General features: G+C 45.0%; 1 protein-coding gene across 1 annotated transcript; it reads left to right on the top strand.

Annotated features, from left to right (window-relative positions):
* The first annotated feature begins 43,964 nt into the window (after positions 1-43,964).
* Positions 43,965-143,940, top strand: MMRN2 (multimerin 2). The gene is made up of 7 exons (XM_063958830.1): positions 43,965-44,281; positions 121,346-121,468; positions 122,800-122,906; positions 131,233-131,307; positions 133,213-133,368; positions 133,865-135,724; positions 139,992-143,940. The coding sequence occupies exons 1-7, from the start codon at positions 44,004-44,006 to the stop codon at positions 140,372-140,374; spliced, it is 2,982 nt and encodes a 993-aa protein (XP_063814900.1). The 5' UTR covers positions 43,965-44,003; the 3' UTR covers positions 140,375-143,940.
* Positions 143,941-144,179: the final 239 nt, after the last annotated feature.

The raw sequence follows: 144,179 nt of genomic DNA, 5'->3' as shown, positions 1-144,179 counted from the left end.
CTTCAGGGCTTAGGAGAATAGCTGTTGCTGCTGCCAGTTATGGGGGAGGAAGCCCGGGGGCCCCCACTGGGCCCTCGCTGGGCCCTTCCATCAGACCTGGGTAATTTGTACCCTCTCCCCCCCCCCCCTCTCTTGGCACCACTGTGTAGATGACCTGGGTGGATAAAAGCATTGGCTATGTTGCAGGGGCGTCAGAATGGGGGGGCTCCCCCTGCACATGACAGAGGCGTCAATACTGGGGCAGAGGAGCGGCAGCGGCTTTGTGAAATACCGCTGCCGCACACAGAGTCAGGCCGACCATAACGCCAGGTACAGCACCACCCTGGCCTGAGGAAGGGAGACGCCGTTAACACTCTGCACAGCCGCTGTACGTCTGCTGGGTGGGCGAGGACAAGGGGGGGAGCAGGCTGAGCCATTGCCGGAATCAAGTGGGCGCAGCCACCAATGTTGCTGGTAAGAATTGCAGGACAGCCGCAGCGGAGAATGAAGAGCGAGGCTCCTCTATATTAAAGAGTTGGACCTCGCTGCTGGGCTAGTCACGTTGGTAAGCCTCTGATTATACCTGGCTGACCTGTGCTCCTCCTCACCTCTGTACTCAGTTCTGCTCCTTTTACTTCACGTTGTAGGTCTGACTTCTGTCTCTCCCAGTAGGTCACCATGTCACCAGTGTGAATGTCTCCAGCCCCCCCCAGTCACTATTGTGCGTACGCCCCTGTCCCCACTCTGGTCACAGTGTGTCTGCCGTAATGTGTAAAAAGGGGACGCTGTCTGCCGTAATGTGTAAAAATGGGGACGCTGTCTGCCGTAATGTGTAAAAAGGGGACACTGTCTGCTGTACTGTGGAATAAGGGGATGCTGACTGCCGTAATGTGTAAAAAGGGGACGCTGTCTGCCGTAATGTGTAAAAAGGGGGACGCTGTCTGCCGTAATGTGAAAAAAGGGGACGCTGTCTGCCGTGGAATAAGGGGACGCTGTCTGCCGTAATGTGTAATGTATAAAAAGGGGACGCTCTCTGCCGTAATGTGTAAAAAGGGGACGCTGTCTACCGTACTGTGTAAAAAGGGGACGCTGTCTACCGTACTGTGTAAAAAGGGGACCCTGTCTGCTGTAATGTGTAAAAAGGGATGCTGTCTGCCGTAATGTGTAAAAAGGGGATGCTGTCTGCCGTAATGTGTAAAAAGGGGACGCTGTCTGCCGTAATGTGTAAAAAGGGGACACTGTCTGCCATAATGTGTAAAAAGGGGACGCTGTTTGCCGTACTGTGTAAAAAGGGGGACTGGCTGCCGTAATGTGTAAAAAGGGGACGCTGTCTGCCGCAATGTGTAAAAATGGGGACTGTCTGCCGTAATGTGTAAAAGGGGCTCTACCTGTTGTAGTGGTGCTACTGTGTGGTGTAATTTGAATAATGGAGACTACTGTGCAACGTAGTATGAATTGGTATTATTTTGTGGCCACACCCCTTCCCCATGAAGCCACGCCCCTATATATTTTATGCGCAACTATGGCGCGCACTGCCCGTTTTACATAAGGGGGGCACCAATGTCGTTTCTTGCACACAGCGCTTAAATGCCTAGTTACGGCACTGCTTTAAACCCACTCCCCCACAGCTTGTCACCAGTGCATATTCCCCCCCCCCATCACCAGTGTATATTTCCCCTAGGGCCGCAGTTTGCTAGGTAGCTAGGGGCGACAAACTGAGAATATATCTTGCCCCCTCCAACCTAAAACTGTTCTGACGCCCCTGCTATGTTGTCATTATGCTTTTTCGCTGGTAAAGTTGCAGTGTACAGTACAGATAGCAAACCAGCTAACATGCCAGTCAGTGAATTTTATCATTCTGTTTTCCAGCATCAGAGCAACACTTAGAGTTATATAACAAATCAATATGCATTTAAAAGGTATTATTAAATATATATAATGCTTGTTACATAAGGCATGGTGTAAAATCCAATCTATTTTGTATACAAGCATTTTATCCAGTATGTGTGGTTATCTATTAAGGTTTTATTTGTTAGAGTTTATTTGTTCTACTCATAATCTCTAGCCTTTTGCCAAGTAAAAATAAAAACAAAGATACTTATGAAGATCTCCTTATTTCAATCAATATTGTGTAATAAAGTCTTCCGTAAAAATAATGTTTGTTATCTCTACAGAGCAACTGTACAAACATTTTTCAAGGATGTTGTGGGGTTCATGTAAGAGTCGCAAGGGAACAGAAAGTATATGTCTAGATCAGAATCAACTGATAAATGTAGATGAAACGTCCTGTTTGGGTCATATGCTTTCCGTGTTCATCCACATAATGGCCCTCATTCCGAGTTGTTCGCTCGCTAGCTGCTTTTAGCTGCATTGCACACGATAAGCCGCCGCCCTCTGGGAGTGTATCTTAGCATAGCAGAATTGCGAACGAAAGATTAGCAGAATTGCGAAAAGAAAATTCTTAGCAGTTTCTGAGTAGCTCGAGACTTACTCCTACATTGCGATCAGTTCAGTCAGTTTCGTTCCTGGTTTGACGTCACAAACACACCCAGCGTTCGGCCAGACACTCCTCCGTTATTCCAGCCACTCCCGCGTTTTTCCCAGAAACGCCTGCGTTTTTCCGCACACTCCCAGAAAACGGTCAGTTTCCGCCCAGAAACACCCACTTCCTGTCAGTCACTCACCGATCAGCAGAATGATGAAAAAGCTTTGTTATGCTGTGAGTAAAATACCTAACTTTTGAGTAAAATAACTAAACGCATGCACTCTGCGAACCTTGCGCATGCACAGTAAGCGACTAATCGCAGTATAGCGAAAATCGGCAACGAGCGAACAACTCGGAATGACCCCCTATGTGTGTAATATGCATACCAAATGTACTATCACTGAAACCTCCCTGATTGATGCCAAGTGCTGAGTGTTTAATCTGAGTGATATTCTCACATCAGCTAAAGACTCCTCTGGAATAATGAACTGGCCTTTCGTGTGCATAGAAATGTGTAATTGGATTTTCTGTCACATGCCAGACTTAAATTAAATTTAAATATATATAAAACTTAATAATAAAATAAACAAAACTGCTACTGATGAGTGTAGCAATTTGCCAAGAGTTTTAAGGCTCTAATACTCTTGAGTAATTATGGTTTAGCACACACGGTGCCTCAAGGAATTATAGTATTTACGCTTAAGATATTCACAACATGAGGCATCAATAAATCATGTATTCTTATTGCTATTTGTTATTTCAGTCAGTGTTGACAGTGAGACAGTGTAATGCCGACCTGAGAATGCTGACACGGTAGTAATGTTATTCCTGCAATTTTAACCGTGTTGGCATTATAACTTTAAACATGATGGTGATGCATTAAGTTTAAAGTTAGAATGACGACGCAGTTAGAATGCTTGAAATATTACTACCATGTTGGTTATATTGTAACAGGATTCTTGCTAGAATGCACTCTGCTACAAAAATTCCACCAGCGACCGACTCCAGGCTTGTGCAAAAACAACAAATACCTTTTATTCAGGTTGCTCAAATACAAAGATACACATAAAGAAAAGATCACTGTCTCTACTATAAACAGGAAGGCTAGGCCCTGCCTCACTCCCTTTTACTTAATAAGGAACCCTTCAGGCCCCGGCATCCTGACAATAGTGCCCCAGTCTTCCAAATCCCACTGTCCCTAGCAGACCTATCACCTGGGCACTAACTGCCATCAGGAGCCCTGACTCATGGGAGAGACTCTGCTTTAAACCCAGAAGCCAGGTGCTGGCTGATGAAGCAGCTTCTTAGGCTAAGAAGCCTATAAGACCTGGTCTGGGCCAAATGGATGGGAACCCGGTCCATCCACACTTCCCATCTACCCCCATGACCCTGTGTGTAGCTTACAGGTGGCAAAGTACCTCTCCTGCCACATACCCTTTCCCTCAGCTTTTCCTGGCTCAGAAAAGCAGCATGTGACATTGGCAAGGTTTCACATTTGCCAATTATTTTGGGCTGACCAATCTTTGGGACATAACTTGGGCCCATACACCTGGGTCCCAAGTTCCTCTCCCAAGTACACGCCCATGCCCTTTTAACTGACCTTGGAATCTATTTCCATTAAAGGTTGGTGGCACCGACTCCACTGTGCCACCATCCCTTTCCCTCCACTTTGGCATATTGGCCGAAGTGGTCGTTTTAATGGGCAACTTCCCGTTGCCCACTAAACTTCCCCTCCTCTTCACCATTCCACTTTTAGAGATGTTTCCCCTATCGGGCTCGGATTTAATGGCTACTGAGGAAGTCACTTCATTCTTGTCTGGGTGTTTGTGACACCTGACCTTAACCAACTCTGGACTGGGGAAGGTTTTTAAGTTCACTCTGGGCCTAGTAGTCACCCCGGCCCTCACTGGTCTTGGCCTATATGGACAACTCCACCTTTTATGGCCTAGCTCTTGGCACCAGTATCACCTTGTCTCTGCCCTGACTTTAATTGTTCTGAGGTCATGGTCCAACTTTGCCTCCACCCTTTCCCTCAGAGTGAGGCATTGGTCCTGAGTCTCAGAAAGTCCTTTCATTTGTTGAGCTTTTAGTGCTTCCTTCAGTCTTTCCAGCTTTGATAACATTTTCTTCATTAACGTAACTGCTTCGTCCTCCGATCTCCCATCTTTGACCCTAATCACCGTCTCTAGCTGTTCTATGACAGGCACATTACCCATTTTTATTTTCTTGTCCAGGTCTCTTATTCGACTCCATAGTTTAGGAATCTACTTCACGGTTTCTTTTAGCTGGCTATTACTTAGGGCCAGCTTTTGGAACTCTCCGCTTAAATTTTCCAGCTCTCATGTCTCATATAGAGAACTCTTCCTGGGTAGAGCAACCTCAGAAATGGGACTCTGCACCGATTCATCTGAGACAGGCTCTTGCTCCTTACTTAGTGTGTCCTCTATGAATTTTCCCAGTTCAGCAATTGTATCTTGAGCCTCTCGTGGTGGATCATGTCATGGTGCAACAACCTCAAGATCTTATCCTCCACATACACGAGTGGAACTCCTTCAGAAGCAGGTTCCCGGATGACTTCGGAAGTAGACTCCTGTATTGGAACTAGTTTAGCCATGACTAGCTCACGTAGGTGAGACACCACCAAAGGTACGGTCTTTGTCTGTGATTTGCCAGAGAAAGTCTCACATGTGTACTGGATATCCAGAACTGAGGGCTTCTGAACCTGTGATGTTCCATCAGGGATTGACTTGTGAACGTACATCAAGTCAACAGGGGAAGGATCCTGGGTTTCCAAGACCTCAACAGAAACAACCTCTGGCTCAGATTAGACTTCCAGTTCTATGATGGGCTCTTGCTCATTCTCTGGAATGGCAATACCAACTGAATGGACATTAGTGCCTGTAAATGCTCTACCTCTGAGGAAGGGCCCTGATTTCCACTTTCCAGGCAGATGGCCTTACTAGTGGCAGAGCAGGGAGACTTCCGGTCCCTAGGCACAGGCAGCTCTGGCTCAACTTTCCTGTTCCTTCTGGCTGGAACAGGGAATCCAGTATAGCCAGGTTCCACTGCAGTATGGTACCATTCTTCCGCAGCCTGCACCACCATCAGCGTCAATTCCCCCAAAGATAGCATTTCCATTTCGGCTGATAATATCTCTGACACTACATTCGGCATAACGTCTTCAGCAATTGGTGTAGCTACACCTGTCTCTGAACTGAAACTAGGCATAGCCAACGGTTTTAGCTTAGAAACCTCCTCCTGAAGCTCCGCCAAGTCTTGAGACCGAGCATTATTGGCCAGCACCAGACTCCCATATCGTGTCTATTCACAGGAGATTTCCTCTAATAGTCCTTGGCTATGTACTACAAAGTTTTCAGATCTGGGTTTAGCCTTTGCCAAGGTTTTCTGCAACTCTGACACCTGGTCTGAGAGCTTGGCAATCTCTTTTCTACTCCTTCCCAATTTGGTCAGAGAGTCATACAAAAGAGATTCCTTCTCCTCCAGCTTTTGCGTTAAGGTGTTCACCTGCTCTTGAAGAAAATCACATTTTTCCTTATGCTCTTCTAGCTCCTGGTCCTTTAATTGGACATTCCTTTCAAGGGCACTTATCATGTGACATAAAAAAAAAGGTTCCATGCTAAAATCTTCCACAAGATCTGAATTACTCCCCAATAAGCTCTCTACTTCACTTTCCAACTGTGGAGCTTTAATAGGGTCACATAAGTTCCTGACCTGAGGTGTTAGAGCTGTCACCCCTTTTGTTTTTTTAAGTAGCAATACTCTTTTTGTTACCCATTTGAAGAGACACTTCAGAATATGCTGTATATCTGAAAATCTTAATTCACCCCGTTACATTTGAAAACTGTAAGTGAAAGGGAAAATAAAAATTCCTTTTTTTTTTTTTTAGCACAGATTAAGCTTTTAGCAAAGCACTGAATGGTAGCATGTACATAGTGGTCACAAATACCTTACAGTGGTAGTGTAAATAAACAACTTCTCCCTTCAGGCTCTTAAAACTAGAACTCAGGGATTGCTGGAACACATAGTGCCACAACATTTTTTTTTAAATAGAACCACATTTCTAAAAGGTTTCAACTTTGCTTGATTTGTCTTAATGAGCTAATTAACAGGGACACCAGTCTCCCTCTACTAGATTTTGCAGGCACAGGTAAAAATAAGCTTGGAAAAGAAATTCAGTCATAAATTATCAGATGCCTGCAACCCCATGGAGTAAATCAACACAGCTACTTTCAATGAATGTTGCGAAGCAGGAAATACAGAACAGTCCTTGCACTCTGTTTAACCTCTTTGCTGCCAAGGCAAACCTTTGCACCAAAATCAAACACATCCAGTTTAAACAAAACATATCATTTTTTTTTTACCCCGTGGGGTTGGTTTTAACCACTACTCACAACACCCTTGGTCTGGTACTGATGCCCACGACGTCAGCTTGGTCTGGAGCTCGCTGGTATGTGTGCCGCTACCTTACGACTGTTTGGTCCTCTGCCACATGTGACACGACTAGCAGAAGAGTCCCTGTTCAGGCGCCATTTGTAACAGGAGTCTTGCTAGAATGCACTCTGCTACACAAATTCCACCAGCAACCGACTCCAGGCTTGTGCAAAAACAACAAATACCTTTTATTCAGGTTGCTCAAATACAAAGATGCACATAATGAAAAGATCGCTGTCTCTAGTATAAACAACCAGGGAGGCTAGGCCCTGCCTCACTCCCTTTTACTTAATAAGGAACCCTTCAGGCCCCGGCATCCTGACAATAGTGCCCCAGTCTTCCAAATCCCACTGTCCCTGGCAGACGTATCACCTGGGCACTAACTGCCGTCAGGAGCCCTGACTCATGGGAGAGACTCTGCTTTAAACCCAGCAGCCAGGAGCTGTCTGATGAAGCAGCTTCTTAGGCTAAGAAGCCTACAAGACCTGGTCTGGGCCAAATGGACATCTGCCCCGAGGACCCTGTGTGTAGCTTACAGGTGGCAAAGTACCTCTCCTGCCACATAATATATATATATATATATATATATATATATAACAAATTCAGAGGGCGCACAATGAACAATTGATACTAGAGATGAGCAGGGTCGGTTTTACTCGGATTTACCCGAATCTCCTTATTGGTTATCGGATGTCACGTGTTTTGGTTAGCCAATAAGAAAAATCCAGCAAATAAGAAATGGCAATAATTCTGGCGTAAAGAACCGAGTAAATCTGAACCAACTCATCTCTAATTGATACCAATTATATATTAAAAATAGAATCCAACCAGCAACCGAATACATAAAATTAAGTTAAAATTTATTAAATCACAATATCATGACAAATTGGAGAAGTACTGTATATAGACCCCTACAAGACTGATTTTTGGGGGGCTTGTTGTCCTTTAAGAAGATTGCGTTTCGTCCTTATAAGGACTTCATCAGGGAAAATCAAATCAGAGATAAAACTCTTTAAGAAGCCGCCATCCAAAAAAGGAGATGTAAGCAGTTCATTAGTGGTAAGGTATACCCACAGTGTAGCTGGATAGTATAGTACTACTGATAAATGGGAAGAAATAGGATCATAGAGTGACCCCGCTTCACCAGATCAAAAGATTTTTTTATATATATTATGGTGATCAAAAAATGATGATGTTTGAATATAGCTCCAGCAGGATGTGAGTCTGTCTCCTCCCAGACAATAAATGGAAGCACTCACCAGTCTTCTTTATGACGATATTTAATTTAGACCATCATACCATGAAAAATTCATAAGCGGTATGGTATGATGGTCTAAATCAAATACTGGCATAAAGAAGACTGATGAGTGCTCCCATTTATTGCAATTACATTGGAATGGTGACCACAGGGTTTCCTTCATTTGATGGCACACCAGCAAGTGATCTACAATAATGTGAGTGTGGACCAAACTTTTTTTATATGCTGTATATATATATATAAAACCAAAGAAAGAAGGCGGCACTCAGAGTCTCAAGAGCTTAGTGAAAACCGACCCGTGTTTATTTCTAAAATAAACACGGGTCGGTTTTCACTAAGCTCTTGAGACTCTGAGTGCCGCCTTCTTTCTTTGGTTGTATAAGGAGTATCACTCCTTGAGGAAGGCACCTGAGCAAATACCCAGGTGGAGTGAGAGTGCCGGACTGCAGCGAGGAGTATATATATATATATATATATATATATATATAAATTTGGGTATGCAGGCACTCACCAGTAAATTCAACAGGTATTTATTAATAACTCACAGAGACATAAAGACGGTGTGTCGATGTTTCGGTCATCACGTGACCTTCTTCAGGACATCATACAGGGACATCAGGAAGACAACTGTCCAGTGCATCACCATTCACCATATGTCACCCAGGCTTCCCTTAAATAGCAGAGACAGGGGGTTGGACTTTGTCTGCTCCGCACAAGCAGTTCCTGGTATTTTTGTAAGTATTTGTTTTATGTGGTCTTTGTCCTCAGGCTTTCCCCTTTTATGGGTGAGGCTGCAGCACTTGACACTCCCACAATAATCGCCTGGCTAGACGGATTATTATATATTTTTTTTGTGATAGAATAATTAAGCATTCATTATTTCCATATATATACCTTTAAGTGGCTGGTTACCATGGTAATTTGTTCATTTAGGGGGGCGGAGTGTGGCTTACTACGTGTATACTACCTCCCACTTGCCTCTTAACATTGCGAAAAGCTCTTTCTGACGTTTACAATGCCACTTCCGGTTCCGGCCGTCACTTCCGGTTCCGGTTATGATGCGTTCCACTGACAGTGGAACGAATGGCACTTCCGGTCGCGGCCGTGTTTTGCCTGTTTTTGACTTATTTGTGACGTTCTAGATAGATATATTAGGATTTGAGTCACATTACAGTACTATTGCCCATATAGGCTTTATGTGTTTGTTAAGATAGTTGTTTTTGTGCAGAAATTAGTGCCCTTTGCGGCACTTCCTGTGGCAATTACTGGTTGGGTGAGGCTTGGGCCTGTCTCTGCTATTTAAGGGAAGCCTGGGTGACATATGGTGAATGGTGATGCACTGGACAGTTGTCTTCCTGATGTCCCTGTATGATGTCCTGAAGAAGGTCACGTGATGACCGAAACGTCGACACACCGTCTTTATGTCTCTGTGAGTTATTAATAAATACCTGTTGAATTTACTGGTGAGTGCCTGCATACCCAAATTTCTATACACTGGCCTATGGGCCTTTGTGGAGCACCCCATCGTTGATCTTATCAAGTCTGGAGTGTGGACTTTACCAATATTTATATATATATATATATATAGATAGAGAGAGAGAGAGAGCGAGAGAGAGAGAAAGAGGTGGATAGATAGATAGATAGATAGATAGATAGATAGATAGATAGATAGATAGATACATAGATAGATACATAGATAGACATATCTTATGCTCCACAGACTGAAAATACAATGTAAGGTATCTGTGGAAAGGGTAGTCAGTGTGGAAAGGGTAGTCAGTGTGGAAAGGGTAGTCAGTGCGGAAAGGGTAGTCAGTGCGGAAAGGGTAGTCAGTGTAGGGCTGATAAAGTTTTTTTCCAATATAGGACTGCATCCATTACTATGAATAGCTAGTGAATGATAGTGATGTGATAGTGCTTATAGCAAATACAGTCCTTACTAAATACAATTGTAGGTGTCTCCACTCAGTGAATGCCTGTACTGAAAACCATGATGCTGGGAGCTGCTTATCTATCCAAAGTATCAGGCAAGGTGGTGAGACACCAGAGACCCATATACGTCTAGCCAACTTCTTTATGAACAGACTCCTTATAGGAGTATGCAAGTAAAAGAGTGAAGAGCAGGAATAAAAAGAAAAGCGTCACTTCAAACAAATTCTATTTTAGGAACACTATGTTTATTCGTTAAATCCTTTAGCTTTTTTATTTTACTACAATACTGGTTTAGTTTAATTCATGTGTTTCAAGAAAATATTTATTACATTCTTCAACATCCATGTAGAACTGCAATTTTCTGCATGCGATTATGTGGACAGTACAAAATGCATCCAATTAAAAGTACAGACAAGTAAACAAAATGCTGTTTATCCTCCAGAAAAGCTATAAGCCCACCTGTCCTAACTACCCCTTTAAATCACCTTGCAAAAGGTAGGCACCGTCATATGCATAATCCATACTTGTCAAGGGATTGCCCATGATCTGCCCAACTACTACAAGCCAACCCCTACAGATGCTGCTATCTGTGCACACAAATCAATGTACTTTAGAATGCACCTAATGTAGTAAAATTATATTGTAAACACCATGGGACAGGGACTACTTTGTCTAAATGTAAATCTGTAATTACATAATGTGGCACTGGCTTATATACGTACAGTGTACATTTGACACTGCATTCCTTATGCATCCCACCCTTCCTCCCGTCCAGGATCTCCTGGAGGATATAATTTAAAAGTAAGAACCATATGTAATATGTTGACTTCATCTAAATAAAGGATGATAATATGTCACTGTTTGAGGCATGGCAGTTATATTTTGCTTTATGTATATCTGTAAAATGCAATTCCCAGTCTTTCAATATAAATACCTTTAACAACAGGGAATAAATGTCTTTTAATATCTGTTGTTCTCCCAAAATTAGAATACTGGTGCATCAATATTGGGATGGTGCAGTGCAGGGTTTAAAGTGGTCCTGGAGAGGTGGTGGAACTCATTTTCCCTGCCACCTAAACCCCAACCCCCGCCCCCTACAAATTAAGTGGAGTCATGGCCAGTGCTAGTGTTTTCAGCACCTCCATGCGAGCTATAAATCAGTGCCCTACTTCCCATACTTTATAAAGGGACATCTCACAAAGAAGCAGCGTGGTCACATAATAGTATCCCCATTTCAAATTACACCACACAGTAGCACAATCTTATTCACATTACACCACATGTAGTGCCCCTAATTCATATTACACCACATAGTGATGCCCCTTATTCAGGTTACATCACTCAGTAGTGCCCTTTATTCACATTGCACTACACAATGGTACCCTTTATGCACATTATGCCACAGGGTAGTGCCCCTTATATGCAATGCCCACAGTGGTGCCCCTTATGCACAATTCCCACAGTAGTGCCCCTTATACACAAATCCCACAGTAGTAGTGTCCCTACACATAATGCCTTCAATAGTACTGCCCCTTAATCATAATGACCACAGTAGTGCTGCTTATACACATAATGCCCACAGTAGTGCCCCTTATACACATCTCTGCCTATGTCAATCCAGCAGCTCACTGTCTGTATCCCTCCAGCAGCTCCATGCCCTGTATCCCTCCTGCAGCTTCCACCACCTCTTTTGTCCCTCCAGCCACCTATCATCTTGTCTTCAAGATGCACAGAGCCTGCTCCTCTTCACTTCAGCAGCGGTGACAGCATGACATCACATACACCGTGATGGAAAAGGAAACCACTGGGACCTGGGGAGGGGATGAATGCTATCCAACAGACACAGCATGTATGAGTACCAGGAGGGATGGGCTGTAAATGGAAGAGGACTGTGGAGCCACCAGGACCTGAGGAAGGGCGAGGTGTCTGCAGCTCATCTGTAACACATCTGTTGATGTAGGTGATGGGGCAGGTTTTACTGTTGGAATTACTGAGTAGAGCAATGGAGGTGGTGGAACTAGTTCCCCTATCATTACAGGTGGCGGAACTCAGTTTCACCTCATTCCCCCTCACTTTAACCCCTGGTGCAGTGGCAATGGCATATGGGGCTGGCACTATACAGTAGTTTGTCTGCTTCTGTGAATGCAACATATTTCTTCTGCGCATCAGTCATGTTTGTACACTGGCTCCCTCAATGTTTTGAAATACCCTTGACACTTAAAATATGTCATGTACAGGAAACCATCTTTTTAAAGAAAAAAATTGATAGACATGCAAAAACAAAAAAATTAAAAGACAGGCTCAAATCTAAGGATATAAATTTTGCTTCAGACGTCAGTAAATGGTCTGATCTGGCTGAATTTCAACCACAGTACATAGATTTATGATGTTAGTAATTTGACAAGCTACTGTAGCTGTTTTTTTGTTGTTTTTAGTTGTTGTTCTGTGGTGGGTTTCTGTGTTCTCCCACAATTTTCTTCTGCAAACATCCGTGTCCTTTCCTCAGCATCTCACGAAAACCATATTTGTGTAGCTGCTTCTTCCTGTCAGAGTGGTAGGTTTTGTCTCCTGTTAGACCCCTGTGTGGCTGTTGGTGCTTTCCAGAGCTGTAGATTTCCTTGTTTGCATACAACCATGTAATAATAAGTTCCTTTTCCTGTGACTCATTATTTTTCTATACATTATGAAGTCATACCCCAATATCCCTTGATGTCTTATTTCTGCCTGGTTAATGTTATGCATTGTTCCCTATCACATGTCCAGTATCTCCCATTATTACTGAAAATAGCATTACAAGAGTTTTAATACAAGTAACACACACATATAGATCCTTATTCAGTGTTGGACACAAACTTAATTGTAAATGCATCCAGATAGGACGGTCACATTTTGATATGCATTCTGAGTTGGCTGCAGAAGCGTGAAGCCTGCATAAGTAGCAATTATGGCCCCCTCCCTATACAAGTAACAGGAGCAGATGGACCAGGAACATGACAGGAGTTGTGGCTTCACTGTGAGTACAAAAGATGCTAAAAATCACAGTACACAATGCATACACATTACAGTAAATAATCAGAAAGTGCAGATAAGTACCCAGGTTGCATGGACTATGTGAAATGCTATTTGAACTAGACTCAAATCTAACATTTAGGGGCAGATGTACTATGCCAAGGAGAGAGATATAGTACCAGCCAATCAGCTTCTGATTGCCATGTTACAGGCTGTGTTTGTAAAATGACTGTTAGGAGCTGGTTGGTTGGTTGGTTGGTTGGTTGGTTGGTTGGTTGGTTGGTACTTTTTCTCTCTCCACTTGATCTCTCTCCAAGGCTCTTAGTACATCTGTCCCTTACATTTTTTTAAAGACAATCCTCATAAACATTCAGGCAGCCTTTACCATCCCAAACTCACTTTATTTAAAAAAAAAACGTATTCAGTGCAATGTAATCTTACTTTTAAAATCCAGTCACAGCAGTTCAACTGCATTTGTATTAGTGGGTGTGTCTAACGTGTTTTTTACAAATCAAATGCAGCATTTGATAGGCGCATCTGCAACTTTTTGCCTGACATACTGTATTAGCACAATTCATTTATGCACTCCCACAACCTTTTCTGTACTTTGGGCAAATCTACACAAACTTTCCCACCTTAATCAGGGGCCCCATGTCACAGACACTCAAGTGTAATTTGCCTGGAAAAAAAAAGATGTGTTGTAAAAAGACACACATGTACTAAAAATAGAGCAAGTTGTAGCAAAAAAAAGGTACAACTTACATTTATGCCCATCTCAAACTGTATACCTTATGAAACTTGTGTAAAAAAAAAAAAAACAATTACAGTAAATTACAATAAACAAATCTTTTCTTTCAAATACTGTGCAATAAAATGACTTATTTGGCAAAAGCAGCTTTTACTCTTAACACAGTAGGTTTAAAAATGACGTTTTGATAACACCATGTTGCTAATGAATTAGCATTTTTATGATGGAACATCTATAAAGTGTTACTGGACTTGGACAGCTGAATCAGTTAGAAAATGTGTAAAAAAACAAGATTGTTAAGTATATTGCTCAAAAGTGACATGTTATGATGAATAAATGCCAGAATATGGTGATAGAATGAAAAAGAGGAGAATTCTGAGAAGTTAAGGCAAAATATGCATCCTTCCTGTTATATCCTTTTGTTTTATATATTACTTATGTTTGTTTTTTTTGTTTAATTAACCCTGTATGACCCATTGCATGTTTCTGGTGTATCCTAGTGATGACACTGGTAAAGTAGACAAATGAGGCCCTAAGTAACCCGCCAAAAATATGTTTTTAGTACATAAAGCAATGTAACTCGTAAACTAAAACATTGTAATTCATTCTAATTCGATATTTTGATACTTTAGCATCAGCCAGAAAATGTTCACAGTATTTTTATACATTTAAATGGACTTTGGGATTTGAATGGCGACCGTCATCACGATACAGTCTACACAATACAATTTTTTTATAACATCCAATTAAATGAACAAGGGATTATAAAGGGTTAAAGGTATATCATTATCATGTGTAAGTTGCTGCAAAGCTGTGCAGTACCAAACAGTTGGCATGGTAAGAAAAAAAAAGACTGTGCAGGTAGGGCCGATATTGGCTAGATCGGAGGCTCATGCCTCCGGCCAATTTCTAGCCGATATCGACCATAAGCCGAAATCGCACCATGTGTATGCACCAGCACCAGGGGCCAAATGTAATAGAGTGAGTGTTTCAGAAAGTGAGAGATTTGGTAAGGTTTTTCAGTTTTTTTTTAAAGTGGCAATCATTTATACTGCAAAACCAGGTTGATCTTGCTGTGTAAATGATTGCCACTTTTAAAAAAACTGCAAAACCTTACCAAGTCTTTCATTTTTTTGAAACTCTCACTCTTACATTTGGCCTCACATGGCAAGCTAATGGACCCCTCACCAGTCCAGGTGATTTCATCAGGTGTCTGTGGCTTTACTGCCCCAACTTGAGTTATTAAATGAGTAGTTACTGTGCTAATGCACACTATTTGATCTGTGAATAGGACTTGTCATACTTGCCTACCTGACCTCTCCATGAGGGAGGGGTGGTCTTCTGTATGCCGGCGGTCGGGCTCCCGGCGCTCAGTATACCAGCGCCGGGAGCCCGACAGCCGGCATACTGACACTTATTCTCCCTCGTGGGGGTCCACGACCCCCCTAGAGGGAGAATAAAATAGTGTGGCGCGCGTAGCGTGGCGAGCGCAGCGAGCCCGCAAGGGGCTCATTTGCGCTCGCCACACTGTCGGTAAGCCGGCGGTCGGGCTCCTGGCGCTGGTATGCTGGTCGCCGGGAGCCCGACCGCCGGCATATCTTAGTGAACCCATGAGGGAGAAAATGCTCTGTTCCTGGACTTTCCTGGTAATGTATGATTGCCATCACCTGTGGTGAAACACCTTTCTTATCAATTAACTAGCTCACCACAGGTGATGGCAATCATACATTACCAGGAAAGTCCAGGAACAGAGCATTTTCTCCCTCATGGAGAGGGTCAGGTAGGCAAGTATGGGACATGTTGCTTTAAAAGAACATACAAGATTATTTGACACTGGCAGCATTTAAAGGTCTAAATTATGATGGATATGTTAATTAATCTTTGTGCGGGATAAGCTGCCTTACTTTTTGTGAGGGACTGTGACTATTATTGATCATTTTGTTCAGTTCCTTCTCCTGATCTGTTATCAGCTTATCAGCACACCTTTAAGGACAGATCATGTTACTGTGAAATAACATCAAAGTAACTATAATCACACAAAGCACATGCAGGTGTGAACAGACCGTAGACGAGCAAAACACTTCAAAGTACCAACAGGCTCTTCAAGTATAAAGCATAAAACAAACCCTTTACTTGGGTTAAACGTTAATGTTGTAATGCACTACAGTACAAAGTATAATAACCACAAGTAATTAGGTTGTTTCAAATAAGGGTCAATACATTTCTCAAATGTTTCTTTTCTGCTTCAACTATACCAGTTGTGTACTTTGACTTACGCCATACTTTCCTACCTGACCCTCTCCATGAGGGAGACAATGCTCTGTTCCTGGACTTTCCTGGTAATGTATGATTGCCATCACCTGTGGTGAGCTAGTTAATTGATAAGAAAGGTGTTTCACCACAGGTGATGGCAATCATACATTACCAGGAAAATCCAGGAACAGAGCATTTTCTCCCCCATGGAGAGGGTCAGGTAGGCAAGTATGACTTACGCACATTGATATTCCTGAGAAATTATTAATATTCTGGACTTGTTAATAAATAATCACAGTGGCGGTTTTTCCTGTAGGAAACAACTACCTGCCTCGTCAGCCCTAGCAAACCTCTACAGACTGCAGCCGATGCAGTCCATAGAAGCCAGGGTTTTGTGAATGCACAGTGCCGTAGCCGCTAGTGCACATGCACTGGGTCCCGGCATCTGTGAACTACATAGTACAGGTGCCGGGACCCAGGTGGCAGCAGGGACCAGGCAATGGGGACAAAGTGTCAGGGAGACCTGGCAACATAGCTAGTGCATACCTCCCAACATGACCCTCTCCAGGTTGGACAGAATGCTCTGCTCCTGGACTTTTCTCTTAATGTATGATTGCCATCACCTGTGGTGAAACACCTTTCTTATTCATTAACCTGTTCAAAACAGGTGATGGCAATCATACATTAAGAGAAAAGTCCAGGAGCAGACCATGGTGTCCCTCCTGGAGAGGGTCATGTTGGGAGGTATGCTAGTGGAAAGTGGAAACCCTCCTCCTCCACCCAGGTAGAAGCTGCCGCTGGTTAATTATATGTACTGTATTTTAAATGTATACACTCTCAAAGGTACTGTACAGTGAAACATAAAACTTTCTACCAAGAACATTTATCTTGAATGAAGATTTGAAACCGAGTTGGATCCCCTCATTTTGGGCATGATTCAGAGCTAGGAGCAAAGGGCCAATTTCAGACCTAATCACATCTCTGCGAATCTGCTGAGGTTTGCAATCAGATAGTCGCCGCCAAGACAGAGTGAAATACCGCCCTGTGCAAGTCTGCGTACGCCGTATGAAAAGATTTGAAAAGATTTGCAAACGCCGGTCAGCTGCAAATCCGTTCGCAAATCACTCATTATCGAATAATTTTTCCAGTCTGCGCAGTCTGTGTGTAGTCCAGGACTTACTCCTACAGTGCGAAAGAGAAAGTCTGATCAGGCCGGAGCTGACATCACACACCCTCCACGAAAACCCTTGGGAACGCCTGCATTTTTCCCAGCTCTCCCAGAAACGTCCAGTTACCACCCACAACACCTGCTTCCTATCTATCAGCCTGTGTTTACTTAGCAATCAAAAAAGACACAGGATTTATTCACAGTTAGGCCTCGCGTCTGCACAATACGATCCGTGCACATGCGCAGTTGCATAATAATTGGCCGCTTTGCGATTTCACACAACAGCAATCAGGTCTAAATTAGGCACAAGTATAACACTGGCATCTTTTGCACATAAACACATATTGGTGGTTATTCCGAGTTGTTCGCTCGCTGCCGATTTTCGCAGTGTAGCGATCAAGTGAAAAAAACAGTAAAAATGCGCATGTTACGCAGCACGCATGCGCTAAGTACTTTTACACAAAACTTTGTAGATTTACACAAGCTCGAGCAACGTTTTTTTAATCGCTCGAGTGATCGTAGTGTGATTGACAGGAAGAGGGTGTTTCTGGGCGGAAACTGGCCGTTTTCAGGGAGTGTGCTAAAAAACGCAGGCGTGCCAGGTAAAAACACAGGAGTGGCTGGAGAAACGGGGGAGTGGCTGGCCGAACGCAGAGCATGTTTGTGACGTCAAACCAGGAACTAAATGGACTGAGGTGATCGCAGTCTAGGAGTAGGTCTGGAGCTACTCAGAAACTGCAGGGAATTATTTAGTAGCAGTTCTGCTAATCTTTCGTTCACTATTCTGCTAAACTAAGATACACTCCCAGAGGGCGGCGTCCTAGCATTTGCAATGCTGCTAAAAGCAGCTAGCGAGCGACAACTCGGAATGAGGGCCATTGTGTTTTTATACTAAGTTTAGAATTTAGGTAGAGAACCTCCATCAATAGTACTGTAAATCCATCAGCGGTACTTGAAAGTTTGTGACCCCTTCAGAATTTTCTATATTTCTACTGAAATTTGGCCTAAAACTATCTCAGATTTTCACTAAAGTCCTAAAAGTAGATCGATAGAATCAAATTAAACAAATGAGATTAAAAAAAACTAGTCATGCTAATTTTTTTTTTTAAAAGGAAAAGATCCAATATCACAGTTCTGTGCGTGGCAAAAGTATATGAACCTTTAGGCTTAGCAGATATTTTGTAGGTGAAATTAGAGTCAGGTATTTTCAATCTGTGGGATGACAATAAGGTGTGAGTGTACAACCTGCCTTTTTAAAAGAACAGGGCTCTATCAAAGTCTGATGTTTACAAGGCACATTTGTGGAAGTGTATCATGCCACGAACAAAGGAGATTTCTGAGGACCTCAAAAGAAGAGTTGTTGATGCTCACCAGAGTGGAAAAGGTTACAGAACCTTCTATAAAGATTTTGGACTTCACCAACAGTTGGACAGATTGTGTACAAATGGAAGAAATTTCAGATCATTATTACCCTTCCCAGAAGTAGTCGACCAACAAAGTCCCCCCAAGAGCAAGGCATGTAATAGGTTGTAAAGTCACAAAGGAACCTAAGGGAACATCTAAGCAACTGAAGAACTTTCTCACATTAGCTAATGTTAATGTTCAGAAGTCCACCATCAGGAGGACACTAAACAACAATGGTGTGCATGGCAGGATCGCAAGAAGAAAGCTGTTGCTCTTCAAAAAGAATATTGTTGCCCATCTGCACTATGCTAAAGATCATCTGGACATACCAGAAGGCTATTGGAACAATGTTTTGTGGACAGATGAGTCCATAATAGAACTTTTTGACTTAAATGAGAAGTGTTATGTTTGGAGAAAGGAAAACACTGCCTTCCAGCATAAAAACATCAAACCATCTGTGAAACACGGTGGTGCTAGTATCATGGTTTGGGCCTATTTTGCTGCATCTGGCCCAGGACGATTTGCATCATTGATGGGAGATTAAATTCTGAATTATACCAGAATTTTGTAAAGAAAAATGTCAGGACATCTGTTAATGAGCTGCATCTCAAGAGAATGTGAGTCATGCAGCAAGACAATGACCCAAAGCACACAAGTCTTTCGACCAAAGAATGATTAAAATTTTGGAATGGCCAAGTGAAATTCCTGACCTTAATCCATTTGAAATATTGTGGAAGGAACTGAAGCCAGCAGTTCACGGGAGAAAACTCACCAACATAACAGTTGAAGCGGTTTTGTATAGAGGAATGAGGTAAAATTCCTCCAAGCCGTTGTTCCAGACTAATCAACAATTACTGGAAATCTTTACATGCAGTTATTGCTGCACAAGGGGGTCCTACCAGATACTGAAAGCAAAGATTCACATACTTTTGCCACTCACAGACGTGTGATATTGGATCGTTTTCCTCAATAAAAAAAATGAGCACGTAATTTTTTGTCTCATTTTTTTGATTTGGTTCTCATTATCTGTTTATAGGATTTGCATGAAAATCTGAGGTAGTTTTATGCCGAATTTCAGCAGAACTATAGAAAATTCTGAAGGGTTCACAAACTTTCATGCACCACTGTAATTGATGGTTGCTAACTATCAATGGTTGATAGCCATCCCTAGCACAAACCATTCCATAACTATGTAGAATAAAGTATGTGTAGAAAGGGACACAGCATGCAAACATTTTGTGTGGGCATGTCCTTCTTCTGCAGACAACCCTGTGCAAAATGCATTCAATATTTTTTAAATCATTAATTTTCTTGATGCGATCCTGAAGGCAGTGAATTCCCCTGTTGTTAGTACTATTAGATCCAATATATATATATATATATATATATACGGGAGGCAGATTTTTCTCTGTTTATGAGAAAAGTGTGTATCTGCATTGAGGACATAGGGGTCTATTTACAAAGCATTGGAGAGTGATAAAGTGGAGAAATATAAACTACCAACCAATCAGCTCCTGTAATTTTTCAAACACAGCATGAAACATGGCAGTTAGAAGTGGATTGACTGGTACTTTATCTATCTCCACTTTATCTCTCTCCAATGTTTAGTAAACAGACCCCATAGTTTTGCATGTATTATTTACTAGCTGAATACCTGAGCTTCGATACGGAATTTCAAGTATTTCCGTGCGTATAACTTTCGTTTTGAAGGACTTCCTGGAAAACTTAGACCACCCATCCCCCAGCAAGGCAACAGCCAGCAGCACCTGAAGGGAGCAACCCACTGACGGAGGGGACGCCCGCTGCTGGGAACCTCCCAGGATCACCCCCTATGTGGAGAGCCTGGACCGGGTGGATCTGTGTGAGAGTCTGTTTTTGTGGGTAAGTGTGGAAGCAGCAGCAGCAGGGCTGCACCATCCCCCACCCCCAGGCTCTACACACATTGCCGACTGCTGTCATTGTTACATTACCTCAGCCGGGTGTAGTCTATACTGGAGCTGTTCCCCCATGGGTCACTATGTAATGAGCCTCTGGGCTATATACTTGTCAGTTTGATGCTTATAGCGCCAGCATAATTTGACACTAATGTCGGTCATCTTGGACATTTTATTTTTCACCCCTTTTCACCCCCATGCTGATGGGGGCTGAACTTGGACTTAAACGGCATCAGGAGTGTCACTATTCATCTCAGCGAACCCGAAAACTAGGGGTGCTAGGGGTGTCTTACCTCTACAGCATGTTTTTCCAGATTATAAGTCATATGTGTAGCAGGTTTGGTGTAAATTGCTCCAGGTATGTGTGTATGAATGCTGGAACATACATACACACATACATCCATCCATTTTTATTAACATTTTCTTATATAGAACCGGCATATTCCATTGTACTTTACGATTGGGAACAAAATAATAATAGGACAGTACTAAAGGAATGAGTAATAACAGACAAAGAGGTAAAAATACCCTGCTCACAAGCTTATACAGTAATCTATAGGGAAATAAGCATTTGATACACAATGATAAATATCACATATAACTTATCAGTCCATCCAGATTGCATAGAGCCCGAAGTTCCCATATCATTTAGAAGAATCTTAAGCAATTGCTCTTCCCCTTTGCTAGATAACAAACAGATGTGCACTGGGGTGACAAGTGCCGATAACATTTGTCTTCCCGGGTGACAGCTCCTCTCAGTGGTCAGGAACAGGTCCATTCAGGCATTTGAAAAATGCACATATATAAATTAGTGATGAGCGGGTTCGGTTTCTCGGAAACCGAACCCCCCCGAACTTCAGCCTTTTTACACGGGTCCGAGCCGTGCTCGGATTCTCCCGTGTGGCTCGGGTAAACCGAGCGCGCCCGAACGTCATCATCCCGCTGTTGGATTCTCGCGAGATTCGGATTCTATATAAGGAGCCGCGCATCGCCGCCATTTTCACACGTGCATTGAGATTGAATGGGAGAGGACGTGGCTGGCGTCCTCTCCGTTATATTAGAAAAGAAAAGAGTAAACTGACTCAGTGACTTAGTTATAATTGTGGGGAGTATTGGGGACGGGGAGCAGCTGTTAGGGAGTACAGTGCAGTGAGTTTAATCCTTTGTTTCTCTGCCTGAAAAAAACGCTCCACCATATCTGTGCTCAGTGTGCTGCACTCCTGCTGCATGATATATATCTGTGCTGAGTGCACTGCTCTGCTCACACTGCCTAATTGTGGGGACTGGGGAGCAGTTATAGCAGGAGTACAGTGCACAGTTTTGCTGACAGTGACCACCAGTCCAGTATACGTTTGTCTGCCTGAAAAACACTCCTGTGGTGGTTTTTTTTTTTCTTCATACTAGTTTAGCAGTCTGCTGACAGTGTCCACCAGGTCCGTTATACAGTATATTATATATATAAGCAGCAGTACGGTAGGCCACGGCTGTACCTACCTCTGTGTCGTCAGTGCACTCGTCGTCCATAAGTAATATAATACTATACTATCCATCCATCTACATTGTATACCTGTGGTGTTTTTTTTTCTTCTTCATACTAGTTTAGCAGTCTGCTGACAGTGTCCACCAGGTCCGTTATATACAGTATATTATATATATATAAGCAGTACGGTAGGCCACGGCTGTACCTACCTCTGTGTCGTCAGTGCACTCGTCGTCCATAAGTAATATAATACTATACTATCCATCCATCTACATTGTATACCTGTGGTGGTTTTTTTTTTCTTCATACTAGTTTAGCAGTCTGCTGACAGTGTCCACCAGGTCTGTTATACAGTATATTATATATATAAGCAGCAGTACGGTAGGCCACGGCTGTACCTACCTCTGTGTCGTCAGTGCACTCGTCGTCCATAAGTAATATAATACTATACTATCCATCCATCTACAGTGTATACCTGTGGTGTTTTTTTTTCTTCTTCATACTAGTTTAGCAGTCTGCTGACAGTGTCCATCAGGTCCGTTATATACAGTATATTATATATATATAAGCAGTACGGTAGGCCACGGCTGTACCTACCTCTGTGTCGTCAGTGCACTCGTCGTCCATAAGTAATATAATACTATACTATCCATCCATCTACATTGTATACCTGTGGTGGGTTTTTTTTTTTCCTTCATACTAGTTTAGCAGTCTGCTGACAGTGTCCACCAGGTCCGTTATACAGTATATTATATATATAAGCAGCAGTACGGTATGCCACGGCTGTACCTACCTCTGTCGTCAGTGCACTCGTCGTCCATAAGTAATATAATACTATACTATCCATCCATCTACATTGTATACCTGTGGTGTTTTTTTTTCTTCTTCATACTAGTTTAGCAGTCTGCTGACAGTGTCCACCAGGTCCGTTATATACAGTATATTATATATATATAAGCAGTACGGTAGGCCACGGCTGTACCTACCTCTGTGTCGTCAGTGCACTCGTCGTCCATAAGTAATATAATACTATACTATCCATCCATCTACATTGTATACCTGTGGTGGTTTTTTTTTTTCTTCATACTAGTTTAGCAGTCTGCTGACAGTGTCCACCAGGTCCGTTATACAGTATATTATATATATAAGCAGCAGTACGGTAGGCCACGGCTGTACCTACCTCTGTGTCGTCAGTGCACTCGTCGTCCATAAGTAATATAATATAATATTATACTATCCATCCATCTACATTGTATACCTGTGGTGTTTTTTTTTCTTCTTCATACTAGTTTAGCAGTCTGCTGACAGTGTCCACCAGGTCCGTTATATACAGTATATTATATATATATAAGCAGTACGGTAGGCCACGGCTGTACCTACCTCTGTGTCGTCAGTGCACTCGTCGTCCATAAGTAATATAATACTATACTATCCATCCATCTACATTGTATACCTGTGGTGGTTTTTTTTTTCCTTCATACTAGTTTAGCAGTCTGCTGACAGTGTCCACCAGGTCCGTTATACAGTATATTATATATATAAGCAGCAGTACGGTATGCCACGGCTGTACCTACCTCTGTGTTGTCAGTGCACTCGTCGTCCATAAGTAATATAATACTATACTATCCATCCATCTACATTGTATACCTGTGGTGTTTTTTTTTCTTCTTCATACTAGTTTAGCAGTCTGCTGACAGTGTCCACCAGGTCCGTTATATACAGTATATTATATATTTATAAGCAGTACGGTAGGCCACGGCTGTACCTACCTCTGTGTCGTCAGTGCACTCGTCGTCCATAAGTAATATAATACTATACTATCCATCCATCTACATTGTATACCTGTGGTGGTTTTTTTTTTTTCATACTAGTTTAGCAGTCTGCTGACAGTGTCCACCAGGTCCGTTATACAGTATATTATATATATAAGCAGCAGTACGGTAGGCCACGGCTGTACCTACCTCTGTGTTGTCAGTGCACCCGTCGTCCATAAGTAATATAATACTATACTATCCATCCATCTACATTGTATACCTGTGGTGTTTTTTCTTCTTCTTCATACTAGTTTAGCAGTCTGCTGACAGTGTCCACCAGGTCCGTTATATACAGTATATTATATATATATATAAGCAGTACGGTAGGCCACGGCTGTACCTACCTCTGTGTCGTCAGTGCACTCGTCGTCCATAAGTAATATAATACTATACTATCCATCCATCTACATTGTATACCTGTGGTGGGTTTTTTTTTCTTCACACTAGTTTAGCAGTCTGCTGACAGTGTCCACCAGGTCCGTTATACAGTATATTATATATATAAGCAGCAGTACGGTAGGCCATGGCTGTACCTACCTCTGTGTCGTCAGTGCACTCGTCGTCCATAAGTAATATAATATAATACTATACTATCCATCCATCTACATTGTATACCTGTGGTGTTTTTTTTTTCTTCTTCATACTAGTTTAGCAGTCTGCTGACAGTGTCCACCAGGTCCATTATATACAGTATATTATATATATATAAGCAGTACGGTAGGCCACGGCTGTACCTACCTCTGTGTCGTCAGTGCACTCGTCGTCCATAAGTAATATAATACTATACTATCCATCCATCTACATTGTATACCTGTGGTGTTTTTTTTTTTCTTCAAACCAGTTTAGCAGTCTGCTGACAGTGTCCACCAGGTCCGTTATATACAGTATATTATATATATAAGCAGTACGGTAGGCCACGGCTGTACCTACCTCTGTGTTGTCAGTGCACTCGTCGTCCATAAGTAATATAATACTATACTATCCATCCATCTACATTGTATACCTGTGGTGGGTTTTTTTTTCTTCATACTAGTTTAGCAGTCTGCTGACAGTGTCCACCAGGTCCGTTATATACAGTATATTATATATATAAGCAGTACGGTAGGCCACGGATGTACCTACCTCTGTGTCGTCAGTGCACTCGTCGTCCATAAGTAATATAATACTATACTATCCATCCATCTACATTGTATACCTGTGGTGGGTTTTTTTTTCTTCATACTAGTTTAGCAGTCTGCTGACAGTGTCCACCAGGTCCGTTATATACAGTATATTATATATATAAGCAGTACGGTAGGCCACGGCTGTACCTACCTCTGTGTCGTCAGTGCACTCGTCGTCCATAAGTAATATAATACTATACTATAGTATATCCATCCATCTACATTGTATACCTGTGGTGTTTTTTTTTTCTTCATACTAGTTTAGCAGTCTGCTGACAGTGTCCACCAGGTCCGTTATACAGTATATTATATATATAAGCAGTACGGTAGGCCACGGCTGTACCTACCTCTGTGTCGTCAGGGCACTCGTCGTCCATAAGTAATATATAATACTATACTATCCATCCATCTACATTGTATACCTGTGGTGGCTTTTAGTTGTGCGCATTAAAATATGGAGAACAAAAATGTGGAGGTTAAAAAAATAGGGAAATATCAAGATCCACTTCCACCTCGTGCTGAAGCTGCTGCCACTAGTCAAGGCCGAGACGATGAAATGCCATCAACGTCGTCTGCCAAGGCCGATGCCCAATGTCATAGTACAGAGCATGTAAAATCCAAAACACAAAAGATCAGTAAAATGACCCAAAAATCAAAATTAAAAGCGTCTGAGGAGAAGCGTAAATTTGCCAATATGCCATTTACGACACGGAGTGGCAAGGAACGGCTGAGGCCCTGGCCTATGTTCATGGCTAGTGGTTCAGCTTCACATGAGGATGGAAGCACTCAGCCTCTCGCTAGAAAAATGAAAAGACTTAAGCTGGCAAAAGCACAGCAAAGAACTGTGCGTTCTTCGAAATCACAAATACCCAAGGAGAGTCCAATTGTGTTGGTTGCGATGCCTGACCTTCCCAACACTGGACGGGAAGAGCTTGCGCCTTCCACCATTTGCACGTCCCCTGCAAGTGTTGAAAGGAGCACCCGCAGTCCAATTCCTGATAGTGAAATTGAAGATGTCACTGTTGAAGTACACCAGGATGAGGATATGGGTGTTGCTGGCACTGAGGAGGAAATTGACAAGGAGGATTCTGATGGTGAGGTGGTTTGTTTAAGTCAGGCACCCAGGGAGACACCTGTTGTCCGTCGGAGGAATATGGCCATTGACATGCCTGGTCAAAATACCAAAAAAATCAGCTCTTCTGTGTGGAATTATTTCAACAGAAATGCGGACAACTGTTGTCAAGCCGTGCGTTGCCTTTGTCAAGCTGTAATAAGTAGGGGTAAGGACGTTAACCACCTCGGAACATCCTCCCTTATACGTCACCTGCAGCGCATTCATAATAAGTCAGTGACAAGTTCAAAAACTTTGGGCGACAGCGGAAGCAGTCCACTGACCAGTAAATCCCTTCCTCTTGTAACCAAGCTCGCGCAAACCACACCACCAACTCCCTCAGTGTCAATTTCCTCCTTACCCAGGAAAGCCAATAGTCCTGCAGGCCATGTCACTGGCAAGTCTGACGAGTCCTCTCCTGCCTGGGATTCCTCTGATGCATCCTTGAGTGTAACGCCTACTGCTGCTGGCGCTGCTGTTGTTGCTGCTGGGAGTCGATCGGCATCCCAGAGGGGAAGTCGGAAGACCACTTGTACTACTTCCAGTAAGCAATTGACTGTCCAACAGTCCGTTGCGAGGAAGATGAAATATCACAGCAGTCATCCTGTTGCAAAGCGGATAACTGAGGCCTTGACAACTATGTTGGTGTTAGACGTGCGTCCGGTTTCCGCCGTTAGTTCACAGGGAACTAGACAATTGCTTGAGGTAGTGTGCCCCCGTTACCAAATACCATCTAGGTTCCACTTCTCTAGGCAGGCGATACCGAGAATGTACACGGACGTCAGAAAAAGACTCACCAGTGTCCTAAAAAATGCAGTTATACCCAATGTCCACTTAACCATGGACATGTGGACAAGTGGAGCAGGGCAGACTCAGGACTACATGACTGTGACAGCCCACTGGGTAGATGTATTGCCTCCCGCTGCAAGAACAGCAGCGGCGGCACCAGTAGCAGCATCTCGCAAACGCCAACTGGTCCTAGGCAGGCTACGCTTTGTATCACCGCTTTCCAGAATACGCACACAGCTGAAAACCTCTTACGGCAACTGAGGTAGATCATCGCAGAATGGCTTACCCCAATTGGACTCTCCTGGGGATTTGTGGCATCGGACAACGCCAGCAATATTGTGCGTGCATTACATCTGGGCAAATTCCAGCACGTCCCATGTTTTGCACATACCTTGAATTTGGTGGTGCAGAATTATTTAAAAAACGATAGGGGCGTGCAAGAGATGCTGTCGGTGGCCAGAAGAATTGCGGGCCACTTTCGGCGTACAGGCACCGCGTACAGAAGACTGGAGCACCACCAAAAACGCCTGAACCTGCCCTGCCATCATCTGAAGCAAGAGGTGGTAACGAGGTGGAATTCAACCCTCTATATGCTTCAGAGGATGGAGGAGCAGCAAAAGGCCATTCAAGTCTATACATCTGACCACGATATAGGCAAAGGAGGTGGAATGCACCTGTCTCAAGCGCAGTGGAGAATGATTTCAACGTTGTGCAAGGTTCTGCAACCTTTTGAACTTGCCACACGTGAAGTCAGTTCAGACACTGCCAGCCTGAGTCAGGTCATTCCCCTCATCAGGCTTTTGCAGAAGAAGCTGGAGGCATTAAAGGAGGAGCTAAAACAGAGCGATTCCGCTAGGCATGTGGGACTTGTGGATGGAGCCCTTAATTCGCTTAACCAGGATTCACGGGTGGTCAATCTGTTGAAATCAGAGCACTACATTTTGGCCACCGTGCTCGATCCTAGATTTAAAACCTACGTTGGATCTCTCTTTCCGGCAGACACAAGTCTGCAGAGGTTCAAAGACCTGCTGGTGAGAAAATTGTCAAGTCAAGCGGAACGCGACCCGTCAACATCTCCTCCTTCACATTCTCCCGCAACTGGGGGTGCGAGGAAAAGGCTACGAATTCCGAGCACACCCGCTGGCGGTGATGCAGGGCAGTCTGGAGCGACTGCTGATGCTGACATCTGGTCCGGACTGAAGGACCTGCCAACGATTACTGACATGTCGTCTACTGTCACTGCATATGATTCTCTCACCATTGAAAGAATGGTGGAGGATTATATGAGTGACCGCATCCAAGTAGGCACGTCAGACAGTCCGTACGTATACTGGCAGGAAAAAGAGGCAATTTGGAGGCCCTTGCAGAAACTGGCTTTATTCTACCTAAGTTGCCCTCCCTCCAGTGTGTACTCCGAAAGAGTGTTTAGTGCCGCCGCTCACCTTGTCAGCAATCGGCGTACGAGGTTACTTCCAGAAAATGTGGAGAAGATGATGTTCATTAAAATGAATTATAATCAATTCCTCCATGGAGACATTCACCAGCAGCAATTGCCTCCAGAAAGTACACGGGGATCTGAGATGGTGGATTCCAGTGGGGACGAATTAATAATCTGTGAGGAGGGGGATGTACACAGTGAAAGGGGTGATGAATCGGACGATGATGATGAGGTGGACATCTTGCCTCCGTAGAGCCAGTTTGTGCAAGGAGAGATTGATTGCTTCTTTTTTGGTGGGGGCCCAAACCAACCAGTCATTTCAGTCACAGTCGTGTGGCAGACCCTGTCGCTGAAATGATGGGTTCGTTAAAGTGTGCATGTCCTGTTTTTACAACATAAGGGTGGGTGGGAGGGCCCAAGGACAATTCCATCTTGCACCTCTTTTTTCTTTCATTTTTCTTTGCGTCATGTGCTGTTTGGGGAGTATTTTTTGGAAGGGCCATCCTGCGTGACACTGCAGTGCCACTCCTAGATGGGCCAGGTGTTTGTGTCGGCCACTAGGGTCGCTTAGCTTACTCACACAGCTACCTCATTGCGCCTCTTTTTTTCTTTGCGTCATGTGCTGTTTGGGGAGTATTTTTTGGAAGGGCCATCCTGCGTGACACTGCAGTGCCACTCCTAGATGGGCCAGGTGTTTGTGTCGGCCACTAGGGTCGCTTAGCTTACTCACACAGCTACCTCATTGCGCCTCTTTTTTTCTTTGCGTCATGTGCTGTTTGGGGAGTATTTTTTGGAAGGGCCATCCTGCGTGACACTGCAGTGCCACTCCTAGATGGGCCAGGTGTTTGTGTCGGCCACTAGGGTCGCTTAGCTTACTCACACAGCTACCTCATTGCGCCTCTTTTTTTCTTTGCGTCATGTGCTGTTTGAGGAGTATTTTTTGGAAGGGCCATCCTGCGTGACACTGCAGTGCCACTCCTAGATGGGCCAGGTGTTTGTGTCGGCCACTAGGGTCGCTTAGCTTACTCACACAGCTACCTCATTGCGCCTCTTTTTTTCTTTGCGTCATGTGCTGTTTGGGGAGTATTTTTTGGAAGGGCCATCCTGCGTGACACTGCAGTGCCACTCCTAGATGGGCCAGGTGTTTGTGTCGGCCACTTGTGTCGCTTAGCTTAGCCATCCAGCGACCTCGGTGCAAATTTTAGGACTAAAAATAATATTGTGAGGTGTGAGGTGTTCAGAATAGACTGGAAATGAGTGTAAATTATGGTTATTGAGGTTAATAATACTATGAGATCAAAATGACCCCCAAATTCTATGATTTAAGCTGTTTTTTAGGGTTTTTTGAAAAAAACACCCGAATCCAAAACACAACCGAATCCGACAAAAAAAATTCGGTGAGGTTTTGCCAAAACGCGTTCGAACCCAAAACACGGCCGCGGAACCGAACCCAAAACCAAAACACAAAACCCGAAAAATTTCCGGTGCACATCACTAATATAAATATTACGTAACTCTAGCCCTACTAGCCCTCTAACACTGCGTTCTGCATAACTATAAAGCTGGGTAAAAAAAGTACAGATCACTCTGCAGATCAGATAAATCCTCCAATCCCATGATTAGTATGTACCTGTACACATTAAGCACCTATTTCTATAGGGGGGCCCAAAGGCCGGTTATCGCAACTTTTAAGCAGCTCATACTGTAAGATCATACTTGCCTACTCTCCCGGAATGGCCAGGAGGCTCCCAAAAAATGTGTGGCAAGTCTCCCACATCCCTCTCCCCATTGCCCACGCCACCCCTTTCACCTGCTCACGTCCATGGCGATTACATGATCCGTGCTAAACTGTGTCATCATAGATACAATACAATTCCGGTAAAGCAGTGGGTGGGGCTACGATGACACAATCACATCTCCACGCCCCCAGACTGCCTCCTTCACGCCCCCAGACTACACCCTCCGGTGCGACTTGGCTTCTCCCTCCCGGAGGGAGCATGCAATAAGTAGACAAGTATGTGTAAGATGCACCCTCCAGTGTTTGAAGCCATTTATCAGCTAATGCTCCTGCATACACGCCTATGCAATTACCGGGCCTATAAGCAGATATTGGGTGATTAGACTGATAATTGCATAGGTGTGTGCCAGTCTTCACAACACCTGTTTACTGCTAGCCAAAACCCAACAGATTTGCTGAATTAAAGTAAGTAGCCAACACTCTCTCTGTACCTAGACCCTGTAACCTGACAATGTGTGTGCTTTTTATTTTTCATCTTGGGGCTTCCAATGAGAGGTTCTATACATTGATGCAGGATGAGGAACAGTGACAATCTTGGGCACACCGGGACATTTAGGGCATTAACACTATGTTGAAAAGTAAAAAACAAAAAAAGATCCAAAAGTATCTACTGGTGCAACTTCTACAAAGAGGAGATCAGGTACCCTGGCAAGGAGACTTATTGCCACAGCTTACATAGTCATAACATGTTGTACAGCATGGCATAAAAGCCCTAAATAACAAGTCTTCATCCCAAGGCAAGGAAAGGGGTGGGTAGTGGAACAAGTTTAGTATGAAATACCTACAATCAAAATCCCGACGATCAAAATACCGACAACAATTGCCTGATAAGGTCAAAATCCCAACAAGGTCAAAATACAGACATTTAACATGTGGACAGGTCAAAAAGTCAATACAAGTTTTTCTTCTTTTTTTTGTGTGTTTGTATGTCGACATAGGTCACTGTGTAAGTGTACCGTGTCCCCTCACATGGCTCGCTGTGCTCACCATGCTTCGGGCACACTATTATATTCCCCCTCTAGGGGGTAAATTTATTAAGAAGGGAGTTCTATTTAAGATGGGATGTTGCCCATAGCAACCAATCAGATGTCAGGTATTATCTTCTAGAAGGTGCTAGATAAATCAGAAGTAGAATCTGATTGGTTGCTATGGGTAACATCCCATCTTGAATAAAACTCCCATCTTAGTAAATTTACTCATTGGTCCACTGGGATGGTAATGTGTGAACAAGTCAGTTTCAATTAAAAAATCATGAAAAACTAATGTCTGCATTTTGACCTTGTCTGTATTTAAAATGTCGTTATTTTGACCATGTCGGGATTTTGACAGTCAGTCAATGGTTGTCGATATTTTCATCGTTGGGATTTTGATTGTAGGTAAATTGACTGCATTCCAGTGGGACCATATTTATAATGTAGACTGTACAGTAATTTCATTCCTTGTGAATGTTGGCAACCAAGACTAACAAATACAATGCTGACATATAACAGGGGTCCCTGCTATTGGTTCCTCACTATGCGACAGGAAAATAAGCACAGTTCATGCACTTTTCCTGTAACAGGGACAACCTGTGGGGCAACAGCTGTAGCAGGCATGTTTGAGGACATTTACAAGTAATGTAAAGTATTGCTATAAACTAAAGTCTTTCCTAATTATTGTCACAGTTCTACATATTACTAATTGTTCTTTAATGTGTATCTGCCACCATTATAGCAAGGCGCATATAGTTTTTCCAGTCATGTGATTGTTCTGTGTCATTACTTGTTTCTTCCCACAGATTCCTGAAAGTAAATCATCCACCAGCGAAGCTTATGTTTCTACTGCTCCACCATCTGATCAGCAACTGCCATCACATTGCTCCACCTGACTATGGATCCAGATATGGACTATTAAAGATTCCCTTGTTATTGGATGTTACCATTGTGGGACCATACTGCATAACAGCATCGATTGGAAAAAAACGAGTGAATGGCACACTGACAGCTTACCTGCTGAGGATATAAAGTGCACTTGGACATACCATCAATACGGGTAAAACCAGCTGTAATTTTTTTGGTACCTCCCAGGAAACATTTGCCATCTAGACTGGGATCCAAAAGTGGAAAACACTTGAGCAGTTGTTATCAATTTTTATGCTTCTCAATATTACCATATAATATTGTCGTTTTAGAAATTGTGACCTATTAGTGTCATTTTAATTACACTGTTTAATAAAATATTTATTTTTATCCATCCACTTTTTATTATTGGAGATACTCCTTAGCGCCAGTTCTTTTGTTTTATTTTTGTAGAAAAATAGGTTCAGGAACTCACAGTGGTGGGTAGCGGTGGGCAGAGCTACAGTGAGGGGGACCTTTGTAAAAATAAAGAATTATCCTTTGTAAGAATAAAGGGGTGTGGCATCACTGTAAGGGATATGGAATTGCTGCAAGGATCATGGCCTTGCAAGAAAAGGCTACCTTATACTCCCAGTTTTGCAACCTGCACCCCGAGACATTGTCCACCACAAGAAAAAAAATCCTGATTCATGCCCCTTCCATTATTTGTAATTTTTCCTCCTTATAGTAATGCCACTTACACAATAGGCCACACACTGTAATGCCCATTACACATTATGCCACACATAGTAATTCCCATTACACATTATGCTACACACCATAATGCCCATTACACAATATGCCAAACACTGTAATGCCCATTACACATTATGCCACACACCATAATGCCTATTACACATTATGCCACACACCGTAATTCCCATTACACATTATGCCACACATCATAATGCCCATCACACATTATCCAACACATCATAATGCCCATTACACATTATGCTACACATCATAATGCTCATTACACATTATGCCACACACAGTTATGGCCCTGACACAATTTTATGCCACACACACATTACTGCCCCTTACAAATTATGCCACACAGTAAGGCTTCTAGTTACTTTTCATTACCTGCTTGTTGGCAGTGGTCTCATGCTCATTGCCAAGGGTTCCATGCTCATTGGCAGGGGTTTCATGCTCATTGGCAGGGGTTTCATGCTCATTGCCAGGGATTTCCTGCTCATTGCCATTGGTCTAATGCTCATTGGCAGGGGTTTCATGCTTGTTGCCAGGAGTTTCATGCTCATTGCCAGGAGTTTCATTCTCATTGCCAGGGGTTTCATGCTCTGGGTTCCATGCTTGTTGCCAAGGGTTTTCTGCTCATTGCCAGGGGTCTCATGTTCATTGCCAGGGGTTTCATGCTTGTGTCAGGGGACTCATGCTCATTGCCAGGGGTTTCATGCTTGTGCCTGGGGTCTTATGCTCTTTGCCAGGAATTTCATGCTCATTGCCAGAAGTTTAATTCTCACTGCCAGGGATTTCATGCTCTGGGTTCCATGCTCATTGCCAAGGGTTTTCTACTCATTGCCATGGGTCTCATGTTCATTACCAGGGGTTTCATATTCGTTGCAAGGGGTCTCATGCAAGGGGTTTAATGGGAAAAGATGTATTTCAGGAATGGCATAAAGGAGCGTTCCAGATGAAAAATAGCCCTGATAATAATAATTTGCAAAAACCCTCCCAGCATAAAGCCTCCAAATTTTACATTGAACCAAATGATATATAAACTAGAGATGAGCGGGTTCGGTTTCTCTGAATCCGAACCCGCACGAACTTCATGTTTTTTTTCACGGGTCCGAGCGACTCGGATCTTCCCGCCTTGCTCGGTTAACCCGAGCGCGCCCGAACGTTATCATGACGCTGTCGGATTCTCGCGAGGCTCGGATTCTATCGCGAGACTCGGATTCTATATAAGGAGCCGCGCGTCGCCGCCATTTTCACACGTGCATTGAGATTGATAGGGAGAGGACGTGGCTGGCGTCCTCTCCATTTAGATTAGGAGAGAGAGAGAGAGATTGACCTGAGGCTGATACTGTAGAAGAGAGTGCAGAGTTTAGTGACTGACCACAGTGACCACCAGCAGTGCAGTTGTTTTATTTAATATATCCGTTCTCTGCCTGAAAAAAACGGTACACACAGTGACTCAGTCACATACCATATCTGTGTGCACTGCTCAGCCCAGTGTGCTGCATGCCTGCATCATCTATGTATATATTATATATCTGACTGTGCTCAGCTCACACAGCTTATAATTGTGGGGGAGACTGGGGAGCACTGCAGTGCCAGTTATAGGTTATAGCAGGAGCCAGGAGTACAAGACAGTCACATACCATATCTGTGTGCACTGCTCAGCCCAGTGTGCTGCATCATCTATGTATATATTATATATCTGACTGTGCTCAGCTCACACAGCTTATAATTGTGGGGGAGACTGGGGAGCACTGCAGTGCCAGTTATAGGTTATAGCAGGAGCCAGGAGTACATATTATATTAAAATTAAACAGTGCACACTTTTGCTGCAGGAGTGCCACTGCCAGTGTGACTGACCAGTGACCTGACCACACTGACCACCAGTATAGTTAGTAGTATACTATATTGTGATTGCCTGAAAAAGTTAAACACTCGTCGTGTGACTTCACTTGTGTGGTGTTTTTTTTTTTATTCTATAAAAAACTCATTCTGCTGACAGACAGTGTCCAGCAGGTCCGTCATTATATAATATATATACCTGTCCGGCTGCAGTAGTGATATATATATATTTTTTATATCATTATTTATCATCCAGTCGCAGCAGACACAGTACGGTAGTTCACGGCTGTAGCTACCTCTGTGTCGGCACTCGGCAGTCCATCCATAATTGTATACCACCTACCCGTGGTTTTTTTTTCTTTCTTCTTTATACATACATACTACTACATCTCTTTATCAACCAGTCTATATTAGCAGCAGACACAGTACAGTACGGTAGTTCACGGCTGTGGCTACCTCTGTGTCGGCACTCGGCAGTCCGTCCATAATTGTATACCACCTAACCGTGGTTTTTTTTTTCTTTCTTCTTTATACATACATACTACGACATCTCTTTATCAACCAGTCTATATTAGCAGCAGACACAGTACAGTACGGTAGTTCACGGCTGTGGCTACCTCTGTGTCGGCACTCGGCAGTCCGTCCATAATTGTATACCACCTAACCGTGGTTTTTTTTTCTTTCTTCTTCATACATACATACTACGACATCTCTTTATCAACCAGTCTATATTAGCAGCAGACACAGTACAGTACGGTAGTTCACGGCTGTGGCTACCTCTGTGTCGGCACTCGGCAGTCCGTCCATAATTGTATACCACCTAACCGTGGTTTTTTTTTCTTTCTTCTTTATACATACATACTACGACATCTCTTTATCAACCAGTCTATATTAGCAGCAGACACAGTACAGTACGGTAGTTCACGGCTGTGGCTACCTCTGTGTCGGCACTCGGCAGTCCGTCCATAATTGTATACCACCTAACCGTGTTTTTTTTTTCTTTCTTCTTCATACATACATACTACGACATCTCTTTATCAACCAGTCTATATTAGCAGCAGACACAGTACAGTACGGTAGTTCACGGCTGTGGCTACCTCTGTGTCGGCACTCGGCAGTCCGTCCATAATTGTATACCACCTACCCGTGGTTTTTTTTTCTTTCTTCTTCATACATACATACTACTACATCTCTTTATCAACCAGTCTATATTAGCAGCAGACACAGTACAGTACGGTAGTTCACGGCTGTGGCTACCTCTGTGTCGGCACTCGGCAGTCCGTCCATAATTGTATACCACCTAACCGTGGTTTTTTTTTCTTTCTTCTTCATACATACATACTACGACATCTCTTTATCAACCAGTCTATATTAGCAGCAGACACAGTACGGTAGTTCACGGCTGTAGCTACCTCTGTGTCGGCACTCGGCAGTCCGTCCATAATTGTATACTAGTATCCATCCATCTCCATTGTTTACCTGAGGTGCCTTTTAGTTGTGCCTATTAAAATATGGAGAACAAAAATGTTGAGGTTCCAAAATTAGGGAAAGATCAAGATCCACTTCCACCTCGTGCTGAAGCTGCTGCCACTAGTCATGGCCGAGACGATGAAATGCCAGCAACGTCGTCTGCCAAGGCCGATGCCCAATGTCATAGTACAGAGCATGTCAAATCCAAAACACCAAATATCAGTAAAAAAAGGACTCCAAAACCTAAAATAAAATTGTCGGAGGAGAAGCGTAAACTTGCCAATATGCCATTTACCACACGGAGTGGCAAGGAACGGCTGAGGCCCTGGCCTATGTTCATGGCTAGTGGTTCAGCTTCACATGAGGATGGAGGCACTCAGCCTCTCGCTAGAAAAATGAAAAGACTCAAGCTGGCAAAAGCAGTAGCACCGCAAAGAACTGTGCGTTCTTCGAAATCCCAAATCCACAAGGAGAGTCCAATTGTGTCGGTTGCGATGCCTGACCTTCCCAACACTGGACGTGAAGAGCATGCGCCTTCCACCATTTGCACGCCCCCTGCAAGTGCTGGAAGGAGCACCCGCAGTCCAGTTCCTGATAGTCAGATTGAAGATGTCAGTGTTGAAGTACACCAGGATGAGGAGGATATGGGTGTTGCTGGCGCTGGGGAGGAAATTGACCAGGAGGATTCTGATGGTGAGGTGGTTTGTTTAAGTCAGGCACCCGGGGAGACACCTGTTGTCCGTGGGAGGAATATGGCCGTTGACATGCCTGGTGAAAATACCAAAAAAATCAGCTCTTCGGTGTGGAACTATTTCAACAGAAATGCGGACAACAGGTGTCAAGCCGTGTGTTCCCTTTGTCAAGCTGTAATAAGTAGGGGTAAGGACGTTAACCACCTCGGAACATCCTCCCTTATACGTCACCTGCAGCGCATTCATAATAAGTCAGTGACAAGTTCAAAAACTTTGGGTGACAGCGGAAGCAGTCCACTGACCAGTAAATCCCTTCCTCTTGTAACCAAGCTCACGCAAACCACCCCACCAACTCCCTCAGTGTCAATTTCCTCCTTCCCCAGGAATGCCAATAGTCCTGCAGGCAATGTCACTGGCAATTCTGACGAGTCCTCTCCTGCCTGGCATTCCTCCGATGCATCCTTGCGTGTAACGCCTACTGCTGCTGGCGCTGCTGTTGTTGCTGCTGGGAGTCGATGGTCATCCCAGAGGGGAAGTCGTAAGCCCACTTGTACTACTTCCAGTAAGCAATTGACTGTTCAACAGTCCTTTGCGAGGAAGATGAAATATCACAGCAGTCATCCTGCTGCAAAGCGGATAACTGAGGCCTTGACAACTATGTTGGTGTTAGATGTGCGTCCGGTATCCGCCGTTAGTTCACAGGGAACTAGACAATTTATTGAGGCAGTGTGCCCCTGTTACCAAATACCATCTAGGTTCCACTTCTCTAGGCAGGCGATACCGAGAATGTACACGGACGTCAGAAAAAGACTCACCAGTGTCCTAAAAAATGCAGTTGTACCCAATGTCCACTTAACCACGGACATGTGGACAAGTGGAGCAGGGCAGGGTCAGGACTATATGACTGTGACAGCCCACTGGGTAGATGTATGGACTCCCGCCGCAAGAACAGCAGCGGCGGCACCAGTAGCAGCATCTCGCAAACGCCAACTCTTTCCTAGGCAGGCTACGCTTTGTATCACCGGTTTCCAGAATACGCACACAGCTGAAAACCTCTTACGGCAACTGAGGAAGATCATCGCGGAATGGCTTACCCCAATTGGACTCTCCTGTGGATTTGTGGCATCGGACAACGCCAGCAATATTGTGTGTGCATTAAATATGGGCAAATTCCAGCACGTCCCATGTTTTGCACATACCTTGAATTTGGTGGTGCAGAATTATTTAAAAAACGACAGGGGCGTGCAAGAGATGCTGTCGGTGGCCAGAAAAATTGCGGGACACTTTCGGCGTACAGGCACCACGTACAGAAGACTGGAGCACCACCAAAAACTACTGAACCTGCCCTGCCATCATCTGAAGCAAGAAGTGGTAACGAGGTGGAATTCAACCCTCTATATGCTTCAGAGGTTGGAGGAGCAGCAAAAGGCCATTCAAGCCTATACAATTGAGCACGATATAGGAGGTGGAATGCACCTGTCTCAAGCGCAGTGGAGAATGATTTCAACGTTGTGCAAGGTTCTGATGCCCTTTGAACTTGCCACACGTGAAGTCAGTTCAGACACTGCCAGCCTGAGTCAGGTCATTCCCCTCATCAGGCTTTTGCAGAAGAAGCTGGAGACATTGAAGGAGGAGCTAACACGGAGCGATTCCGCTAGGCATGTGGGACTTGTGGATGGAGCCCTTAATTCGCTTAACAAGGATTCACGGGTGGTCAATCTGTTGAAATCAGAGCACTACATTTTGGCCACCGTGCTCGATCCTAGATTTAAAGCCTACCTTGGATCTCTCTTTCCGGCAGACACAAGTCTGCTGGGGTTGAAAGACCTGCTGGTGAGAAAATTGTCATGTCAAGCGGAACGCGACCTGTCAACATCTCCTCCTTCACATTCTCCCGCAACTGGGGGTGCGAGGAAAAGGCTCAGAATTCCGAGCCCACCCGCTGGCGGTGATGCAGGGCAGTCTGGAGCGACTGCTGATGCTGACATCTGGTCCGGACTGAAGGACCTGACAACGATTACGGACATGTCGTCTACTGTCACTGCATATGATTCTCTCACCATTGAAAGAATGGTGGAGGATTATATGAGTGACCGCATCCAAGTAGGCACGTCACACAGTCCATACTTATACTGGCAGGAAAAAGAGGCAATTTGGAGGCCATTGCACAAACTGGCTTTATTCTACCTAAGTTGCCCTCCCACAAGTGTGTACTCCGAAAGAGTGTTTAGTGCCGCCGCTCACCTTGTCAGCAATCGGCGTACGAGGTTACATCCAGAAAATGTGGAGAAGATGATGTTCATTAAAATGAATTATAATCAATTCCTCCGCGGAGACATTGACCAGCAGCAATTGCCTCCACAAAGTACACAGGGAGCTGAGATGGTGGATTCCAGTGGGGACGAATTGATAATCTGTGAGGAGGGGGATGTACACGGTGATATATCGGAGGGTGATGATGAGGTGGACATCTTGCCTCTGTAGAGCCAGTTTGTGCAAGGAGAGATTAATTGCTTCTTTTTTGGGGGGGGTCCAAACCAACCCGTCATATCAGTCACAGTCGTGTGGCAGACCCTGTCACTGAAATGATGGGTTGGTTAAAGTGTGCATGTCCTGTTTTGTTTATACAACATAAGGGTGGGTGGGAGGGCCCAAGGACAATTCCATCTTGCACCTCTTTTTTCTTTTATTTTTCTTTGCGTCATGTGCTGTTTGGGGAGGGTTTTTTGGAAGGGACATCCTGCGTGACACTGCAGTGCCACTCCTAAATGGGCCCGGTGTTTGTGTCGGCCACTAGGGTCGCTAATCTTACTCACACAGTCAGCTACCTCATTGCGCCTCTTTTTTTCTTTGCGTCATGTGCTGATTGGGGAGGGTTTTTTGGAAGGGACATCCTGCGTGACACTGCAGTGCCACTCCTAAATGGGCCCGGTGTTTGTGTCGGCCACTAGGGTCGCTAATCTTACTCACACAGTCAGCTACCTCATTGCGCCTCTTTTTTTCTTTGCGTCATGTGCTGATTGGGGAGGGTTTTTTGGAAGGGACATCCTGCGTGACACTGCAGTGCCACTCCTAAATGGGCCCGGTGTTTGTGTCGGCCACTAGGGTCGCTAATCTTACTCACACAGTCAGCTACCTCATTGCGCCTCTTTTTTTCTTTGCGTCATGTGCTGATTGGGGAGGGTTTTTTGGAAGGGACATCCTGCGTGACACTGCAGTGCCACTCCTAAATGGGCCCGGTGTTTGTGTCGGCCACTAGGGTCGCTAATCTTACTCACACAGTCAGCTACCTCATTGCGCCTCTTTTTTTCTTTGCGTCATGTGCTGATTGGGGAGGGTTTTTTGGAAGGGACATCCTGCGTGACACTGCAGTGCCACTCCTAAATGGGCCTGGTGTTTGTGTCGGCCACTAGGGTCGCTTATCTTACTCACACAGTCAGCTACCTCATTGCGCCTCTTTTTTTCTTTGCGTCATGTGCTGATTGGGGAGGGTTTTTTGGAAGGGACATCCTGCGTGACACTGCAGTGCCACTCCTAGATGGGCCAGGTGTTTGTGTCGGCCACTAGTGTCGCTTAGCTTAGTCATCCAGCGACCTTGGTGCAAATTTTAGGACTAAAAATAATATTGTGAGGTGTGAGGTATTCAGAATAGACTGAAAATGAGTGGAAATTATGGTTTTTGAGGTTAATAATAATATGGGATCAAAATGACCCCCAAATTCTATGATTTAAGCTGTTTTTTAGTGTTTTTTTAAAAAAACACCCGAATCCAAAACACACCCGAATCCGACAAAAAAAATTCGGTGAGGTTTTGCCAAAACGCGGTCGAACCCAAAACACGGCCGCGGAACCGAACCCAAAACCAAAACACAAAACCCGAAAAATTTCAGGCGCTCATCTCTAATATAAACCTCCTCTATTGAACAGTCCCACACAGCTCCATTGTTCAGATCTCTCTTTTCCTAGGACAACAGTCCCCAGTCCTGGAGGTTTATTTATTTTCATCACCTTCAAATAGATAAAAATCATTTTCAGTTTCATTTATTAACAGATTTTTATTTTCTTCATATTAATTTTAAACGTTATTAAATGCGTGTTTTAGGCCTGGAATCCCAACACTTGTTTAGATCGATTTGAAATTAATGAAAATTGACCTTTAGTAAATAAGCACCCTGGAGTGCCAATGACTTGCAGCCCCATTGCTAGGACTCATATTATACAGACCTGAATAATGCTTAGACCTGAGCCATATGACACAGATCCTATTACATTGGGCGGTATTAAAAGTCGTCTTTGCACAAAAAAATATAGGAACAAGAAGCATGTTAGTATGGAGAGAGTGAAGAAAAGCAGATTTGACCATGTTTCTGGTTTCCATCTCCTCTGACATGGCAGCAGGCACTCTGCTACAGGAAACTTAACACTACACAAAGTCTTGTTAAATCCTTATGTATAAACGTATGTTCCAATTGCTCTTTTCCTGTAAATATGCTGCAGGATAAACATAATAAAACATTGTATATAACGCTGTCCAAATATTTGATGATTTGATGATTTTGACATACAGTAGATTGTGTAATTTTTTTTTTATTTTTTTTCATTTAATGCTTAAAATATGCAAATGTTTAAAATACAGTTCCTTTTTATATTCAGTTCCCAGGTAATATCTAAGGGCATATTTATCAAAAAAATTTTGCCGGGTATACCCCAAAAAACACCCATTTTTGTAGTGTACCAGCAATTATTAAAACCAAACAGACATATGTACAAAGGACTACAACAGATATCACAGATATTTACTGCAGTCTACCATTTTTTTATTGTAAAAGTAGCCCCCATAGGTTTCTACGGGAGCTGCTAATATGCCATATTTACTAATGGCATTGCAGCCTACACTGTAGGTTACAGAAAAGTTACCAGGAAAGGGATCCTTCCCCAGGATGGTCACTCGCACATATGTGGTCTGCGGGTGTGCACGCCCAGTTTCATAGGCCGCCCTCTGAACCAGAAAGTTAAGTCATACCAGGGACGGATCCAGACTTTTCTTTTAGGGGGGCAGTTTATTTATTCCTGACTCCTCCCCTACATTCATTACTCCTCCCACTTCCTGTACCAACTGTCAATTAATGCTCTAAAGAGCATAGAAAGCATTGCTAGGCTGCACATGTACTTCTTATGTAGCACACACACACACTGGGCACATGTAACTACTAACACACTGATGGGCGGCACACACTGCCCAAGGTGGGGGTGACGGCATGTGATGATGGCAGGTGGGGCTCGGGGCCACAGGGACACGGAGGATGGGGAGGGATGTTAGTGCAGCCACACACCATCACCTGGCAGCAGCCCCCACCTCATGTAAGTGGGCGTAACTATGACAGTTAGGGGGGGGGCGTTCGCCCCGTTCGGCCCCCCCCCCCCCTGGATCCGGCCCTGAGTCATACATCCCAACATTTTGCATGATGAATTCAGAACTCCGGAATGTGCCTGAGGCATGACTCCCAACAAAAAGTGGGTGTGGCCTCTGCAAAAGGGAGGTATGGTTTTTTCAGGAATGCCACAATCGCAAGCCACGCCTCCCATTTTTTGACACTGTGGGGGCATGCCCAGCGCACTGGGAGCTGACGGCCATGCCCCCAGCATCTCTCTCCTGTGAATAGACACTGTGTGGATGAGCCCAACATTTATTCACTGCTGTTCTGCTAAGCAGTGTGGTGAGTGACAGGGAGGCTTCCAAATCCTTCCCCCACCGCGGGTGGGGCAGCATGACAGTGCCCGCATAATGGTATAGTCTTGCAAAAATCAGGACTTTTGGAAAATATGGTTAAGTGATTGCATTAGCGATCACTTTACTTTTACACATCACAGTTACAGGCCCCTATCAGAACACCTGTTTTTCCATACAAACCTTAATTTCTTATTGCTGCGATACGCAGCGTTATTCTCTGTAGAGCGCTGTGGAATATGTATGTGCTATGTAACCTGATAAGTAATATGCTAAATAGAGAACTTCACTTCTTTGCTACATTGTTCGTTCTGACTAATTTAATTGAAATCTTAGAAACAGAATAAAAAATGGCACACATTGCACAATGACGGTAACCAAAATAAGGTATTAATGGTACTGCACCTAGGAAAGGAAAAACCAGACTGTTTTGGCAGAAATAATATCAGCACACTTATATGTAAAGAAAATCGCTATTGATGATTAGTGATATTAGTCAAATTGAAATATATATATACGCAAAGATTTTGATCAGTGGCTGAACAAATAGGACAAATCAAGAACGGTAATCAGGCAAAACATACTTTATTTTAATCTCAGTTATTACCATCAAGTTTAGGCTGGTGACTGGCATCTCTAGTATGTTGTCCGTAAAGCCTATCTCTGTGCATTTTTTATTTACAGTATATTCGTGAAGATGTACTGAATGTAATATACTGAATTACACCTGGAACTTGGATAATAGCCTGTCAGATGCATGCATGGGTGCAATTCCAGTGAGTCTGGTTGATTTTGCCTTTTAAATGACTGCCGCTTATAAAATATGGGCAGCTTCTACGGAATCACACATGTGCCTGCAAATCACAGGCTATTACATAAGTCCCTATGTCATAGATGCAACTGAGAATAACCACGTAAAGTCACCATTTGTGCAACAAATCCAGTTATAATATTGTACATATGGTTTGTTTCCTATTCTTCCTTACTTTCACAGATTGTTAGTAGTGTAGTATAACAAAACATAGTTATGTATATGTGATGGTTTTGAGGAAACCTTAAGTAAACTTTACAATATTTGCTCTGTCTTGCACTAACATCCTTTTCCTCCCACTAACATCCCTACTTCACACTGGCTGGGCATAGGGCTCTGATAAGTCTGAGTTCCTGAATGCTGTCATTCTAAGGACCCTGCCAGATTCCCAGCTTCCTTGAAAACTATTCCTTTCCCCCCTCTCCAGGCTCTTCTCACTGCATCTTGTGTTCCCCACATACAGGAACAGGCCCTCACATTGTCTGCTGACCTTTCACATTTCCACAGTAGCTGGGAGGGATTGTGCGATTTTCCGTTCTTTGTTATAAAATTCCCCCACCCCTAGTTTTACACTTGAAGGCAGTTCATAGGGGTTTCTAAAAGTCATTCAGTTCCAGCAGTTAGAAGCTGAAGTCAGTCTGTGTGTGTTTAGGAGAGAGAAGCATGGCACGAACCCTGTGCATTGTTATGTGTTCTCTTGGACTGATGAATTTGGCCACCTCTACGCTGGTTAAGCCATACGCTGCTGGATCTTCCCCTATAGGCTCTACGCTGGAAGTTCATGGCATATCAACATTCTCTCATGGGCTGCCTGGAAGTGAGGAAGCTACTGATGGGAGAGATGATGTGCCTCACAGCCATGTACATAGACCAGAGAGCGATCCATCGAGCAGCAGGGGGGCACATTCCCCACACTCAGAGCAGTCTAAGCCAAAGACAGGGTGAGTGATATTAGGTACCTTAATCTGCTCAGTCTAGTTTAATTGAATTTGTAATAAATTAAATACATGAAATAAACAAAATTATAACCATATAAATTGACTATTACATATTTTAAATATTCATTTGAATATACGCATGACGTGTTGTAATCTATGAATAACTCATATTCTAGACTGTTGCCATTATTATGCAATGTGTCTCTGACACATTTTCTGATTTCACATTGTAAATTAACTAGTCCATCATACAAACAAGGTATTCCCATATCTTAGTTACTTTAGAAAGTACTAAGTGTACTGCATCTACTTTTAATAATAAACTAATACGTTGAATTGGTTACCCTGTTTCGAGACTGGATCGTATTATTTGTTCCTCTGACTCTCACTTTGAATACCCTTTATATCAGAGCTGGCCAAACCGGTCCTCGAGATCTACCACCAGTTCACATTTTCCAGACCACCTAGCTGGTGCACAGGTGTAGTCATTACTAATTAAGATGTGCTGCATTCAATCCTAACTGACAATTCTACAGATCTCCAGGAGGCCTGGAAAACATGAACTGTTGGTAGATCTTGAGGACGGGTTTGGCCAGCCCTGCTTTATATCATGCATTAATCCCTTGGCAAAGGTGCTGCTAACACTGAACCAGCTGCTGTTGGGTTCTACACCACTATGTCACAGGCTGGTTCAGATGAATAATATTCTATTATCTGATGCAAAATAATGTGCCCTTTTTATATATGTTATTATTATTATTATTATTATTATTATTATTATTATTATTGTTATTGTTATTAATAATATTGTGTTTATACTGTGTCATCACTTTCAGCTTGGAATTCTGTCTTTATATGGTCATGGCTCTCCAAAGTGACTTTTAGTATCACAATGTCATTGGCTGTAAACTGGCAGTTGTGATCTCACTAAAAATAACTGTCATTAGGAAGTGAGTACTTGGACCTACAGTAGTTCCAATTTTGAGGATATTACAACTGACAGAGGAGTTGAGTGACCCACAACAATCCAATGAGGCCTTTTCAAATATCCGTAATAAGGAATAATCTACTCTAAGGGGGATATTTATTAAGCAGTGATAAGAGCAGAGAAGTGAGCCAGTGGAGAAGTTGCCCCATCAACCAATCAGCTGCTCTTTATACTTTTATAATATGCAAAATATAGATGCTACTTCAGTGCTGATTGGTTGCCATGGGCACTTCTCCACTGGCTCACTTCTCCGCTCTTATCACTGCTTAGTAAATGTCCTAATAAAATAAAACTAGTACCATCACTAAGTACAATTTATAACGGTATATTTACTATAGAACATTATCACGAGCATTACAATAAATCATTTTACAGGAAATTTCCCCAATGCTAGAAATGTTAATTTGAAGTAAAGTACTTAGTAATTAAATACTTGATAGTCCTCACTGAGACCAAGCAGAGGGGTTAAACTGGTAGTTTTGCGTAACTTAAAGGAGTCAGGTAGAGTAGGCGAAATGAAAACATTTGGGGTAATAAAATTGGTCCGCTATGAAGAATGGTTTTAGGGATATTTTTGTACAAAGTTTTATCTGTACTGGGGTAGTACGGATGGTGTAATGGTTAGTATTACTGCCTCACACCACTGAGGTCATGGGTGCAATTCCCACCATGGCCCTAACTGTGTGGAGTTTGCATATTCTTTACGCACTAGTGTGGATTTCCTCCGGGTACTCCTGTTTCCTCACACAATCCAAAAATATACTGGTAGGTTAATTGTCCCCCAACAAAATTAACCCTACCATGAATGTGTCTGTATGTACATGTGATAGGTAATATACTGTAAGCTCTACTGGGGCAGGGACTGATATGAATGGCCAAATATTCTCTATAAAGCGCTGCGGAATATGTGTAGCTATATAAATTATAATAATCACCGGTTACCTGTTCTTCTATTTTTAAAGCCAAAAAAACATATGTTTCCTCAACATGTATTAATTGGCCCTAGAAAGGTTTCAACAGATTGCTTCAGCTTTGTCATAAGTACTGAAAGCAATATTCCGATTAAAATGACCTATACCTGATATCATAAGTCTAACAGTCATTCAGAAAAGCAATGAGGCTGTAGCGACATTGATGTTTGATTCTATACAAAATAAAGTGCTTCCATTCTATTTCTTTCCCTATGTTACGGTGGATTAAAGCTAACTTGCTTGTTGGTCTCGTAAAAGCTATACACCTGTAAAGGAGTTGGAGGCCCGCATTACAAGCTTCTGTTTTATCAGTTGTCCCCCTCTGTTTTTCAGGGGTCTATTCATGAAGCAGTGAAATGTGTGTAGAACTGAGTCTGTGGAGAAGTTGCCCATGGCAACCAATCAGCTGCTCCGTACAATTGCATATTATGCAAATGATAAATGTTACTTCAATGCTGATTGGTTGCCATGGGCAATTTCTCCACTGGCTCACTTCTCCACACTTTTCACTGCTTCATGAATAGACGCCTCAATAAACACATAAATATAATAGAAAAATCTACTGTCTGTTGTCCTGTACAAAACCTGGATTGCTTAACATGAACTATTCTTTTTCCTTTCAATATTTTTGACTCCCCCAGGCAATTTTAACATTACTCCCCCCATTTGAGCTATGCTCCTTCCTAGGTCTGATTATGGGTACACTGGACCCTCTCTCTGAGATCCCTGAAAGTCACTTTATTTTATTAATCATACAATAGTACAGTAAGACAGTGGTATATTATTTCTTAGGGACAACAACTCTTTAAAGTTGCAAATATGTAATCACATAAATATGAAGAATTATCACTGGTGAGCAAAGATAAATCAATACCACCACCAAAATTAGAGAGAATGAGAATACATATAGCATCCTTACATGAAAGTCTAGAAAATGTGTTCTACTTCTGCAACGTAAGGTAATGTCATCTGGGTATTTTATGTGCCCTAGTTTTAAAAGAAGCCTATGGGTTTCTCTTTTTGTTGCCCCCCCTGAGAGCGATCCAATCAGATCCTTACCAGCACCCAAGGCCACTGCCGCATCACACTGCGCATGTGCAGGAGGACTCATGGGTCCTAAACCGGAAGTCCTTCTTTTGCAAAGGACAGCTCTTATCGGGACCTGGTAGCTGGTATTGGCATTATTAATGCCAGCACATCCCATCCTGTATATTTATTCCAGTGTCCATAGGATTTTTAGAGTCTATGAAACCTAGATTAAAGGGAACAGAGATATTGCCTGGTCAAACGTGTAGCTTTCAACAATGGAAGTTTAATACAGAGCAATATTCTAGAGCATAGGCCTTGAACCTGCTGCCCTCCAGCTGCTGTGGAACTACACATCCCAGCATGTCCTGCATCAGTTTTAACATGCCTTAGTAGCAAAACTGTGGCAGGGCATGCTGGGATGTGTAGTTTCAAAACAGCTGGAGGGCCACATGTTGAAAACCCATGTTCTAGAGTGTATATCAGTGTTTGGAATAGTTGCCCCTGCCAACTACGACAAGCATAGACTATGCAGAAGCTATAATGTACACAAAATATGAGAGTATATCTGGGAAAAGGAAGATGACAGGTAGGACTGCCTATCAGACTGCAGTGACATTAAAGAAACTTTAGTCTCAACATTTCTATATTTATGCATGCTGTGTGCAGGAAAGTAGATGTAAACATACTGTGTTTCATGTTCTATCTTTGGATGAAAGATATTCCTGTAGCTGACGTAATCACAGTGAGCAGTGGTGCCTTAAGATTCTAACCCATCTGTTCTCCCTCATTCTCCCCACTCCCACTAAACAAATGTCTTATGCCCCCTACACACTCGGCGAACCGCCACCGAGCTGCCCGACGGCGGGCACGGCCAACGGGCGACCCGGCGGTGGGGGGGGAGGTGACGGGGGGAGTGAAGTTTCTTCATTCCCCCCGTCACCCGGCTGCATAGCAGTGCATGCCAATATGGACGAGATTGTTCATATTGGCCTGCATGCATAAGCGACCCGGCACCAACAATGAACGAGCGCGGTACAAACGAGGACGTTCATATCGTTCAGTTAGATCTTCAAGTGTGTAGGGCCCTTTAGAATAAAGTAGTTCTATTTGCTGTGTGGAAGGGGAGAGGTGCAGAGAGAGGTGGTGGAAGAAGCTTAGCTCACATTAGTAACCAATGCAGGAAGCAGCTAGTCACACACACTGAACGCCAGTCCTATCATTTATTTAATGTATTGTTTGTTGTATATTAGCTCCTCATCTAGAGCCACATGTATCAGCAGATTTTTTTATTTGACAAAAAAAACATTTAAAAACGGTGCTTTCCAACTGGTTTTTTTTTTTACATCTTGAAGTACTAACCATATGCATTAAATATGTAACGCATGAAATAACAGCAAATATCTAATGCATTACTGAAGATACGCCTGATTTTCACACTGTCCCCTGTGGGAACAGCGATTTTGTTTTAAACGTTTCATGTTTTTTCAAAACTTGAAGTCAATGCATCTTCAGGTGGTTTTACCAGGTACTTTACCAGAAACTGCATTGGGGAAAAGGGCTCTTTTTGGATATCATAGATAATCACTCCTGTGTCTAGGTAATGCCTCCATATTGCCTTCTCAGTAGAGACCCACACCTGGATATTGCACCGACCCCTCCCAACCTCCCCACTGGGTTACTGACTTCACTGCTCATCCTCTCCCAGACTCCTCAGCTGCCCTGCCCCTCAGTCACTGATCTCACTGCTCACCCTCTATCCCAGACTCCCCAGCTGCCCTCCCCTCTTCAGTCACTCACTGCTCACCTTCTCCCGACTCCCCAGCTGCCTTCCCCCTTCCTCAGTCACTGGTCTCACCCTCTCCTATACTCCACAGCTGCCCTCAGTCACTAGTCTCACCTATCGCCTTCCCCTGGAGCTTTTACTCACCTTGCCATACTTACAGGCATCACCAGTGAAGTCCACCAAGTACTGAAGCAGTACACTTCAGATAGCAAAACCTTCATTGCTGGGACATCAAGATATTGGAGGAGCTGTCCTGGCACCTGCAATCTGATACAGCTCGGCAAACTATTTTGTAGCATCATTATGATCTGCCACAGTAATGTGAGCACAAAATTGTTATTATTAATACTTATGTCCCCCAAATATGGTGAGTGTCAAGATATATCCAAACAGAAATGTTTCCAGCAGTTTCTGCATCTTTATTTGGTGGTTTACAAAAAATAGATTATTTTAATATATTTTTTTTTAATGTTATTTTCTAGGTAGGGAGCTGAAGTTTCAAATTGTTTATAATATACTCCAATAACTCAGTCTGAACCTGGCTCTGCATTTTCTGTAGTATTCTAATGCCCTGTTACTGTAGCAAAAGATACAGTATATGATTTTGATCACTCTGAATAATTAAAAAAAAACTTCTACAAAATGCATGTGTTTGACCGCCAACTTCCCTTACACCTCCATTTAGATTATAGTCTAACAACATATGTTTATATGTCTCCTATCTAATTACAATATTCATGTAGTTATCATATATACTTGCGCAAACTCAAACTATTTTTCTACAGCAGTTCTCTTAAGCAGCTTTTAATTTAAACATACTGTATAATCAGGGCGGGATTATAGTAGGGGCGACAGGGGCGTGCGTCCCGGGGCCCCCACATACAGTCCTTTGGTACTATTTCAGCCTTCTTGCCGGTGGCTACGCTGTTCCTTAACAGCGGTAACCAAGGCACTCCTCGCTATAGACAAGAGCCGGTGCACCACTCTGACACAGTGCTGGCTCAGCCCCTTCACCACTGCAGAAGCCGGCTCTGGTACAGTGTCTCGCCGGGTACCAATGGCAAATCACGTGAGACACTGTAAGGGGTCTATTCATGAAGCAGTTAAGAGTGGAGAAGTGAAACAGTGGAGAAGTTGCCCATGGCAACCAATCAGCTGCTCCGTACAATTGTATAATATGCAAATTCTAAGTGTTACTCCAATGCTGATTGGTTGCCATGGACAACTTCTCCATTGGCTCATTTCTCCACCCTTTTCACTGCTTCATGAATAGACCCCTATCAGAGCCCGCCGCTGCAGCGCTGAAGAGGCTGAGCTAGCACTGTGTCGGAGTGCTCCACCGGCTCCACGCTCCACGCTCCACTGAGTAACACTTTGGTGTGGGGGATGTGCATTCTCTACCAGCTTCCCGCACTTCCCGCTCCGGGGGTGGTGTACTCTATCGGCTACCCACACTTTCAGATAACACTCCGGTGGGGAGGGAAAGGGGGGGTTGTGCACAAACAAGTTGATTTTTCTATGCACAAACAAGTTGTGCATAAATCAATGAAATCGAAATGTGTGTGTGTGTGTGTGTGTGTGTGTGTGTGTGTGCTATATGGGCTTCATGCACTCCCAGGTAATGCTCTGGGGAGGGGGGTTCTCCACATGCATGGGGTTTTCCATCAATTTACTAAGTGGGGGCCCCCACAACTGAGTTGCCCCTGGGCCCCCACAAGCTTTCATCCGGCCCTGTGTATAATAGATGCTGGTGGCATATTCTGCAATATCACAGATAATATCGTAGAATTGATCCCAGAGATCTCCCAAACTCCTGATGATCCAAAATTAGCACGATCAGTTGAAATAAGTTCCTACAGTATATCTATTTGGTAACTGAAAGGAAGGAAGGATACGATCCCTATGTGTGCGTGGCCTTAAAACTAGAGATGAGCGGGTTCGGTTCATCGATGTCCGAACCCCCCCGAACTTCACCTATTTTACACGGTTCAGAGGCAGCCTCGGATCTTTCCGCCTTGCTCGGTTAACCCGAACGCGGCCGAACGTCATCATCCCGCTGTCGGAATCTCGCAAGATTCGTATTCTATATAAAGAGCCGCGCGTCGCCGCCATTTTCACTCGTGTATCGGAGATTGAACGGAGAGGACGTGGCTATGTTCTCTGCCTGAAAAGCTCCATATCTGTGCTCAGTGTGCTGCAAATATCTGTGCTCAGTGTGCTACAAATACCTGTGCTCAGTGTGCTGCAAATATCTACGTTCTTTGCCTGAAAAGCTCCATATCTGTGCTCAGTGTGCTGCAAATATCTGTGCTCAGTGTGCTGCAAATATCTGCGTTCTCTGCCTGAAAAGCTCCATATCTGTGCTCAGTGTGCTGCAAATATCTGTGCTCAGTGTGCTGCATTTTGGTGACCAACAGTATATAGGTGTACAGTACAGTAGGCCATTGCTGTATCTTGCAGCTCCGTGTCACTGCAAGTATCCATATCTGTGCTGCATTGTTGTGAGCAGTATATATAGTAGTACAGTGCAGCATTTTGGTGACCAACAGTATATAGTTGTACAGTACAGAAGGTCATTGCTGTATCTTGCAACTCTGTGTCACTGCAAGTATCCAATCCATATATGTGCTGCATTTTTGTGAGCAGTATATATAGTAGTACAGTGCAGAATTTTGGTGACCAACAGTATATAGTTGTACAGTACAGTAGGCCATTGCTGTATCTTGCAGCTCTGTGTCACTGCAAGTATCCAATCCATATGTGTGCTGCATTTTTGTGAGCAGTATATATAGTAGTACAGTGCAGCATTTTGGTGACCAACAGTATATAGTTGTACAGTACAGAAGGCCATTGCTGTATCTTGCAGCTCGGTGTCACTGCAAGTATCCATTCCATATCTGTGCTGCATTTTTGTGAACAGTATATATAGTATTACAGTGCAGCATTTTGGTGACCAACAGTATATAGTTGTACAGTACAGTAGGCCATTGCTGTATCTTGCAGCTCTGTGTCACTGCAAGTATCCATTCCATATCTGTGCTGCATTTTTGTGAGCAGTATATATATATTAGTACAGTGCAGCATTTTGGTGACCAGCAGTATATAGTTGTACAGTACAGTAGGCCATTGCTGTATCTTGCAGCTCTGTGTCACTGCAAGTATCCATTCCATATCTGTGCTGCATTTTTGCAGTATATATAGTAGTACAGCGCTGCATTGTGGTGACCACCAGTATATAGTAGTACAGTACAGTAGGCCATAGCATTATCTTGCTGCACCATGTCACTTCTAGTATCCTGATCAGTGCTTAATATCTGTGCTCAGTGTCAGTGCTGCATTGTGGTGACCAGTATACTACAGTACAATAGTCCAGTGCTGTTCTCGCTGCTCAGTGTCAGTTCTCCGTAGTATCATCAGTGATCAGTATAATCAGTGCTCAGTAAAATCAGTGCTCAGTAAAATCAGTGACCAGTATAATCAGTGCTCAATAAAATCAGTGCTCAGTAAAATTAGTGCTCAGTATAATCAGTGATCAGTATAATCAGTTCTCAATATAATCAGTGCGCTGTTAGACGTGCGCCCGTTTTCCGCCATTAGTGCATTGGGATTTAGACAATTGATGAAGTTATTGTGTCCCCGGTACAAAATCCCATCTAGATTCCACTTCACTAGGCAGGCGATAGCGAGATTTTACCAATTAATATCAGTGATTTATAATTATTAATTACAGTGATCTTGCCAAATAATTCCAGTGATTTTGTCATTTTCTTCCAGCGATTTGGACCAATAATACCATTGATTAGAACGAATAATTCCTGTGATTTTGTCATTTTCTTCCAGTGATTTGGACCAATAATACCATTGATTAGAACGAATAATTCCTGTGATTTTGTCATTTTCTTCCAGTGATTTGGACCAATAATACCACTGATTAGAACGAATAATTCCTGTGATTTTGTCATTTTCTTCCAGTGATTTGGACCAATAATACCATTGATTAGAACGAATAATTCCTGTGATATTGAGGTGTTTGTGTCGCTTAGCTTAGCCATCCAGCGACCACAGTGCACCTCTTTTTCTCTTTTCTTTGCATCATGTGCTGTTTGGGGACTATTTTTTAAGTGCCATCCTGTCTGACACTTCCGTATATGTCCAGTGGTACTGCCATTTGATATAATTCCCGACATTACTGCCATTTAATTCCAGTGATTTTGTCATTTTCTTCCAGTGATTTGAACCAATAATACCATTGATTAGAAGAAATAATTCCTGTGATATTGAGGTGTTTGTGTCGCTTAACTTAGCCATCCAGCGACCACAGTGCACCTCTTTTTCTCTTTTCTTTGCATCATGTGCTGTTTGGGGACTATTTTTTTAAGTGCCATCTTGTCTGACACTGCAGTGCCACTCCTAGATGGGCCAGGTGTCTGTGCCGCCCACTTGGGTCGCTTAGCTTAGTAATCCAGCAACCTTGGTGCAAATTTTAGGACTAAAAATAATATTGTGAGGTGTGAGGTGTTCAGAATAGACTGGAAATGAGTGGAAATTATGGTTATTGAGGTTAATAATACTATAGGATCAAAATCACCCCCAAATTCTATGATTTAAACTGTTTTTGAGGGGTTTTTGAAAAAAAAACCACCCGAATCCACCAAAAAAAATTCAGGGAGGTTTTGCCAAAACGCGTCCGAATCCAAAACACGGCCGCAGAATTGAATCCAAAACCAAAACCCGAAAAATTTTCGGTGCGCATCTCTACTTAAAACTACTACAGTACCTTATAATGGCTGTAATTAAGACTCATTATAGAGTATTTTGTGAAATGCTGAGGGATGATCACCAGCTAGTCAACCACACTATGTAGACAAAAGTGATCGAACACCCCACACGCAAGCGAAATGGGATGCTCCTGCATCAGACACCTGTTATGAAGGTATAAAACAGGTAGATGGGCACTGATTAGATCATTTGCTAACTAAATGGCTTGCTGGAGGAGCTAACTGAGGGGGTAATTCAGACCTAATTGCTAGGGTGCATTTTTTGCATCCCTGCGATCAGGTAGTCGCCGCCTACAGGGGGAGGGTATGGTGTGTGTGCAGGTGTGCAATCGCATGTGTAGCAGAACTGCACAAACATCAGTTTGTGCAGTTTCTGCTCAGCCCAGCCCAGGGCGCTGCGATGATCGGGTCCGGAGATGATGTCAGAAACCCTCCCTCCAAATGCCTGGACCCTCCTGGGTTTTCCAGGACACTCACTAAAACGGTCAGTTGGCCACTAACAAACGCCCTCTTCCTGTCAATCTCCTTGCAAATGCTGGTGTGTTCGGAATTTTTGCACCATCCCGTCGCTGACCGGCGATCCCAGTTGCTGCAGACTGTCGCACCTGTGCATTGCGGTGCATACGCATGCGCAGTTCACATCTGATCGCAGGATGTGAGAAAATGCAGCCTAGCGATCAGGTCTGAATCGGCCCCTGAGTTTGAAAAGAGAATCACCGTAGGCTGCTCGATTAGAGGAAGCAGTGTGAAAAGAGTGTGAGAAGCTGGATGTTAGAAAGGTTCCAAAATCCACTGTATTTTGTCATTAGGCGTGGAGGAAGAACAGTCATTGCAGGAATGCACCTCACCATGGAAGACCCCCAAAACTGTAAGCCAGAAACCAGAGTGTGCTCACCAAGGAGTGGCAAAAGAACAGCGATCTTCCTATGCATACAATTGCACACAAGTTCCAAATGGCAACTAATGTGTTGGTATCGACAAGAACACTTCGTAGGGAGTAGAGATGAGCGGGTTCGGTTTCTCTGAATCCGAACCCGCACGAACTTCATGTTTTTTTCACGGGTCCGAGCAGACTCGGATCCTCCCGCCTTGCTCGGTTAACCCGAGCGCGCCCGAACGTCATCATGACGCTGTCGGATTCTCGCGAGACTCGGATTCTATATAAGGAGCCGCGCGTCGCCGCCATTTTCACACGTGCATTGAGATTGATAGGGAGAGGACGTGGCTGGCGTCCTCTCCATTTAGATTAGGGTTGAGAGAGAGAGAGAGAGATTGACCTGAGGCTGTGATACTGTAGAAGAGAGTGCAGAGTTTAGTGACTGACGACCACAGTGACCACCAGACAGTGCAGTTGTTTGTTTTATTTAATATATCCGTTCTCTGCCTGAAAAAAACGATACACACAGTGACTCAGTCACATACCATATCTGTGTGCACTGCTCAGCCCAGTGTGCTGCATCAATGTATATATATATCTGACTGTGCTCAGCTCACACAGCTTATAATTGTGGGGGAGACTGGGGAGCACTGCAGTGCCAGTTATAGGTTATAGCAGGAGCCAGGAGTACATAATATTATATTAAAATTAAACAGTGCACACTTTTGCTGCAGGAGTGCCACTGCCAGTGTGACTAGTGACCAGTGACCTGACCACCAGTATATATAATATTAGTAGTATACTATCTCTTTATCAACCAGTCTATATTAGCAGCAGACACAGTACAGTGCGGTAGTTCACGGCTGTGGCTACCTCTGTGTCGGCACTCGGCAGCCCGTCCATAATTGTATATACCACCTAACCGTGGTTTTTTTTTCTTTCTTTATAGTCATACTAGTTACGAGTATACTATCTCTTTATCAACCAGTCTATATTAGCAGCAGACACAGTACAGTGCGGTAGTTCACGGCTGTGGCTACCTCTGTGTCGGCACTCGGCAGCCCGTCCATAATTGTATATACCACCTAACCGTGGTTTTTTTTTCTTTCTTTATACATACATACTAGTTACGAGTATACTATCTCTTTATCAACCAGTCTATATTAGCAGCAGACACAGTACAGTGCGGTAGTTCACGGCTGTGGCTACCTCTGTGTCGGCACTCGGCAGCCCGTCCATAATTGTATATACCACCTAACCGTGGTTTTTTTTTCTTTCTTTATACATACATACTAGTTACGAGTATACTATCTCTTTATCAACCAGTCTATATTAGCAGCAGACACAGTACAGTGCGGTAGTTCACGGCTGTGGCTACCTCTGTGTCGGCACTCGGCAGCCCGTCCATAATTGTATATACCACCTAACCGTGGTTTTTCTTTCTTTCTTTATACATACATACTAGTTACGAGTATACTATCTCTTTATCAACCAGTCTATATATTAGCAGCAGACACAGTACAGTGCGGTAGTTCACGGCTGTGGCTACCTCTGTGTCGGCACTCGGCAGCCCGTCCATAATTGTATATACCACCTAACCGTGGTTTTTTTTTCTTTCTTTATACATACATACTAGTTACGAGTATACTATCTCTTTATCAACCAGTCTATATATTAGCAGCAGACACAGTACAGTGCGGTAGTTCACGGCTGTGGCTACCTCTGTGTCGGCACTCGGCAGCCCGTCCATAATTGTATATACCACCTAACCGTGGTTTTTTTTTCTTTCTTTATACATACATACTAGTTACGAGTATACTATCTCTTTATCAACCAGTCTATATATTAGCAGCAGACACAGTACAGTGCGGTAGTTCACGGCTGTGGCTACCTCTGTGTCGGCACTCGGCAGCCCGTCCATAATTGTATATACCACCTAACCGTGGTTTTTTTTTCTTTCTTTATAGTCATACTAGTTACGAGTATACTATCTCTTTATCAACCAGTCTATATTAGCAGCAGACACAGTACAGTGCGGTAGTTCACGGCTGTGGCTACCTCTGTGTCGGCACTCGGCAGCCCGTCCATAATTGTATATACCACCTAACCGTGGTTTTTTTTTCTTTCTTTATACATACATACTAGTTACGAGTATACTATCTCTTTATCAACCAGTCTATATTAGCAGCAGACACAGTACAGTGCGGTAGTTCACGGCTGTGGCTACCTCTGTGTCGGCACTCGGCAGCCCGTCCATAATTGTATATACCACCTAACCGTGGTTTTTTTTTCTTTCTTTATACATACATACTAGTTACGAGTATACTATCTCTTTATCAACCAGTCTATATATTAGCAGCAGACACAGTACAGTGCGGTAGTTCACGGCTGTGGCTACCTCTGTGTCGGCACTCGGCAGCCCGTCCATAATTGTATACTAGTATCCATCTCCATTGTTTACCTGAGGTGCCTTTTAGTTGTGCCTATTAAAATATGGAGAACAAAAATGTTGAGGTTCCAAAATTAGGGAAAGATCAAGATCCACTTCCACCTCGTGCTGAAGCTGCTGCCACTAGTCATGGCCGAGACGATGAAATGCCAGCAACGTCGTCTGCCAAGGCCGATGCCCAATGTCATAGTACAGAGCATGTCAAATCCAAAACACCAAATATCAGAAAAAAAAGGACTCCAAAACCTAAAATAAAATTGTCGGAGGAGAAGCGTAAACTTGCCAATATGCCATTTACGACACGGAGTGGCAAGGAACGGCTGAGGCCCTGGCCTATGTTCATGGCTAGTGGTTCAGCTTCACATGAGGATGGAAGCACTCAGCCTCTCGCTAGAAAAATGAAAAGACTCAAGCTGGCAAAAGCAGCACAGCAAAGAACTGTGCATTCTTCGAAATCCCAAATCCACAAGGAGAGTCCAATTGTGTCGGTTGCGATGCCTGACCTTCCCAACACTGGACGTGAAGAGCATGCGCCTTCCACCATTTGCACGCCCCCTGCAAGTGCTGGAAGGAGCACCCGCAGTCCAGTTCCTGATAGTCAGATTGAAGATGTCAGTGTTGAAGTACACCAGGATGAGGAGGATATGGGTGTTGCTGGCGCTGGGGAGGAAATTGACCAGGAGGATTCTGATGGTGAGGTGGTTTGTTTAAGTCAGGCACCCGGGGAGACACCTGTTGTCCGTGGGAGGAATATGGCCGTTGACATGCCAGGTGAAAATACCAAAAAAATCAGCTCTTCGGTGTGGAGGTATTTCACCAGAAATGCGGACAACAGGTGTCAAGCCGTGTGTTCCCTTTGTCAAGCTGTAATAAGTAGGGGTAAGGACGTTAACCACCTCGGAACATCCTCCCTTATACGTCACCTGCAGCGCATTCATAATAAGTCAGTGACAAGTTCAAAAACTTTGGGTGACAGCGGAAGCAGTCCACTGACCAGTAAATCCCTTCCTCTTGTAACCAAGCTCACGCAAACCACCCCACCATCAACCTCAGTGTCAATTTCCTCCTTCCCCAGGAATGCCAATAGTCCTGCAGGCCATGTCACTGGCAATTCTGACGAGTCCTCTCCTGCCTGGGATTCCTCCGATGCATCCTTGCGTGTAACGCCTACTGCTGCTGGCGCTGCTGTTGTTGCCGCTGGGAGTCGATGGTCATCCCAGAGGGGAAGTCGTAAGCCCACTTGTACTACTTCCAGTAAGCAATTGACTGTTCAACAGTCCTTTGCGAGGAAGATGAAATATCACAGCAGTCATCCTACTGCAAAGCGGATAACTGAGGCCTTGACAACTATGTTGGTGTTAGACGTGCGTCCGGTATCCGCCGTTAGTTCACAGGGAACTAGACAATTTATTGAGGCAGTGTGCCCCCGTTACCAAATACCATCTAGGTTCCACTTCTCTAGGCAGGCGATACCGAGAATGTACACGGACATCAGAAAAAGACTCACCAGTGTCCTAAAAAATGCAGTTGTACCCAATGTCCACTTAACCACGGACATGTGGACAAGTGGAGCAGGGCAGGGTCAGGACTATATGACTGTGACAGCCCACTGGGTAGATGTATGGACTCCCGCCGCAAGAACAGCAGCGGCGGCACCAGTAGCAGCATCTCGCAAACGCCAACTCTTTCCTAGGCAGGCTACGCTTTGTATCACCGCTTTCCAGAATACGCACACAGCTGAAAACCTCTTACGGCAACTGAGGAAGATCATCGCGGAATGGCTTACCCCAATTGGACTCTCCTGTGGATTTGTGGCATCGGACAACGCCAGCAATATTGTGTGTGCATTAAATATGGGCAAATTCCAGCACGTCCCATGTTTTGCACATACCTTGAATTTGGTGGTGCAGAATTTTTTAAAAAACGACAGGGGCGTGCAAGAGATGCTGTCGGTGGCCAGAAGAATTGCGGGACACTTTCGGCGTACAGGCACCACGTACAGAAGACTGGAGCACCACCAAAAACTACTGAACCTGCCCTGCCATCATCTGAAGCAAGAAGTGGTGACGAGGTGGAATTCAACCCTCTATATGCTTCAGAGGTTGGAGGAGCAGCAAAAGGCCATTCAAGCCTATACAATTGAGCACGATATAGTAGGTGGAATGCACCTGTCTCAAGCGCAGTGGAGAATGATTTCAACGTTGTGCAAGGTTCTGATGCCCTTTGAACTTGCCACACGTGAAGTCAGTTCAGACACTGCCAGCCTGAGTCAGGTCATTCCCCTCATCAGGCTTTTGCAGAAGAAGCTGGAGACATTGAAGGAGGAGCTAACACGGAGCGATTCCGCTAGGCATGTGGGACTTGTGGATGGAGCCCTTAATTCGCTTAACAAGGATTCACGGGTGGTCAATCTGTTGAAATCAGAGCACTACATTTTGGCCACCGTGCTCGATCCTAGATTTAAAGCCTACCTTGGATCTCTCTTTCCGGCAGACACAAGTCTGCTGGGGTTGAAAGACCTGCTGGTGACAAAATTGTCAAGTCAAGCGGAACGCGACCTGTCAACATCTCCTCCTTCACATTCTCCCGCAACTGGGGGTGCGAGGAAAAGGCTCAGAATTCCGAGCCCACCCGCTGGCGGTGATGCAGGGCAGTCTGGAGCGACTGCTGATGCTGACATCTGGTCCGGACTGAAGGACCTGACAACGATTACGGACATGTCGTCTACTGTCACTGCATATGATTCTCTCAACATTGATAGAATGGTGGAGGATTATATGAGTGACCGCATCCAAGTAGGCACGTCAGACAGTCCGTACTTATACTGGCAGGAAAAAGAGGCAATTTGGAGGCCCTTGCACAAACTGGCTTTATTCTACCTAAGTTGCCCTCCCACAAGTGTGTACTCCGAAAGAGTGTTTAGTGCCGCCGCTCACCTTGTCAGCAATCGGCGTACGAGGTTACATCCAGAAAATGTGGAGAAGATGATGTTCATTAAAATGAATTATAATCAATTCCTCCGCGGAGACATTGACCAGCAGCAATTGCCTCCACAAAGTACACAGGGAGCTGAGATGGTGGATTCCAGTGGGGACGAATTGATAATCTGTGAGGAGGGGGATGTACACGGTGATATATCGGAGGGTGATGATGAGGTGGACATCTTGCCTCTGTAGAGCCAGTTTGTGCAAGGAGAGATTAATTGCTTCTTTTTTGGGGGGGTCCAAACCAACCCGTCATATCAGTCACAGTCGTGTGGCAGACCCTGTCACTGAAATGATGGGTTGGTTAAAGTGTGCATGTCCTGTTTTGTTTATACAACATAAGGGTGGGTGGGAGGGCCCAAGGACAATTCCATCTTGCACCTCTTTTTTCTTTTCTTTTTCTTTGCATCATGTGCTGATTGGGGAGGGTTTTTTGGAAGGGACATCCTGCGTGACACTGCAGTGCCACTCCTAAATGGGCCCGGTGTTTGTGTCGGCCACTAGGGTCGCTAATCTTACTCACACAGTCAGCTACCTCATTGCGCCTCTTTTTTTCTTTGCGTCATGTGCTGTTTGGGGAGGGTTTTTTGGAAGGGACATCCTGCGTGACACTGCAGTGCCACTCCTAGATGGGCCCGGTGTTTGTGTCGGCCACTAGGGTCGCTAATCTTACTCACACAGCTACCTCATTGCGCCTCTTTTTTTCTTTGCGTCATGTGCTGTTTGGGGAGGGTTTTTTGGAAGGGACATCCCGCGTGACACTGCAGTGCCACTCCTAGATGGGCCCGGTGTTTGTGTCGGCCACTAGGGTCGCTAATCTTACTCACACAGCTACCTCATTGCGCCTCTTTTTTTCTTTGCGTCATGTGCTGTTTGGGGAGGGTTTTTTGGAAGGGCCATCCTGCGTGACACTGCAGTGCCACTCCTAGATGGGCCCGGTGTTTGTGTCGGCCACTAGGGTCGCTAATCTTACTCACACAGCTACCTCATTGCGCCTCTTTTTTTCTTTGCGTCATGTGCTGTTTGGGGAGGGTTTTTTGGAAGGGACATCCTGCGTGACACTGCAGTGCCACTCCTAGATGGGCCCGGTGTTTGTGTCGGCCACTAGGGTCGCTTATCTTACTCACACAGCGACCTCGGTGCAAATTTTAGGACTAAAAATAATATTGTGAGGTGTGAGGTATTCAGAATAGACTGAAAATGAGTGTAAATTATGGTTTTTGAGGTTAATAATACTTTGGGATCAAAATGACCCCCAAATTCTATGATTTAAGCTGTTTTTTAGTGTTTTTTGAAAAAAACACCCGAATCCAAAACACACCCGAATCCGACAAAAAAAATTTGGTGAGGTTTTGCCAAAACGCGTTCGAACCCAAAACACGGCCGCGGAACCGAACCCAAAACCAAAACACAAAACCCGAAAAATTTCAGGCGCTCATCTCTAGTAGGGAGTCCCATTTATTGGATATTATAGGCAAGCAGCTGCTCATAAACCTATAATCACAAAGAAGAATGCAGCCCAACGCATATGATGGTGTAAACAGCGCAAAAACTGGACAGTGGAACAATGGAGGTGAGTGTTACAGAGGGACGAATCATGATTTATACTTTTCAGATCAGATGGAAGTGTTTAGGTTTGGCAATTGCCAGGAGAACATCTAATGCCAGAGTGTACAGTACCTACAGTAAAGCATGGAGGTAGCGGCTTTATGATGTGAGGCTGTTTAAGCTGATTTGGCATAGGACCACTTGTTATAATGCATGGTTACATTAAGAGCCGGAGGTACGGGTTCCCGGCCGAACTCATGTACAAGGCAAAACCTGCTGGACTGGTATACAGAAAATTCAGTAACCTGGATGTAAAGGCCAGCTAAAAGTCCAGATGTTAACCCCATTGAAAATCTCTGGGACAAATTGGAGTTACGGGTGCATTCTAGGCCGACTCAACCTTCTTCAGTGTTACAGTTGGTCACTGTACTTATGGAGAAATGGCAAACCATACTGCCTGCTGTTGTCCAGGAACTTGTGGACAGTTTGCCAAGAAGGGTGTCTGCAGTAATCACTGCACATGGTGGACTTACAAAATACTGACGTCAATAAAATATAGTTGATCTCTTTGCTGTCAGTGTCCAGTCATTTGAATCCACATACTGTAGTGTAATATGGCAGTCAAACTAACACTAAGGAAATGTGTTAGAGCACAAAAAAGAAAGGTGCTAATGGAAAACAATAAACCCCTATGCAAAATACTTTTATAACTCTAATATCCCATGTTTATGCAAGTCTAGAGCAACTGTATAAATCTGAGGTGCTGAATAAGCATTGGATAGAAGTTGGCATGTGCCGGCTGTAAGCTGTGTGCCGTGTATCGTCTTCTCACCGTGCCATAGTGCGGTCTCTGCTGCCTTTGTCTCAATGGGGGAAGAGTGGTGGGGAACTGTGAGCTCCCGGCTGACGTTGGTTTGTCAGCACAATGTTCAGTGGGTCCCGGCCTAGTGGAGAGATATGCTTCGGATTTGCTGTCAAGCAGTATTTTGGGATTTTTAGCCTCTTTTCGCATATGCACCAAGCTCTGGAATGCAATACATTCCAGAGCTTTGACCCGATAAGTGATGCCATCTTCTGTTCATATTGACCTCCAATAGCATCCCTTCAAGCACCCCCTGAAACACCTACCCCCCCTCCTGCGGTGCGCACTTCATGCGACGCATGCGCAGACAGACTCCTGCATCACAAATCCAGAACTCCGCACACTGCAAAGGACAGCTCTCATCGGGAGAGCTGTCCTTTGCTGAAATCTACATGAAACGGTGTTTCCATGTAGATTTGCAATGTGTGGCGGGATGCATTGCATTCAAAATGTGCCGCTTGATGCATCGCACTCATTTTATTACAGAAACCATTATCCTTTTGTCACGTATGACCACCATCATCCACCTAATTGTCATTACCTATGTGCTTTGGGATGATTATCAAACCTTCAAAAGACGACCAGTGGAGGAGTTGCCTTATAACAGCTAAGCAGATTTTAGCTATCATTTATTTAGTTTATTCTATAAAATGCTAGAATCTGGTTGTTTGTGGGCAACTTCTCCATTTGTTCTCTTTAGAAGATTGAGTTGGTGTGTGGGTGGAGAAACGTGCACATGTCAAGGCAGCGGACAGAACAGAAAATAGTTAAGATTTGACAGTTTACCAAGATCATTTTAATCCACCACTATCTGAGACAAATGTCATGACAATTACAACTGGTCAAGTATGTATTAAAACACTTCTAGATATAAAAACAGTAAAAAGTGAAAGATATAGTTGGTTTTGTAATCTCTATTTAACCATCAGTACTATATAGCAGTGGTTCTCAACCTCAACCCTCAAGTTTTGTCGACTTCTGTCTGTGAAAGCAGGTTAGGTAATTGCTGACCTAGCAACATAGAGTAACTAACCTGTGCATGGTTACATAAATCCAGAAAACATGTCCTGTTGGTGGTACTTGAGGACTGGAGTTGAAAACCCCTGCTAGAATTTTTGATTGTCATTTTACTTTGTGGTGTAACATTTACATGACAATATCTTAAATGCAGTCTATACCTCATACTAGTGCAATTGTCTTAAAGAACGAATGTTTTGTCTGTGTGTTTATAGGTTTATCTGGTTGTTGTATTTGGAGTCAAAACTAATATTGTGGTCATGGTAAAACCTGAGCTAAATCTGGAAAAGGATCAAACCCAGTATTGGACATGCCCTGTCATGAAGCAAGCAGAGGAAATGAGAACAATAGAGACATTTGGAAATGCTTGTGCTGTGTTGCTTTAACAGGAAAACACTTCAGAATATGATAACATTTGCCTTAAGTAGATTGCTGGCCCAATACTAACTTTCCATGAGATCAGTTAATAATTTCATTTCTCGCTACCAGGAAGATAGAGTTTGTAATAGTGATGAGCGGGTTCGGTTCCTCGGAATCCGAACCCCCCCGAACTTCAGCCTTTTTACACGGATCCGAGGCAGACTCGGATCTTCCCGCCTTGCTCGGCTAACCCGAGCGCGCCCGAACGTCATCATCCCGCTGTCGGATTCTCGCGAGGCTCGGATTCTATTGCGAGACTCGGATTCTATATAAGGAGCCGCGCGTCGCCGCCATTTTCACACGTGCATTGAGATTCATAGGGAGAGGATGTGGCTGGCGTCCTCTCCATTTAGATTAGAAGAGAGAGAGTGAGAGTGAGACACTTGATTTACTGGAGCTTAGGAGTACTCAGAGAGTGCAGAGTTTACTAGTGACTGACCAGTGACCACCAGTGCAGTTTTATTATATTATTATTTAATATAATCCGTTCTCTGCCTGAAAAAAAACGATACACAGTGACACAGTAACAGTATACCATATCTGTGCTCAGCCTCAGTGTGCTGCATCATCTATGTATATCTGACTGTGCTGAGTGCTCAGTGCTCACACAGCTTAATTGTGGGGGAGACTGGGGAGCAGTAGCAGGAGTACATATTATTTAACAGTGCACACTTTTGCTGCCAGAGTGCCACTGCCAGTGTGACTGACCAGTGACCACTGTCTGACCACCAGTATATTGCGATTGTCTGCCTGAAAAAGTTAAACACTCGTCGTGTGGTGTTTTTATTCTATAAACGCATTCTGCTGACAGTGTCCAGCAGGTCCGTCATTAATTATATAATATATACCTGTCCGGCTGCAGTAGTGATATATATATATATATATATATTTTTTATATCATTATCATCCAGTCTATATTAGCAGCAGACGCAGTACGGTAGTCCACGGCTGTAGCTACCTCTGTGTCGGCAGTCGCTCGTCTATCCATAATTGTATACCACCTACCTGTGGTGTTTTTTTTTTTCTATCTTCTTGATACTAGTAGCTTACTTTAGGAGTCTGCAGTGCTGACAGTGTCCAGCAGGTCCGTCATTATAATATATACCTGTCCGGCTGCAGTAGTGATATATATATATTTTTTATATCATTATCATCCAGTCTATATTAGCAGCAGACGCAGTACGGTAGTCCACGGCTGTAGCTACCTCTGTGTTGGCAGTCGCTCGTCCATCCATAATTGTATACCACCTACATGTGGTGTTTTTTTTTTTTTTCTATCTTCTTGATACTACTAGTAGCTTACTTTAGGAGTCTGCAGTGCTGCTGACAGTGTCCAGCAGGTCCGTCATTATATAATATATACCTGTCCGGCTGCAGTAGTGATATATATATATTTTTTATATCATTATCATCCAGTCTATATTAGCAGCAGACGCAGTACGGTAGTCCACGGCTGTAGCTACCTCTGTGTCGGCAGTCGCTCATCCATCCATAATTGTATACCACCTACCTGTTGTGTTTTTTTTTTCTATCTTCTTGATACTAGTAGCTTACTTTAGGAGTCTGCAGTGCTGACAGTGTCCAGCAGGTCCGTCATTATATAATATATACTTGTCCGGCTGCAGTAGTGATATATATATATTTTTTATATCATTATCATCCAGTCTATATTAGCAGCAGACGCAGTACGGTAGTCCACGGCTGTAGCTACCTCTGTGTCGGCAGTCGCTCGTCCATCCATAAGTATACTAGTATCCATCCATCTCCATTGTTTACCTGAGGTGCCTTTTAGTTGTGCCTATTAAAATATGGAGAACAAAAATGTTGAGGTTCCAAAAATAGGGAAAGATCAAGATCGACTTCCACCTCGTGCTGAAGCTGCTGCCACTAGTCATGGCCGAGATGATGAAATGCCAGCAACGTCGTCTGCCAAGGCCGATGCCCAATATCATAGTACAGAGCATGTAAAATCCAAAACACCAAATATCAGTAAAAAAAAGGACTCAAAAATCTAAAATAAAATTGTCGGAGGAGAAGCGTAAACTTGCCAATATGCCATTTACCACACGGAGTGGCAAGGAACGGCTGAGGCCCTGGCCTATGTTCATGGCTAGTGGTTCAGCTTCACATGAGGATGGACGCACTCAGCCTCTCGCTAGAAAAATGAAAAGACTCAAGCTGGCAAAAGCACAGCAAAGAACTGTGCGTTCTTCGAAATCACAAATCCACAAGGAGAGTCCAATTGTGTCGTTTGCGATGCCTGACCTTCCCAACACTGGACGTGAAGAGCATGCGCCTTCCACCTTTTGCACGCCCCCTGCAAGTGCTGGAAGGAGCACCCGCAGTCCAGTTCCTGATAGTCAGATTGAAGATGTCAGTGTTGAAGTACACCAGGATGAGGAGGATATGGGTGTTGCTGGCGCTGGGGAGGAAATTGACCAGGAGGATTCTGATGGTGAGGTGGTTTGTTTAAGTCAGTCACCCGGGGAGACACCTGTTGTCCGTGGGAGGAATAGGGCCATTGACATGCCTGGTGAAAATACCAAATAAATCAGCTCTTCGGTGTGGAAGTATTTCAACAGAAATGCGGACAACATTTGTCAAGCCGTGTGTTGCCTTTGTCAAGCTGTAATAAGTAGGGGTAAGGACGTTAACCACCTCGGAACATCCTCCCTTATACGTCACCTGCAGCGCATTCATCATAAGTCAGTGACAAGTTCAAAAACTTTGGGCAACAGCGGAAGCAGTACACTGACCAGTAAATCCCTTCCTCTTGTAACCAAGCTCACGCAAACCACCCCACCAACTCCCTCAGTGTCAATTTCCTCCTTCCCCAGGAATGCCAATAGTCCTGCAGGCCATGTCACTGGCAATTCTGACGAGTCCTCTCCTGCCTGGGATTCCTCCGATGCATCCTTGCGTGTAACGCCTACTGCTGCTGGCGCTGCTGTTGTTGCTGCTGGGAGTCGATGGTCATCCCAGAGGGGAAGTCGTACTCGTAAGACCACTTTTACTACTTCCACCAAGCAATTGACTGTCCAACAGTCCTTTGCGAGGAAGATGAAATATCACAGCAGTCATCCTGCTGCAAAGCGGATAACTGAGGCCTTGGCATCCTGGGCGGTGAGAAACGTGGTTCCGGTATCCATCATTACTGCAGAGCCAACTAGAGACTTGTTGGAGGTACTGTGTCCCCGGTACCAAATACCATCTAGGTTCCATTTCTCTAGGCAGGCGATACCGAAAATGTACACAGACCTCAGAAAAAGACTCACCAGTGTCCTAAAAAATGCAGTTGTACCCAATGTCCACTTAACCACGGACATGTGGACAAGTGGAGCAGGGCAGGCTCAGGACTATATGACTGTGACAGCCCACTGGGTAGATGTATGGACTCCCGCCGCAAGAACAGCAGCGGCGGCACCAGTAGCAGCATCTCGCAAACGCCAACTCTTTCCTAGGCAGGCTACGCTTTGTATCACCGCTTTCCAGAATACGCACACAGCTAAAAACCTCTTACGGCAACTGAGGAAGATCATCGCAGAATGGCTTACCCCAATTGGACTCTCCTGTGGATTTGTGGCATCGGACAACGCCAGCAATATTGCGTGTGCATTAAATCTGGGCAAATTCCAGCACGTCCCATGTTTTGCACATACCTTGAATTTGGTGGTGCAGAATTATTTAAAAAACGAGAGGGGCGTGCAAGAGATGCTGTCGGTGGCCAGAAGAATTGCGGGACACTTTCGGTGTACAGGCACCACGTACAGAAGACTGGAGCACCACCAAAAACGCCTGAACCTGCCCTGCCATCATCTGAAGCAAGAAGTGGTAACGAGGTGGAATTCAACCCTCTATATGCTTCAGAGGTTGGAGGAGCAGCAAAATGCCATTCAAGCCTATACAACTGAGAACGATATAGGAGGTGGAATGCACCTGTCTCAAGCGCAGTGGAGAATGATTTCAACGTTGTGCAAGGTTCTGCAACCTTTTGAACTTGCCACACGTGAAGTCAGTTCAGACACTGCCAGCCTGAGTCAGGTCATTTCCCTCATCAGGCTTTTGTAGAAGAAGCTGGAGACATTGAAGGAGGAGCTAACACAGAGCGATTCCGCTAGGCATGTGGGACTTGTGGATGGAGCCCTTAATTCGCTTAACAAGGATTCACGGGTGGTCAATCTGTTGAAATCAGAGCACTACATTTTGGCCACCGTGCTCGATCCTAGATTTAAAACCTACCTTGGATCTCTCTTTCCGGCAGACACAAGTCTGCTGGGGTTCAAAGAACTGCTGGTGACAAAATTGTCAAGTCAAGCGGAACGCGACCTGTCAACATCTCCTCCTTCACATTCTCCCGCAACTGGGGGTGCGAGGAAAAGGCTCAGAATTCCGAGCCCACCCGCTGGCGGTGATGCAGGGCAGTCTGGAGCGACTGCTGATGCTGACATCTGGTCCGGACTGAAGGACCTGACAACGATTACGGACATGTCGTCTACTGTCACTGCATATGATTCTCTCCCCATTGAAAGAATGGTGGAGGATTATATGAGTGACCGCATCCAAGTAGGCACGTCAGACAGTCCGTACTTATACTGGCAGGAAAAAGAGGCAATTTGGAGGCCCTTGCACAAACTGGCTTTATTCTACCTAAGTTGCCCTCCCACAAGTGTGTACTCCGAAAGAGTGTTTAGTGCCGCCGCTCACCTTGTCAGCAATCGGCGTACGAGGTTACATCCAGAAAATGTGGAGAAGATGATGTTCATTAAAATGAATTATAATCAATTCCTCCGTGGAGACATTCACCAGCAGCAATTGCCTCCACAAAGTACACAGGGAGCTGAGATGGTGGATTCCAGTGGGGACGAATTGATAATCTGTGAGGAGGGGGATGTACACGGTGATATATCGGAGGATGATGATGAGGTGGACATCTTGCCTCTGTAGAGCCAGTTTGTGCAAGGAGAGATTAATTGCTTCTTTTTTGGTGGGGGTCCAAACCAACCCGTCATTTCAGTCACAGTCGTGTGGCAGACCCTGTCACTGAAATGATGGGTTGGTTAAAGTGTGCATGTCCTGTTTATACAACATAAGGGTGGGTGGGAGGGCCCAAGGACAATTCCATCTTGCACCTCTTTTTTCTTTCATTTTTCTTTGCGTCATGTGCTGTTTGGGGAGTGTTTTTTGGAAGGGCCATCCTGCGTGACACTGCAGTGCCACTCCTAGATGGGCCAGGTGTTTGTGTCGGCCACTTGGGTCGCTTATCTTACTCACACAGCTACCTCATTGCGCCTCTTTTTTTTCTTCTTTGCGTCATGTGCTGTTTGGGGAGTGTTTTTTGGAAGGGCCATCCTGCGTGACACTGCAGTGCCACTCCTAGATGGGCCAGGTGTTTGTGTCGGCCACTTGGGTCGCTGAGCTTAGTCACACAGCTACCTCATTGCGCCTCTTTTTTTCTTTGCGTCATGTGCTGTTTGGGGAGTGTTTTTTGGAAGGGCCATCCTGCGTGACACTGCAGTGCCACTCCTAGACGGGCCAGGTGTTTGTGTCGGCCACTTGGGTCACTTATCTTACTCACACAGCTACCTAATTGCGCCTCTTTTTTTCTTTGCGTCATGTGCTGTTTGGGGAGTGTTTTTTGGAAGGGCCATCCTGCGTGACACTGCAGTGCCACTCCTAGATGGGCCAGGTGTTTGTGTCGGCCACTTGGGTCGCTTATCTTACTCACACAGCTACCTCATTGCGCCTCTTTTTTTCTTTGCGTCATGTGCTGTTTGGGGAGTGTTTTTTGGAAGGGCCATCCTGCGTGACAGTGCAGTGCCACTCCTAGATGGGCCAGGTGTTTGTGTCGGCCACTTGGGTCGCTGAGCTTAGTCATCCAGCGACCTCGGTGCAAATTTTAGGACTAAAAATAATATTGTGAGGTGTGAGGTGTTCAGAATAGACTGAAAATGAGTGGAAATAATGGTTATTGAGGTTAATAATACTTTGGGATCAAAATGACCCCCAAATTCTATGATTTAAGCTGTTTTTTAGGGTTTTTTGGGGAAAAAAAAACGAATCCAAAACACACCCGAATCCGACAAAAAAAATTCGGTGAGGTTTTGCCAAAACGCGTTCGAACCCAAAACACGGCCGCGGAACCGAACCCAAAACCAAAACACAAAACCCGAAAAATTTCCGGTGCTCATCACTAGTTTGTAATGCATTATTTTGCCACCTACAATAAGGCTGATGCTTTCTTTATTCAATGCAATCATTAAAGTGCACATTAAGTTATCTTTAAACATTTTGGGAGCAAAGGACTCATAAGGACCTATTTATGAAGAAGCAGAGATAATGATTACATTTATTACTGCTTATTCCAATAGCACATTTCTAGGTACAATATATCCATTGTAGAAGAAAGGCTAAAGCACATAAAAATACCTCCTGTAAAAGGATCTCAGTGACTTCTCACTGTCATAAATTATTTTAAGCATATACTATAGATTGGATATTGGCCCTCATTCCGAGTTGTTCGCTCGCAAGGCGAATGTAGCAGAGTTACACACGCTAAGCCGCCGCCTACTGGGAGTGAATCTTAGCTTCTTAAAATTGCGACCGACGTACGCGCAATATTGCGATTACAAACGAGTTAGCAGTTTCAGAGTAGCTCCAGACTTACTCTGCCTGTGCGATCATTTCAGTGCTTGTCGTTCCTGGTTGACGTCACAAACACACCCAGCGTTCGCCCAGGCACTCCCACCGTTTCCCCGGCCACTCCTGCGTTTTTTCCGGAAACGGTAGCGTTTTCAGCCACACGCCCCTGAAACGCCGTGTATCCGCCCAGTAACACCCATTTCCTGTCAATCACATTACGATCGCCGGAGCGAAGAAAAAGCCGTGAGTAAAAATACTTTCTTCATAGTAAAGTTACTTGGCGCAGTCGCAGTGCGAACATTGCGCATGCGTACTAAGCGGATTTTCACTGCGATGCGATGAAAAATACCGAGCGAACAACTCGGAATGAGGGCCATGCATTTGGCATTGCTTGTGCACAGGATACATATTTTCAATTGTGATAGAAACACTGGTAAAGTGATAATCGGGAGATATGTTTGTCACAGGTTTCTGGCCTATGTATTTTAAACCCCCAGAAAAGGTCTGTTTTGTTAAACAGATTTTATAAGAGTTTGAGCTTTTAGTAAAAGCCTGATATGGTTCCTGAGGGTGTGGATGTGAGATGAAAGGGAGGGCTCCATCCACAAGGCCCATTTCGGGTCTTTAGGCCTTCAGACTAAGAGCAGGCTATTTAGGGCCTGCACCTGTAGTAAGATAATATAAGCTCTGTCAGGGCTTGGCTCAGAGCTCAATACCTAGGTAAACAGACAGCAAGCTTTTTGTTAGACATTGTGATTTACTGATTGTAAGTACTGTGCCTATGTTTGTGGTTGAGGCATTAGGACCTACCACTCTGAAAGAGGAAATCTATTATGTTCAGTTAGTGCCCAGACAGCCTAGTATTTATTTTTATGTTTCATTTTATACTGCACAATAAAACTAGCCACGGCTAGATTGCATGAAAACCCTGGACTGGTGTGATATTTTCTTAGCTGCTGAGTGTTTGGAGATGCCCATCTACCCCAGGAGAGGGCACCCTTACCCTGATTTCCTTACAGATTTTTGGCATATCATTGACTTGCAACTCCTTACACAAGGAAAGCCAGAATGGGTGTGGGCAGAAGGGCATGCAAGAGTAGGTTGAGTATAGGAATTTCATATTTACATAATCAAGAAGACTCATGCTCGTGTTGTCAACATTTGGCTTCTAGGGGATTCACTGATTACCAAATGACACCATACCTGTAGCAACAGGTGTAGCAGCAGTACCAAACTCATCCAGGCCTTCTGTGACTCCTGTATGCTTAGGTCGGCTCAATGCCAGTCTCATTCTTTTAGCTCTTGGTATTCTTATCATGAATAAAATCAGGGGGGCGATGTGTAATTTGGCCCTTTATAAAGCAGTGATTTTCCTGCTGTCTAGCCTTTAGAAATTCTTGCAGTTTGAACACTGTAAGAAAAAATAGCATAAAATTGTAAAAGTCCTTCCAGATGGGCTTATGTCTCTGGGGATGCTAAGGACAACATGGCAACAGCCTTACATCTAATGCCTCTAATCTAGCTCAGCAACAGGAAGTACCTAGGATTATTTTTTGACGCAGAGAAAGCTTTGAAGAGAAGTGACGGGTACTTCATGAAACTCACTCTTAAAAATTATTTTCTTTGTGATACATCAACATCTTGTGTGAGAGATAATGTCCTCCTCTGGGTACTTGTGGTTACAAGGATATACGAAAACACACGTCTTTGTTCTTCATGCTTGTCTAAGAGGTGTTTGCCAGACATATGCATGCTTACTAGGCAGACGATATTTTGTTTTTCCTAACAAACCCACACACATGTAACTAATATGCTTGGCTACCCAGGAGTGACAGTACACCAAGCTGGAAAGTTATCTGAACAAACTGTCCCAAAGACAGAAAATGTCAGAGACCTACTGCCTTTGACTTTGGGAGACTTTCCTTATAGCTCTTCTGACTTGTCATTTATACCATGAATATTCAAAGTGTCAATCTCCACTTACCTGTTTGTAAAAGCCTGGGAAAAGAGACTGGGAGCAAGGCTCCTCAAACAACAATATTTGAGATTTCTGGAAAATACATTAAATTCAGAGATGAGCAGCAGATCTAGATAGTAAAACTCTTAATGAGATGGCAAGAACACCATTAGGTTAGATAACATTTCTCCACCTAATTCTGCATACTCAAACTCCAATGAACCTAGATGGTTAATTCTCTTTAATTGGACATTAAAGAAACCACAGTGGAGCCACCAAAGAGACCATGAGTCACCTAACCAATAGATCTTGGCGACTATTTATAACATTAATTCTGACCTTAAAACATGCAGAAATGTCTATTTCCGCATGTTGAAGGCAAGATTACCAATCTCCCCAATTTAAAAACCTATACAGCAGGAGATATCTACAGCTTTATGATCAAGAGCTTGCAGCAGCTGTCCAAATAGCTTTATTTGGGCATAGCATTATTGGGTTGTTTAACAAGCTTGTCTGCCTTAGCTAACTCTATCTCTATATGGTGTTAGCCTGCTTACTTTAATAGGGAAAGTCTGGCCATGGAGGGATCCCTTCTGTATGGGCGGGAGCTGTTCACTATACACATCACATCTGTTCTAGTTTGTACATGAGCGGCCTGATGGTGGTACATGCAGAGTTGCACAGCTGGGTCTAAACCCTGAGGTAAAGTGACTGCTTTAGCTTGTACTTTTTGCTCATCTTTGGTATAAGCTCTTATTACATTAGCTCCTGTGGTCTGCCCCATAAAAACAGTCCTGTAAAACCATTCCAAATCACTGTGATATGTGTGTCAATTTTCAGGGCTAGACCATATTGATGGTACACTGGTTTGAAATGGATAAGTGAAGCAGGATTATTTTACTTCATGATAAACTCCACTTTAAATAATGTTTATTTGTGCCTCAACCCCCTCTCCTAAAATTTCAGCTCAGTGGTTTATTAATTACAGCTAGCTTTAAGTTAATGTTATAGGATTCTGTCTGTGACTTTTATTTGCATATGTTACTGGGGAAACCATTTCCTCATAAACTGTATTTATAAATAAATCATATATGACCTCCCAACACTGGATGTATGACATGCATAGGATGTCAATGTGTTTCAAAATTCCAGCAGACAACGTATTAGCTCTTATTTGGGCAATGTTATACAATTTTGGTATGTTTGCTCAATGAACAAATATGTGTTTTTAGTTAAAGAATTTGTCACCACTAATGGATGAGAAACAAACTTTAAGTCTGTTTTTTTTTTAACCACATTTTTCCTGATTACCCATGGACTTTGATGCAGAGAAATGCAGTGTTGTGTTCCAAGTAATGCACCACAAATGCCCACATGCAAGAGTGTAACTAGGAGGAATGAGACCAAAAGCAAAACATTAAATGGAAACCACCAAAAGACAATCTCTGAGACAACTCCATTACTAAAATTCCACTACCTCAAACACAGCCCATCAAGACACTGCTGCATGCTAATACAATACCTGCATTTATTTTCTTCTTCGTGTAAATAAATTATTTGAGTAGCCACTATATTTGGTAGTTACAGACAGACTGAGGGGTCTATTTACTAAGCCTTGGATGGAGATAAAGTGGATGGAGATAAAGTCCCAGCCAATCAGCTCCTAACTGCCATGTCACAGACTGGGTTTGAAAAATGTCAGCCAGGAGCTGATTGGTTGGTACTTTATCTCCATTCAAGGCTTTGTACATAGACCCCTGAGTCATTAAGGCAACTATATAAAGAATATATAAATATGACTATACAGGGCCGTAACTAGGTGTGGGCAGATGGTGCAATGCACACAGCGCTGTGGGCACACCATCCACATCCACCCTGTCCAGCTGCCACGCTCCCTGCTATAATATATAATAGGACCGTTGCGCCCGGCTCCTTCTATGCATGACGTATCGCTGCTGATATATTATAGCCAGCAGCGCCGGGTAGTGTCTGTGTCTCCACGTGCTGCGGCCCGTTCCCCCCACTCCTTGCCTCCAGCACCATGCAGCGCAGGACGGGGATGTTCCTCTTTGCGACCGGGAGCCACACAGCGAATGCTGGAAGCCAGTTTTACAGAGTTTGAGCAGACTGGCGGCAGCAACTGCACCAGGTCTGTACCAGCGTTACCTGCACAGGGACATTCCCCACTGCAGCAATGACCACCCGCCCTCTCAGGAAGAGGATGCGGACGGGTGAGTGCTCACTGCCTGCCTAATGTGTCATTGTGTAAAAATGTGAACTCTTCCTGCCGTAGCATGTAAAATGGGGACTCTGCTGCTTTAATGTGTAAAATTGGGACTCTGCTGCTTGAATGTGTAAAAAAGGGGACTCTACCTGTCGTAGCGTATAAAATGGGGACTCTGCTGCTTTAATGTGTAAAAAAAATGGGACTCTGCCTGCTGTAGCGTGTAAAATGGGGACTCTGCTGCTGTAATGTGTAAAAAAGGGGACTCTGCCTGTCTAATGTGTAAAAAGGGGAATCTGCTGCTGTAATGTGTTAAAAGGGGGTTCTACCTGCCGTAATGTGTAAAAAGGGGGACTCTACCTGTCGTAATGTGTAAAAAGGGGGACTCTACCTGCCGTAATGTGTAAAAGGGAGCTCTGCCTGCAGTAATGTGTAACAAGGGGGACTCTGTTGTAATGTGTAAATGGGGACTCTGGCTAATGTGTAAAGAGGGTACTCTGCTGCGTCTCTAGAGAGGAGGGCACCCGTGTGCAGACTCCATGTGTGGGCCCCCTCCTCTCCCGTAGCCGTCGCGATGCTGCTAGCGCTCTGAGAGCTGTAGACTCTGGCACAGTGCCAGAGTCTACAGTGCATGCACAGGACTCCGAAAAATGGGCGGAGTCTCTAGTGGTCAGTGCGCTAGCAGCGGTGCGATGGCTGTGGGAGAGGAGGGGGCCCAAACACGGTCCGCAATGGACTCCGGAAAGGTAAGTATAGGAGAAATGGGTGCAGTGTGTGCGGTGTGTGGGCTCCCCCTGGACTCAGGGGCCTGTGTGCACCGCACACACTGCACCCATTATAGAAACGCCAATGGTAATATGTAAAAAGGAGCTCTGCCGCTGTAATGTGTAAAAGGGAGCTCTGCAGCCATGCCCCTTCCCCATGAAGCCATGCCCCTATATTTTTGGCGCGCGACTACGGTGCGCACTAGCCATGTTTTGTAAATGGGGGGGCGCCGAAGCAGTTTCTTGCACATAGCGCTAAAATGTCTAGTAACAGCAATGTGACTATATATTATATATAAAATATATATATAGAATTAAATCAGGCGCTCTAAAACAATTATAAGCCACAAAAATACTGCAATTTAAAATGTAGTTGCCGCTATCAAAAGGTACTCTGATATACCAACTTGAACACTATTAACTATAATACTATAGAGGGAGCACACATATACATAAAAAGTACACCATTTCTTTTGAATATAATAAAAACAATTATCCTGGATAGTTTCCAAACCACACTGTTCAAAATCGTTATAATAATAATCACATTAGAAACATGTGTTAATTTCGTATCAAAGTTAATTCATAGTCCATTGTAATTATGAAAGAGGTGATATGCACAGTATCTACAGATATTGAAGTTTCACTGTATCATCAAGTATAATAGAGCTTTCAAGGACAGGACCGCATAAAGTTTATATGGTCCACACAGAACATACTTTAGATTGCTGCTTAAAACCACTTAACTGACGATTTCTTTCGCCAAAAACTGCTCCGAAATGTATTTATTTTTAATGAGTGAATTAGGTGAAGAACATGGATTTAACCCTATCCTAAATGATTTTAGTTAAAACAAAGAAAAAAAACATATATTTTTTCAAACATCGAAACATCGATCGGGAACATCGGGAACATCGTGACCATCATGGCTTTCATTTTGAAAGCAGGGACAGCCTCCAGGTATACAGGGGGGTCTGGGGGTGGCTTGTAAGGGTTAATTTACACTCCCCAGTGGCTGCCATTGTCTGCAGCCGCTGGAGGGGGGAGATCCTGCCGTGCTGACCGATCAGCCGTGATCGGCAGCACGGCAATCAGTAGGGGAGAGTGCAAGGAGGCAGAGGGACCTTCCGGTCCCTCTGACAGCAGCAGCGGAGGGAAGTTTCTCTTCCCTGCTGCTACTAACACTCTCTATCTGACTGGTCGCATCCTGTGCGACCAGGTCAGATAGAGCACTTACAGGCATGGTCGCATCTGATGTGACCATGCCAGGCAAGTGGTTAATAGATGCTTTAGTTTGTAAGCAGAGAGGTGAGTACGATCCTCCTGGAACATACGTTTATGATACGACCCCCCACCACCTGATGTTAGTTCACCACCTGATTATGGATGGCCTGCGGTGTCTAGTAAAGCTGGACGGCACGGTGATGGTGGGAGCGCCGTTATTGCAGTGTGAGTTCCAGGGAGGGAGGACGCAGCTCAAAGCTGATTTGCCAGTGTGGGTGGTCTGTGATATTTCGGCCTCCGATAGTAACATATGTTGATTCACAATACTGCGGTCAGGATTCCCTTGACACGTCTCAACGTCATACAAAAGCAACGGTTTCTTCAGAAAATGAAACTATATAAAGAAGCTGATTCGGAGTTGGAAGTAAAGCTAAAAAAAAGCAAGTAACTGCATGACCTGGGTAAAATTATGTTGCACTGCAGGTGGGGCAGATGTAACATGTGCAGAGAGAGCTAGATGTGTGTGGGGTGTGTTTAAACTGAAATCTAAATTGCAGTGTAGAAATTAAGCAGCCAGTATTTACCATGAAACATTGGCGTATTTATAATGGGTGCAGTGTGTACGGTGCACACAGGGCCCCGGGTGTCCAGGGGGCACACCCTGCACCCATTAATAGAAATACTTACCCTCAGCTGTCCCGCGGCACAGCAGCAGCGCTGCCAAAATCATTGGAAAAATGGCGTGGCACCATTTTCCCGGTGTTTTGCGTATGCGCAGTAGGTAAATTACAACATTTTCCTGGAAATCTGAGCATGCACTGTAGACTCTGGGACAGCACTACGGTCACACTAAATTTGGTGGTGCCGCATATTTTGAAAAATGACAGGTCCGTGCAGGAGATGCTTTCGGTGGGCAAAAAAATTTCGGGACAGTTTCACCATTCAGCGTTCAGCGACTGCGTGCTGAAGACTGGAGCACCAGCAAACACTCTTGAACCTGCCCTGCAATCATCTGAAGCAAGAGGTTGTAACGCGGTGGAAGTCAACCCTTCATATGTTTCAGAGGATGGAGGAGCAGCAAAAGGCCATTCAAGCCTATATATCCACCTGTGACCTAGGCAAAGGAGGGGTATGCACCTGACTCAAGCGCAGTGGAGATTGATTTCTGTGTTGTGCAAGGTTCTCCAACCCTTTGAACTTGCCACACGTAAAGTCAGTTTAGACACTGCTAGCTTGAGTCAGGTCATTCCCCTCATCAGGCTTTTGCAGAAACAGCTGGAGAAAGTGAAGGAGGAGCTAAGACGGAGCGATTCCGCTCAGTATGTGGGACTTGTGGATAAAGCCCTTAATTTGCTTTGCCAGGATCCGAGGGTGGTCAATCTGTTGAAATCAGAGCACTACATTTTGGCCACCGTAATCGATACTAGGTTTAAAGCCTACGCGGTGTCTCTCTTTCCGGCGGACACAAGCCTGTAGAGGTGCAAAGACCTGCTGGTGAAAACACTGTCAGCTGAAGCGGAACGTGACCCGGCCACAGGTCCTTCTTAATTTTCTCCCGCAACTGGGGCTGCCAGGAAATAACTTAGATATCCTAAACAACCCACTGGCAGTGATGCAGGGCAGTCAGGAGTAACTTTGGACATTTGGTCCGGATTGAAGGACCTGCCAACTATTTCTAACATGTCTACTGTCACTGCATATGATGTTGTCACCATTGAAAGAATGGTGGAGGATTACATTGGTGACAGCATCCAAGTAGACATGTCAGGAAAAAGAGGCAATTTGGAGGCCCCAGTACAAACTGGCTCTATCTTACCTAAGTTGCCCCCCCTCCAGTGTGTACTCCGAAAGAGTTTTTAGTGCAACCGGAAACCTTGTCAGCGATAAGCGTAGGAGGTTACTTCCACACAATGTGGAGAAGATGATGTTCATCAAAATGAATTATCAATTCTTCCAGGAAGACTAGCCTCCAGAAAGTACAGAGGGACCTGTGGTGGTGGATTCCAGCGGGGATGAATTAATACTCTGTGAGGACAAGGATGTACACAACACTGAAGGGGGTGAGGAATTGGTCGATGAGGATGAGGACGACATCTTGCCTCTGTAGAGTCAGTCTGTGCAGGGACAGATTAATTACCAGCTTGTTTTGTGGGGGCCCAAACGAACCAATCATTTCAGCCAGAGTCGTGTCTGAAATTATTGGTTTGTTAAAGTGTGTGAGTCCTGTTAATACAACATAAGGGCAGGTGGGAGGCCCAGAGGACCATTCCATCTTGCACCTCTTTTTTTTCTTTGCATGATGTGCTCTTTGGGGCCTAGTTTTTAAAACAGGATGTCTGCAACTGCAATGCCACTCCTAGATGAGCCAGGTGTTTGTGCCGCCCACTTGTGTTGTTTAGCTTAGCACAAGACCTCAGTTCAACCTTTTGACCTAAAAGCAATATTGGCCCTCATTCCGAGTTGTTCGCTCGCAAGCTGCTTTTAGCAGCTTTGCACACGCTAAGCCGCCGCCTACTGGGAGTGAATCTTAGCTTATCAAAATTGCAACCGAAAGATTAGCAAAATTGCGAATAGACTCTTCTTAGCAGTTTCTGAGTAGCTCCACACTTACTCGGCATCTGCGATCAGTTCAGTCAGTTTCGTTCCTGGTTTGACGTCACAAACACACCCAGCATTCAGCCAGATACTCCTCCGTTTCTCCAGCCACTCCCGCGTTTATCCCAGAAACGGTAGCGTTTTTTCACACACTCCCATAAAACGGCCAGTTTCCGCCCAGAAACACCCACTTCCTGTCAATCACATTACGATCACCAGAACGAAGAAAAAACCTCGTAATGCCGTGAGTAAAATACCTAACTGCATAGCAAATTTACTTGGCGCAGTCGCACTGCGGACATTGCGCATGCGCATTAGCGACTAATCGCTCCGTTGCGAGAAAAATATAACGAGTGAACAACTCGGAATGACCCCCATTGTGAGGTGTGAGGTGTTCAGAATAGACTGGAAATGAGTGGAAATGATGTTATTGAGGTTAATAATACCGTAGGATCAAAATTACCCCCAAATTCTAGCTGTTTTCAAAAATTATCCAGATCCAAAACCCGAAAAGGGTGGTTTTGGCAAAACCAATCCAGATACAAAACACGAGCGGGGATCCAGATCCAAAACCAAAACACAAAACTCAAAAAGTGCCCGCCGCACATCCCTACTCTTAACTCATAAGCTGTGCAATGCACTTGGAAGAAGCTACCACTTGGCGAGCATATAGAAAGATAGGCTCTGCTATGCAATAAGGAAAGCTTCAGGAGATAATTGTACTTTCTGACGTCCTAGTGGATGCTGGGTACTCCGTAAGGACTATGGGGAATAGACGGGCTCCGCAGGACACTGGGCACTCTTAAAAGAAAGATTAGGTACTATATCTGGTGTGCACTGGCTCCTCCGTCTATTCCCCTCCTCCAGACCTCAGTTAGAATCTGTGCCCGGCCAGAGCTGGATGCACCTAGTGGGCTCTCTTGAGCTTACTAGAAAAGAAAGTATTTGTTAGGTTTTTTATTTTCAGTGAGATCTGCTGGCAACAGACTCACTGCTACGTGGGACTGAGGGGAGAGAAGCAAACCTACCTGCTTGCAGCTAGCTTGGGCTTCTAAGGCTACTGGACACCATTAGCTCCAGAGGGATCGAACACAGGGCCTGACCTCGATCGTCCGTTCCCGGATCCGCGCCGCCGTCCCCCTTGCATAGCCAGAAGACGGAAGAACCAGGAGAAAATCGGCGGCTGAAGACTCCGGTCTTCAATAAGGTAGCGCACAGCACTGCAGCTGTGCGCCATTACTCCCACAGCACACCACACGCTCCGGTCACTGGTGGGTGCAGGGCGCTGGGGGGGGGGGGCGCCCTGGGCTGCAATAAGTATACCTTTTGGCAAAGGTGCACATAATACAGTTATAAACTGTATATGTGCCTAATCCCCCGCCATTAACATTATTAAAAAAGCGGGAGAAGCCTGCCGCGGAGGGGGCGGGGCTATCTCCCTCAGCACACCGGCGCCATTTTCTCTTCACAGCTCAGCTGGAAGGACGCTCCCCAGGCTCTCCCCTGCAGTATACACTACAAGAAGGGTAAAAAAGAGAGGGGGGGCACATAAATTTAGGCGCAAAAGGTGATATAAGCAGCTATTGGGGGAAAATTCACTTTGTGTTAGTGTAAATCCCTCTGTTATATAGCGCCCTGGTGTGTGCTGGCATACTCTCTCTCTGTCTCCCCAAAGGACTTTGTGGAGTCCTGTCCTCAGTCAGAGCATTCCCTGTGTGTGTGCGGTGTGTCGGTACGGCTGTGTCGACATGTTTGATGAGGACGCTTACGTGGAGGCGGAGCAGGAGCCGATAAGTGCGATGTCGCCCCCTGCGGGGCCGACACCAGAGTGGATGGATATGTGGAAGGTATTAACCGACAGTGTCAACTCCTTGCATAAAAGGTTCGATGACGTAACAGCTTTGGGACAGCCGGCATCTCAGCCCGCGCCTGCCCAGGCGTCTCAGAGGCCATCAGGGGCTCAAAAACGCCCGCTACCTCAGATGGCAGACACAGATGTCGACACGGAGTCTGACTCCAGTGTAGACGAGGATGAGACAAATGTACAGTCCACAAGGGCCATCCGATGCATGATTACAGCAATGAAAAATGTGTTGCACATTTCTGACATTAACCCGGTTACCACAAAAAAGGGTATTATGTTTGGGGAGAAAAAGCAGCCAGTGACTTTTCCCCCATCTGATGAGTTAAATGAATTGTGTGAAGAAGCGTGGTGTTCCCCAGATAAGAAATTAGTGATTTCTAAGAGGTTACTAATGGCGTACCCTTTCCCGCCAACGGACAGGTTACGTTGGGAAACATCCCCTAGGGTGGACAAGGCGCTCACACGCTTATCAAAAAAGGTGGCACTGCCGTCTCAGGATACGGCCGCCTTAAAGGAGCCTGCAGATAGAAAGCAGGAGGCTATCCTGAAGTCTGTATATACACACTCACGTACTATACTGAGACCTGCAATTGCTTCAGCATGGATGTGTAGTGCTGCAGCTGCTTGGTCTGATACCCTGTCAGATAACATTGATTCCCTTGACAGGGATACTATTTTGCTAACCATAGAGCATATTAAAGACGTCGTCTTATATATGAGGGATGCACAGAGGGACATTTGCCGGCTTGCATCTAGAATTAATGCAATGTCCATTTCTGCCAGGAGAGTATTATGGACTCGGCAGTGGACAGGTGATGCTGATTCTAAAAGGCACATGGAGGTTTTGCCTTATAAGGGTGAGGAATTGTTTGGGGACGGTCTCTCTGACCTCGTATCCACAGCAACAGCTGGGAAGTCGACTTTTTTACCTCAGGTTCCCTCACAGCCTAAGAAAGCACCGTATTATCACGTACAGTCCTTTCGGCCTCAGAAAGGCAAGCGGGTCAGAGGCGCATCCTTTCTGCCCAGAGGCAGGGGTAGAGGGAAAAAGCTGCACCAGACAGCCAGTTCCCAGGAACAAAAATCCTCCCCTGCTTCCACTAAGTCCACCGCATGACGCTGGGGCTCCACAGGTGGAACCAGGTGCGGTGGGGGCGCGTCTCCGGAACTTCAGTGGGTTCGCTCACAGGTGGATCTCTGGGTTCTACAAGTGGTATCTCAGGGATACAAGCTGGAGTTCGAGGTGTCTCCCCCTCGCCGTTACCTCAAATCAGCCTTGCCAGCTGCTCCCAAGGAAAGGGAGGTAGTACTGGCAGCAATACACAAGCTGTACCTTCAGCAGGTGATAATCAAAGTTCCCCTCCTTCAACAGGGACGGGGTTACTATTCCACAATGTTTGTGGTACCGAAACCAGACGGTTCGGTGAGACCCATTCTAAATTTGAAATCCTTGAACACTTATATAAGGAAGTTCAAGTTCAAAATGGAATCGCTCAGGGCGGTTATTGCAAGCCTGGAAGAGGGGGATTTTATGGTGTCACTGGACATCAAGGATGCTTACCTACATGTCCCCATTTACCCACCTCACCAGGAGTACCTCAGGTTTGTGGTACAGGACTGTCATTACCAATTCCAGACGTTGCCGTTTGGTCTGTCCACGGCACCGAGGGTATTTACCAAGGTAATGGCCGAAATGATGATACTCCTTCGAAAGAAGGGGGTTATAATTATCCCGTACTTGGACGATCTCCTTATAAAGGCAAGGTCCAAGGAGCAGTTGTTAGTCGGAGTAGCACTATCTTGGGAAGTGCTACAACAGCACGGCTGGATTCTGAATATCCCAAAGTCGCAGCTGATTCCTACGACGCGTCTGCTGTTCTTGGGCATGATTCTGGACACAGAACAGAAGAAGGTGTTTCTCCCGGAGGAGAAGGCCCAGGAATTGTCATCTCTGGTCAGGGACCTCCTGAAACCAAAACAGGTGTCGGTGCATCACTGCACGCGAGTCCTGGGGAAGATGGTAGCTTCTTACGAAGCAATTCCCTTCAGCAGGTTCCATGCAAGGATCTTTCAGTGGGATCTGTTAGACAAGTGGTCCGGATCGCATCTTCAGATGCATCGGTTGATCACCCTGTCCCCGAGGGCCAGGGTGTCTCTGCTGTGGTGGCTGCAGAGTGCTCATCTTCTCGAGGGCCGCAGATTCGGCATTCAGGACTGGGTCCTGGTGACCACGGATGCAAGCCTCCGAGGTTGGGGGGCAGTCACTCAGGGAAGAAACTTCCAAGGACAGTGGTCGAGTCAGGAGATTTCCCTACACATAAACATTCTGGAACTAAGGGCCATTTACAATGCCCTGAGTCAAGCAGAACCCCTGCTTCAAAACCAACCGGTGCTGATTCAGTCAGACAACATCACGGCGGTCGCCCATGTAAACCGACAGGGCGGCACAAGAAGCAGGATGGCGATGGCAGAAGCCACAAGGATTCTTCGATGGGCGGAGAATCACGTGCTAGCACTGTCAGCAGTGTTCATTCCGGGAGTGGACAACTGGGAAGCAGACTTCCTCAGCAGGCACGACCTCCACCCGGGAGAGTGGGGACTTCATCCAGAAGTCTTCAAGCTGATTGTAAATCGTTCGGTGTACCAGTCGGTTTATGTGTTCCCTCCTCTTCCTCTCATACCAAAGGTACTGAGGATAATAAGAAAGAGAGGAGTAAGAACTATACTCATCGTTCCGGATTGGCCAAGAAGAACTTGGTACCCGGAACTACAAGAAATGATCTCAGAGGACCCTTGGCCTCTGCCGCTCCGACAGGACCTGCTACAGCAGGGGCTCTGTCTGTTCCAAGACTTACCGCGGCTGCGTTTGACGGCATGGCGGTTGAACGCCGGATCCTAATGGAAAAGGGCATTCCAGATGAAGTCATTCCTACGCTGATAAAAGCTAGGAAAGATGTGACAGCAAAACATTATCACCGCATATGGCGAAAATATGTTGCTTGGTGTGAGGCCAGGAAGGCCCCAACAGAGGAATTTCAGCTGGGTCGATTTCTGCACTTCCTACAGTCAGGAGTGACTATGGGCCTAAAATTGGGATCCATTAAAGTCCAGATTTCGGCCCTGTCTATTTTCTTTCAAAAAGAACTGGCTTCACTGCCTGAAGTTCAGACGTTTGTTAAGGGAGTGCTGCATATTCAGCCCCCTTTTGTGCCTCCAGTGGCACCTTGGGATCCCAACGTTGTGTTGGATTTCCTAAAATCACATTGGTTTGAGCCACTTCAGACCGTGGAGTTGAAGTATCTCACGTGGAAGGTAGTCATGCTGTTGCCTTGGCCTCAGCTAGGCGTGTGTCAGAATTGGTGGCTTTGTCCTGTAAAAGCCCATATCTGATTTTCCATATGGATAGGGCAGAATTGAGGACTCGTCCCCAATTTATCCCAAAGGTGGTATCAGCGTTTCATTTGAACCAACCTATTGTGGTGCCTGCGGCTACTCAGGACTTTGAGGATTCCAAGTTGCTGGACGTAGTCCGGGCCCTGAAAATCTATGTTTCCAGGACGGCTAGAGTCAGAAAAACTGACTCGCTGTTTATCCTGCATGCACCCAACAAGCTGGGTGCTCCTGCTTCAAAGCCGACTATTGCTCGCTGGATCTGTAGCACGATTCAACTTGCACATTCTGCGGCTGGACTGCCGCATGCTAAATCAGTAAAAGCCCATTCCACGAGGAAGGTGGGCTCTTCTTGGGCGGCTGCCCGAGGGGTCTCGGCTTTACAACTTTGCCGAGCTGCTATTTGGTCGGGATCAAACACTTTTGAAAAATTCTACAAGTTTGATACCCTGGCTGAGGAGGACCTTGAGTTTGCTCATTCGGTGCTGCAGAGTCATCCGCACTCTCCCGCCCGTTTGGGAGCTTTGGTATAATCCCCATGGTCCTTACGGAGTACCCAGCATCCACTAGGATGTCAGAGAAAATAAGAATTTACTCACCGGTAATTCTATTTCTCGTAGTCCGTAGTGGATGCTGGGAGCCCGTCCCAAGTGCGGACTTTCTGCAATACATGTATATAGTTATTGCTTAACTATAGGGTTATTGTTATGAGCCATCTGTTGAATGAGGCTCAGTTGTTGTTCATACTGTTAACTGGGTATAGTTATCACAAGTTGTACGGTGTGATTGGTGTGGCTGGTATGAGTCTTACCTTGGATTCCAAATCCTTTCCTAGTAATGTCAGCTCTTCCGGGCACAGTTTCCCTAACTGAGGTCTGGAGGAGGGGCATAGAGGGAGGAGCCAGTGCACACCAGATATAGTACCTAATCTTTCTTTTAAGAGTGCCCAGTCTCCTGCGGAGCCCGTCTATTCCCCATGGTCCTTACGGAGTACCCAGCATCCACTACGGACTACGAGAAATAGAATTACCGGTGAGTAAATTCTTATTTTTATTTTAATGAAGCAATAAACCCCCATTCTGCAGCAGTAAAGGAGGACACGTCATTGGAAAATAAATGAATGTGGATTCTGCTATACAGCTGTAAATGAGGTATGAAAACCTGCACTGCGCTGCTAGACCAGCATTAATCCTTTCAGCCCTATTTCTAAATACAACATATACAGTCTTTTTTGTGTAACCAGCTTCTGTTTGGCTTTCAACACTATGCATAGCGTGCATTGCTCAGTTGTACAAATGCCAACTTACATCTCTTAATCTCCTCACATTGCTGCCGTCATCTGCAAATGAATTTTTCCAGATGTCATTTTCCAAGCATAAAATCAAGTGCAATGCTTTTATTCTTTGTATGCCAGAACAAATGTGTCCTCTGTATCCTTACATCCTCTCGTGGGATAACATTATAAATCTAGATTGCTTTTTAATCAAATATAAAAATTAAAAAAAAAATGCATAAGGCTACACTTTATGTACACAGACATGTTTAGTCCTGCTTACTGGTGACAGGAACACAGACCTCAGATAATAAAAATGACAATAATGCCCTTGCACCCACCCAGTTGCACTACATTGTAAATATGTATTGGTCATGCTTTATTTTTATGCTTTACAAATGACAGATGAATGCAGTTTGGTCTGGAGAATGTATCTGGAGTATTTTTGCACTGTGCACGATTAGGACAGAAGCTTACACATGTACACGAGATGCAGTGTTCTACCCAACTCAGGGGGTCATTCCGACCTGATCGCTAGCAGGCTACTTTTAGCACTGCTGCGATCTGGTAGTCGCCACCTAAAGGGGAGGGAGGATTAGCTTTACCGGGCTGCAATTAGTGATGAGCGGGTTTGGTTCCTCGGAATCCGAACCCCCCCGAACTTCAGCCTTTTTACACGGGTCCGAGGCAGACTCGGATCTTCCCGCCTTGCTCGGTTAACCCGAGCGCGCCCGAACGTCATCATCCCGCTGTCGGATTCTCGCGAGGCTCGGATTCTATCGCGAGACTCGGATTCTATATAAGGAGCCGCGCGTCGCCGCCATTTTCACACGTGCATTGAGATTGATAGGGAGAGGACGTGGCTGGCGTCCTCTCCGTTTAGAATAGAAATAGATAGAGAGTGAGAGTGAGACACTTGATTTACTGGAGCTTAGGAGTACTCAGAGAGTGCAGAGTTTACTAGTGACTGACCAGTGACCACCAGTGCAGTTTTATTATTATTTAATATAATCCGTTCTCTGCCTGAAAAAAAAACGATACACAGTGACACAGTATACCATATCTGTGCTCAGCCTCAGTGTGCTGCATCATCTATGTATATCTGACTGTGCTGAGTGCTCACTGCTCACACAGCTTAATTGTGGGGGAGACTGGGGAGCAGTTATAGCAGGAGTACATTAACAGTGCACACTTTTGCTGCCAGAGTGCCACTGCCAGTGTGACTGACCAGTGACCACTGACCACCAGTATATTGTGATTGTCTGCCTGAAAAAGTTAAACACTCGTCGTGTGGTGTTTTTATTCTATAAACGCATTCTGCTGACAGTGTCCAGCAGGTCCGTCATTATATAATATATACCTGTCCTGCAGTAGTGATATATATATATTTTTTATATCATTATCATCCAGTCTATATTAGCAGCAGACGCAGTACGGTAGTCCACGGCTGTAGCTACCTCTGTGTCGGCAGTCGCTCGTCCATCCATAATTGTATACCACCTACCTGTGGTGTTTTTTTTTTTTTTCTATCTTCTTGATACTAGTAGCTTACTTTAGGAGTCTGCAGTGCTGACAGTGTCCAGCAGGTCCGTCATTATATAATATATACCTGTCCGGCTGCAGTAGTGATATATATATATTTTTTATATCATTATCATCCAGTCTATATTAGCAGCAGACGCAGTACGGTAGTCCACGGCTGTAGCTACCTCTGTGTCGGCAGTCGCTCGTCCATCCATAATTGTATACCACCTACCTGTGGTGTTTTTTTTTTTTCTATCTTCTTGATACTAGTAGCTTACTTTAGGAGTCTGCAGTGCTGACAGTGTCCAGCAGGTCCGTCATTATATAATATATACCTGTCCGGCTGCAGTAGTGATATATATATATTTTTTATATCATTATCATCCAGTCTATATTAGCAGCAGACGCAGTACGGTAGTCCACGGCTGTAGCTACCTCTGTGTCGGCAGTCGCTCGTCCATCCATAATTGTATACCACCTACCTGTTGTGTTTTTTTTTTCTGTCTTCTTGATACTAGTAGCTTACTTTAGGAGTCTGCAGTGCTGACAGTGTCCAGCAGGTCCGTCATTATATAATATATACCTGTCCGGCTGCAGTAGTGATATATATATATTTTTTATATCATTATCATCTAGTCTATATTAGCAGCAGACGCAGTACGGTAGTCCACGGCTGTAGCTACCTCTGTGTCAGCAGTCGCTCGTCCATCCATAATTGTATACCACCTACCTGTGGTGTTTTTTTTTTTCTATCTTCTTGATACTGTTATGCACACCAGTGCCTGCAGGAAAGTACTAGTGTCAGAACTGTTATGCACTCCAGTGTCTGCAGGAATGTACTGGTGTTTGAACTGTTATGCAAAACAAATGGACTCACAGACAAACTGGGGAATATGACATAACGTACACAGAAGGTGATAGGGTAACAAAATACACACACAGTGAACAGAGAAGCCCAGAGGCTAAGGAACTGGGTATCTCCCTTGTATTAGAACTGCTCAGATGTAAAAAGCAAGATGTTGTGTTTTAATACGTAGAGAACCCGAAATGCTGTTGCTAAGGGCAACAGCAAAACCCTAAAGGGTTACCAACGGGTGTGGCAGTAAACTCCTTGGTCAGAGATGGAATGATAGACACAAGGAGAGCCTCCACAATCCTGATTCTCACTTGCAGTGCACAGGTTTAAGCTTACTGCCACTAAACTGACCCCTGACACCTAGCACAGTGAGACAGGATTAGACAGGCAAGTGTTAGAATACAGCCGCAAACTTGCTAAGTTCACAGAGTAATAACAGAACCCCAGCAAGCTAAACGACTGACTCCAGTCTTACTGCTAGGTCTGGATTGGCAGAGTGTAATACCAAATCCCCAGGCCTATTTGCAGTAAGCAACAAACAAATACAAAGCTACACAGTACTGGCTAACTTTCATGAACTGACTAACCAACAGAGATTCAGCAGCATCTGCTTACCCTGAAAAGAGGCCTTATAAAGCAGGTGCTGTCCACGCCCCACTCAGACCTCACAGACTGTGAGCACAAAAACCAGCACCGGATCCCCTGCCGTGCACAGAGCCTATAACCACTGCACAGCAAAAGACCCGAACCGGAGTATCAGCTGCGCTCAGGTTACTCCACTAGCACTTGTCTCCCGGTTGCCATGACGACGTGGCAGCACAGGGCAGGAGACCCTAACAGTACCCCCCCTCTGACGAGGGGTCAAAGAACCCCTACCACCGGGTTTATCGGGGAACTGCGAGAAGAAAGAGCGTATCAGTCTGGGGGCATGAAGATCACAACTGCGCACCCACGACCGCTCCTCCGGGCCATACCCCTTCCAGTGCACCAAAAATGACAGCCGACCCCGAACCACCTTGGAGTCAAGAATCCTTTCAACAACAAACTCCCTCTGGCCACGTATCAGAAGAGGGGAAGGTCTTCCACTGGAAGAAGGATTACTAATCGCCCGTTTTAAAAGGGAACAATGAAATGTTTTATTGATACCCAAAGAACGGGGCAGATCTAACTGAAATGCCACCGGATTGATAACCCTGGTGATCTTATAAGGGCCGATGAACCGGGGCCCTAACTTATGAGATGGCTGTCTCAACTTCAAATTCTTGGTAGACAACCAGACGAAGTCTCCTAATTTGAAGCTGCAGGGTCTTTTCCGCTTATCAAAAACCCTTTTGGTCACTAATGACACAGATACAAGAGCTTTCTTCACTTTCCGCCAAATACCTCTAAGGACCGAAACCACAGAGGAACCACCAGGCGTGGAGTCCAGGGGGTCAAAAGAATTGGCCTTAGGATGATGCCCATACACACAAAGGAAGGGAGAGATCCCTGTAGCAGAGTGAGCCGCGTTGTTATAGGCAAACTCCGCCATGGACAGATGAGCAACCCAGTCAGTCTGACACTTGGAGACATAACACCTGAGGAACTGCTCCAAGGACTGGTTCACCCTTTCAGTCTGCCCATTAGACTGCGGATGGTAGCCTGACGACAAGCTGACAGAAATCTGGAGATCGGAACAAAATGCCCTCCAGAATTTGGCCACAAACTGGGATCCGCGGTCAGAGACCACATCAAGTGGCAACCCGTGGAGACGCACAACATGCAGCATAAATAATTCAGACAGGCGTCTGGCTGATGGCAGCCCAACCAGTGGAACGAAGTGCGCCATCTTCGAAAACCTGTCAACGACAACCCAGATGGCTGTCATCCCCGAGGATTTGGGCAAGTCCACCACAAAATCCATTGAAATGTGGGTCCATGGCTTAGATGGGATAGAGAGTGGATGTAATGGGCCAACAGGAACCCCTCTAGGAGTCTTATTTCGGGCACAGATGTCACATGCCCGAACCCACTGATCCACATCCTTAGCCACCGAGGGCCACCACACCGCCCTAGATAGCAACTCCCGAGTTCTGGCAATACCCGGGTGACCTGCCGACTTCTTGGCATGGAATTCCAGGAACACTCGCTGTCTTAACCTAGGAGGCACAAACAAAAGACCTACCGGAAGGTCTGGAGGAGCCTGCTCCTGTGCTCTAAGGACTAATGATAAGAGGTCCTGGGTAATGCCCACTTTAATACATGATGGGGAAACAATGGGCAACGGCTCCTCGGTGGTCTCCTGGATTGGAGCAAAACTCTGCGAGAGCGCATCAGCCTTGATGTTTTTTGACCCAGGGCGATATGTTATCAAAAAATTAAAGCGAGCAAAAAACAAAGCCCATCGTGCCTGCCTGGCATTGAGACGCTTCGCTGACTCTAAATATGCCAGATTCTTATGGTCAGTGAGAATTGAGACCACAAACTTAGCCCCCTCAAGCCAGTGTCTCCACTCCTCCAGTGCATCCTTAATAGCCAACAATTCCCGGTTACCCACGTCATAATTCATCTCGGCAGGCGAAAATTTACGGGAAAAGTAAGCACAGGGATGAAGGCGATTATCAGACACTCCCATCTGAGAAAGCTCTGCCCCAATACCCATCTCAGAGGCATCCACCTCCACCACAAAAGGACGCTCTGGATCTGGGTGTCGCAGCACCTTGGCCGAAACAAATGCCCTTTTGAGACGGGCAAAAGCCGCTTTAGCCTCACAAGACCAGTGAGCAACATCCGCCCCTTTCTTAGTGAGTGCCACCAAGGGCGCCACTATAGACGAAAATCCAGCGATAAATCGTCTATAAAAATTCGCAAAGCCCAGGAAACGCTGAAGCGCCTTCAAACTAGTGGGCTGCACCCAATCCAGGACTGCCTGTACCTTGGAACCCTCCATTTGGAAACCTTCTGGGGAGATAATATATCCTAGAAATGCGATTTGCTGAACTTCAAATTCGCACTTCTCCAGCTTCGCCCCAAGCCGGTGGTCTCTGAGTTTCTGGAGGACTAAGCGTACATGCTTCCGATGTTCCTCCAGGGAATGGGAGAAGATTAGGATGTCATCTAAGTATACAACTAAGAATCTATCCAAATATTCCCTGAGCACATCATTCATGAAATCCTGGAAGACTGCCGGGGCATTACAGAGCCCAAAAGGCATCACCAAATATTCATAATGCCCTGAGTGGGTATTAAAGGCAGTCTTCCATTCATCCCCCTCTCTTATTCGGATTAGATTGTACTCACCGCGTAGGTCAATCTTAGAAAAAATGGTGGCAGTACGAAGCTGGTCAAACAAGACCGAAATGAGAGGCAGTGGGTATGAGTTTTTAATCGTGATACGGTTCAATTCCCTGAAGTCGATGCAGGGTCGCAACGAACCGTCCTTTTTACCCACGAAGAAGAACCCCGACCCAACTGGAGACTGTGAAGGTCTGATAAATCCCTTAGCCAAGTTCTCCTGAATGTACTCTGCCATAGCCTGAGTCTCAGGACGTGACAGGGAGTACAACCTGCTCTTGGGAAGCTTAGCATTTGGCAACAAATCAATGGCACAGTCATAGGGGCGATGGGGAGGTAGTACCTCTGCAACTTTTTTGGAGAACACGTCCGCAAAATCTGCATAACACCCTGGCAATCCTGGCAAACTTAGCTGCGAGAGCCTGACTGGAAGGCTCAAGCAACTCCTGAAACAATCAGTACCCCAACTAAGAATCTCCCCAGAGACCCAGTCAAATTGAGGATTGTGGGCCCTTAACCAGGGTAACCCCAACACCAATGGGGCAAAAGTACAGACAGTCACATAAAAGGACAATTTTTCAGAGTGTGTGGCTCCAATAAACAAAGAAATCTGGCTAGTGCAAGAGGTAATTTTACCTTGGGATAATGGTTCCCCGTTTAACCCACAAATCTCAATTTCCGATGCCAAGGGTACTAAGGGAACAGAGTGTTTTAGGGCGAATTGGCGGTCCATAAAAACCCCGTCGGCCCCACTGTCCACAAAGGCCTCAGTCTTGACAGTTTGACCGAGGATCTTCAAGGTCACCGGAATGATAAAAGTCTTCTTGGGAAATTCTGACTTCTGGCCTGACAGGATATTTCCCATCACCCTGAGGCCCTGAAGTTTTCCGGCTTTTCTGGGCATGATACTACCACATGACCTTTATTCCCACAGTACAAACACAACCCCTGCTGTCTCCTCCGCGTCTTCTCACGCGAGGAGAGGCGGGTAGCCCCAATCTGCATAGGCTCCTCAGAAAATTCCTCAGAGTCTGAGGTTCCCTTGGGAAGGAAGGAAATCTCAGTCTCCCTTTCAAGCCTACGCTCTCTCAGCCGTCTATCCACCCGGATGGATAACTGCATGAGCTGATCCAAGCTATCAGGCAAGGGATATTGTACCAGTTGGTCCTTTATCTGGTTAGAAAGACCTCTTCGGTACTGGTGTCTCAGGGCTGGGTCATTCCACTGGGTATCATGGGCCAACCTCCGAAACTCCGTACAGTAAACCTCAACTGGCCTTCGCCCTTGCTTAAGGATCGAAATCTGAGCCTCGGCTGAGGCCGTCTTGTCAGGGTCATCATACAACATGCCCAGTGCCGTAAAAAAAGCATCAACACTTTTAAGCGACGGACAGTCAGGCTGCAACCCATATGCCCAGAACTGTGGGTCTCCTTGTAGCAAGGAAATCACTATGCCCACCCGCTGAATCTCCGACCCAGAAGACTGAGGCCTAAGCCGGAAGTATAGCTTGCAGCTCTCCTTGAAACAAAAGAACTGCGAGCGATCTCCAGAAAAACGATCCGGGAGATTTACTTTCGGCTCCTTAACCCCTGCAGGTGCTGCTGCTGCGGGAGCTCCGCCAGCAGCCTGGGAGGTGTGCATTTTAATGGACAAATCATTAAATTGCCGAGTCAGGACCTGCACCTGATCGACCACCTGTTGCAACGTATTTTGAGGGGTATGCTCCATATTCCCACAAAATTTCAACAGGAGTATTAGGCTGCTGAATATGTTATGCACACCAGTGCCTGCAGGAAAGTACTAGTGTCAGAACTGTTATGCACTCCAGTGTCTGCAGGAATGTACTGGTGTTTGAACTGTTATGCAAAACAAATGGACTCACAGACAAACTGGGGAATATGACATTACGTACACAGAAGGTGATAGGGTAACAAAATACACACACAGTGAACAGAGAAGCCCAGAGGCTAAGGAACTGGGTATCTCCCTTGTATTAGAACTGCTCAGATGTAAAAAGCAAGATGTTGTGTTTTAATACGTAGAGAACCCGAAATGCTGTTGCTAAGGGCAACAGCAAAACCCTAAAGGGTTACCAACGGGTGTGGCAGTAAACTCCTTGGTCAGAGATGGAATGATAGACACAAGGAGAGCCTCCACAATCCTGATTCTCACTTGCAGTGCACAGGTTTAAGCTTACTGCCACTAAACTGACCCCTGACACCTAGCACAGTGAGACAGGATTAGACAGGCAAGTGTTAGAATACAGCCGCAAACTTGCTAAGTTCACAGAGTAATAACAGAACCCCAGCAAGCTAAACGACTGACTCCAGTCTTACTGCTAGGTCTGGATTGGCAGAGTGTAATACCAAATCCCCAGGCCTATTTGCAGTAAGCAACAAACAAATACAAAGCTACACAGTACTGGCTAACTTTCATGAACTGACTAACCAACAGAGATTCAGCAGCATCTGCTTACCCTGAAAAGAGGCCTTATAAAGCAGGTGCTGTCCACGCCCCACTCAGACCTCACAGACTGTGAGCACAAAAACCAGCACCGGATCCCCTGCCGTGCACAGAGCCTATAACCACTGCACAGCAAAAGACCCGAACCGGAGTATCAGCTGCGCTCAGGTTACTCCACTAGCACTTGTCTCCCGGTTGCCATGACGACGTGGCAGCACAGGGCAGGAGACCCTAACAGATACTAGTAGCTTACTTTAGGAGTCTGCAGTGCTGACAGTGTCCAGCAGGTCCGTCATTATATAATATATACCTGTCCGGCTGCAGTAGTGATATATATATATATTTTATATCATTATCATCCAGTCTATATTAGCAGCAGACGCAGTATGGTAGTCCACGGCTGTAGCTACCTCTGTGTCGGCAGTCGCTCGTCCATCCATAATTGTATACCACCTACCTGTTGTGTTTTTTTTTTTTCTATCTTCTTGATACTAGTAGCTTACTTTAGGAGTCTGCAGTGCTGACAGTGTCCAGCAGGTCCGTCATTATATAATATATACCTGTCCGGCTGCAGTAGTGATATATATATATTTTTTATATCATTATCATCCAGTCTATATTAGCAGCAGACGCAGTACGGTAGTCCACGGCTGTAGCTACCTCTGTGTCGGCAGTCGCTCGTCCATCCATAATTGTATACCACCTACCTGTTGTGTTTTTTTTTTTTCTATCTTCTTGATACTAGTAGCTTACTTTAGGAGTCTGCAGTGCTGACAGTGTCCAGCAGGTCCATCATTATATAATATATACCTGTCCGGCTGCAGTAGTGATATATTGTTATGCACACCAGTGCCTGCAGGAATGTACTGGTGTCAGAACTGTTATGCACTCCAGTGCCTGCAGGAATGTACTGGTGTTTGAACTGTTATGCACACCAGTGCCTGCAGGAATGTACTGGTGTCAGAACGGATAGGTATGCAAAACAAATGAACTCACAGACAGACTGGGGAATATGACATTACGTACACAGAAGGTGATAGGGTAACAAAATACACACAAAGTGAACAGAGAAGCCCAGAGGCTAAGGAACTGGGTGTCTCCCTAGTATTAGTAATGCTCAGATGGGAAAAGCAAGATGTTGTGTTTTAATACGTAGAGAACCCGAAATGCTGTTGCTAAGGGCAACAGCAAAACCCTAAAGGGTTACCAACGGGTGTGGCAGTAAACTCCTTGGTCAGAGATGGAATGATAGACACAAGGAGAGTCTCCACAATCCTAATTCTCACTTGCAGTGCACAGGTTCAGCTTACTGCCACTAAACTGACACCTGACACCTTGCACAGTGAGACAGGATTTAGGCAGGCAAGTCTTAGAATACAGCCGCAAACTTGCTAAGTTCACAGAGTAGTAAAAGAACCCCAGCAAGCTAAACGACTGACTCCAGTCTTACTGCTAGGTCTGGATTGGCAGAGTGTAGTACCAAATCCCCAGGCCTATTTGCAGTAAGCAACAACAAATACAAAGCTACACAGTACTGGCTAACTTTCAGGAACTGACTAACCAACAAAGATTCAGCAGCATCTGCTTAACCTGAGAAGAGGCCTTATAAAGCAGGTGCTGTCCACGCCCCACTCAGACCTCACAGACTGTGAGCACAAAAACCAGCACCGGATCCCCTGCCGTGCACAGAGCCTGTAACCACTGCACAGCAAAAGACCCGAACCAGAGTATCAGCTGCGCTCAGGTTACTCCGCTAGCACTTGTCTCTTCTGATGACGTGGCAGCACAGGGCTGGAGACCCTAACAGTACCCACCCTCTGACGAGGGGTCAAAGAACCCCTACCACCGGGTTTATCGGGGAACTGCGAGAAGAAAGAGCGTATCAGTCTGGGGGCATGAAGATCACAACTGCGCACCCACGACCGCTCCTCCGGGCCATACCCCTTCCAGTGCACCAAAAATGACAGCCGACCCCGAACCATCTTGGAGTCAAGAATCCTTTCAACAACAAACTCCCTCTGGCCACGTATCAGAAGAGGGGAAGGTCTTCCACTGGAAGAAGGATTACTAATCGCCCGTTTTAAAAGGGAACAATGAAATGTTTTATTGATACCCAAAGAACGGGGCAGATCTAACTGAAATGCCACCGGATTGATAACCCTGGTGATTTTATAAGGGCCGATGAACCGGGGGCCTAACTTATGAGATGCCTGTCTCAACTTCAAATTCTTGGTAGACAACCAGACGAAGTCTCCTAATTTAAAGCTGCAGGGTCTTTTCCGCTTATCAAAAACCCTTTTGGTCACTAATGACACAGACACAAGGGCTTTCTTCACTTTCCGCCAAATACCTCTAAGGACCGAAACCACAGAGGAACCACCAGGCGTGGAGTCCAGGGGGTCAAAAGAATTGGCCTTAGGATGATGCCCATACACACAAAGGAAGGGAGAGATCCCTGTAGCAGAGAGAGCCGCGTTGTTATAGGCAAACTCCGCCATGGACAGATGAGCAACCCAGTCAGTCTGACACTTGGAGACATAACACCTGAGGAACTGCTCCTAGGACTGGTTCACCCTTTCAGTCTGCCCATTAGACTGCGGATGGTAGCCTGACGACAAGCTGACAGAAATCTGGAGATCGGAACAAAATGCCCTCCAGAATTTGGCCACAAACTGGGATCCGCGGTCAGAGACCACATCAAGTGGCAACCCGTGGAGACGCACAACATGCAGCATAAATAATTCAGACAGGCGTCTGGCCGATGGCAGCCCAACCAGTGGAACGAAGTGCGCCATCTTCGAAAACCTGTCAACGACAACCCAGATGGCTGTCATCCCCGAGGATTTGGGCAAGTCCACCACAAAATCGATTGAAATGTGGGTCCATGGCTTAGATGGGATAGAGAGTGGATGTAATGGGCCAACAGGAACCCCTCTAGGAGTCTTATTTCGGGCACAGATGTCACATGCCCGAACCCACTGATCCACATCCTTAGCCACCGAGGGCCACCACACCGCCCTAGATAGCAACTCCCGAGTTCTGGCAATACCCGGGTGACCTGCCGACTTCTTGGCATGAAATTCCAGGAACACTCGCTGTCTTAACCTAGGAGGCACAAACAAAAGACCTACCGGAAGGTCTGGAGGAGCCTGCTCCTGTGCTCTAAGGACTAATGATAAGAGGTCCTGGGTAATGCCCACTTTAATACATGATGGGGACACAATGGGCAACGGCTCCTCGGTGGTCTCCTGGATTGGAGCAAAACTCCGCGAGAGCGCATCAGCCTTGATGTTTTTTGACCCAGGGCGATATGTTATCAAAAAATTAAAGCGAGCAAAAAACAAAGCCCATCGTGCCTGCCTGGCATTGAGACGCTTCGCTGACTCTAAATATGCCAGATTCTTATGGTCGGTGAGAATTGAGACCACAAACTTAGCCCCCTCAAGCCAGTGTCTCCACTCCTCGCATGCATCCTTAATAGCCAACAATTCCCGGTTACCCACGTCATAATTCATCTCGGCAGGCGAAAATTTACGGGAAAAGTAAGCACAGGGATGAAGGCGATTATCAGACACTCCCATCTGAGAAAGCACTGCCCCAATACCCATCTCAGAGGCATCCACCTCCACCACAAAAGGACGCTCTGGATCTGGGTGTCGCAGCACCTTGGCCGATACAAATGCCCTTTTGAGACGGGCAAAAGCCGCTTTGGCCTCACAAGACCAGTGAGCAACATCCGCCCCTTTCTTAGTGAGTGCCACCAAGGGCGCCACTATAGACGAAAATCCAGCGATAAATCGTCTATAAAAATTCGCAAAGCCCAGGAAACGCTGAAGCGCCTTCAAACTAGTGGGCTGCACCCAATCCAGGACTGCCTGTACCTTGGAACCCTCCATTTGGAAACCTTCTGGGGAGATAATATATCCTAGAAATGCGATTTGCTGAACTTCAAATTCGCACTTCCCCAGCTTCGCCCCAAGCCGGTGGTCTCTGAGTTTCTGGAGGACTAAGCGTACATGCTTCCGATGTTCCTCCAGAGAATGGGAGAAGATTAGGATGTCATCTAAGTATACAACTAAGAATCTATCCAAATATTCCCTGAGCACATCATTCATGAAATCCTGGAAGACTGCCGGGGCATTACAGAGCCCAAAAGGCATCACCAAATATTCATAATGCCCTGAGTGGGTATTAAAGGCAGTCTTCCATTCATCCCCCTCTCTTATTCGGATTAGATTGTACTCACCGCGTAGGTCAATCTTAGAAAAAATGGTGGCAGTACGAAGCTGGTCAAACAAGACCGAAATGAGAGGCAGTGGGTATGAGTTTTTAATCGTGATACGGTTCAATTCCCTGAAGTCGATGCAGGGTCGCAACGAACCGTCCTTTTTACCCACGAAGAAGAACCCCGACCCAACTGGAGACTGTGAAGGTCTGATAAATCCCTTAGCCAAGTTCTCCTGAATGTACTCTGCCATAGCCTGAGTCTCAGGACGTGACAGGGAGTACAACCTGCTCTTGGGAAGCTTAGCATTTGGCAACAAATCAATGGCACAGTCATAGGGGCGATGGGGAGGTAGTACCTCTGCAACTTTTTTGGAGAACACGTCCGCAAAATCTGCATAACACCCTGGCAATCCTGGCAAACTTAGCTGCGAGAGCCTGACTGGAAGGCTCACGCAACTCCTGAAACAATCAGTACCCCAACTAAGAATCTACCCAGAGACCCAGTCAAATTGAGGATTGTGGGCCCTTAACCAGGGTAACCCCAACACCAATGGGGCAAAAGTACAGACAGTCACATAAAAGGACAATTTTTCAGAGTGTGTGGCTCCAATAAACAAAGAAATCTGGCTAGTGCAAGAGGTAATTTTACCTTGGGATAATGGTTCCCCGTTTAACCCACAAATCTCAATTTCCGATGCCAAGGGTACTAAGGGAACAGAGTGTTTCAGGGCGAATTGGCGGTCCATAAAAACCCTGTCGGCCCCACTGTCCACAAAGGCCTCAGTCTTGACAGTTTGACCGAGGATCTTCAAGGTCACCGGAATGATAAAAGTCTTCTTGGGAAATTCTGACTTCTGGCCTGACAGGATATTTCCCATCACCCTCAGGCCCTGAAGTTTTCCGGCTTTTCTGGGCATGATACTACCACATGACCTTTATTCCCACAGTACAAACACAACCCCTGCTGTCTCCTCCGCGTCTTCTCACGCGAGGAGAGGCGGGTAGCCCCAATCTGCATAGGCTCCTCGGAAAATTCCTCAGAGTCTGAGGTTCCCTTGGGAAAGAAGGAAACCTCAGTCTCCCTTTCAAGCCTACGCTCTCTCAGCCGTCTATCCACCCGGATGGATAACTGCATGAGCTGATCCAAGCTATCAGGCAAGGGATATTGTACCAGTTGGTCCTTTATCTGGTTAGAAAGACCTCTTCGGTACTGGTGTCTCAGGGCTGGGTCATTCCACTGGGTATCATGGGCCAACCTCCGAAACTCTGTACAGTAAACCTCAACTGGCCTTCGCCCTTGCTTAAGGATCGAAATCTGAACCTCGGCTGAGGCCGTCTTGTCAGGGTCATCATACAACATGCCCAGTGCCGTAAAAAAGCATCAACACTTTTAAGCGACGGACAGTCAGGCTGCAACCCATATGCCCAGACCTGTGGGTCTCCTTGTAGCAAGGAAATCACTATGCCCACCCGCTGAATCTCCGACCCAGAAGACTGAGGCCTAAGCCGGAAGTATAGCTTGCAGCTCTCCTTGAAACAAAAGAACTGCGAGCGATCTCCAGAAAAACGATCCGGGAGATTTACTTTCGGCTCCTTAACCCCTGAAGGTGCTGCTGCTGCGGGAGCTCCGCCAGCGGCCTGGGAGGTGTGCATTTTAATGGACAAATCATTAAATTGTCGAGTCAGGACTTGCACCTGATCGACCACCTGTTGCAACTTATTTTGAGGGGTATGCTCCATATTCCCACAAAATTTCAACAGGAGTATTAGGCTGCTGAATATGTTATGCACACCAGTGCCTGCAGGAATGTACTGGTGTCAGAACTGTTATGCACTCCAGTGCCTGCAGGAATGTACTGGTGTTTGAACTGTTATGCACACCAGTGCCTGCAGGAATGTACTGGTGTCAGAACGGATAGGTATGCAAAACAAATGAACTCACAGACAGACTGGGGAATATGACATTACGTACACAGAAGGTGATAGGGTAACAAAATACACACAAAGTGAACAGAGAAGCCCAGAGGCTAAGGAACTGGGTGTCTCCCTAGTATTAGTAATGCTCAGATGGGAAAAGCAAGATGTTGTGTTTTAATACGTAGAGAACCCGAAATGCAGTTGCTAAGGGCAACAGCAAAACCCTAAAGGGTTACCAACGGGTGTGGCAGTAAACTCCTTGGTCAGAGATGGAATGATAGACACAAGGAGAGTCTCCACAATCCTAATTCTCACTTGCAGTGCACAGGTTCAGCTTACTGCCACTAAACTGACACCTGACACCTTGCACAGTGAGACAGGATTTAGGCACGCAAGTCTTAGAATACAGCCGCAAACTTGCTAAGTTCACAGAGTAGTAAAAGAACCCCAGCAAGCTAAACGACTGACTCCAGTCTTACTGCTAGGTCTGGATTGGCAGAGTGTAGTACCAAATCCCCAGGCCTATTTGCAGTAAGCAACAACAAATACAAAGCTACACAGTACTGGCTAACTTTCAGGAACTGACTAACCAACAAAGATTCAGCAGCATCTGCTTAACCTGAGAAGAGGCCTTATAAAGCAGGTGCTGTCCACGCCCCACTCAGACCTCACAGACTGTGAGCACAAAAACCAGCACCGGATCCCCTGCCGTGCACAGAGCCTGTAACCACTGCACAGCAATAGACCCGAACCGGAGTATCAGCTGCGCTCAGGTTACTCCGCTAGCACTTGTCTCCCGGTTGCCATGACGACGTGGCAGCACAGGGCAGGAGACCCTAACATATATATATATTTTTTATATCATTATCATCCAGTCTATATTAGCAGCAGACGCAGTACGGTAGTCCACGGCTGTAGCTACCTCTGTGTCGGCAGTCGCTCATCCATCCATAATTGTATACCACCTACCTGTGGTGTTTTTTTTTTTTTTCTATCTTCTTGATACTAGTAGCTTACTTTAGGAGTCTGCAGTGCTGACAGTGTCCAGCAGGTCCGTCATTATATAATATATACCTGTCCGGCTGCAGTAGTGATATATATATATTTTTTATATCATTATCATCCAGTCTATATTAGCAGCAGACGCAGTACGGTAGTCCACGGCTGTAGCTACCTTTGTGTCGGCAGTCGCTCGTCCATCCATAATTGTATACCACCTACCTGTTGTGCTTTTTTTTTTTCTATCTTCTTGAGACTAGTAGCTTACTTTAGGAGTCTGCAGTGCTGACAGTGTCCAGCAGGTCCGTCATTATATAATATATACCTGTCCGGCTGCAGTAGTGATATATATATATTTTTTATATCATTATCATCCAGTCTATATTAGCAGCAGTAGTCCACGGCTGTAGCTACCTCTGTGTCGGCAGTCGCTCGTCCATCCATAAGTATACTAGTATCCATCCATCTCCATTGTTTACCTGAGGTGCCTTTTAGTTGTGCCTATTAAAATATGGAGAACAAAAATGTTGAGGTTCCAAAAATAGGGAAAGATCAAGATCGACTTCCACCTCGTGCTGAAGCTGCTGCCACTAGTCATGGCCGAGACGATGAAATGCCAGCAACGTCGTCTGCCAAGGCCGATGCCCAATGTCATAGTACAGAGCATGTAAAATCCAAAACACCAAATATCAGTAAAAAAAGGACTCAAAAATCTAAAATAAAATTGTCGGAGGAGAAGCGTAAACTTGCCAATATGCCATGTACCACACGGAGTGGCAAGGAACGGCTGAGGCCCTGGCCTATGTTCATGGCTAGTGGTTCAGCTTCACATGAGGATGGAAGCACTCAGCCTCTCGCTAGAAAAATGAAAAGACTCAAGCTGGCAAAAGCACAGCAAAGAACTGTGCGTTCTTCGAAATCACAAATCCACAAGGAGAGTCCAATTGTGTCGTTTGCGATGCCTGACCTTCCCAACACTGGACGTGAAGAGCATGCGCCTTCCACCATTTGCACGCCCCCTGCAAGTGCTGGAAGGAGCACCCGCAGTCCAGTTCCTGATAGTCAGATTGAAGATGTCAGTGTTAAAGTACACCAGGATGAGGAGGATATGGGTGTTGCTGGCGCTGGGGAGGAAATTGACCAGGAGGATTCTGATGGTGAGGTGGTTTGTTTAAGTCAGGCACCCAGGGAGACACCTGTTGTCCGTGGGAGGAATAGGGCCATTGACATGCCTGGTGAAAATACCAAAAAAATCAGCTCTTCGGTGTGGAAGTATTTCAACAGAAATGCGGACAACATTTGTCAAGCCGTGTGTTGCCTTTGTCAAGCTGTAATAAGTAGGGGTAAGGACGTTAACCACCTCGGAACATCCTCCCTTATACGTCACCTGCAGCGCATTCATCATAAGTCAGTGACAAGTTCAAAAACTTTGGGCGACAGCGGAAGCAGTCCACTGACCAGTAAATCCCTTCCTCTTGTAACCAAGCTCACGTAAACCACCCCACCAACTCCCTCAGTGTCAATTTCCTCCTTCCCCAGGAATGCCAATAGTCCTGCAGGCCATGTCACTGGCAATTCTGACGAGTCCTCTCCTGCCTGGGATTCCTCCGATGCATCCTTGCGTGTAACGCCTACTGCTGCTGGCGCTGCTGTTGTTGCTGCTGGGAGTCGATGGTCATCCCAGAGGGGAAGTCGTAAGACCACTTTTACTACTTCCACCAAGCAATTGACTGTCCAACAGTCCTTTGCGAGGAAGATGAAATATCACAGCAGTCATCCTGCTGCAAAGCGGATAACTGAGGTCTTGGCATCCTGGGCGGTGAAAAACGTGGTTCCGGTATCCATCATTACTGCAGAGCCAACTAGAGACTTGTTGGAGGTACTGTGTCCCCGGTACCAAATACCATCTAGGTTCCATTTCTCTAGGCAGGCGATACCGAAAATGTACACAGACCTCAGAAAAAGACTCACCAGTGTCCTAAAAAATGCAGTTGTACCCAATGTCCACTTAACCACGGACATGGGGACAAGTGGAGCAGGGCAGGCTCAGGACTATATGACTGCGACAGCCCACTGGGTAGATGTATGGACTCCCGCCGCAAGAACAGCAGCGGCGGCACCAGTAGCAGCATCTCGCAAACGCCAACTCTTTCCTAGGCAGGCTACGCTTTGTATCACCGCTTTCCAGAATACGCACACAGCTGAAAACCTCTTACGGCAACTGAGGAAGATCATCGCGGAATGGCTTACCCCAATTGGACTCTCCTGTGGATTTGTGGCATCGGACAACGCCAGCAATATTGTGTGTGCATTAAATCTGGGCAAATTCCAGCACGTCCCATGTTTTGCACATACCTTGAATTTGGTGGTGCAGAATTATTTAAAAAACGAGAGGGGCGTGCAAGAGATGCTGTCGGTGGCCAGAAGAATTGCGGGACACTTTCGGCGTACAGGCACCACGTACAGAAGACTGGAGCACCACCAAAAACGCCTGAACCTGCCCTGCCATCATCTGGAGCAAGAAGTGGTAACGAGGTGGAATTCAACCCTCTGTATGCTTCAGAGGTTGGAGGAGCAGCAAAAGGCCATTCAAGCCTATACAACTGAGCACGATATAGGAGGTGGAATGCACCTGTCTCAAGCGCAGTGGAGAATGATTTCAACGTTGTGCAAGGTTCTGCAACCTTTTGAACTTGCCACACGTGAAGTCAGTTCAGACACTGCCAGCCTGAGTCAGGTCATTCCCCTCATCAGGCTTTTGCAGAAGAAGCTGGAGACATTGAAGGAGGAGCTAACACAGAGCGATTCCGCTAGGCATGTGGGACTTGCGGATGGAGCCCTTAATTCGCTTAACAAGGATTCACGGGTGGTCAATCTGTTGAAATCAGAGCACTACATTTTGGCCACCGTGCTCGATCCTAGATTTAAAACCTACCTTGGATCTCTCTTTCCGGCAGACACAAGTCTGCTGGGGTTCAAAGACCTGCTGGTGACAAAATTGTCAAGTCAAGCGGAACGCGACCTGTCAACATCTCCTCCTTCACATTCTCCCGCAACTAGGGGTGCGAGGAAAAGGCTCAGAATTCCGAGCCCACCCGCTGGCGGTGATGCAGGGCAGTCTGGAGCGACAGCTGATGCTGACATCTGGTCCGGACTGAAGGACCTGACAACGATTACGGACATGTCGTCTACTGTCACTGCATATGATTCTCTCCCCATTGAAAGAATGGTGGAGGATTATATGAGTGACCGCATCCAAGTAGGCACGTCAGACAGTCCGTACTTATACTGGCAGGAAAAAGAGGCAATTTGGAGGCCCTTGCACAAACTGGCTTTATTCTACCTAAGTTGCCCTCCCACAAGTGTGTACTCCGAAAGAGTGTTTAGTGCCGCCGCTCACCTTGTCAGCAATCGGCGTACGAGGTTACATCCAGAAAATGTGGAGAAGATGATGTTCATTAAAATGAATTATAATCAATTCCTCCGTGGAGACATTCACCAGCAGCAATTGCCTCCACAAAGTACACAGGGAGCTGAGATGGTGGATTCCAGTGGGGACGAATTGATAATCTGTGAGGAGGGGGATGTACACGGTGATATATCGGAGGATGATGATGAGGTGGACATCTTGCCTCTGTAGAGCCAGTTTGTGCAAGGAGAGATTAATTGCTTCTTTTTTGGTGGGGGTCCAAACCAACCCGTCATTTCAGTCACAGTCGTGTGGCAGACCCTGTCACTGAAATGATGGGTTGGTTAAAGTGTGCATGTCCTGTTTATACAACATAAGGGTGGGTGGGAGGGCCCAAGGACAATTCCATCTTGCACCTCTTTTTTCTTTCATTTTTCTTTGCGTCATGTGCTGTTTGGGGAGTAGTTTTTGGAAGGGCCATCCTGCGTGACACTGCAGTGACACTCCTAGATGGGCCAGGTGTTTGTGTCGGCCACTTGGGTCGCTTATCTTAGTCACACAGCTACCTCATTGCGCATCTTTTTTTTCTTCTTTGCGTCATGTGCTGTTTGGGGAGTAGTTTTTTGAAGGGCCATCCTGCGTGACACTGCAGTGCCACTCCTAGATGGGCCAGGTGTTTGTGTCGGCCACTAGGGTCGCTTAGCTTAGTCACACAGCTACCTCATTGCGCCTCTTTTTTTCTTTGCGTCATGTGCTGTTTGGGGGGTGTTTTTTGGAAGGGCCATCCTGCGTGACACTGCAGTGCCACTCCTAGATGGGCCAGGTGTTTGTGTCGGCCACTAGGGTCGCTTATCTTAGTCACACAGCTACCTCATTGCGCATCTTTTTTTTCTTCTTTGCGTCATGTGCTGTTTGGGGAGTAGTTTTTTGAAGGGCCATCCTGCGTGACACTGCAGTGCCACTCCTAGATGGGCCAGGTGTTTGTGTCGGCCACTAGGGTCGCTTAGCTTAGTCACACAGCTACCTCATTGCGCCTCTTTTTTTCTTTGCGTCATGTGCTGTTTGGGGGGTGTTTTTTGGAAGGGCCATCCTGCGTGACACTGCAGTGCCACTCCTAGATGGGCCAGGTGTTTGTGTCGGCCACTAGGGTCGCTTAGCTTACTCACACAGCTACCTCATTGCGCCTCTTTTTTTTTCTTCTTTGCGTCATGTGCTGTTTGGGGAGTAGTTTTTGGAAGGGCCATCCTGCGTGACACTGCAGTGCCACTCCTAGATGGGCCAGGTGTTTGTGTCGGCCACTTGGGTCGCTGAGCTTAGTCATCCAGCGACCTCGGTGCAAATTTTAGGACTAAAAATAATATTGTGAGGTGTGAGGTGTTCAGAATAGACTGAAAATGAGTGGAAATTATGGTTATTGAGGTTAATAATACTTTGGGATCAAAATGACCCCCAAATTCTATGATTTAAGCTGTTTTTTAGGGTTTTTTTGAAAAAAACACCCGAATCCAAAACACACCCGAATCCGACAAAAAAAATTTGGTGAGGTTTTGCCAAAACGCGTTCGAACCCAAAACACGGCCGCGGAACCGAACCCAAAACCAAAACACAAAACCCGAAAAATTTCCGGTGCTCATCACTAGCTGCAATCCGCTGTGCAGAGACTGCGCAAGCAAAAAGTTTGTGCAGTCTCTGAACAGCTCAAGACTGACTCACCCGCTGTGATGATCTTTCCTGGAGCTGACGTCAGGATCCCTCCCTGCATTCGGCCGGACATGCCTGCGTTTTCTTCTGCACTCCCAGAAAACGGTCAGTTGCCATCCCCGGCCGGCCTCTTCCTGTCAATCTTCCTGCGTTCACAGCTGCGAATGCTTTCTTCGTTATTCTCGTCGCTGCCCAACGACGGTTATCGCCAGGCAGCGTTACGCGCCTGTGCATTGCCGCCCACATGCATGCACAGTTCTGACCCGCTCGCACGACTGCGAAAAACAGCGGCGTGTGAACGGGTCAGAATGACACCCTCAGTGTGCAGAGTTATATACCATAACTGGGCTTTAACGGGGTGTTTACATGTAGGCAAAGCTGAGTGTGATCACTAATGTTTGTACCAGGGATAGGACTGCATACTAATAATAATACCACCTTTTTGCCATGCTTTCAATGTGGCAGCAATTACAACCAACTTGCTGCACCAAATTCTGCACCAACTCTTATTGCTTTACCTCTAGTGATAAGTGTACTGTACAGTATAGCCTACTTGCCAATATTTCATTGTTCCTCTCTCAGAGACTTCCCAGAGGCAATGTTGCAAATCAGAATACCTTGAATAAAGAATGGGGTTATGATTCCGGTATTTGGTTCATAATGTCGACACCACAATGTCAGCATCAGAATGTCATCATGGTTCAAACTGTTGACTGGCACTATGTTGCCATTTTCAGAATGTCAACATGTTCTCAATGTTGAAGTCTGAACTGTCGCCATGTGACATATTTGTCATGGTAAGGATGCTGATGGATAAGGTTAGGTGCTGTCAGAAGGGTTAGGGGTAGAAAGGATTAGGTACAAGGGGTTTAATACTCACTGGAACACTACTGCAGAGACACTGCCAGCTGACCACGGGGACCCGAAAGAAGATGCAAGTGTCGCTATCACGGCAGCCGTTGGTAGAAGGTAAGACATTGCTGGACTACCAGGGACAGTTTGTCGACACTTTATCAGGTCAATATATCATCCATGTAGACATAGTTACTGTAAACATGCTTAGCATGTCAACATATGATATATGCCAATAGTTTAACCATGTTGACATGATAACTGTCAAACAATCATACCAAACCCATGATTATATGATTTTTTGAAAATGATGTCAGTCTGCCCATCTCACTAGGAAGTGGGCATGATGTGAGAAGGTGCCCAACACTGACTCTCCCCAAAAATGTGTCTCCCGGATGATCATACATTACAGGGAATGTACTGTCAATTTCTTACTATTCATCTTACTTTACCTACTACCCAGTACGACTTCCAACGTATTAATGGTAAACATTGCATTTATTGCTTCTGCTTTTTTAGTTCACTGTTTCACTCATTACAGCATGCATGTTTTATTTAATGGATATTGTTTCAGAGTCACCTTTTCATTTTAAAAACAGTTTACTTCTTCAATAAAAAAACAATTGCTTCCTTTAGTGTACATTTGTAACTCATTCAGGGGGACTCCTATACAGTTGGATGAATATGTAAAATATATGAATATGGTGTATACATGCCAAACACATGCAAGCTGTACTGTACATCCATATAAAGATATTTGTTGCATCTTACACTTATGACGTCTTGGGCTAAATGCAGGCTTGGACTGGCCCACAGGGGTACAGGGGAAACCACCAGTGGGCCCCACTGCCTGTGGGCCCACCTCCTGCACTAAGGATCAGGTTCCAGACTGTGCACTTGAATTATACATCATACATATGTTACCTTATACTGGACTATGGTGTATTTTCTACAGTGCATTGCTGTTATTAATCTGTTACATTATTATGCATGCAGCAGCTGAATTTACTGTATATATTTATGAAGGGGCCCAGATGTTGCACTCTCTAATGGTTAGTCAAACTAATGAGATGGCAGGCCACACCCCCTCTGCAGACTGGCCACACCCCTAAACATGGGCCTCTACCACTGCATTCCCCCCGGTGGACCCCACATGTCCCAGTCCGACACTGGCTAAATGTAATAGAGTATAAGTACAAATTCGTACCTACTCGCTGCGAGTTTGTACCGCAACTCGCACTATATAATAGCCTATGAGTTGCAGAGATCAATGCTATCAAAAATGTGAGTCCAAGTTTAATTACGGGTAAACTCATGCCTTGTAATGAGTGTTTCATTACAAGATGTGAGTTTGACAGAAGCCTTCACAGATCAGCCAGATCTGTGCATGCTTCTGTCTGTAAAAGTAATGAAATAGTTACATTTCAGAATAAAAATGACATGAGGTCCCTTCCCGAAAGCATAATCAGTCTCGGGCTCTTTGAACCAGTCCTTGTTCAAAAAATACAGGGAAAAAATGTGTATGGCTATCATATTGATTAAACCAGCACTGGGCTCTTGGAGCCGGCCCTGGTTCTAAAAATACGGGTGACTAGGGGTCGTCTGTATTTTTAAAACCAGCACTAGGTTCCACTAGCAGGGGGGGGGGGGAATGCCACAGCCAGAGGACACACTTGACGGGGTCCCCCACCAAAGAATTCATCCCCCCCTAACTACTCCATGCTGGGAATACCTGGAAAAGTGGGACACAACCCTGCACCACCACAATAAAGTGGTCACTCATTTACAGGGCACTTAATGTCTGGGCTGAAGCCCAGAGCTATTCCCAGGACCCCTGGGCAGTGGGTACCAAGTTGATAGCATTTCAGTGAAAGTAAGAACAATACTGTCTTTTACAGGAGGACTACAGGTCCCAGCAAGCCTCCCCCACATGCTGGTAGTTGGGGAACTTTTGAACTGTAGACCTATTACATGTCGACCTTTTGACCATGTCAACATTTTGACCCTGTTGATATAATGCATGTCGACCATTGGTGGTCGACCTATTGACTGTAGACTTTTTTAGTGTTGCTCTATAGACCGGATACAATAATTGGGTATGTGCTGCCTCTCTAAGGCTACAGGCAGCACTCAGCCGAGCCTTCAAAGTGGCAGACTGAAATAACTTTATTTAGGATCAGACAGAGCCGGACCTAGGCATAGCCAAGCTAGGCAAATGCCTAGGTGTCATGACTGAGGTTTTGTGAACCCGGTGTTAGTGAAGTCTGTGCGGGCGACTGGAGGATTATATGAAAACTACCACTGACCTGGTTTGGGAGTGTTGTGGACTCGGGGCTTCTTCCGGTGACTGGGAAGAGGAACCGCAGCAGAGATGGCCGAATCTAGGTTCTCCTTATGCAGGATTAGGTCGGCAGACAGGAGGCACGTGTGGACGCTGAAGGTCTCCTGAAAGACAGAACTGGAAAGGCGCTGATGAATCAGTGAAGATACCAGGTACAACTGCGCTAAAGTGCACTGGGTGCTTGGAGACACTGAGATGCTTGGAGACACTGAGGTGCTAGGAGGCGCGGAGGCGCTTGGAGACACTGAGGTACTAGGAGGCACGGAAGTGCTTGGACAAACTGAGGTGCTTGGAGGCACTGGGGTGCGTAGAGACACTGGGGTGCGTAGAGACACTGGGGTGCGTAGAGACACTGGTTGCTGGAAGCACGGAGCTGCTGAGGCATGGAGGTACTGAGGCACAGAGGTGCTGGAGGCACGAGGTACTGAGGCACAGGGGTGCTGGAGGCACGGAGATGCTGGAGGCACGAGGTGCTGGAGGCACAAGGTACTGAGGCACATGGGTGCTGGAGGCATGAGGTGCTGGAGGCACGGATATGCTGGAAGCACGGAGGTGCTGAGGTACAGGGGTGCTGCAGGCATGGAGATGCTGGAGGCACGAGGTGCTGAGGCACAGGGGTGCTGGAGGCACAAGGTGCTGGAGGCACGAGGTGCTGGAGGCACGGAGGTGCTGGAGGCACGGAGGTGCTGGGGCACGGAGGTGCTGAGGCACGGAGATGCTGAGGCACGGAGATGATGAGGCACGGAGATGATGAGGCACGGAGGTGTTGGAAGCACGGAGATGCTGAGGCACGGAGGTGCTGGGGCACGGAGGTGCTGGGGCACGGAGGCCACAGGGATATGGGAGCTCTGGAGATCACAAACTTAGGGAGCTCAGCTTTAGGGCTCACACATAGCTGTGTGTGACACGAGGAACTGGCCCAGTTTCTAACTCAGCCTCCAAACTTATACTTCCTGGTTCTTGGAGATTGGTGAGCTGGATTAGGTGATGCAGAGAGTCTCAGGCTGGCAGAGGATTGGACAACTCTGGATCAGGTGAACAGTCACTGTCATGTGACTACTCCAGACTAGGCTGTGATGTAGAATGAGGCCTAGCAGGCCGAGAGAACACTGAAGTCTGAACTTCATATTACTGAATTCAGCCTCACACAGGAGATCACCACAGGTGGAGCTAATTAACTATTACCTTTCAGGCAGAGAACTCAGGAAAACTCATAGTGCTGACAAGCTGTTTAACTCAGTGAGTAAAAAGACACAGGATCCGGGACAGATGGCAGGGGTAAGTCACCAAATATGAAACCTACAGTCAGGATTGTGACAGTATCCCCCTCTTCAAGGGTGGACTCCGGACACCCATCTTGAATCTTAGAGGAACTTGAGAAATTCATGCGGAAGAATTTAGGACCTTCGTTGATGCCTCTTCTTCTTATGGGAACATTTGGTTTTGACCAGGGAGAGTGGAATCAATGGAAACATAACCAACACTTAAATCAACAGGCTGTTGTCTTTGTACTGTTTTCCAATTCTTGGCATTCCTGAAATTCCTAATGTATTGGTTCATCAAGGCATTATCTTGCTCAGAAAGCGATGGGTCAGAAAACAGAGCATTGGCTGAATGTTCTGAAGACTGAGTGGAGGATGAAATTGGACTCAAGGAAACAGATGCCACTGAAACAACATTAGACTGAGGTACCCATTCAGACATTAGGTCAATAGCCTTGGTATTTTTCTTGACTTTAGATGCTACAGCAGAATTATCCCGACATCGAGGAGAAGAGGTATTAGAATTCCCCGCGGAAGCTGTGGACTCGGTGCTAGAAGACAAGGAAACAGAATCAGAGACAGACTGAAGTCTAATTTTAGAACTAGATGGTGGAAGTCCTTTACTGGGACCAACTGACAAAAGTTCTTTACTCTGACCAATGCTTGGAATCTGTTTGAGTCCAGATGAGCTTGAACAGACTGAAACTGGAAAAATCTTTGGCTGGACGAGTAGGACTGGATTGGATCCGAGGATACTTGAATTGGCTGGAACCAAAGGAGACTGAACAGGCTGGTCCTGGAGTATCACTGGACCGGCTGGAACCGGGACGAACTGACCAGGCGGAGCCTGGAGTATTGCTGGACCGGCTGGAACCGGGACGGACTGACCAGGCTTGGCCTGGAGTATTGCTGGACCGGCTGGAACCGGGACGGACTGACCAGGCAGGGCCTGGAGTATTGCTGGACCGGCTGGAACCAGGACGGACTGACCTCTTCACGGGGCTGAACTAAGGCAGGAGCCCCCTCTTCATGGGGCAGGGCTGAGGCAAGAGCCCCCACTTCACGGGGCTGGGCTGAGGCAAGAGCCCCCACTTCACGGGGCTGGGCTGAGGCAAGAGCACCCACTTCACGGGGCTGGGCTGAGGCAAGAGCCCCCACTTCACGGGGCTGGGCAGCACTCAGTAGACTCTCTGGCTGGGCAGCGCTCTGTAGTCTCACTGGCTGGGCAGCGCTCTGTAGTCTCACTGGCTGGGCAGCGCTCTGTAGTCTCACTGGCTGGGCAGCGCTCTGTAGTCTCACTGGCTGGGCAGCGCTCTGTAGTCTCACTGGCTGGGCAGCGCTCTGTAGTCTCTCTGGCTGGGCAGCGCTCTGTAGTCTCTCTGGCTGGGCAGCGCTCTGAAGACTCTCTGGGGCTGGACCCTCTGAACCCCTCACTGGGGCTGGACCCTCTGAACCCCTCACTGGGGCTGGACCCTCTGAACCTCTCACTGGAGCTGGACCCTCTGAACCCCTCACTGGGGCTGAAGACACGGACGCCCCTCCTTGGGCTGAAGACACGGACGCCCCTCCTTGGGCTGAAGACACGGACGCCCCTCCTTGGGCTGAAGACACAGATGCCCCTCCTTGGGCTGAAGACACGGACGCCCCTCCTTGGGCTGAAGACACAGACGCCCCTCCTTGGGCTGTAGACACGGACGCCCCTCCTTGGGCTGTAGACACGGACTCCTCTATGATTCTAAATGGCTTGGACATTCTTCTCTGTACACCCAACTTGGGATAAGGTCTTTTAATCACCGGACCCCAGTCATAAATTTAAGTCTCTTTCAGAGTAGCCATCTTGATACCCCTGTCAGCAGTAGCAGGATCGGCTACTGTGGATGACTTGTAGACATGAGCACTGTGATACTGAGATTTGTCACCATTCCCTGGCTTACGAAGAATGCAGTCTTTAACAAAATGACCGGAATTTCCACAGTAAAGACAGAGGTGTAGCTCCCTACGCCGCTGACGTTCAGCTTCAGAGAGTTTGGGCCGTGGATAGCTCTGATGAACAACTTTTTCTTGCACAGAGGAGGAGACTCTATTAACTGGATGGGACAAAACAGGATCAACAACGTTGGTAGTATTCCTGAAGAGATCAGGCATCACAGAAAGAATACTAGACAAAAGTTCTTGTAACTGTAATAACATCTGGAAGAAAATCTGCAGTTGGTCAGGAGTCTTAGTGCAGAAGGTCAGAGAATTTCAGGAGAAAGAATTCCGCTGCAGACACTGTGCTAATTGATGCTGAGTCGACTCCAGACCTTCCAAGCGTCCTGCAATATTGCTTAGGAGGTCCTGCGTCAGACAAACACTTTCAGCCGGGTCCATGTGGCCAGTTCCTACTGTCATGACTGAGGTTTTGTGAACCCGGTGTTAGTGAAGTCTGTGCGGGCGACTGGAGGATTATATGAAAACTACCACTGACCTGGTTTGGGAGTGTTGTGGACTCAGGGTTTCTTCCGGTGACTGGGAAGAGGAACCGCAGCAGAGATGGCTGAATCTAGGTTCTCCTTATGCAGGATTAGGTCGGCAGACAGGAGGCACGTGTGGACGCTGAAGGTCTCCTGAAAGACAGAACTGGAAAGGCGCTGATGAATCAGTGAAGATACCAGGTACAACTGCGCTAAAGTGCACTGGGTGCTTGGAGACACTGAGATGCTTGGAGACACTGAGGTGCTAGGAGGCGCGGAGGCGCTTGGAGACACTGAGGTACTAGGAGGCACGGAAGTGCTTGGACACACTGAGGTGCTTGGAGGCACTGGGGTGCGTAGAGACACTGGGGTGCATAGAGACACTGGTTGCTGGAAGCACGGAGCTGCTGAGGCACGGAGGTACTGAGGCACAGAGGTGCTGGAGGCACGAGGTACTGAGGCACAGGGGTGCTGGAGGCACGAGGTGCTGGAGGCACGGAGATGCTGGAGGCATGAGGTGCTGGAGGCACAAGGTACTGAGGCACAGGGGTGCTGGAGGCACGAGGTGCTGGAGGCACGGATATGCTGGAAGCACGGAGGTGCTGAGGTACAGGGGTGCTGAAGGCACGAGGTGCTGAGGTACAGGGGTGCTGGAGGCACGAGGTGCTGAGGCACAGGGGTGCTGGAGGCACGAGGTGCTGGAGGCACGAGGTGCTGGAGGCACGGGGGTGCTGGAAGCACGGAGGTGCTGGGGCACGGAGATGCTGAGGCACGGAGATGCTGAGGCACGGAGGTGCTGGGGCATGGAGGCCACAGGGATACGGGAGCTCTGGAGATCACAACCTTAGGGAGCTCAGCTTTAGGGCTCACACATAGCTGTGTGTGACACGAGGAACTGGCCCAGTTTCTAACTCAGCCTCCAAACTTATACTTCCTGGTTCTTGGTGATTGGTGAGCAGGATTAGGTGATGCAGAGAGTCTCAGGCTGGCAGAGGATTGGACAACTCTGGATCAGGTGAACAGTCACTGTCATGTGACTACTCCAGACTAGGCTGTGATGTAGAATGATGCCTAGCAGGCCGAGAGAACACTGAAGCCTGAACTTCATATTACTGAATTCAGCCTCACACAGGAGATCACCACAGGTGGAGCTAATTAACTATTACCTTTCAGGCAGAGAACTCAGGAAAACTCATAGTGCTGACAAGCTGTTTAACTCAGTGAGTAAAAAGACACAGGATCCGGGACAGATGGCAGGGGTAAGTCACCAAATATGAAACCTACAGTCAGGATTGTGACAGTATCCCCCTCTTCAAGGGTGGACTCCGGACACCCATCTTGAATCTTAGAGGAACTTGAGAAATTCATACGGAAGAATTTAGGACCTTCGTTGATGCCTCTTCTTCTTACGGGAACATTTGGTTTTGACCAGGGAGAGTGGAATCAATGGAAACATAACCAACACTTAAATCAACAGGCTGTTGTCTTTGTACTGTTTTCCAATTCTTGGCATTCCTGAAATTCCTAATGTATTGGTTCATCAAGGCATTATCTTGCTCAGAAAGCGATGGGTCAGAAAACAGAGCATTGGCTGAATGTTCTGAAGACTGGGTGGAGGATGAAATTGGACTCAAGGAAACAGATGCCACTGAAACAACATTAGACTGAGGTACCCATTCAGACATTAGGTCAATAGCCTTGGTATTTTTCTTGACTTTAGATGCTACAGCAGAATTATCCCGACATCGAGGAGAAGAGGTATTAGAATTCCCCGCGGAAGCTGTGGACTCAGTGCTAGAAGACAAGGAAACAGAATCAGAGACAGACTGAAGTCTAATTTTAGAACTAGATGGTGGAAGTCCTTTACTGGGACCAACTGACAAAAGTTCTTTACTCGGACCAATGCTTGGAATCTGTTTGAGTCCAGATGAGCTTGAACAGACTGAAACTGGAGAAATCTTTGGCTGGACGAGTAGGACTGGATTGGATCCAAGGATACTTGAATTGGCTGGAACCAAAGGAGACTGACCAGGCTGGTCCTGGAGTATCACTGGACCGGCTGGAACCGGGACGAACTGACCAGGCGGAGCCTGGAGTATTGCTGGACCGGCTGGAACCGGGACGGACTGACCAGGCTGGGCCTGGAGTATTGCTGGACCGGCTGGAACCGGGACGGACTCACCAGGCTGGGCCTGGAGTATTGCTGGACCGGCTGGAACCGGGACGGACTGACCAGGCGGAGCCTGGAGTATTGCTGGACCGGCTGGAACCGGGACGGACTGACCAGGCTGGGCCTGGAGTATTGCTGGACCGGCTGGAACCGGGACGGACTGACCAGGCAGGGCCTGGAGTATTGCTGGACCGGCTGGAACCGGGACGGACTGACCAGGCGGAGCCTGGAGTATTGCTGGACCGGCTGGAACCGGGACGGACTGACCAGGCGGAGCCTGGAGTATTGCTGGACCGGCTGGAACCGGGACGGACTGACCAGGTGGAGCCTGGAATATTGCTGGACCGGCTGGAGCCCCCTCTTCACGGGGCTGAACTAAGGCAGGAGCCCCCTCTTCATGGGGCTGGGCTGAGGCAAGAGCCCCCACTTCACGGGGCTGGGCTGAGGCAAGAGCCCCCACTTCACGGGGCTGGGCTGAGGCAAGAGCCCCCACTTCACGGGGCTGGGCAGCTCTCAGTAGACTCTCTGGCTGGGCAGCACTCTGTAGTCTCACTGGCTGGGCAGCACTCTGTAGTCTCACTGGCTGGGCAGCGCTCTGTAGTCTCACTGGCTGGGCAGCGCTCTGTAGTCTCACTGGCTGGGCAGCACTCTGTAGTCTCACTGGCTGGGCAGCGCTCTGTAGTCTCACTGGCTGGGCAGCGCTCTGTAGTCTCTCAGGCTGGGCAGCGTTCTGTAGTCTCTCTGGCTGGGCAGCGCTCTGAAGACTCTCTGGGGCTGGACCCTCTGAACCCCTCACTGGGGCTGGACCCTCTGAACCCCTCACTGGGGCTGGACCCTCTGAACCCCTCACTGGGGCTGGACCCTCTGAACCCCTCACTGGGGCTGAAGACACGGACGCCCCTCCTTGGGCTGAAGACACGGACGCCCCTCCTTGGGCTGAAGACACGGATGCCCCTCCTTGGGCTGAAGACACGGATGCCCCTCCTTGGGCTGAAGACACAGACGCCCCTCCTTGGGCTGTAGACACGGACGCCCCTCCTTGGGCTGTAGACACGGACTCCTCTATGACTCTAAATAGCTTGGACATTCTTCTCTGTACACCCAACTTGGGATAAGGTCTTTTAATCACCGGACCCCAGTCATAAATTTGAGTCTCTTTCAGAGTAGCCATCTTGATACCCCTGTCAGCAGTAGCAGGATCGGCTACTGTGGATGACTTGTAGACATGAGCACTGTGATACTGAGATTTGTCACCATTCCCTGGCTTACGAAGAATGCAGTCTTTAACAAAATGACCGGAATTTCCACAGTAAAGACAGAGGTGTAGCTCCCTACGCCGCTGACGTTCAGCTTCAGAGAGTTTGGGCCGTGGATAGCTCTGATGAACAACTTTTCCTTGCACAGAGGAGGAGACTCTATTAACTGGATGGGACAAAACAGGATCAACAACGTTGGTAGTATTCCTGAAGAGATCAGGCATCACAGAAAGAATACTAGACAAAAGTTCTTGTAACTGTAATAACATCTGGAAGAAAATCTGCAGTTGGTCAGGAGTCTTAGTGCAGAAGGTCAGAGAATTTCTGGAGAAAGAATTCCGCTGCAGACACTGTGCTAATTGATGCTGAGTCGACTCCAGACCTTCCAAGCGTCCTGCAATATTGCTTAGGAGGTCCTGCGTCAGACAAACACTTTCAGCCGGGTCCACGTGGCCAGTTCCTACTGTCATGACTGAGGTTTTGTGAACCCGGTGTTAGTGAAGTCTGTGCGGGCGACTGGAGGATTATATGAAAACTACCACTGACCTGGTTTGGGAGTGTTGTGGACTCGGGGTTTCTTCCGGTGACTGGGAAGAGGAACCGCAGCAGAGATGGCTGAATCTAGGTTCTCCTTATGCAGGATTAGGTCGGCAGACAGGAGGCACGTGTGGACGCTGAAGGTCTCCTGAAAGACAGAACTGGAAAGGCGCTGATGAATCAGTGAAGATACCAGGTACAACTGTGCTAAAGTGCACTGGGTGCTTGGAGACACTGAGATGCTTGGAGGCACTGAGGTGCTAGGAGGCGCGGAGGCGCTTGGAGACACTGAGGTACTAGGAGGCACGGAAGTGCTTGGACACACTGAGGTGCTTGGAGGCACTGGGGTGCGTAGAGACACTGGGGTGCGTAGAGACACTGGTTGCTGGAAGCACGGAGCTGCTGAGGCACGGAGGTACTGAGGCACAGAGGTGCTGGAGGCACGAGGTACTGAGGCACAGGGGTGCTGGAGGCACGATGTGCTGGAGGCACGGAGATGCTGGAGGCACGAGGTGCTGGAGGCACAAGGTACTGAGGCACAGGGGTGCTGGAGGCACGAGGTGCTGGAGGCACAAGGTGCTGGAGGCACGGATATGCTGGAAGCACGGAGGTGCTGAGGTACAGGGGTGCTGGAGGCACGAGGTGCTGAGGTACAGGGGTGCTGGAGGCACAAGGTGCTGAGGCACAGGGGTGCTGGAGGCACGAGGTGCTGGAGGCACGAGGTGCTGGAGGCACGGAGGTGCTGGAAGCACGAAGGTGCTGGGGCACGGAGATGCTGAGGCACGGAGATGATGAGGCACGGAGGTGCTGGAAGCACGGAGATGCTGAGGCACGGAGGTGCTGGGGCACAGAGGTGCTGGGGCACGGAGGTGCTGGGGCACGGAGGCCACAGGGATACGGGTGCTCTGGAGATCACAACCTTAGGGAGCTCAGCTTTAGGGCTCACACATAGCTGTGTGTGACACGAGGAACTGGCCCAGTTTCTAACTCAGCCTCCAAACTTATCCTTCCTGGTTCTTGGTGATTGGTGAGCAGGATTAGGTGATGCAGAGAGTCTCAGGCTGGCAGAGGATTGGACAACTCTGGATCAGGTGAACAGTCACTGTCATGTGACTACTCCAGACTAGGCTGTGATGTAGAATGATGCCTAGCAGGCCGAGAGAACACTGAAGCCTGAACTTCATATTACTGAATTCAGCCTCACACAGGAGATCACCACAGGTGGAGCTAATTAACTATTACCTTTCAGGCAGAGAACTCAGGAAAACTCATAGTGCTGACAAGCTGTTTAACTCAGTGAGTAAAAAGACACAGGATCCGGGACAGATGGCAGGGGTAAGTCACCAAATATGAAACCTACAGTCAGGATTGTGACACTAGGGCATTTGTAATGCCATGGAGCACAATCAGATTCTGCTGATTGAATGATATCCAGCATGCTTATATTCTGTGTGGCGTAACATATAGAAAGGGCACTCATGTGTGGTCTAATGTGAATAAAGAGCAATATGATGTGGTGTAACGTGAATAAGGGGCAATTTATTGTGATGTAATGTGAATAAGGGGCACTACTGTGAGGAGTAACTTATATAAGATAAAGTTGTACTACACTGTGATGTAACATGAATAAGGGACACTATCACATGATATAATGTGAATAATGTTGCACTACTAGGTGGCATAATTTGAATTGGGTATACTATTTTGTGGTCATGCCCCTTTCCAGCAAGCACACACCCTTTTTTGGGCTGCACACCAAATGTCTGCACTGTTTCTATTTAAAATATAGGGGTAGGAGCACCAAAATGAGAACTGCTATGGATAAGGGGTGATGGTGCTGGGAAAGGGGGTGCAGGGTCAGAGACGGAACTAGTGGCAGTGCTAGGGGGCACCAGCCAAAATCTTGCCTAGGGATCATATTGGTTAAGGCCAGCTCTAGGATCAGACCACACACTGCGACCCCAAGAGTGCACAGCACAGCGCTTATTCTGGAAATACTGTAATTAGGGAAAGTATTCTCTTCATTTGCGCCTCCCCTGTCCATGCAACTAAGCCCATAGTCTGAATTATATCAGTGGTGCATTAAAAAATATTTTTAAATATTTTAAATAGTCATGGATGACATTTCCTAGAAATGTATCCATTTTCATGTACAGAAACTGTGCTGTGACATTATTAGGAAAAAGTTTTTGTTTTATTTTGTGTGTGGGAATTGGCACACACCCCAGCTTTAATGAAGATAGTGTGTCCTTGAGTTCACAGAATGTGTTAATCTGCTGAGAACAGTGAAGAAAAATTAATGTAATCGTCAACCTACAATGATCTGTAAATAGTCCCCACTTCCTTACATTGTTCCTTGATCAGGCATCCATAGTTCCTGCACGTTTCTGAATGGCAATTAATGGAAAAATAGTCATACATACATACTAATTGAATTACATAGTCATTTCATAAACAAGTATTAAAGCAATATAATATTTATAAGACTTATATATTGCAACTTTTAAAACAACGAGCTACATTAAACAACTTGAAGTTTTAAACCATAGACGATAACTCATATGATAAAAAGGTTTCTTTATATTTTTTTTAATAGTTCCTTCTCTGATATCCCTGCATTTTCTTTACTGCGTGATATACAGTATATACCACACACACACACACACACACACACACACACAGTTTTGACTATATTAACTAGACTCATTATGTTTTTAAACTAATTAGACAAACATGACATAAATGAGACAATCTTCGTTTTACTTTACTTATTAGTTATTACTATACAATCTAGTGATGGAGAATACTTTAATTTACTCCTCAACTAAATATTTAAGCCTGTCCCCACTTATGGAATGTTGGTCAATTTTTACCTGGGGTGACTCCGTATCAGTATTACCACCCTACAACCCTATTCCCTGCTACAACTCGTGGCACCAATCATATATAGGCGCCATGGTCACTAGGCTTTTACTGTATGACATAGGCTGGTTTAAACTTGCATGTGACTCAACAGTGCAATAAAGTGTTTGTCTGGCCATCGTGTGAAATGGTAAAGAGACAGCCTCATAGATACAAGAAACAATTCAAGTTGGCTATGTGTACTGTGTTACATACTGTATACAGATGAATTTTACAACATAATCTTCCAGCAACTGTGTGTCAGGATCTTCATGTCATTACAGTTATTGAGCATCCAGCTCCTACCACAAAATTCCAGCATGTGGCTTTTTGCTTGCTTTACATTCCCCTCCTCACATCTTAACACTGTCCCTGTTACATTGACTCCCATCCTCACTAGCAAACCTACTGGTCACTGGTGTTTGAATTGAGTTATGCTTGTGACATGAGCTTATGACACATGTAAAAGGCATAAAACCAAACGCAACACTAGCAATTATTGTTTTTTGTGCTAGCATATAGCTGCCCTTTTTATAGCGCTGCACTGGACTGTGACTGCATTTTTCAAAAAAGGTATTCAGAAACATAACACAGAATGCGACAGCAGATAAGAACTACTTGGCCCATCTAGTCTGCCCCAAAACACATGTACTAGGGTACATTTTTTGAGAGGAGCAAATTAACCTAATAGTATATTTTTGGATTGTGTGTGAAAATCAGAGCACCTAGAGCAAACCCACGCATGCACGGGGAGAATATACAAACTCCACATAGTTAGGCCAGTGGTGGGAATTGAACCCATGACCTCAGTGCTGTGAGGTAGTAATGCTAACAATTGCCCCCACTTACATACATTTGACACAATTCCATAAATTCCATACTGTACTATCCAATCATCTCCAAAACACTAGGAAAAAAATACAAGGAACAACATATATTAAAAGTTTATCAAACACTTTTGCATTCCATAAGTGTTTTTACAAATGTTAAAAACTGCATCTCAAACACCTTTGCCATTATCACATACTTGGATAGTTCCCTGTCTCATACATGGCCAACACACAGTGAACACTCTGAAGATCTACTATATAGGGAAGACAGAGAAAAGACTCAAATGAAGACTACAATCAAGCAGGACATTGAAGGGGGCAGGGGGGGGGGGTTTAATCCATCAAACTCTGATATAATGTAATGTAAAATCTCATTAACAAACAGTTTCTTATGGGCAAATGTTAATTTGCTAGTTGAAAATAAATAAAATGTTCCTGTTTTTTGCTCCTTATCCCTTAGAAAGTGGTGTTCTTTTGTACGCAGTCGAATAGTGACCTATGTGGATTTTTGCAAAACCGAGAAATATGTGATAAGGTCCCAGCAGCCGTGTCCCTATGGGACGCCTGAGTGTCAAAAGACTATGTAAGTATGCAAACATTATTTTACATTCAATCCAAAGACAATTAAAGTGGTTGTACAGTAGACTATGAAACTGTTAAGTTCTGTAATTTCTCTAGTGTAGCAAATAATTGTTTCTGACCCGTGCATCATTTATAGAGTTGAGAGCTAAAAACCCATTTCTGTGTATGATTTTTTTATTGTTTGTTTTGTTATTATACCAATTGTCTGTTGCTGCAGAACTTTGTGACAGTGGCGCCACTAAGGGGCTGCGGGCAGCACCCGGGTGTCACCAAAATGCAAACACCTCCTCAGTGACAGGTGCCGGGTGCTGCATTGTGACATTACATGCTGCACTCGGCTCCTGTCTCAGGGTCGGAACAGAGGGGGTCATTCCGACCTGATCGCACACTAGCTATTTTTTGCGGAGCTGCAATCAGGTCAAAACTTGGCAAAAACTGCGCATGCATCGCAATGCGCAGGCGCGTCGTACGGGTACAAAGCGGATCGGTGCTGGGCGATGGATTTAACGAAGAATTCATTCGCACAGCCGATCGCAAGAAGATTGACAGGAAGAAGGCGTTTATGGGTGTCAACTGACCGTTTTCAGGGAGTGGTTGGAAAAACGCAGGCGTGTCCAAGCATTTGCAGGGCGGGTGTCTGACGTCAATTCCGGGACCGGAGAGGCTGAAGTGATCGCAGCGGCTGAGTAAGTTCAGACCTACTCAGAAACTGCACAAACTGTTTTTGTACCGCTGGGCTGCACAAGCGTTCGCACACTTGCAAAGCGAAAATACACTCCCCCATAGGCGGCGACTATCTGATTGCAGCGCTGCAAAAAATAACTAGCAAGGGATCAACTCGGAATGACCCCCAGAGTCTCCGGGGGCAGCCCAGCAGCTCTAAGAATGCTGGACATGCCCTTATAGTGATGATCACCCCTTTCCCATGAGTGTCCGGAAAAACGCAGGCCTTCCCAAGCAATTTTTAGGGAGGGTGTCTGACGTCAGCTCCGGCCCCGATCAGCCTGTTCTCATCGCACTGGAGGAGTAAGTCCTGGGCTGCGCACAGACTGCACACACTGAGTGAGCTGCACACGGATTTGTAGCTGCTCGCATGCGAACACACACTTGCACGGGTGAATTTCCACTCCCCCTTGGGCAGCGACTATCCGATCGCAGGACACCAACATTAGTAGCACAGTGCTCAGGTCTGAATCACCCCCTTTGTTATTATACCTTTGTATGCATTGCTCATTGCTGTCATAAAGCAAGAGAATTTTAAAATGGAATAATTCTTCATTGTGATTTAATATGGTTTATACAATACCTAGCTGTGCTTTCAATTTATTTCAGGTACCGACTTGCACAAAAACCAATATATGAGGTAAAGAGGAAATTTGTAACCAATTTGGAATGGAAATGTTGTCCTGGGTATACTGGCTCCAGTTGTGAATATGATGGTAAGAACAGGATGATAAATTATAGACCACTACAAATGTTGGGCCTAATTCAAGGTTGATCGCAAAAGCAAAATCTTTCTCTAATGGGCAAAACCATGGGGGTAATTCAGACCTGATCGCTCGCTAGAGTTGTTTGCAGCGCTGCAATCAGGTCAGAACTACGCATGCATATGCACCACAATGCGCAGGTGCGTCGCTAAGGTACAAAGCGGATCGTTGCTGTGCGATGGGTTTTATGAAGAATCCATTCGCACAGCCGATTGCAAGGAGATTGACAGGAAGAAGGCGTTTGTGGGTGTCATCTAACTGTTTTCTTGGAGTGGTTGGAAAAACGCAGGCGTGTCCAAGCGTTTGCAGGGAGGGTTACTGACGTCAATTCCGGTCCTGAACAGGCTGAAGAGATCGCAGCGGCTGAGTAAGTCTTGGGCTGTGCAGAGACTGCACAAGATCTGTTTGTACAGCTATGCTACACGTGCAATCGCACACTTGCAAAGCTAAAATACACTCCCCTATGGGCGGCGACTATCTGTTCGCAGCACTGCAAAAAAAAACCTAGCAAGTGATCAGGTCTGAATTAGGCCCCATGTTCACTGCAGGGTGGTGAATAATGTAACAAAGCGCTTGAAACTATGTATAATAAGTGTGTGGTGTTTGTAACCGTATGTATATAAAAGGATAGTGCAATACCTGGGAAAAAAAAGGGGAGTTAGTAAATGTTTACAGCCCTTTTTATAAACGTGCTGCGGTCTCCAGATGTAAATGAAGAGGTTCCATATATGCCATATGAGGGAGGTTCGTATGAGGAGAGTCCCGGTCACCTAACTTTCACTATACTACCAACCTTATCAAGGTGGTGACCAGGGCCGGTTCTTGGGCGCTGTGCGCCCCGGGTGACAATAGGGCGTGGCTTCGTACAGGGGGCGTGGTCATTTACGCCCCCTGTACAGACTGAAATGATGTGCAGTGCGAGATGACGTTATCGCGCACCGCACAGTAAAGGACCTCTCCACGAAGGGAAACTAGACGCGTACACGTCTAGTTTCCCTTCACAGCAGCAGCGGGCAGCGGGGGGCACAGCAGCAGCGGATCTTGCCCTGGTGCGGCGCCCTCCGGATGGCGCCCTGCGCCCTCCGGAAGGCGACGCCCCGGGCAAAAGTCCTGCTTGCCCGTGGCAAGATCCGCTACTGGTGGTGACGTCCGTCTTCCTCCGGCTGGTTCCCCCGCTCTGTCTTGCTGCTCTCTCCGGCCGCTACTCACTTGCGCCGTGCCGCGCTGGATGACTGATTACTGTCCCGGTCTGTGAGGCGGCTTGAAAAGAAACCAGCAGCGTGCTGGTGAAGCAAAGTGAAGTGAATTAAAGTCTTTTTGAAGTCCGTGAAAACAGCGCATCCTCCAACGCATTTCAGGCTACAAGACCTTAGTCATGGATGGCGCAGGTTTAGCCAACTTGATTTTTTATAGGAAAACTATTCTTAGTAAAAAAACTTTATTAGTAAAAAACATTCCAAGGTCTATTGCCAGGAAGTTCAAGTTAAAAAAGCGGCATGCACATGGCAAGAATAAAACCTACAGGTATTGCACTCCGTATGTATTTATATGAAAGCGGGTTAATATATCAATAAATTCATTGTTAAATTAAAATGTGTTTGTGTTTTTTATTTTGAAATGAATAATGTCAAATAAAATATGAGCATATATATATATTTTTTTATTTTTTATTTTAGGAACACATTTAATTCAATGTCCACATTTAAACCCAACGGTTGAAGGGTTTGTAAGGCAAAGATCCATTCTGTTTCTTTCTTCCTAAGAATATCTGAAATGTTTCCGCCTCTCCAATGCTGTTGGATTTTCTGAATTCCTATAAATTTTAATCCTATTGGATTCTTGTCATGATGGTCCAGGAAATGTTTAGACACACTATGCGTTATTAGTCCTTTTCTTATATTGTATATATGTTCCATTATTCGAATCTTCAATTTTCTTTTCGTTTGACCAATATATTGTTTATGACAGGGACACTCCAACAAATAAATGACCCCCTCCGTGTTGCAGGTGATGGTGTCCTTAATTTTATAATTTCTCTTTGTAACTTGTGACATGAATTCATTTATTGGTGTAGTTGAAAAAATTCTTGCTGTTTTACAAGCATTACAGTTTAAACAGAAATGATATCCCATATTCCTTGTTCTTATTTCTTTTGATTCCTCTGGTGGTATAAAGCTTCTTGTGTACTCCTGCTTTAAATTTTTCGCTCGTCTGTAGATGATTTGAGGTTTCTCAGGGATCAATTCTTTTAGCTGTGTGTCTAAATGAAGTATGTGGCAATGTTTTTGTAAAATGGACTCAAAATGATTGTGCTGACTATTATATTGAGTGATGAATGCCATTTGGAAATTTGTTGTTTTTTGTTTATACTGGATTCATTCATTCCTGTCTATTTTTGAAAGCTTTTCTATTTCTTGACTTAAACCTGTTTCTTTGTAGCCTTTTTCCAAAAATTGTATTTTTAACTGATTTGTTTGTGTGATAAAATTTTTTTGTTGAGAGCAATTTCTTTTTATCCTTCTGAATTGGCTTCCTGTTATGTTCTTAGTCCAATTCACATGATGATTGCTACTAGTCGGTAACATGCTGTTACTGCTGACAGTTTTGGTATGTGTCCTTGTGTGCAGCATGTTTTCTGAGATGTATATCTCCAAATCAAGGTAGATAACCATTTCCATGCTACTCATAGAGGTGAATTCCAAACCATATATATTATTTTTTATATGCTCTAGAAATTTGTTTAGTTCATTTTCCGGTCCATTCCAAATAAACAACAAATCAACTATATAGCATTTCCAAATGACAAGATTCTCTCTGTATGGATTATTGTTCCAGATGCTTTCTACTTCCCATCTGGCGACATAGAGATTCGCGTAACTTGGTGCCATGAAAGAACCCATTGCGGTACCATTGATCTGATTTAAAAAAGTCCCTTCATTCCAAAAATAATTTTTATGTAGAATGAAGTCTATGCTTCTCATGATAAAATTCACCTGTGCATTGGATATGTTCGTCAATCTGGATAAAAAGTGACGTGTTGCCTCATGTCCCATGTCGTGTGGAATGCAAGTGTATAGTGATTTAACATCACTAGTGCAGATGATATAGGTGTCTTTCCATTCGATGGTTTGTAAAAGCTGAAGAACTTGCATGGAATCCTTTAAGTAACTTTGTTGATTACAGACTAGGTCCTGAAGGAAAAAATCCACATATTGGGATAGATTTGACATCAAAGAGCCTATCCCAGAGACAATTGGTCTTCCAGGGGGATTATTGGGATTTTTGTGGATTTTTGGGAGTCCATAAAAAGTTGGAATCTTTGGATATTGGACATGTAGAAAATCATAATCCTTTTTGGTAAGGATTCCTAGCTCCAATCCAATTGGAGCTAGGAATCCTTACCAAAAAGGAGTATGATTTGGACTAAGAACATACCAGGAAGCCAATTCAGAAGGATAAAAAGAAATTGCTCTCAACAAAAAAATGTCATCACACAAACAAATCAGTTAAAAACACAATTTTTGGAAAAAGGTTACAAAGAAACAGGTTTAAGTCAAGAAATAGAAAAGCTTTAAAAAATAGACAGGAATGAATTAATCCAGTATAAACAAAAACAAAAAACAACAAATTTCCAAATGACATTCATCACTCAATATAATAGTCAGCACAATCATTTTGAGTCCATTTTACAAAAACATTGCCACATACTTCATTTAGACACACAGCTAAAAGAATTGATCCCTGAGAAACCTCAAATCATCAACAGATGAGCGAAAAATTTAAAGCAGGAGCTCACAAGAAGCTTTATACCACCAGAGGAATCAAAAGAAATAAGAACAAGGAATATGGGATATCATTTCTGTTTAAACTGTAATGCTTGTAAAACAGCAAGAATTTTTTCAACTACACCAATAAATGAATTCATGTCACAAGTTACAAAGAGAAATTATAAAATTAAGGACACCATCACCTGCAACACGGAGGGGGTCATTTATTTGGTGGAGTGTCCCTGTCATAAACAATATATTGGTCAAACGAATAGAAAATTGAAGATTCGAATAATGGAACATATATACAATATAAGAAAAGGACTAATAACGCATAGTGTGTCTAAACATTTCCTGGACCATCATGACAAGAATCCAGTAAGATTAAAATTTATAGGAATTCAGAAAATCCAACAGCATTGGAGAGGCGGAAACATTTCAGATATTCTTGAGAAGAAAGAAACAGAATGGATCTTTGCCTTACAAACTCTTCAACCGTTGGGTTTAAATGTGGACATTGAATTAAATGTGTTCCTAAAATAAAAAAAAATAGAAAATTATATATATCCTCATATTTTAATTTACATTATTCATTTTAAAATAAAAAACACAAACACATTTTAATTTAACAATGAATTTATTGATATATTAACCCCCTTTCATATAAATACATACGGAGTGCAATACCTGTAGGTTTTATTCTTGACATGTGCATGCCGCTTTTTTAACTTGGACTTCCTGGCAAAAGACCTTGGAATGTTTTTCACTAATAAAGTTTTTTTACTAAGTATAGTTTTCCTATAAAAAATCAAGTTGGCTAAACCTGCGCCATCCATGACTAAGGGCTTGTAGCCTGAAACGCGTTGGAGGAAGTGCTGTTTTCATGGACTCCAAAAAGACTTTCATTCACTTCACTTTGCTTCACCAGCACGCTGCTGGTTTCTTTTCAAGCCGCCTCACAGACCGGGACAGTAATCAGTCATCCAGCGCGGCACGGCGCAAGTGAGTAGCGGCCGGAGAGAGCAGCAAGACGGAGCGGGGGAACCAGCCGGAGGAAGACGGAGGAAGACGGACGTCACCACCTTGATAAGGTTGGTAGTATAGGGAAAGTTAGGTGACCGAGACTCTCCTCATACGAACCTCCCTCAAATGGCATATATGGAACCTCTTCATTTACATCTGGAGACCGCAGCACATTTATAAAAAGCGCTTTGTTACATTATTCACAATCTATTTCAAAATACAGAGCAGCTAAAGCACCAAAATCCCAGATACAGCGCTGTTATTTTTTTTTTTATTTATCACTGCAGGGTGGGCAGATATAACATGTGCAGAGAAAGTTAAGGGACCTACAGACACAGCGATACGCCGCCGAGCTGCCCGACCGCCGATACGGCAGACGGGCGACGCGGCGGGGGGGGGGGGGGGGCAGTGACGGGGGGAGTAAAGTTTCTTCACTCCCCCCGTCACCCAGTTCCACAGAATTGCATTCAAATATGGACAAGATCGTCCATATTGGCCTGCATGCGCAGCCGACCGGTCACCAGCGATGAACGAGTTCGGGGCCGCGCATCGTTCATCGCTGTTGCCTCCACACTGCACGATATGAACGTTATCTCGTCCTTTAATAAACGAGATCTTTCATATCTTGCAGTCAAAACGCCCAGTGTGTAGGGCCTATTAGATTTGGGTGGGGTGTGTTCAAACTGAAATCTAAATTGCAGTGTAAAAATAAAGCAGGCAGTATTTACTCTGCACAGAAACAAAATAAACCACCCAAATCTAACTCTCTCTGCAAATGTTATATCTGCCCCACCTGCAGTTCACATGGTTTTGCCCAACTGCTAACAAATTTGCTGCTACAATCAGGTCTGAATTACCCCATGTGCACTGCAGGGCGTGCAGATATAACATGTGCAGAGAGAGTTAGGTTTGGGTGTGTTATATTGTTTCTGTGAAGGGTAAATACTGACACTTTATTTTTACACTGCAATTTACTTCTCAGTTTGAAAACACCCCACCCAAATCTATATCTCTCTGCACGTTATATATGCACCCCCTGCAGTGCACATGGTTTTGCCCATTAGAGGAAGATTTGCTTTTGCGATCAACCCTGAATTAGGCCGGTTATTCTGACTAATGCTAGTTAAATATTAATACTTTCTTTTCTGGCATGCTTAATTTTAATTCTGCATAATTTTACAGAAATACTTAAATTGATTAATTAATTTATTTATTTAATCATGCACATGTGTTAATCTATTTCACTGGGTCAGTAATTATCCCACCTTCTTCCACAGATAGAAATCTTTAAAACATGACCTGCTGGGAAAACTTGAAGGTTGAGGTTGAGAACCATTGTTCTTATGCTTGGCATACAGTACAATTATTTGGGCGATCCGCATGATACCAATGGATCGCCCAGATAATTGTACTGTGTATTTACACAAACAATCTCAAAATATCAATCGGCCGGACATGGAGAATTGTCCTATATGTCCTTCCGATGCAATATTTTTTGAGTTGCAAGTTATTCGCTTTGGGCAGTGTATGTATTGCCACGGCCGACCAACAGACATTTCCCCCCTTTCCTTCACATGGGAAGGAACAGGGAAAGGTCTCCTCCCAGATATTGGCATCTGTTCATGAAGCAGTGAAAAGTGTAGAGAAGTGAACCAGTGGAGAAGTTGCCCATGGCAACCAATCAGCATTGAAGTAACATTTATAATTTGCATACTATAAAATTATACAGAGCAGCTGATTGGTTGCCATGGGCACCTTATCCACTGGCTCACTTCTCCACACTTTTCACTGCTTTATAGACCTAATTGTGGCCATATACACTGAGATATTTTACAATGGTGTCTATTCATGAAGCAGTGAAAAGTGTGGAGAAGTTGTCCATGGCAACCAATCAGCTGCTCCGTACAATTGTACAATATGCACATTATAACTGTTACTTTAGTGCTGATTGGTTGCCATGGGCAACTTCTCCACTGGCTCACTTCTCCACTCTTTTCACTGCTTCATTAATAGATCCAAATGTATGGCCACAATATCTGCTGGGTTACAGGCTGCCATATGAAAAGTCTGTTGGTTTGACAGGCATTTAGGGGTCTATTCATTAAGCGGAGAAAAGCCCCATTTTGCAGTAAACAGGGCTTTACTCCGCTTCCTGCAATGCACAGAGCGGGTTACCACGGAGAACGTTATTACTTCTCCAGCGGTATCCCTGCTCTGTGCTGGAATCGCAGTACCATACACTTGTATGGTATCTGCGCTTCTCTCCTCTGTGCCGCTTCACCACCTGAGGATGGTGTAGTATCTACCTGCTAAGCCTGTTCTTTCCCCTGGATTCCCCTGCTTTGGTACTGGCCGCTCTGTCCCGCAAACTCCGCCCCTTTTACCCAGCTCGCACTGCTTCCGGCTTGTGAGGAATCTCCTTAGCAACCACTTGACTGGCAGCTCGCCAAGCATGAGGTGCGCATGCGCAAGAGGCAGATCAGCGAAGTAGGCACGGCAGCAGCAGAGAAGAGGGCATTGTGGTCGGGCAGTTTAGCACTATGCGACAGAGTTCAAGCAGGGATTAATGAATTGCGGTAAAGATAAGTTAAAAACCCACACATACAAATGCGATGCTTGGTGATAAGTTAGACCAAAACATCGCATTTGTACATGAATAGACCCCTGTATCTGATCATGTATGTCCAGTATGATAAAAGACATACATATTTCATGTCAAAGTTTAATAGCAAACTGCAATTAGCAGTCATGCTACCTTCCTGATGTCCACAAGTGGTTCACTGATGGTAAATTATCAGCATATGAAATTGTTCTTTACTGTTAAACGCCATCCTTCCACCACATTAGGTGCTGATGGCCAGGGCTGTAGAAAGAATTCCTGGGCCCCGGGTTTATGAAGGGGTGTGTCCTAATTGTGGAGGTATGGTCACACCCATTTATAAAAAATAAGTGTAGGACCTGCAGTGGGGAGTGCCATGTGCCCCTCAGCCAGGGACTGATCCAGGGAGGGGGCACAATCAGTGCTATCGCTCACCCCACTCCCAGCCAGAAGAGACTGCTGCACTCAGCGGCAGTGGCCTCCCTGTACCGACTGCAGCCCAACACATAGCAACAGGTGCTGGGCTGGAGAAAGGGGCTGCTGCTATTGGCTGACATGTAAGGGGTAGGGGAGCGGGGGTGCACAGACTAAGAAGCCTGGGCCCAGGCAATTAGTACCCCCCTCTGTGCCACTGCTAATGGCAAAGTCATAGTCAGATTACAACTGGATTAGAAGACTTTCTTCCAAAGAGATTAAATTATGCAGCTATAATTAGTAAGGAACATAATGATGACTGACTGCCAGTTTGGGGGTAATGAAGCTACGGTCTCCTGTAAGAATAGTTTGTCAGTTGTCACATAGGTTATTTAATGTAGACTTTTTCTGGATCAGCATAATTATGGATTTCTTGTAAACATTAAACTGACCTGTATCACATTGTTTGCTGTAGATCCCAATGCTATTCACATTCCTCTGGAACATACATCAAGTTCTCAGAAAAAAGAAGAACCCACTCTGAACACAGGTAAAGTCACCTAATCACAGGGGTTTATACGCCTTCAGGTTATATGTTTTCAGTGAATATCAATCATTCAGAAAGCATCTCCCTGAGAGTCATACCTGCCTGCACAAGCTAAAGACGACTAATTATCAGCACCTCTATTCAAATAAATAAACTCCAAGTTTGCTCATGACCTACAAATGCTCACAATGTCAGTAGCCTTGTTTTGTTCAATACACCATATAGACAGCCCAGAACATCCTCAAATATTAGGGTAGAAGTATTTGTGGTTCTCTGTTTTGCTTTTTTGCAGTTTCTCATCACAAACAAAATTCATTTTTCATAATCCATATGTATAAGTATAAAATACTAATACAGGCTGAGTCTACCTTACCCGAAATGCTTGGGAGCAAAAGTATTCCAGATTTTGGCATTTTCTGTATTTTTAAATATGTGCAAACCATACCATCTTGGGGATGGGACCCTAGTCTAAACATGTAATGCATTTATGTTTCTTATGCGCAAAGCCTACACCTATCCACACCAATTTTTTTTTTGTGAGATTTACTAGAGTTGGAGGAAATATTTTTTGTACAGGTTAAGCCTCCTATATCAGTTTTTCTAAAAACTGAAACATTTCAAAAAATTCTTATTTTGAGCTGTCATGTGATGGGTCATATAGTATACTTAAGACTGCCCCTTGCACATACAACCCTGTTTGCTGTCTCTCCTGGGCTCCCTCCGGGCTTTCCCGTGGGCTACTGGACTCCCTCTAGGCTTATCAGGGGACTCTGCTGGGCTCCCTCAAGACGGTCTGGGGACTCTGCTAGACTCCCTCTTGGTGGTCCGGGGATTCTGCTAGACTCCCTCCAGGTGGTCCGGGTACTCTACTAGACTCCCTCCAGGTGGTTTGGGGATTCTGCTGTGCTTCCTCCAGGCTGTTCGGGGACTCTACTGGGCTCCCTCCAGGCTGTCCAGGGACTCTGCTGGGCTCCCTACAGGCTGTCCAGGGACTCTGCAGGGCTCCCTCCAGGCTGTCCAGGGACTCTGCTGAGCACCCTCCATGCTGTCCCGGGACTCTGCTAGGCTCCCTCTAGGCAGTTTGGGGACTCTGCTGAGCTCCCTCCAGGCACTTTGGGGACTCTGCTGGGCTCCCTCCAGGCAGTTTGGGGACTCTGCTGAGCTCCCTCCAGGCAGTTCGGGGAACACTGCTGGGCACCCTACAGGCAGTCCATGGACGGTCCCTCTGCATTCTCCATGTGGCACTCACCGCCATCTTGGTTCCCTGCATTTGCCAGGTGAGTTATCTGGGACTCTCCTCAAACCCGGGCATGTGACCGATTGAGCTCTGCTTCCTAGCACTGAATCATAAAGGGATCCCTAGCGGGGTGTAGTATTGTATGCGGCCTAGCACCTTAAAGTGATCCCTTTATACAGAGATGGAGATGCAAATATTCCAATATTGTGAAAATTCCCATATATCCAAAATGCTTCTAGACCCAAGCATTTTGGATATGGAAGACCCAACCTGTACATTAAAATTCTGATAACCGCAGATAAAAGCATAGAGCAAGAAAAGGTACAAGGTTATATTTAACTAACTAAGAGGCAAGCTATTCATTTTGCAGTTGTAATTAATATATTTTGAATGCAGTAAACAGTGTTTTGTTTTGTTTTTTAAAGGGTTATGAGGTTATATTTATTATGTGTATTATGTTTTTACTATGGGTTTTATTTAAGGAGCTATTCAACAAAACAAAAGAAAATCACATTGGTATGTTTCACATGTGCTGAAACAAAGTATATAATTGTATTTAAACTTATTAGGTCATAGATATGTCTTTGTAAACTATTTTTTATGTTGCAATTAATTTACTGTATGCATCACATATCTGCCCACTTGTGATGGTCTTCTTATGGCATTTTCAGAGGTGACTGAAATTCTTAAAGAAGTTGAAAGCCAAGAACTCTTACTGGAAGATATACAAAATGACATTCATCAGGCTACTAGCCATCTTTTGGATCTACAGAATGCTCTTGGAAATAATGGCAGCATTGAATTAAATGAGAGCAACAATCAATCAGGTACTGTTGCTGGAAATGTAACAAGAAAATAAATATTTCCATGAGGGAGAAGAAGTCTATAGAATAATATGCCCAGCAGTGTGAATAAAAGTAAATGGGAAGTCACAGAGTTCTCTAATTGTGTACAGATTGTTAAGTAATGACAGCATTTCAAAGATTTATGGAGGAGATGTTATGTAGGGAGGCTAATTTCTATAGTGCTTTTATACATATCTGTTGTTTTTTAATGCCAATTTACTAAGTACAGCGCTCCTAAAGGACTTAAATGAATAACGTTTTAAGAGCATCTAGATGAATTAGTTTACTTCATTCTTAGCTGTCTACATTAAACTAAGCATAGTGATAATTGTATATGTGTTCAAGATTCATAGCTTGGACTTACACAATAATATATGTGTTTATACATTTATGTTTGCATAGACTTTAATACAAAATTATTTTAAAACTAAAGTTGACAGAAAATAATTACAGATTTTTTTTTTTTTTTAAATGGCAGAGATAAATGATCGTCTTCTCAGAGAAGTGTTTCTGCCACATGTGGAAAACTTCCTCAAGGCTCATTTTAGCCCAGTATGGAACAGTTTTAATAAAAGTCTGCAAAATCTGAACAGCATGGTCAAGAACCTTTCAGACAATGTTGAGTCCAACAGAAAGAGACTGGATATTTTCCTGGAGAACACTGTGCCAAAGAAAGACCTCTATGAGCTAGGGACAAAATTTGAGTCAAAAATTCAGGAAAACGTTGACAAACTTGAGCAACTGAAACAAGGAATAGACAACCACTTTCAAAAGCAGCAGGCCGTAATCCACTATAACTTCACTATGGCTGACATAGATGCAAAATTTAAGCGGAACCTGAAGACGCAACAGTTACAGTTTTCCCACTTGAACGTTAGCATTGCTGAGCTCCGAAGAGGACAGGAACAAATTCAAGATGATCTACTAGATCTAACTCAAAATATCACATTATTGTGCTCGCCAAAAGATGATACAATGTCAATTACAAGTCACAAGATTCAGAATGAGACTCTGATTAAATATCATGAACAGATTAATGATTTATTGACAGAAACAGATGTTGCTTTTGAAAATATATCTACTCTGGAGAAATGGATTAATGAACTTCGCACAGATTTCAAAACGAATTCTGACAAAGTCCAGATTCAGTTTATGGAGAAAAGCCTCATTATGGAAGAAAATAAAGATTTCATCCAACGGCAGATAACGGAACTCAATTATACCATTGCCAGTATACAAGAAAGCAATGATGAATTATTTAGGGATTGTGATTGTCACAAGATGAATTTGGATATTCTTGCTCTTGAGGAAATACAAAGAAACTTCACTAATCAATTTAGAGATGTTTTGTATGGAATAGAAGATGTTAAGCAGAAGGAAGGAAGTTCAAAGACATCACTACAAAATTCTGTGGAAGACCTGTCATTGGCCCTACATCTTAATCGTCAGTCTCTAACCTCTCAGCAAGAACAAGGTCGGAACTTAATGCGGATCACCTCCCAGTTGCAATCCCAAACAAGAAATTTCACAGACGATGTTAATTTTCTCAGGCTGGACAACGATCAGATCCATAGACGCATCAAACATCTTGACAGTTCATTCAGCTCTCTACTAGAAGATGCAACAAGGCATGAAAAAGTCCTAGAGGCCCTGCTTGGTGAAGAAGTTCTTGATCTTTTCTTTGAAGATAATCCTGAAATGTTTCATATGTCAATAGTACAAATATATGATGCTCTCAACCTCACACTGGACAAGCTTGAAAAGCAGCAGCTAACTACAGACTCCCTCATTGACAGGTTGCACTTTTTGGAGATGCAGTCTCAGAACCATAATTCGCCAGATTCTTCTACAATCTTCAATGTTGAGCAACAAACTGCTCCTTTTCAGCGTGGTAATTTAGCCCAAATGGAACCAAACCATGAAGCACTAAGGGATGCAGATGAATCTGAATATAATGATATCATGATACTAAAAAGTGAAATTGAGCATCTTAGTGTAAAAGTTAATCATTTGGAGTCATATTTTGCAAATGGACATTCTTACAATGACACAATAATGAATACATTCAAACCCCTCAACATCTCTATCGCATCTATGAAGTTAGATATTGCAAACTTAGGTGAGCTTTATGGTAGACATATTGAAATATTCCACAAGATCTTCGACAATTACGAACCTTTAATTTCCTCAAATGTGACTCTAAACATTGCACAGGTTCAGTCATTGATTGATAAGAAAATGAAAAAGAAACTGAGAGGAGACTTACAGAGTAGAAAACTCAGTAAAAAGCAGACAGAGGAACAATGGCAATCCGATGAAACAGCAATATCAAAGAAAGGTAAAGGTTTTAAAATTGCTATGCTTAATCTTCATTGCCTCTATTTATTTATCTATCTGTTTTGAAGACATTAAGGGAGAGATGTATTAAATCTTCAAGAGAGACAAGTTGAGAAGTTGTCTATAGCAACTAATGAGTTTCTACAGTATATATCATTCACTTAGCACAGTACATAAAATGACAGAAGCTGGTTGCTACTGGCAACTTCTATACTTTATCTCTCTCGCAAGTGTGATACATCTCCCATTTAGGACACTTTTAAAATGCAGCCCTGCATCACAATTGCCAGTTTGTTAAGTCATGGTGAACATTTAAACCTATACCACCAACCATCCCGCTTTTCAGACACTGTCCCACCATCCCACCCATAGGGAGTAGTCCCGTAGGAGAGTTAGGGGAGGAGTTTCTCACCGCTGTTCTGCACAGCACATTTAAACTGAGTTTTAGTTAGTGATGGTTCATAGTATTGTCCACTCCTAGTGCACCTTGGATATGGGGCTCTGAGGGTTGTATTAAATATAATTTGCTTGTGCAAAGTGTTTTTAAGGCACCTTGTGGGTTACGGGAAGATGGGGATGTTGGACAGCCTTCTGCTCTGGCTGTGTGTAGGTCTGTCTTACTTTCTGTCAGTGCAAGCTCAGAATTCACAGACCCCACCAACAAAACAAAGAATGTTGCCAGATAGTACTGTATTATTGTATGGCTGAAACCCAATGTAGAATGCAAGAAAAATAAAACAATGGATTTAGTTAAAGTTGCATGAGGCATGTACAAGCCTATAAATGTAAGTGTTCTCAAGGTGTAAAACCATTTTAAATGGGCTCTACCTCTATTTTCTAAACTTTTTATGCAACTAAAGTATTAACTTTACCTAGTTTTGATAATAATGCTTGCAGAGATCATCATTTAATGTGGTTCCATTGTTTGAACTCTCTTCCTAAAGATCCCTTACTCTGCCCCAGAACTCTCCTGTCACTTTAATTGAGGAGTGATCATTTTATTCTAACAAAACAATAGGTTGAGGGTATGACTTAGTGGCAAGTGATAAGTACACCATCATGATTCGATGTAGGCAGTGTCGGACTGGCCCACCGGGGCATAGGGGTGACCACCAGTGGGCCCCACTGCCTGTACCCTCCCCCCCTCCCCCCCTTGGTATCAGGTTCCAGACTGTGCACTTGAATTATACATTATACATATGTTACATTTTACTGCACAGGACTATGGTGTATTTTCTACAGTGGATTATACTGGTAAATTTTCATGACCGGAATATATTCATAAAGGGGTCCAAATCATACACTCTCTAAATGTTAGCCAAACCTCTGTTGGATGTCCACACCCCCTCTGGAGGCAGGCCACACCCATATGCATGGAGCCCCTACCACTACATTCCCCGGTGGGCCCTTCACGTGCCAGTCTGATACTGGGGGTAGATCTGATGTAATTGGGGATGTGACCATATTAGAATAGTCTGAATATATGACAGAGCTGGTAAAACTGCAGAGAGGGACAAAATACAATTGCATTTTATGACTTATCCTGAAATAAATAATTCTTACCACCTAACATGTTTAAATAACAGTGCAGATTTCAATAAAACTATACCTGCCATTTAGAAATGGCACAAGAAGAGAACACTTGTTCGGTGGCCCCTCTTCAGCTAACCATGGAACCAGGATATTATTGGTCTCCTGAGATTACAGATCTGTGCCCAGGACTGATTTGATTGGTATTTCACACACCTAAAATTTTGACTGGTTATTATTAGAGATGTGTGCCAGACCATTTTTGCTGGATTTCGATTTGGTTCTGATTCGTCGTCCGGATTTGGATTTGCCAAACAGTCGTGACTGGTTTTGGATTTGGACTTGTTTTTTTTACTCCAAAAATTTACAAAAAAAAGCAAAAAGGGGAAAAAAAATAGGATTAGGATATTAGGGTTAATTTAGAGGTATGGGTTAGGGATAGAGTAGTAGAGTTGTGTAGGGTTTAGTGGATTGCACTTTTGCCGCCGATGTAGCCACGATGAGCATGGCTACATCTGTAGATCCTGTCCAGTCCATGAAATATAAGGTCAAGAACTAATGTCCTGAGAATGCAGCCTGTCGACTCATAATGACTAGTGACAATTTTTAAGATGAGAAATATTTGGAGACATAAAATGGTTGCATCCACTGTATGTGGGCGGTCGGTTTACTTTAAATGTGACACAGATTTTAAATCTACTTCCAAAAGACCTGGGGCCTGATTCAGATTTGTACGCAATGCAGATGTTCATGCAACTGAGCGATTATTTGTAGACTGCACACACCGCGATCGTACTACACATGCACCAAGGTACTTTTGTGATGCCGCTTGCAACCAGTAATGAAAATACACTGCTATGGATTGCTGAAGGAGGGGAGTCCCAAACCAGTATCTTGCCCAGGGCCCCAAGAGGTCTAAATCTGTCTCTGAGTGCGGAAGTACCGACAGTATCCTCAGTGTGGGGATGCCAGCAGTGCAGACAGTGCAGGGGTGTCAGCAGTGCAGGCGGTGAGGGCCAAGATTTTCCACCATTGAAGTCTATGAGGATACGTTGATTGGCTGAGAGCCATGACAGATGGCGCTCTCAGCCAATCAGTAGTTAGCCCATTATTTTCTACGGGATTTTTTAAATTGGTGCCCAAGAGATACGACAATGGGATCTCAAGGTTTCGCCTTTAATAGGGATCCAAGGCAGACAGGCAGATCTGAACCTTGGCTCAATTACACTCGGATCCCAGAAGTTCTGAATGGTTGGGATTTCTTAAAATCCAAACCGCTTATCTCTAGTTATTATGCACATAAATGCAAGGAGGTTTTCCACAGTATATACTATATAATGTGAGTTGGAACCTGAAAAATTACAAAGTGTGCATACTTGGTTGAGCATACAACAATATTTTATTTTGTATTTTACATTCAATGGTTGATCATAAATTAGTTCTCCTCCAGGAATCTATTACAAGCTTATGTCTGTGATATATTATTTATGAGCAGCTATTGAATTCAATCAGCTTAATAGAATTTGGAGCTGCTTCAGCATCCCTGTTTGTAGAGAAAGTGAAAAACCATAAAGTCAGTTAGGAAGAGCACATATAGAAATACCATAAATATTTCCCTGGAAAGGTCAAATCCACAACCCTAAAAAGCATTTTATATTTATATTTTTGTAATCTTTTCAAGTTATGTGACAAACTGTCATTTTCTACAGCCCTGAACTAGTTTGTAAATCTCAGAAAACAGACAGCATTCTAAAGGGAAAATATAAGATGAAAAAATCTATACAATAATCAGCATTGATCTCAGCCATGCGCCTCCACTCAACAGCTCCCACAACAGCTATGGACATAAGATGAACCAGAAGTGGAAAGCAAAACCATTGCTCCAGCAACAGAGTAGATATAGCATGTCCGGGACAGAGTTAAAGTAGCATATGTGGACAGGGGCGTTTCTACAGAGGAAGGGGCTCGTGTGCACCTCCGGGTGGGCCCCCTCCTCTGAACGGCGCTGTAGACTCCGGCAATGTGCCAGAGTCTACTGCGCATGCGCGGGTCTCCGGAAACATGGCGCCCGCCATGATCCGGAGACCAATTTGGCTACCGCGCATGCGCAGTGGCCATTTTGGCGGCGATTTCCACCACGGACGCTGTGTCCGCTGCTGGACTCCGGTTAGGTAAGTATTTAAATGGGTGCAATGTGTGCGGTGTGGGCCCCCCCTGGACCCAGGGGCCCGTGTGCACCGCACACATTGCACCCATTATAGAAACGCCAATGTATGTGGACCCATTTTGCTACTATTATACTGTATATTATTATTTACAAAGGTCATGAAATACTTTGTGGAGTGCTAGCCACTGTTGTCGCACTCTGGTCGCAGACATAATGGGGCAGCAACCAGCAACTTTTTACTTAAGTCAACAGATTACATTATAATGGTGCGGGTGTGTTTTCATGTCGCGTAATATGAAAATACCTCCCAACTGTCCAGCGGAAAAAGTAAAACGTAAAATACCTAAAGTGATCCGGGCCATTCTTTTAAGCAGATGATGGAAAAGCTCACTATTAGGTGTACAGTATGTGCATAATTAAGTACTCACAGAGAATATGTGATATGTTATTTAGAACCTGATGCTTTTTGTAGGCGACATTAGTGAAAATAGTTCCATAAAATATTTTCTAAACTATTAAAACAGAATATAATTCAAATGAACTATTTGTATTATTTCTTTTTCTCATTCAGATTTCCCTGTTGCATTCTCTGCTGGCTTTTCCAAGGGGGCAAAAGGAGCAAAATTGATAAGATTCAGTGATATTATTATGAATTACGGTAATGCCTTTTCTCCTGAAGATGGTCAGTTCATCGCACCCTATAGTGGAGTATATGCATTTACAATCACAGTGGATTTTGGTGTCGGCAATGCACTAGGACACCTGGTTTTTAATGGATGGCAAAAACTCGTTCTTCACAACAGCAGCACTCAGCCAGCAGAAAGCCTTAAGCACCAGTTTGCATTGGTGGAACTGAAGAAGGGTGAGAGAGTTTGGTTTGAACTGTTGCAGGGGTCAATCAAGGAAAACACACTCGGAACAACTCTGGCTGGTTATCTGGTTTACAAAACGTGAGCTGAGTTTCACTAGACATTACGGACAAATGGTTGATGGTCAGCTCACAGTACCATTAAGTTCCAAGGGGAGCCCATAGTTCTCTTACTGTAAGACAATGCTGTTTTATTTTCCTTCTCCCGTCTCACTAACAGGATTCAAATTAATGTTTCTTCCTTTAAGCTAATTTCAGTATATGACCTACGCATACTGACCACAACCTCACTCTCCTCATCTGGAGGGGAAATCCCAAGAAACAGACAAGAACCACATGGCACATGAACTTAGACTGGCAATGTACATACACACACTTACACTCTAGTGTCAAAACTTTACAGTTATATGCATTGTTATCCCAAAACATGTCACTCTCATACCAGATATTTCACCCTACTGACCAGAAAGGAAATCACAGTCACAAAGCTTTAAACCCAGTAGTAGTTATCAAGAAATGTGGTGCGCATCCCAGCGTTCTGAATGCCGGTGGTCATATGACTGATGCCGGAATTCAGACTTTTCATGGAATCCCGGATTTGGAACACCAACCGTTGGCATCCCGAAGGTAAGTATTGGGTGAGGGTTAGGGTTAGGGCCCAAGAGGGAGTGGTTAGGGTTAGGCACTAGAGAAGAGGTTAGCCATTGCACCCCCCCCCCCCTCGAGTCTTAGCCATAGACGGCTGGTTAGGGTAGGTGGCAGGTAAGGGGTAAATTAATTACTTCATCCCCTGTTGGCATTGTAAAAGTCAGGATGCCGCAGTTGGTCATGTGACCGCCGGCATCCCGTGCGCTGGCATTTCATATCACACCCATTATCAAAGCCTGTAATTCAGTAACATGACCTTTGGTTACACATAAGAAAAATGCAGTATCTAGTATGGCCTTTATATTATTTGTTATGAATTAATATTTTACCAGCATATATGATCACACAGGGGGAGATGTATCAAAGCTTGGAGAGAGATACAGTACCAACCAATCAGCTCCTGTCATTTTTCAAACACAGTCTGTAAAGTGTCAGAAGCTGATTGGCTGGTACTTTAGCTATGTCCACGGTTTGATACATCTCTACCCCAAAACATGCACATTGAAATGACCTGCTCTGTGCAAGGAATCAAAATGAAAATATTCTTTAGTTTGTAGCAGTAGCTGCACAGTGCATATTGAAAAAAAAATTTTATTGGATCTCTCATGTAAAAAAATGTCAGGAGGAAAATCTTAGGTCATTTTTACTCACTCACTATGGATGCCAGATCCACTAAATCAATTCTTACGGACAATTTAAGGAACACTACTAAACTATTAAATGAGAATGACATGCATAGTATGGGAGCAGGCCATAGTAATTTTAGATATTTTAAGAATGGTGTGCCAAATTATAGAAAAATCCCTTATGTGAAACAGATTCAGGGGCGGATTGGCCATAGGGTTCACCAGGAAGATTCCTGGTAGGCCGATGTGTCTGTGGGGCATGTTTTGTGTGTTGTCATGGGGCCTCACCCCCCACACTACAGGCAGCCCACCGCACTCACTGCACTGTCCCATTTCTTCTGCTATACCTCTTGTGCTGCCCATGTCGGCCACTTCTACAAAATTTTCCAGGGCCACTTATAGTTCCCAATCAGCCCCTGGTCTACAGCAAAAGACCTAAATGTAAAATCAGGCATTATGAGGAGGGATCTCACCCTCCTCAACAGACCCTACCCCCTCATCAGACCACACCTCCATTAGGGCTGCTTCAATAATTTTCCCGGGCTGGTTTTCATCCCATTTCGCCCCTTAACAGATTCAGTATTAAGCCCCATTATTACTACATGTGTCACCCTCCTAAGTCGATATTCACCACAAATCTAAGTCAACAAAGTAAAATACTGAACTTTTACATAGAGAAAGAGCAGTCAGTAATTGTCAGCTGTTATGACAGAAATGTACAGTGAGCTGGACAGACAGACTGACATTTTCATTAGGAGGGCATACATTTATAAGTTATAATAAATAAAGTAGAAGTGAACTGTTGAACAGTTTATTTCATTATAAAAAAAATAGTTGATATATTTTTTTATTTTTAGGCATTGTTTTGGTATAAATCAGTGACTTTGAAAGCTGATGTTTTCCACAGGCAGTAATACTGCAACAACGGAGCATCAGAAAACACCATTCTAATATAGTATTTAATAAATCCATTATTGGATAAATGGGCAAAAAAATGACAACAACACGTGTGAAAGATATAATATTGTTGAAGATGCAGCATGTTATGTTTGTAGATAAGCCCCATTGCAAACTCAGTGGTTTACCTATAATAAGCAGAAGTGGCAATTCATATAAGTGGCACTGGTAACTGTGTGCAGAGCAGAGTTACTACAGAACACACAGACCACACCACCACTTTCTACAGTTCTTGTATATACTCTCATACTACTATATACATTCTTCTGTTTTATTAGGATGTTATTAAATGTATCAAATAATGTAGAACAATGTTAAAAACAGTTTAAGCTGTACTACCATGTACAGATGTATCCATATACACCTATCTATATACACCTATCCATATACACATATCCTCAAATTGCACCAAATATCCCTATTTGACACACCACGAACTTAGGGCCTGATTCAGACCTGATCGCTGCTGCGCATTTTCGCACAGCAGGCGTTTATCGAATTACTGCATATGCACCTCAATGCGCAGGCGCATCACCAAACAGCAACAGGATAGCGCAAAAATTTCGATCACACGGGCATTCGCAAGGTGATTAACAGGAAGAGGCAGGCGTTCCCAAGCATTTTCATGGCGGGTGTGTGACGTCAGCTCCGGCCCCGATCAGCCTGATTTCTTTGCACTGGAGGAGTAAGGATTGAGCTACGCACAGACTGCACACACTGCACAGAATGGGAAAAACATTCGATGGTGAGTGTGATATGAATGGTTTTGCAGCTGTCCGCTGACTGAGGGGAATTTTTGCACGGCGTACACATGCATTTGCACACTTGCACGGGGTGAATTTTCACTCCCCCTGGGCGGCAGCAGGACAGTGTAATTTGCAGCACTGCGATAAGGTCTGAATCGGGCCCTTAATCTGCGACTTTAGCCCAATTCCTTTGTGACAAAAATACTAATCCTAAGTGCCTAGGACACTGTTAGCAATTTAGAATATTGCTATAATGTGATTAAAATGCTTAATTTAGAAAACAGTGCGAAAGTCTGTACTATCTTGCACAGCGGAAAGGTGTATAAGGACACACCTGAGGTAGCAGGCGGCAATGCCGCTGCTAAACACCTATTATTGGGTGGAAGTACAGCTGTAAATTAGCCTATCACTGGGATGCTTCATTTTATTTCTCTTATTTATTACATGTAGATAGCAGTTGCTTATGATATGCTAAAGTAAAATGTTTATTACTGTTCTAGGATGTTTTTATGTATTGTTTAGTGACATTTTAGAATTACAAAATATTTGTAGATAGATGTACACAATAGTGTATTTGTTCTGCTTTTTGAATCACTGTATGGCTTCGGGACATATAGAAAGATGTATATCATTTGAAAATAAATATATGTGTGCTCTGGCAGCACTCCATGAAAAGTCCATTACAAATGTCTTGGGAACACAGAACCTTGGTATTAATCAGATTATTTGGTGTTAGACTTTTGATCATCATCATTTAATACACACATGACCTTGTCAGGTTCTTTGCTAAGGTACAGTATATAAAATGAATCATAGAGACCGTACCCTGGGTATGGTAATAACCAGAGGTTAAAGTGGGCCGGAACAGTGCGGAACTGGGTTCCATCAGTTGTAACTGAAGGCAGAACTTTCCC

This window comes from Pseudophryne corroboree, chromosome 3 (assembly GCF_028390025.1).
Source record: "Pseudophryne corroboree isolate aPseCor3 chromosome 3, aPseCor3.hap2, whole genome shotgun sequence".
Taxonomy (NCBI): Eukaryota; Metazoa; Chordata; class Amphibia; order Anura; family Myobatrachidae; genus Pseudophryne; species Pseudophryne corroboree.
The sequence above is the reverse complement of the archived record's forward strand: the minus strand, read 5'-3'. Positions and strand labels throughout refer to the sequence as shown.

What these genes read in the sequence shown, in the direction of transcription:
- MMRN2 (XM_063958830.1), top strand. Translation starts at nt 44,004, where the DNA reads ATGGCACGAACCCTGTGCATTGTTATGTGTTCTCTTGGACTGATGAAT. An exon ending in CCTGAGTGTCAAAAGACTAT is followed by an intron (nt 121,469 to 122,799) that starts GTAAGTATGCAA and finishes AATTTATTTCAG; the next exon opens with GTACCGACTTGCACAAAAAC. An exon ending in AACAGCAATATCAAAGAAAG is followed by an intron (nt 135,725 to 139,991) that starts GTAAAGGTTTTA and finishes TTTCTCATTCAG; the next exon opens with ATTTCCCTGTTGCATTCTCT.